General features: G+C 36.7%; 1 protein-coding gene and 1 non-coding gene across 12 annotated transcripts; both read left to right on the plus strand.

The window, feature by feature from the left end:
• Window positions 1-3,432: 3,432 nt before the first annotated feature.
• LOC131166443 (cyclic pyranopterin monophosphate synthase, mitochondrial) lies at window positions 3,433-55,102 on the plus strand. Of its 11 annotated transcripts, none has more exons than XM_058125013.1 (4): window positions 3,433-3,776; window positions 19,467-19,638; window positions 25,850-26,487; window positions 41,588-41,966. In XM_058125013.1, the coding sequence occupies exons 2-3, from the start codon at window positions 19,537-19,539 to the stop codon at window positions 26,438-26,440; spliced, it is 693 nt and encodes a 230-aa protein (XP_057980996.1). In that variant the 5' UTR covers window positions 3,433-3,776; window positions 19,467-19,536; the 3' UTR covers window positions 26,441-26,487; window positions 41,588-41,966. The 11 variants fall into 11 exon arrangements, with proteins under 11 accessions (XP_057980996.1, XP_057980995.1, XP_057980997.1 ...); XM_058125012.1 differs by lacking the exon at window positions 41,588-41,966 and adding an exon at window positions 40,833-41,165 and having other exon boundaries at window positions 3,466-3,776; XM_058125014.1 differs by lacking the exon at window positions 41,588-41,966 and adding an exon at window positions 54,847-55,102 and having other exon boundaries at window positions 3,564-3,776.
• Window positions 55,103-70,220: 15,118 nt separating this feature from the next.
• LOC131167200 (small nucleolar RNA R71) lies at window positions 70,221-70,327 on the plus strand. The gene has a single exon (XR_009140055.1). It is a non-coding gene; the product is annotated as a small nucleolar RNA R71 (small nucleolar RNA).
• The last annotated feature ends 73,852 nt before the right edge of the window (window positions 70,328-144,179 follow it).

The following is a 144,179-nucleotide window of genomic DNA, read 5'->3' on the forward strand; positions in this document are numbered from 1 at the left end:
AAATTTTTGCACAATAAAAATCAAGCTATTGGACACTTGCAATAAAGATGCAAATATCCTTAGCTTACTTGGTTTATCCCCACACAAGATTTATAATATGCAAATCTGTGAGAAACCTAAGCTAAAACTCCCCAAAAGAAATATAACAATCAATCACTCAAATGGGATTTTCTAGCAAACTATAACAATTTTAAGCACTCTAGAAATGTTCACACAATCCCAGAAGATATCAAATGAACGGAGATTTGAGAGTATTTGGCCAAAAGATGTATTTTCAAGAGAAATAATTTTTTGGCTAATCTATTTGCTAATGTTATACTAGTCTTGTAAATGAACTCATATTTATAGTCAGAGGTAAAAATATAACCGGTTGGAACATGTTGGGAATAATTAAAAAAGTCCCAAATGGTTAAAATACAATCAACCCAAATTAACCCTGTTTTACCGTGGTTAAATTAATTTCAACTGGCTGGAGTTCGGGTGGCTGAACCAAGGTTCGGTCGCCCGACGAGACTTAGTAATAAATTTTATTTAACTTAGTTCGGTCACCCGGTTTCATGTTCGGAGACCTGAATTAAAGTCAGTAGCATTGCTTTGTGACTTTAGGTGCTCGGTCCTATATTTGGTGGCCTGAACTCTTGTGTTCAGTCGCCCGGGGTCCTTTTTGAACTAAATCAGTCGGTCACCCGAGTTGGTGGACTGTCCCTTTCAAAGAGTTCGGGCGCTTGTAGACAATTAGCACATAATTGGTCGGTCGTCCGAGAGCCCTGATCCATTGTTGACTCAACAACATTTCGGGTGCCCGAGGAGTTTTGAACTCCAAGAGTTCGGTCGCCCGAGCTCTCTCAAAATCCTGATATTTGTTCAAATTTAAGGCACAAAATTCAACACTCCTATATGTTATATGATATGTGTAAGTGTTGGTACCTAGAGTCGTGGTAAGGTCTTATTGAGCTTACCATATATCCTATATGCATGATGTGCAGATAAGGTAAATACAAATCACATCCTAAGTTACTATTATAGACCTATATTACACATATTTAATTTACAATTATAAATTTAAAAGGCCTTCATGGTCTTCTAGCTGCTTCAAGTGTCATTCTTTGGGATATTTATTTAAACATGCACAAACACTTAACAATCATCAAATACCCGAGTATTTGTCATTATCAAAACCAGGTGCGACCTATAAGGTCAACATTAAGTAAATAAATAAAATTTTAATTTTACATATCCTTAATATTTGATTTTTGTAAATTTTTAATCATATTAGAATAATTTTTATTTTAAATAATATTTGATATAAAAAAATAGTAAAAAATAAATTTATTTTTTCAAAAAATTGTGAATGAGGGAGAATTATTATTTTAAATAATTTTTTCCATTTTATTATTATTGAATTTGATTATGGGATGAAAATATTATTTTATCAACTTATAATTTTTTGTTATAATATTTGAAAATACAATATTAAATAACCCCCTCTTTTTTGTTACATTAAACGAATACCCCCCCGCCCCTTTTAATTCCCCCTACCCTCCCCCCTCTCTCTCCTCTCTCCCCGTTTCCCGAGTAGCGCCAGTGCTACTTGACAACCCCCTCCTTTTTTTTTTTTTTTCTTTTAAATGCTGCTGGCTGATGCCGACATTTTTCATTTTTTTTTTTAAAAACCTGACACTCCAAATTTTTGCCACGTGTCCAATGCTAGATCAGTTTCCCAAGCAAATCTCACTACTTGGTCCAGCGAGATTTGCTTAAACCTTGCTGGATCAAGTAGCGAGATTACGTTAGCGTCATTTTGGAAATAATTTTTCTGAACAGGATATTATTTAATATATTATTTTAAAATAATAATAAAATGAGAAAAAAAATCCTAAATGAATATATACAAATCTTACCAATACTCTCATACGATTACAAATGCCTATACTCATTATATATGTTTGAGTACGTCCATTTTTCATACATATACCTAAGGAATATTCAAACCCATTTTCTTAATCACACACTTATATATTCACCTGTAATTTAAAAGTATATACAAATATGTATTTTTACTTCCTCCTACCAAGGCACACATATGCATAAACATCATATTGAAACACACTCCTATTTCACAAAGTATGTAAATGGAAGTTAGGGGACCAATGACACCCTAATGGTTGGATTTGCCTCGAACCGACCATTCATGTGATTTGTGTAAATATGAGTTAACAATGTTATAACTTATCATTATTTTAAAAATCACATACGAGAGTTAATGATTATAATAAATTTTGTAAGGCAATTTATTGATTTTGAATTAAATTATAAGAGTTTTTTTTGACAAAACATAATAATTGGAGGACTTGGATTCATGCAAATATTTTCTTTTTTTACCCTAATTATCCAAATATCTCTTTTATTATGTTTGAAAAGGTCTGAAATTTAGATTTGTATTGAATTTAGTTGAAATGTAAAATAAAATTACATTGAAAATTATCTAAATTTACTCAAATTCAAATTCAAATTCTTGCTCCCAACCTAAACGCAACGTTTTGGTTAAACTAACCTACTATGTTAGATTTCCCTCTCCTCTTCTTGCATTCGTCTTTGTTAAGTGTAAGTCGACCCCATTTGTGTGCACATAGCCAAAACCCTTGAACCCCTCGTGCCTAAGGTATTTGTGTCGATGTGTATCGCCATTAATCTTTGGTCTCACCGTTCTTCGATTGCAAGGACTTGCTTTGTGTTCAAAGCATGGTCTTAAGTTTCCATGAAATTGTCGAAATTTCCGTCAAAATTTCTAATTTCCATCACCCTCGAAATTGAAATGACAGTCATTTTTTGTATTGCATAATTTTCATCAAAATCTCAAAGAATCATCCGAAATTTATTGAAATCTCGAAATGTTAGCTAAACTTGTCAAAATTTTAACTATAATGAAATTTCGTCATAATTTATTTTATTTATGTTAAAGTTTGATATACATTGTTGGCCTACAACCTAACAATTTAAACTTTTAGATAAAGTGGTAATCTAACAAGATATTAGAGTTGGTTACCAGGGTTTTAGTCTTGTTGTCCGCAATTTAAAAAAAAAAAATATTACATTTCTTATTATGGGTGCTATTTATCATGTGTTTATAGTGTTAAAGATTGATATACATCGTTGGTCCACAATAATCTAACAATTTATTTTATTACAAGTGTTTTTAAAATTATATGAAAAAATAAAGTTACATTAACATTTTATTTAACCATCCATGTCTAAGTTATCATTATTTATATAATAAATAATATTTAAATAGTTAATGAATTTCATTTGTATTAAATGAATTTATTTAATGTACATTATCTTATAAATATGTTTAATACACATACTATTTTACAAATTTTCCACCATATACAAAATATAGATATATTTAATTTGTAATATATTATTATGTTTGTTAACTATTTTTAAAGTTTTACAAAGAATTTCATATTTATTAATAATTTTTGTTATTTTTTCAAATCGAATCAGAATTAACATCGAAATCTAAATTTTCGTTTTAAAGTTTTGCAAAGAATTTCATATTCATTAATAATTTTTGTTATTTTTTCAAATCGAATCAGAATTAACAACGAAATCTAAATTTTCGTCGAAATTTCATTCTTTTGGAGCTTCCAAATTTGAGTAGAAATCGAAATTTAAGACCTTGGCTCTTGGAGAATCTCCCATTTGCTTGCCACGCTCTCTCGCTATCTCAACTGTACTACAGCCACTAACGCAATCGTCACTGTTTGCCAGAGGTACGTTTACTCTCTCAATATAGTTCATAGACAGGTGGGTAGGGCTTGTTGCCCCTCCTCCATCGGCTTTGGTTATTTATGGTTTTTTTTTTATAAAAATTTCTATTGAATTTTAATTTTGAATTACATGTTGTTGATATCATTTATACTTTAACTGAGATTTAATGGATTGTTTTTTGTTCACTTGAATTTCTGTTTAATTTAATTTGAATTATAGGCTACCCACATCGATTTGTTTGATATCTAAGAAACTTTCTTGAGGAAAAGTTGCAATGCACAATTGATAGGAATATTCGTATTGATTGAGATACAGCATATTTCTATGTTGTTAATTATCTTTATAATACCAGAGTTACGTTAGTGGATTGTTTTTTCCTCCCGCCATAAATCAATCTGTTTATTCCCTTTTTTTAAAAAAATTGATACGTTTTTCTTATATGATTTTTGATCGAGATTTACTATTTCTCCAAGACCAATTCTAATACAGATTAGTTAGAACCAATGAGAGGGGGTGTGCACACATGTGGGGTGTTTGTGAAAATGTATGAGTGAATTCTAGGGAGTTCCACATGTGGGATCATTTGAAATACAGAATTATCTACCATATCTGTTAACCATTTAGGACTATTTGATATGTTTGCAAAAGTTTTACCACATCCTCTGATTGGACTATTTGATGGTAGAGTGTTTAATTAGTAATATGCTAAATTCGTATACAACATTATAAGTTGTTTGCTTGCTGGCCGAGGCAGTATTTTTTTCGCCTTAATTTTAGTTTAAAAAATTGTTGTCATATGAGATGTTTTGCTCTATTTTCGACTTGTTTGATATTTTTGGTGAGGTGGACACTCTTTTAGGGCTGTTGGTGGTAATTCTCTCGACTCTCACGTTAATTTCGCGTAAAGCTCTATTTATTTTGATTTGGATTTAAATATTTTAGCCTCATTAACAGATGGTCGAATCTTTATTTGATTTTTGTTCTTAATAATTGAGTCTGCTCATTTAATTAGTTTTACAATCTATTTATACATGCCTGGAGGACTGATGGTATGCTGATGATGGTAATAATTTTTTATCTGCATTTTAGATTGATGAGGTGTTCAAATAGGTTATAATTGGTGATGATTTTGAGAAGTAGCTATGAATGATGTTGTAAAGCATTTGTGATATATTGTACTATTTTTAATTCAAACCATTTAAAGAATGATTTTCTCGTTTCCTCGCTTTTGCAATACTATGAAATTGATTTTTATTAAGTTTATAAGTTATATTTGTTTTGAGCTTTGTGAAGAAAATATCATGTTTATTGTGTTAGCTTTTCATTAACTTTCCAAAACTTTGATCAAGGGCTCACCCTATCAGTATAATGGCAATTGCCTGCACTCCAATCCATCCTACACACAGATCCTCTCAAGGCACTTGGGCCTTCTGGTTTTTCTTTTGTTTTACCAACAAAATGTAGACAAAACCAACATAGTTTATTGAAGTATTTTGAGTTTTTAATACTAGTAAGAAATTGTGGAAAAAAGTTTTTTTAAATAAAACATTCCAGTGTTTCAAAGAAGTATTGAAGTGCAAACACTATTACTAGAGTATTGTAGGTTTGTTTTGGGTAAATTTAGTCTGCTATAGATTTAGTAGGCTTTGTAGATTTATTTATTTATTTTTTTTGCATTTAAGGCTGCGTACTATAGACCCATTGTGGTCTGCCCCTTCCTTGGACCCGCATACGCAGGAGCTTTGTGCACCGGGCTGCCCTTTTTTTTATTATTATTTTTATTTTACTGTTATTATTATACTTTATTTTATTGCACAATCTGTTCCAAATAAGAAATCCAGACATCAAAACAAATTGAGTAAATTCAACATCAGTAAACTAAAAGAAGTGGCATCAACCATTTACAAGCAACGTAATGACATTCTTATAACTTTTTAGAGTTGTATACATTCACAAAACCATGAGAAAAAGGGAAAATGCAAAAAAAAATGAACCCAATTACTCTCTCAACAATGCTGTTGGCCTCCTTAAATACAGTGATAAAACTATGATTTGAAATCCTCTTACTTAAATATCCCATTTTGCATTGCAGTTACAAATTCATTGTAGTCTATGTGGCCATCCATAACAAACATAAAACAAAACTAAGTATTGGCGATAAGTAGAACCCATTTACATTATTAAAGTTGCAATGTTTTTTATTGTAACTGCGTGATGACCACCAGAGTGTCTTAAGATGTATTACAGTAGGTAAATTGGCCAAATTATTCCTTCACTTGATTAAATTCTCTCTAATGCTTCTCTTGCCAAATGAATTCACTTTCTTGCTTCAACTTCAATAGTGGGTGAATTTCCTTGTTTGCTTGGCCACATTAGAGATGATTGCCTTAGGAAATTAACCTGGATGTTGGACAAAGAACAATTTTTTTTTTTTTTTTTGTTTGGTGGTTTGATTTTGCCTTGGCCATACCACTATTGATGTTAATCCCTTGATTACAAACAAGGATCGATCTTTAAGCAAAAACCATTAGATCTACATCAGGAGTTCAAAAATTATTTTGCTTTGGATTTACAATAAGATGCCAGGGTAAGATTAAGCCTTGGTTGAGCACAAGCTCTTGATAAAAGGAAGTGGTTTTCAAAAGTACGTATAAAAATAAGTACTTATTATATTGTTTGCCAAACACCACTTATTGACGTATTTATGAAAAATATTTTTCTAAAGAAGTACTTAATTTTGAAGATGTTCCAAACAGTGGCTTAGTCAATCTGATCTAGTTGAGCTCTATAGAAAAAGTTATGGAACTGTTTTTTAGCTATTTCCGGCTCCTAGTACACGTTAGAAAGAGGTTCATATACCATGTGAAGGCCGACTTGGTGCACAAGTTGGTGAAGAGCTGAAATTGCAGGAAATTGTTCACTACTGCTTCATTGCATTAGAGTTGGGTGATGCGTTTAACTGTGTCCTCCCCGGAGAATAGCTCAAATTCAGGGACTTTGTACCATTAGCGAAAATGAGCTAGGTTGACATTCTTTGAGTATGATGGGTGTCCAAGCCTATTTGCTACAAGGCCTCGACTAGGTGTTGCCGTTTCAAAGGTGTCGGGAGATGTAAATGATGTCCTCCCTGGGGAATAGGGTTGCAATCATGCCAAGCAGAGCTGAGCCAAGCAGAGCCAAGCTGAGTTTTAGCATGTTTAGGCTTGGCTTGTTTAATAAATGAGCTTGTAAAACTGAGCTCAAGCTGGGCTTGTTAATCAAACAAGTCGAGCTCGGCCTTGTTCATATTCGGCTCATTTATTAATTGAGCTTCAAATGAGCCAAGACTAATCTTGTTAAAATTTTGATTATATATTAGCGAACTTTAAAATTATATCTAAAATTTCTCGTTTATACAACAGACAAAGGATTCAATTTATTTAAAACATAAGTAATTAGGCATGCAAGATTTCAAGCTTCAAATTTGAAATGAAATAAAATTGCCAGGCTGAAGGCCCAAAAGCATCTTCAATATCAAAAGAAAAGAGTACAATAAAACAATAGCTAAATTCAGTAAAAAATGTTATATATTAATATTTTTAAGAAAAATGTATAATTACTACATTTCCAAACAAATTACAAAACAACAGCAAAATTCAGTAAAAAAATGTTATGTATTAATTAGAAAGTATAAACTTGCATTAAGCTACATAATTAATTACACATTATATAATATTGACTTAGAGGCTTAATGCAAATTAATATTATGAGAAGAAGCAGTCGACAAGAAGAAGTGAAGAAGAACTGAAGAAGAAGCAGAAGAAGAACTGAAGAAGAAGAACTAAAGAAGAAGCAAAAGAAGAACTGAAGAAGAAGAATTGAAGAAGAAGAAATAGAAGAACTGAAGAAGAAGAAGACGAAGACGAACAAGAAGAAGATGACGACTTTCTAGTTTGAAAATCGAAGCAGCCTGAAGAAGAACTGAAGAAGAAGCATAAGAAGAACTGAAGAAGAAGAACTAAAGAAGAAGAATAAGAAGAAAACGAAGAAGAAGAAGTAGAAGAAGAACTGAAGAAGAAGAAGAAGACGACGACGACAACTTACTAGTTTGAAAATCGAAGCAGCCTAACGACTCACGAAGGCTCGAACCTCGAAGACGAAGGGCTCCTGCTGGTTCGAAGGCTTGAAGACGGACTGACAAAGGGCTCTTGCTAGTTCGAAGGCTTGAAGACGAAGAGCTCCTGTTGGTTCAAAGGGTCGAAGATGAAAGCCTCGTGTTGGTTTGAACTTCGAAAGGTTGAAGATGAAGGGTTCCTGCTGGTTTCGTACTGCTTCGAAGGATCGATTGGTCGAAGAAGAACTTCTCCTACTGGTTTTGTGCTGCTTCGAAGCAGGTGAACTGACGACTCTTGAAGGCTCGAAGGTGAACTCACAAAACTCCTACTGGTTCGAAGGCTTGAAGACGAGGTCACGAAGGGCTTCTGTTGGTTCGAAAGCTCGAAGACGAACTCATAAAGCTTCTGTTGGTTTGAAGGCTCGATGACAAACTCGCGAAGGGCTCCTGTTGGTGTCGTGCTACTTTGAAGGGTCGAAGAAGAAGGGTTCCGGCTGGTTTCATGTTGGCTTGAAGAGTTGCAGATGAATCCTATTGGTTCAAGTTGAACGAGGGCTAGGGCTCGTTTTGGCTATTTCTTTATCAATAGGCTAATAGCTTCAAAAATTTTAAGGTGCGACTCACGGTGCCTGGCGCATTAGTGTGCCCTCCTACGCCTCTTAAAGGTCACTTCGCCTCACCAGTGATGAGGCGTTGGCCTCGTCGCCCCTCTATGCCTCACGCCTAGGCGCACCTCAAGCACGTTTTTGACTACTATGCTAAAAATTTTATAAACTTACTCCATTAGTTAACTCCTAAGCTATTAAACAAGCCTTTTATTTGAGTTTTTAAATAATTCATGTTGCGAGCTAGTTAAACGAGCTAGCTCGCAACTTTAACAAGCTGAGTAAAGCTGCTCAAGCTTGGCTCATTTAGTTTTTGAGCTTAAAATCTAAACTCGAGCTTGATTAGTTTGTCTCAAAAAACAAGTTCGAACGAGTTATTATCTAGTTAAGTTCTGAATAGCTTGTGAACATCTTGGGTCATTTGCAACCCTACTAGGGAGCTAGGTAGGTTCTATTCTCCCATGCGCTGTGGTTCCTCACGCACTGGGTTGTCCAAGTGTTGACCTAGTATTGCCATGTGGCTGACGCCATGGCTAGGTGTACCTCTGGTTTCTAGTTTTTGTGGGAGTGTCTAGGTAGGAGTTGGTGTCAAATAGGCAAGTACAACCAAGGATGTTTTTAGCCAATATTAGGTATGATGTTCTCTTTGGGCTATAAGGATGTGCCTAATGTTGTAACTTCTGTCGATATATTGTGCTTGGTCGTGTTGGTGCTCGTGAATAGTGAGTTTGGATAGATGGGTTAGGCTATCCATGTAGGTGATCTGCACTCTGTGCAGTTTAGACGAGTACATACTATGTTTCAGCATAATTCTGTATTCTAGGAGCTTTGGATTCATAATGTTTTTTGTTGTTAATTTAAAAAAAAAAAAAATCCTTGCAACTAGGTTGTAAAACAATGATATCATCATGATTGTCATTTCTTGAGTAATCCGTGGGAAAACATACTAATTTTCCTAAGCTATTTGTTGTCGCATGACTGTGATATCAACACTCATCAAGTCAATGTGCACCACTGGCTGCACCACCAATTTTTGCACTTGTTCCGTTGACCAATTGTCTAGTTTGTGGCATGATAGTCTTTGTAGGGGTGCCAAGTACTGAGCTAACCAACCGAGTCGCCAGGTTGAGCTCCCTTTGGCACACGTAAAAAGCATGTGCATGGTTGACATCAAAGGCCGACTTGCTTAGCCGACCTCACTTTTGCACACGTGAAAAGCACGTGCATGGCCAGCCTCAAAGGTCGATTTGCTCAGCCAAGCTCACTTTGGTGCATGTGAAAAGAACGTGCATGGCCGACCTACTTAGCTAAGCTTACCTTGGTGTACAGGAAAGCACGTGCATGGCCAACCTAAGACTGACCTACCTAGCTGACCTCACCTTGGCGCATGTGAAAAGCATGTGCATGGCCGACCACAAAGGCCAACTTGCTCAGCTGACCTCACTTTGGTGCATGTGAAAAGCATGTGCAGGGCTGACCTCAAAGGTTGACCTACTTAGCCAAACTCATTTAGGTACACATGTGTGGCATGCACATTGTTGACGTGATAGATTCATAAGGAGAATGAAATAAATGGGGACCGCCCACAAAAAACCACTAAGGGCAGTTGAACACACGCACCCACAATTGTAACTCTTCCACTCCCTGATGAGGAGATCCACGTCCCAAAGATTGTTCTTGCTTGAGGAACCAAGAAACAAAACGAGGAGGAGGGAACAAAAGAGGTAAGTTCTCTTAACCACATCGAGAACTTTGGCTCTAAGAAAATTATCTATTTCCCTCTCTTTCACTTTGATCCCAGACCTATTTACTAACTCAGGCATTGGAGAGATCCCCCCGGAGGTCATCGGGATCCCCTTAGAGCCTATTCTTATCCTTGTAGATAAGATGTGGCAACGGTTCTTCATCAATTCAACCTTTGAAGCAGCGATTGGTTTTCAATCATCAATGGTCTCAAAGTCTCATTTTTTGCTTTTCCGCCAACATCAATGTTCTTATTGGCATTCCTAGTAATTGGCGACCTACTCGGTCCTACCATGCCAAATTACTATTTCAGTCAATTAGTTCCCAAAGTGGGATTACAGGATTTTTTTGGTATGAGAGATGGATTAATGGACTTTGAATAAGCCTCCTTTGTAAAAAATTCGTACTATAACGGTAAAGAGAGAGATTTTGTTGTTGAAGCCTTTGGAGAAATTGTTACTACGACAACAATGGAAATCTAAATTAACACAGCCAAAGTGTAACATTGGAAATTTAAAGAATGATTGAGGAAAAAGGTAAATGTTTGCAGAAAATTAAGGATATTGGAAATTAAATGACTGAAAATAAAGATAACTATAAAAATAAATTTATCTTCTTGGATGTTGGTGAAGGACTTTTTTTTTTTTCATAATGTAATCATCCTCTTGAGATCATGGGATATTGAATTCGCACTTTACTTCTCGGATAGTTCGTCTAAAATTTGAGGGAACTTCCTTTTTTGTGGCCGAAGTTTAGTCCCCTCCATGTGCTCTTTTCTTCTTGACACTTGTTAGGCTTCATCAAGCCTAAATGTCACGATCCAAGCTTGTTTAGGCTGCGTATGCTTGCCTGTGATTGTATGTCTTGTGTACATGGGATGGGTAGCCATCATGTAAATAGTAGTACAGGTTTTATTCTTTGAGTGGGATAATGCCTTAGTCAAAAATGGGAGTATGACACCTTGGTCAGTTTAATATTTCCTAACGGGAGGGTGAGTGTTCATCAATCATTGCAAAATTCACTAGCTATTGTAAACCTGTTTAGCCTACTTGTGTCCATTGCTAAACATACGTTCCCTACATAGGTGTGAATAATGAATTACGCTGCTTTTACAGTTTATCGTGTGATTTGTGTTTACGTACATGCTAGTTTACTGCCTCTGCTTACCTTTGTATTCGATGGCTGTGAATTTATTCATGTGGTGAGACCATGATATACTTTTGGTTGATTACTTAAGCAAGAGTATAACTAGTGCCGCATGGCCCTTTACAAGGAGTGAAGTGTTCAGCCTGTGACATTGAACAATACCCAGTGGCCCTAAGGAATTGAGTAGTAGGAATCTGCAGGATAACAAATAAGCTATGAGAATACAGTAGGCATATTTAGAAAGTCAATCCACTACCACAATTTTAATTTTCTTTCCATGAGAAGGTCTCAAGCTTTCAATATAAGACATAGATACATTAGTTTAAATTCCTCTTGGAACTGGTAAAGGATGTAGCAAACCAGGAACAGTCACATTTTCATTTTTTGGAAAACATTGCAGGGAGCTGTGTATTGTTTGACTTCTTTTTCAGCCCCCCTCCCCCCCAATAGAAATTTATCAAGATGCTTTTATTAGTTTTGTGGAATCTTGAAGGACCATCCGTAGGGTTAGGTAGCAATTTAAGGTTGTGTTATTGCCACATGAGAATTTTTTCTCGTACCACCCAACTTTTATGCTGCATCAACCTATATGCATAACAATGTTGGGAATATGCATCTATTGCTACTGGATGACATGAATAATTTCTTACAATGCTTCATCGATTTTTGTCTATTGCTTTGCATGGTCTACCTAACATGGCACAAGAAAATAGATAGCAAGCAATTATGCCTCCATCTGTTAAGATAATGCATCAACTGCTATGTTATATCATATTTCATAGCCATACCTCATGAGCTTGGCCATTCTTTTTGTTGAACTTCAATTAATAGATGTTGTTCCTTTAAATACCTCAACAACAACAACAACAGAAGCAGCAACAATAACAGGCCTTAAGTCCCCCTAAGTGGGGTCTGCTATGTGAATCCTTTTCTGTCAATTCACTCGATCAAGGGCATTTTCTTCAGCTTCCCTTTAAATCCTTAACAACAATTAATATGGATTACAGAAGGACAACCCATTAAATAATGCTACCATTTGTTGATTACATGAAGAACTACAATAAATAATTTCTTAAAACCAAAAGAAGCTAGGTTTTTTAGACAAGGCTTTGCCAGTACAGGCCAATGGTTGACCTTACACTAACACTCTGCTAATGCTAATGCTAATGCTAATGCTAATGCTTATGCTAATGCATGACACATCAAACTCTAATCCAAATAGTCTAGAAAAATTTAGAAAGGGCAGAACATGTTGTTGTCAGGACATTTTTGAGCAAGTTGAAAGCAATCTTGCTTTGTCACTTTACTAGAAAGTGTCTTTTTAGCGAAGAAGTGGCACCACAGTCATCCTATAACCCTTGACACCACAATCTTCCTATAGCCGTTGACACCATGATCTTCCTATAATCCTTCACTAATTTCTTGTAATATTTGGTCAATCTTAAAAATCCTTTCCTTATCTGCAAATTTTAGGATCTTCCCATTCAAGTATACTGGAAACTTTTGTGTGGATCTGCATCCACATCATCTTGAGATATTATGTGCTCCAAATATTCCATGGTAGTTATGAGAAAACACTAATACCCTAGCGAACCACATATTGGTACGAAAGTTCCAAAATGTGGTACATTTTCATTTTGGAACACTAATTCTAATGATCCAAAGTTTTAGTTAAATATTTTTCTCACAGCGTAACTTTTTATAAGGTAACAGTGGGGAATCATCACATTTTAATTCTACTTCTGTCATTACTAATCTATTCCACAACAGAAACTCTCTTCTAGATTTAGAAACAGCTCAACATCCTCTCTAAAATATACAAGTGCTACTGCACTTTTTTCATGATTGTGTCTAATTAAGTGTACCCCTAACGTTCCACATTTTAGAGCATGCGCTGTGCTGCGATACCTTTCCCATCCATGAACCAGAATGTTCTGCAATTTAGGTAACATTAATTTCCGCCTACATTTGCTCAAAGGAACTTGTTAACAATTTAATTAACAAGTCATGCCCCCTTAGAAATTTTAAAAATAACTCCAAAAAAGATAAATAGTCTTCGCACAAACCACCATAAATTAGAATGTCAGAAAAATAAGAATGGGTTGAATAGTGTTCATGAGACTCTGAAAGGTTGAAGGAGCATTTGTCAAACCCAAGAGCATGACAAAGAACTCACAATGCCCTTCATGTTTGCAAAAAAGCAGTGTTTGGAATATCATCCTCATGGAATCAAGTCTCTTCAGAGACATCCCATAAAATTGGAACGATACTAAGTTAATAGCATGGCCCCTGCACACATCCTCATGGACTCAAACTTGGTGGTAACTTAACTAGAGATACAATTGCGATAAAATTGGAACGAAACTAAGTAAATTAGCATGGCCCCTGCACACATCCTCATGGACTCAAACTTGGTGGTAACTTAACTATAGATACAATTGTTAGAAAAATAAGCAACACCAAATAATTAATCTAGTGACTCATTAATAGTGGGAATTAGAAATTATTGTGAGATTGACATTTAATATCTGACTTTTGAAAATAGGGGATAGGTAAGGATAATTATTTGTGGCTCGCTATTTAGTAGTAAGGGAATGTCGTGGTCATGTGAATGTGCTTAGGAGAAAGATCAATAGGAATATAAAAAGAAATCCATATAAGAAGTTATTAATTAATTCAATTTTTCTAGAACATCCTCGCTTCATTCCACTCCTACCACTGAGTATAAACAATTAAGTCATTAGTATTGCTGCATTTCTCTTGGACATTATTTTTCTATGACATGGTTGCCTGCCATTTTAGTTGGAGTATCTCTATTACCCTGCAAAGGGTGTTTATTTCTTTTGACTTTAAATTGCACAAAATTTTTAGAAAAATCCCACATAATAGGACCATATGTATGCTGCTAAGAAACCTACATCACATTGCAACCCACTGAAGGAAAAAATGTTAAAATCAATTTGAAAAGAATACCCTTGCACAATTACATGTAAATTGTTTACACATGCATTATGGATTGGTTACTTTAACTTTTAAGAATTGCCTTTAGCCCACCGACGTTTTTGTTTTAGCTAAAGAAGGATGAATAAAATCATGCATACGTCTGGAATCAATAAGAATAGCCACCACTTATTTCTAAACTTGAAGCACACATAATCTGGGGGTTATCAAGTGCATATAAATCTCAAGTGTCACATAATTTAACACTTTGCAGCATCTTCAATCCCATTAGTTTCCTTTTCTTGCTCATAATTTAGTCATTCATCATCAAACAAGAATAACTATTGTGTCTTGCAATGATGCCCCTAGACCAAATATCTTGTCACAATTACAGTACAACTCTTCATGCTGGCGTAGTGCTTGAGAGAATAAAAGGAGAAATTGAGGTACTAACCTTACTTTAGCATAAGGCTAGCACCTGATTTAATTTTTACTAGTAGTAGTACAGGCTTAATTGCAGATTTTAACAAGGTTATGATTAATCATTTAAGATGATAGAAATGGGCATGGTGTCTTATTTTCTTTGCATTGAAGTTGTTTAGACAGATGATGACATACTTATTTCCCCAGAAAATATGTGCAAGATATTTTGAAAAGATCTCATATTGAATCTAGTGCACCAATTCTGACTTCAGCTGAAAACAGCTTAAAGCTTGTGAAGGATGGCCCAATAATTTAGTTGATTCTATTGACTTTAAAAATTCAGTTGGTGTTTTATATTTAACTTCCACTAGACTTGATATTATATATGGATTATGGAGCTAGCTGATTAGCAGATTTATAGTCTCAATTTCAGTCACGTAAGAAGTGAGCTAAGCAAATCTTGTGATATATTAGGTATGCAACTTGATGGTATTTTTTTATTCTTGTGCTAATAAAGTGGAGCTTGTTACTTGCACATATATTGATTAGGCTGGTGATACTGAGATGCATAATAGTACTTTGAGTTATATTTTTCTTGTTGGTTCTGAAATTTTCTCTTAGGTTGTGTTCAGGAATAGATCTAGATTTGTATCAATTTAGGTGTAACTCAAATACATTTTTATACTGCATTGTGTCCAAATCCACACAGCCAAATCTAAGGTCCAAAGTTTGGGCTCCCAAACACAAGATTAATCTTCTAAAGAAGAACATGTGTTTCTACGACCAAAGTGGAGTATTACCACTACTAATAGTGCTACTAAAGAAGTATGGTTATGTGGGGTGCTTAGTGTAATGCAATATCAGCAACATAATCCCATGGTTTGTTATTGGGCGATAGCAGGTTTGCTTTTGTTTTGACCAATAATCTAATCAAGTATTATCATATTTGGGATTTGTCTTGACAAAGAAATTGCAATTAGTTTTGTTCATCTAAAAATCAAGTTATCAACAAATTTACAAAGCAAAGCAATACTTTCCCTAAGCTCAAAGAGTAAATGGATATTATCCAAATCGAAAAACATAGTTTAAAGGTCACTGTGTAGGTGTTTGGGCTGAATAGGCATGTGCAACGTGTCAAGCTAGGAGGGGGACCATGGCCAAAGGAAGCAAGGGGTTGGTCTTCATTAGATTTGACCTTGTGTAGTAAGGACAAGGCATTTTTTCTATAAATTGTTCCGATCAATTTACAAGGAGGTAGTGTCTTGCAAATGGATATGGCTTGTTCCATTTAATTTTGGCTGAACAATGATGAACTTGGAAGGAAATTTGAGTTTGAACAAGATAGAAGCAACCGCCTGCAAGCATTTGAATAGGGAAAGAATCATGGAATTCAGAGATATCTACAAGGTGGTATTAGAATATAACTAGAAGCAGAAATACTGTGTGGGAGGTCTTTTCACCAAATTTCCATAAGAGACCATTTAGCTGCCCTTTTAGTGTTTTTTTGCATTTTCAACACTTCATTTTCCCTTAGAATTATTTAAGATTTTGGATTTGAGCACTATTATTTATTTAGCATTTGTACTTTACCTCTCGAAATTATAATAAAATCAGTTTCTAGCCTAATCGTGTGTTTTTTTATGGTAGTGGCGTTACTTGGAGTCCTTGTATTTTATGGTCATGCTTTGTTTATTTAAAATAACTTTGCCTTTTTTTTTTTACGTAAACATCCTTGTTAGGATGGCCAATGGGACCAGTATAGCTCCAGTTACCAGAAATGCAGGTAGGGTTATGGATATTGGCTGGCAAGGCTTTGTTGTTGGAGCACTCATAATCCCCTCCTAGCATCCATTTAGGTGTTTTTGTGAAGAATGGTCAGGCATATGAGATTAAAATGGCTGTGCATATGATTCAATTACATGCAAACCTCATCTTCTAATTCATTGTTCCTTACTGAATCTTTATGTTTGAAACTTTTGAAATGTCATCTTAGTAGGCTCTTTTAGACACCAATTTTTTTTTTTGGGCCAACTTTGTCAAAGAATCCCTGATAACTTGCTACTTGAGATATAAGATGGTGCAAATCGGTGGATTCACTCACTTTGGAATTCATGTATATCTTGAAAGTTAAGCCATTCAAAAGCTTACTCTCTCCTTTTCTAATATAGATGCCTAGCACTCGCTTCTTGTCTATCAAACTCTTTCCATGAGCTTTTCAATCAATTTCCTAGGTATTTGGGTCTCTCGAGTCATGTCTTGTACTCTCATATTTTGTCATGTCCCAATTGACCAAAGGAGAAAATTCTTGTACTTAAGTGAAGGCTGATTTGGTGAGGGAATTTGCAAATAGTTTTAGCATTAGGAAATCATTAGCGCCTGTTTCACTGAATTGCATTGGGAACCAGATGATGAGCTTAACTTTAGACTTGTTGTCATCACTTGAGAACAAGGATTTGGATGGTTGAGCCTAGACGAATTTATGTGATAGCTTGGTTTGGTCCCAGTCTTTGAAAGGTTATGGAGTGAATGAAATTTATTTGCCCCTCAGTGTCTTCTCGGCAAGAAATTGGATGGCAAAACCTAGACAAATTATGTGATCATGAGTGACAGATCAACTAAATTCTTGGGGAGATCATTAAGTGAATGACATTTGTTCCTTAGTTTCTGCCTTATAAGGGATTTGAGGGTGACTGCGCTTATATGTATAAGGCAACGTCTAGAAAAATTAAATTTCGAAATTGGAAGTATTAAATTCTGAATTAATGAAACCAATTCAGACCCAATTTGAATCATTGAAAGCTGAATGTTAATGTTGTTTGGTGAGAGAGGGAGAACATTGTTTTAGTTGAGAAAAGGGGTGCTTGTGGCACATGTTACTGACGTAGGACAAGTAGCAAGACCTTGGAAAGATCCTTGTTGGAGAATAATTAAGAAGACTTGGGCTAACAGATTGTTGGGCTTAGTTATGGTATTGTGTGTTTAGTCTAGGATTATGTGCATCTGGGGACTTGTTTTTAGTATTTGTGTATTCTAGGGGCATGTTTGTAATGTAATGTAGTGCTTGTAGTATTTCATGTGAAGAGGCTTTTTTATAAATAGTGTGTGAAATCCATGTTGTAGGCAGTTGTTGTTGAATTTGAGTTGAAGTGAATGTGAGTTTCCCCCTTGTAACTCCTCGCTTCTCTCTTCCCCTTCCTTCCTCTCTTCAATTTCTTCTCTCTCTCCCCATGGATGCAGATCCTTTATGTTGCCCCAGCATCAAGTACGCTAGCAAGGGAAGAGAGAGATATATGATTTTGTCATATAATGTATTTAAAAGTCTAGCTGAGCAAGAGGGTTTCAGGACCACTTAAGATTTTTCTCTAAAAACTCTGAAGTATAATTTGTACTCATAGTGGGTTTGAAATCAAGTGCCAGTCTCTCTAGAGCCTATTTAGATTAAAAAAAAAAAAAAATCCCCCATAAGCTCAGTTGAAAGATGAGGATTAGCAGTCAAGCTCAAGAATGAGGCTACAAGTGTCTTGGAAAATTTTCTATAACTCCTTTTTGCATAGATCCTATTGCAATCAAACATGTTCTCTTACAGTTGCTCTGGACTTATCCCAATTTCTAATAATTTGTGCCATGCTAGTCCCTTTGGGCATGCGAATTTATTGATTCTGGTAAATATTTCCCAAAGTGGGCATTGGAAAATTGCTGTGAAAAAGTGTTTAGGGACTAGGGTCTAGGTTTCACCCTTAGCAAATGGGACAAGGATATTAGAAAATGGGGATGCTGAACATGAGAGAGAAGAAATAGAAAAAGAAATGATGATTGTTGGAACTACATTTAATCTAACTGATTCCATGAAATGATAAATTGAAATAACATTGTAAAAAAAATCATAAATTGAAATGGCATGTGTTTGATCTTGAGGAAGATGCCTTGCACTGAGAACCACATCCCTTATTCATATTAATTCTCTAAGACCTAACACAGTAGGAACTTTGCAAAGATAAGAATAAAATCAAAGATAAAATTGAACTCCACATATATTAGGATAACAAATAGATAATCGGAAATTTAGGCAAATAGAAACTCCTTCATTCAACTCGGCCATAAAATATATTTACTTGAATTGTTTTATAGGTCCAATGCTCCGTTGATTGGTCAAATTATGGCACCAACTGTATGCAGTGTTGGATATAGTGGAATGGAATTGTAACGGGTTGGGACTGGAATTAAATAAAAAATTATTGATGAACATGTAAAATTAGAAAGACCAATTTCATTCCATTGCATTCTTGGAGGACCAAAAAAAAGAAAAAAAATAATTTAACTCTAATTTTGTGTCAGTCAATTAGTTTATTATGCTTAGTGGTGTGCTTGTGCTCCATGAGCTAAGATCCCATATAAACCTACCTCAACATTCAAAAAGCGTGCTTTAGCTTGAGGTGCGAGTGCCGTGTATTTTTTTTGTTGTAGCTGTCCTTGTTTTGTGTTGTTGAAAATAACAATTATTCTTTCACTCTGGTTTTGTATTTATTCTATATTTGTTGAATTAATTGTTCAACCCCACATCTCATTGCCGCAACATCGTACACTCATTACTCAGGGATGCGACTAGACCCCATTGTATAATCTTATTTGCAGTCATTTTTCTATGCGTGTGCTATTTTGTACTCTCTCCTGACTTTAGAGTTTGTAAAATTTCGTGAATTTGCTTTGTGTGACTGACTCCATATGTGCATCTTCTCTTCCAGTTGGTTTCATATGATTGAGATTCTACGAAGGCCTACAGGTTTTCGCAACACTATCTGAATTACGCCTGTCATGCTCCTTAGAGGAGTTGCTGTGACTTTTCTTTCCTCAAGAAGGTTCTTCTGTAGTAACAGTGGCTATGATCTTGCAAGTGCTGTCACAGAAGCCAACAGGGTAAGATGATATTTTATTTATTGTTCTATATGATGCTACGTAATAGCATGGTGATGGGGCTTTGCATATGATTTTGAAACCATTTTCCACAGCATCAGAATGAAAGTAGATTTGGAAATGAGTTTTGTTCCGCTCTGTTGCATTATAACTAGTTGTCCCACGCCATGCTGTGAAGCATGGATTGATTGCTGCCACTTTATGGTTGGTTGATGAATTTATCCCCATATGTGAAATCACACTAGTCTTTGCTATGAGTAGTTTGGAGAATCAGTGACATCATAAATGGAGAGGCTAGTGCTGGAACGGTCTAATTGAATACCAACGAAAATTACTATCACAATTGAACAAGATGGAAAAAGAAAGTGTATGTTTCAAGCTAGCTAATATTTTTTCCACTAAAAGCTTAAGTTTTTAATTGGAATATCACAAATACAAAATCAGGAGTTTGTGGAGATGATGCTTATACATGAACAAAAGCAATCTTGTCGCATCAAAGAATACAGAGTATGCTAAAATAAGTTGTTTTCTGGTATTTGAGTTTGAAAGTTTTTGAAAATGGTACGAGGCAGGTTTGTTTGGTTGGAGAAGGACAGTAGCAAGTGCCTCCTTAATGTTCGAGGGTGGGTGATAAAAAAAAATGGGAGGCGGGCCTTATTTACTGCAATGTTGGGTTTCTTGTCACCCACGGACAAGGCCTCCAAAGCCTAGAAGGGCAACTGGAGATGCTTAGACTGTGGCTCTTCGAATGTCAGGCCGGAGGAGAAGAGTAAATGTGTGTTCCAGGGACTTTTCTTCACTGATGTTACCAGAGGCGTTTCAGAGACTAGGTGTGATCCAGAAATGGCTTTCATTTGTAACCAAAGGGTGGGGGTGGGGGTCCTGTCCTAAAAGGTATCCCAGCACCATAAGAGAAACCAGTCAGCTCATAGGGGAAGCCTCTAAATTTATTGGGAGGCCCTTTGGGGGAAGAAAGGATGTGATAAGGTTGGGCCAGACGCTATAAGGCCCAAAACGTGTGGGAATAAGACATCAAAGTCAGTGTGGGTCATCATTGACAAAACTATTGATCTAACAGGGTATGGCGAGAAGAGTTTAGTCCAAGAGATGCAGCAACCTAGAGTAGATTGTGCAGGTCTGTTGGTTCTGCAGAGGGCAGCAATTTCTAGGGAAGGCGAAGATCCAGTGACTATTTGCAAGGAAGCAGTGACCCCCATGATGGGAGCAAGCGGAAACTAGCAATCAGTTTTCTCTTTGTTATCTGATACAAGATAGGGTAATGAAGAAGAAGAGCTGTACTGTGACTCGAAAGAAGACATGGGCTGCATAGCTGAGTCTGAAAAGTAACTATTGGTCGATCAGATGAGAGCAGATCTTGAAGCTGCAGAAGAGGAGGGGTTAAACCAGCTTTTTGCTGAAAACAACGGAGTTTTTGAGTAGGAGATCCTTAACAGCAAAAGTATAGTTAAGACCTCACAGAAGTTGGAGAGATATTGTCTTCAGCTGGATCCTATGAATGCAGAAGCAGGTGCAAATTTTAATAATCATTATTCTGATCATTTGTTGCTTTAATTAGTGAGGGGCCTTTGTCTTCCAATCCCAGCCTTGGGCCCAATATTTCTCATGTGGTTAAGTTGGTTATTCTGTCTAATGGTGGTTGGGGGGATGAGTCTGGGAGGGTTGATCTTTTCATGGAGGATCTTGGTCCATCTAGAACTAGTAAAGGCATCCTCCATCTTCCTTGTCAACTCTCTATTTCTTTAAATACTTCATGCCAAATGGAGGTTTCTAATAGAAGGGAGGGCTGTGGGGTTTGCTTTGAGAGCGGTGAAAGGGACAACCTAGATCCACAAAAACTCCTCAGGGACATAGGTTTGGAACTTTTAGGCCATGCTGGAAATCTGGTGAGGGTGGGTTTAGGCCCTAAGACTTACGATAGGAGGAAAAAGAAAGTCCATAAAGAGCTAAAATACCTTGTTTCTTTGATTAACTCTAAGGGAGGTAAAGGGTTGGGGAAAAGGGGGGGGGGGGGGGTAAGCGTGTTAAGTTATGAAGATTGTTAGTTGGAATGTTAGAGGGTTGGGGGGACTAGAAAAAAGATTTTGATTACGGAAGTGTTGGTCAAGTACTCCCAGGACATTGTGTTCCTTAAGGGGACTGGGGGAGGGCGGGGGTAATTGGGAGTATCTAGGGGGTTCATTGTAGGGATTGGGAATATCTACCCTTGTGTGGTGCCTCTGGTGGTATACTTTTCATGTGGTATTCTCAGAATGTATTAAAAATGGACAAATTAGAGGGCTTTCTTTTCCCCCTCTTTCAATGTTGTTTGAGTAAGAGGGAGGGGTCAGTGGTGGGTTTTATCAGTGTATGGGCCTTCTAGACCAACCCTTAGGAGTGTTCTTTGGGATGAAACTTATTCTATTTTTGGATTCTGCGCTCCTACGTGGATAGTGTTGGGGGGGGGGGGGGACTTTAATGTGGTAAGATTTCTCATAGAGAAGAAATGAGGGGGATAGGGTTTTTTGCAAGTATGTAGAACTTTGACTCATTAATTAGGGACTGTGGTTTAAGAGGCCTTGCCTTAGGTAATGCTTCTTTTACTTGGTCTGTAAGGGGGGCTAGAGCAGTTGCTCAATAGATTGGATAGATTCCTACTTTGCAGGGAATGGGAGGACCAGTTTTAGAATCTCTCATCATACTCTCCTTAGGTTCACATTTGATCATTTTCCTATCTTTTAGAAATCCAGTAGAGTAGTGTGGGGCTCAACCTTCCTTTAGGTTTGAGAACATGTTGCTAGACCACTCGACTTTCATGACTTTGGTTAGGGAGTCTTGGGGGGAGGATATGGAAAGGGGTTGGGAAGGTTTTATATTCATGAAAAAATTGAAACATTTGAAGAAGAAGCTAAGAGTTTGGAATAAGGAGGTCTTTGGCGATGTTAGAATTAGAAAATCTAGACTTTTAGGAGAGTGGGTTTTCTAGATAGGAAGGAGGAGGGGTCTATTCTCTCGAATGGTGAGGAGACTAGAAGAGTTGCTTTGAATAATGAATTGGAAGAGGTGATTTTTCTGGAATTGAGGTGTTGAAGGTAGAAGACTACATTCAAGTGGGTTAAAGAAGGTGTTTGTAATTTGTCTTTGCTTAATAGGTTAGCTAATGGAAAGAGGAGAAAAAAATTTGATTAGAGAATTAGATGTGGGGGAGGGATAGTCACTAGTGATCAAGGTTAGATTGTCCCCGCTATTACCAACTTCTTTTAGAACTTGTATTTGGAGGAGGAATATTGTAGGTCGATGTTAGAGGGGTTGGATTGGAATCTTATTTTTATTGATCAGAAGAGTTGGTTAGAGAGACCCTTTGAAGAGGAGGAAGTGAAGGGGGTGGTTTTTGGTATGATAAGGATAAGGGACTAGGCTTGGAGATGTTTAACATAGTTTTTTCTAAGATTGTTGGGATGTTGTTAGGGGCAATTTGCTGAAAGTTTTTACTGAATTTTTTGGGAATGGGATTTTGAGCAAAAGCATCACTCCTCTTTTACTGCCCTAGTGCCTAAAAAGTCTAGATCTGTTAAGGTTGAGGATTTTTGAACTATTAGCCTTGTTTCTAGTGTCTATAAAATTATCACAAGTCTTAGCTAATAGGATGACTGAGGTGCTTGTTGATACCATTTCTACTGCGTTCGTGTTGGGGGGGGGAGCCAAATAGTCCCTGTACTTGTGGTTGATGAAGTGGTGGAGGATGTTCATAGGAATAAGAAGAGGGGTGTCTTTAAATTAGATTTCGAGAAAGCCTATGATAGAGTAAGTTGGAGTTTCTAGGATAAAGTCCTTGAGGAAGGGTTTTGGCAAGCGTTGGCGTTGGTGGATTAGGGGCTGCTTATCTAATGTGTGGTTCTCAGTGATTATTAATGGCGAGCTGAAATTTTGGTTTAAAGATTCTGTGGGCATTAGGCAAGGTGACCCTTCTATTGTCCTTGCAGCTGATGTGTTAAGCAGGATGGTGGATAGGGCCATGGAGAGAGGGGGTTGGTTAAAGGTCTAAAAGTAGGGAGAGAGGGAGCAGTGGCTGCTCATCTTCAGTTTGTGGACGACACCATTTTCTTCCTTGACAATCATAGCCTTCCTTTAGGAGAATTTTGGGTATTCTTAAAATTTTGAAAGGGTGCCGGGCCTTAAAATTAATATGAGGAAGAGTGGATTAGTAGCTTTGAATGTGCCCATGGAGCAAGGGGAAGGCACATTGAAGTGGGTGGCATTTTGGATTGTCCTATGTCATAGTTAGGGTTCCCTTTGGTGGGGTAATCCTAGAGCAGCAGATTTTTGGAACCCGGTAGTAGAAAGGTTGACTAAGAGGTTAGATGGCTTGAAGAGGGTTCTTTTCTCTTTAAGGGATAGAATAACCTTGATCTAGGCTTGTTTTCTAACATTTTGTTATATTTTCTGTTTGTCTTTGGGATTTCGATGGGGACTGCTAGCAAACTTGAGAGAATCATGAGAGACTTTTTTGTGGTCTGGTAGGAGGGATCACAAGGACGGCATGGTTAGCTGGGATGTGGTTTGTTGTTCAAAAAACGAGGGAGAGTTGGGTCTAGGGATGTTGGTGTCTAAAAACACAGCTCTTTTAACTACGTGGCTATGACATTTCCCTCTAGAAGAATTGTCCCTTTGGCATAGAGTAATAAGAAGTAAGTTCTAGTTGGATGAGAATGGGTGGGACACCAATGTTAGTTTAAGGTGTTCTTTGGGTAGTCCATGGAGGTCCACTTCTCATATTTATCCTTCTTTCATCCCTCACACTAAATTTGAGGCTGGGAGGGGCTCTCAGATCCGTTTTAGAAAGACCTTTGGCTGGGTAATGCATCCTCCACTTCATTCCCTCGTCTTTTCAACTAAGCTTTGAGCGAAATAGAGCTCCATCTTTCTTCCTTGGGGATTTGAGTAGCCCATTGATTTCCTGGAATCTCCATTTTAGGAGACCTATTAATGTTGGGGAGTTGGTGGAGCTGTCTTCTTTGGTATCTCTATTGAATGGGAGTAGTCTTTCTTCGGGGAGGATGTTCGGTCTTGGTCTTTAGTGCTCTGTTACAAAAATTCTAAGACTGCTTCTCATCTTCTTTTGCACTGTGAGTTTTCTTGGAGGATTTGGATTATAGTTTTTGATATTTCTGGGGAGAGGTGAGTTTGCCCTTCTTCAGTTGGTGAATTGTTAGCTATTTCTTTCACAGGGTTTGGTAGGAGAAAGGATAAGGCAGTAATATGGAAGTGTGGAATACTTGCAGCTTTATGGGGTTATGGTTGGAGCGTAATGCAAGGATATTCAATGGGAAGAAATTAAATTGGGTGCTGGTTTAGGATAAAATTCAGTATGTGGTCTCACTGCGGTGCAATGGTTTGGGTTTTTTCGGAGGAATTACTTTCCACAAGTCACATAGAGATTGGAGGAACATTTTGGCATGTTGGTCTTTTATATTTTGGTATTCTTTGGTTGTTTTTTTTTTTCATGGACTGTTCCAGGCCTTTTTTGGGAGATGCCTCATTCTCCCTCTTGTAAATTCTCTTCCTATTAATGAAATATTATTTTGCCATAAAAAAAAAAAAATTATCACATAACACTTTTAGTGGTGGGTTTTGTTCCTCTTGCATTGTCACCAATTGTGCCATGCCAAGCTATTGAATGGAGTGATTGCTGCCTTTTTATGGTGGGTTATTGAATCTGTCCCCATAGGTGGAAGTACACTAGCCTTCTTTGCTTTAAGTCATTGGTGAATCAGTGACATTATTAATGGAGATGGTAGTGCTGGAAAGAACCAAACTGAGTATTGAGTAAAATGGTGAATCTAATTGATCAAAAGATGGAAAAAGAATGTTTATGTGTTTCAAGCTAGCTAATAATTTTGACTTCAAGAGGTTCAATTTTTAATTGGAATCTCACAAGTAAAGAATCAGGAGCTTATGGGTGTGACCCTAATGCATGAACAAAAGGAATCTCATCTCATCAATGAACACGGAATATGCTAAAATACATTCCTTTTCATGTCATGAAAAATAAAATAATGGTTGCATTTGTTTCCTGAGGTGAATAACTGATGCCTATTGTAAGATACTCTCCTGATATTTATAATTTCTCACATAACAATTACATTGCCCTCCCCTCCCCAAAAAAAAAAAAAACTGCCATAACATACTGTAATAGAATTTCTCATCCTGGTTTCAGGAAATGGAATCACTCTTTGGCGAATTTCCTTCAACTGGTCATGCTGGTTCTGTCAGTAGCAACTTTATGGATCAAGGACCCCAGCTTATATCTGAAAAATTAGGAAAAAATGAAGTTGGGCTAACCCACATTGGCAATAAAGGTGAAGCCCAAATGGTTGATGTCTCTTCCAAAAAGATCAGCAAGAGAACTGCCATTGCTAGTTGCAAAGTGATTCTCGGCAAGAAGGCATTTGACCTGGTCTCAGCCAACCAGATGGCCAAGGGAGATGTCCTCACAGTGGCAAAAATTGCTGGAATAAATGGAGCAAAGCAAACAAGCAGCCTTATCCCACTATGCCACAACATCGGGCTGAGTCATGTTTGTGTCAATTTAACGCCAAATCCTAATGACTCTAGTATTAAAATAGAAGGGGAAGCTGCTTCCATGGGAAAAACTGGGGTTGAGATGGAAGCAATGACAGCTGTGACTGTTGCTGGCCTGGCAGTTTATGATATGTGTAAGGCTATTTCCAAGGACATTGAGATTACAGATGTGCGGCTTGAGCGCAAGACTGGTGGGAAGAGTGGAGATTGGTTCAGGAAGGAGTGATTGTCTTTCGAAAAGAAAGTGTAAAGCCTTGCTGGATTAGCATGAAGGTCAGTTCTTTAGCGAACATATGCAAGTTGTGTTAAAATTTAGGCAATCCTTTTTTTTTTTTTCATATAATATGAAAGCATAATTAGTGGTTGGAATTGATTTGTTATAATAGAGCATCTCTTGTCATCAACAAAAATGAATTAGAAAACTACAACTCTTGAAATCCAAGGCCGTTGCTAGCAGATTTATCCAAATTCTCTAACCATTCAGTGTTTGGTTTTGTGTTCCATACTTCCTTGACTAACTTGGTGATACCTTGTACTCATCACCACATTCATTTTAATAGTAAATGAAAGTTTTCTTTTCCTAGAAGCTCAAGAAACTACTTTTTTTTTTTTCTTTATTTATTTTTTAATAAAATAATGTGGGGTAAACATAATTACAAAGGTGAAAAAGATGAGGTTGTGGGCCCATTTGGAAAAGAGATTTTCAAAGATAGGATTTCATTATAACTCATATTGTCTTTTGGAGCATGGATTTCATGTCTTGAATTTGAATGGAACATACCTTATGTTTGGAAAGGTCTTAGATTTGAATTTGTATTGGATTTTGAATAAGATGTATGTGAATTACGGTGTTATCCCAAAAAGGGGTGGGGGGGGGGGGGTTGAATTGGGTATTTCAAAATTATTTAAGTTTATTTTACCACTTAATCTCTATTTCAATATTTAACAAAATAATTGTAAGGGCTTGAAATTAATTCTAATTATTATCTCAATAAATTCAATGATACCCAATTAATTATCAAGTGCATGTAATATTAATGAACATACAAATGTGCAAAAACTGATAATGAAATGGCGGAAATTAAAAAGTTAAGGAAAGAGAGAAGGCAAACACGATTGTACGAGGTTCAGCTAACCCGGCCTACGTCCTCGTCTTGAGCAACCCATTCAAGGATTCCACTAAATCCCTACTCTTTTAATAGGGATGGAGCTTCCCTTACAATACGTTGCTTACAAAAGGCACAACTTTCTCCTACTCCGTTGCTTACAAGAGGCACAACTTCCTCCTCCCTGATTTACAACCCGAACCGTGATTACAATATAGAATTACAATTCTGCAGAACTCAATATTGCTTCTAACCAAGCTAGTGAGTACAATAGAAATCCTAACACATATTCATATGATAAAACTTGAAGCTTAGTATGTATGTAACGATGAGATCGTTATATGAATTATATGCTTCACAAATCTACCCTTTAAATCAATATCTCCCAAAAATGATTTTATAAATAAATGCTTTGGAGAAACGTATGGTTCGATTTTAGAATACTTTATGCAAGATTAGAAAATAAGATCTTTTAAAAAATAATCTTGAATAATGCGCAGATCTATGTTCTCGCTATCAATAATTTGTAAAGTTGAATCTTTGAATACATATACGAATTTGAATATTACAAAGATTTAAACACTATCTTTCAAAAAAAATAATCCTCAAGAATATGTATTGAAAAGCTCTTAGTATTTGCAATCAAATAATTCTTACACTAATCAAATAGCAAATCTTTGAATGAAGATATGTTTAAACCTTTCTTCAAGATTTTAGTTTTAAACAAGAACTTTTCTCAAGTAGTGATCTTTCACAAAAGTATATATAATTAATAATTCAAGATCAATCTCTCAAAATGAATATTCAAGAATAAGTTCGTGAGATGAAAAAGTCTTTGAGAATAACCAAACAGTTAGTTTGATCGCCAAACCTCAATACCCAAGTTGTTTGCACAATATTCGCTGGAACTCCTTTTGAAAATCAACGTAGCCCAAGCTTAGATATGATGTAAATACTTTGAAATCGTAGGCAAGAGCTTAGAAATGTGTTCAATGCTTTCCAGAGTTGTGTATACGTTCAAGACTCCCAATCATATGCCAAAAGTGAGGCACTAGGGTTTAGAGGTTGTTTTTATAAGTAATCTCAGCCTTAGGTTAAGTCTTGACCGTTGGATCAATTTGATTAAGTGAATAACCCGCGTGTTTTCTCGCTAAAGTTCAAATTTTTAAAGTTTTTGCAGGTTCAGATGATTGAGCGTTCGGGTTCAGACGTCTGATGTTCCTTGAAGCACTGAAAATTATAGTCTGGACAAAGGGTTAGACGACTGAACTGTGGGTTCAGTCTTCTGAAGTCCTAGCTCAGACGACTGAACTGAGGGTTTAGATGTCTAAAGGTGTTTTGCCTGTTCTGTGTTTCAATAATTAAATTTTCAGATGACTGAACTAATTCTTAAGTCTTCTGAGAAAATTTTTCAGACATCTGAAGTAAACTTCCGTCGTCTGAGGTTGCATCTTCAGACTTCTGAGGGTACACCTCAGTCGTCTGGGCAAATCAACTTTAGAATTTTTATTTTCAGTTTCAAAATCAATTTTGCTCTCTTGCTTTGATCCCTTATAAAACATTTTCCGGATTTCAAAATAAGGTCTCTAAGTCCATGTTTAACTCGAGAAGATTTTCATGAGATGCATGTGTAGGGCTTATTTTGAGCTTCTAGCTATATCATATAAAATATGCAAATACAATCAATTCTAAATACCCATTCCCATGACGATCTTGAGCTTGACGCTTGCATCTTCATTCTTCTACTCTTTTAGTTCCATGGATTGTGCCAGGTTATATATGCTTTAATCCTCGTGGCTTCCATGATTTCATCATCTTCCGTGCATGCGAAGTAATGTTCTTGTTCACAATTTCAATGCACAGATCAAATACCAAATGATTTGTCATTATCAAAACAGGATTAGACTCATAGAGTTAATAATCTTCTCCTTTTTGATGATGACAAATACACGAGCAATAGAAAATGGGGTACGCCTAACAAGGCTCCCCCTCAAAGAATGCACAATCAAAAATTCAGTAATATGAAATATGCTCATACACAATGTAAAATAGACAATAGTTTTGCCCGTATAACTCATGTACATATGTACTTTTCTCCCTTGCATTAAAAAAAAAAAAGCTTTTGCAAACTATTTTTGCTATAACCTTATATTCTTCTCCCCCTTTTGACATTAACAAAAGGTTTATAACAAAAATGTTCTGACAGAATTATATCTCATCTTTAAAAAATATGCAACCTTTATATTTCAAATTTGTACTGTGAAATATGTCCCCCCTGTGTTATTCAATTTACTTCTCCCCCTTGCTAATGCAAAACAGTGTTGTTGAATTAAATTTCAATGTGAACATACACAGTGTGTCAATTTACATAGACATGGATAAGCAAAGCAGTCATTAAAGTTCAAGGATTTATGTGAGGATCAACAGGTGTCATTTAACATGCAATCATCATGCTATGAGTTTAATACCAAATGTGAACAAATGAGCCAAATTTGAAAATTCTAACCAATTGTGAATATTAATTGATGTTGCTCCCCCTGAATTATGTAATCTGATATAATTCTAGGCAACTTCTCGACTATGCATCAGGCCTAATTCACGTCTAATTTGGATAAACCTATCCTCCGCAAGTGGTTTCGTGAATATGTTTGCCCATTGTTCATCTGTGCATACAAACTCAAGTGTCACATCTCCTTTTTACACATGGTTACGAAGAAAATGATGTCTAATTTCTATGTGTTTAGTTCGTGAATGTGATATAGGGTTCTTTGAGATGTTTATTGCACTAGTACTGTCGCACCTTATAGGAACTGTATAATAGCTTAATCCAAAATCCATAAGTTGTTGCTTCATGTATAGTGTTTGAGCACAACAACTTCCAGCCGCTACATATTCAGCCTCGGCTGTGGACAGAGCAACTGAATTTTGCTTCTTTGACAACCAAGATACTAACGAATGTCCTAGGAAATGACATGTGCTGCTAGTACTTTTTCTATCTACTTTACTTCCGGCAAAATCAACATCTGAATAACTAATAATCTCAAAGAATGTATACTTAGGATACCATAAACCAAGTTCCACGGTTCCTATCAGGTATCCAAGTATTCGTTTGACAGCTAATAAATGTGACTCTTTAGGTGCAGCATGAAATCTTGCGCACAAACATACACTAAACCTTATATCAAGCCTGCTGGCAGTCAGATATAGTAAGCTACCAATCATCCCATGATAGAGCTTAACATCTACTGGTATACCTTGTTTGTCTTTGTCTAATTTCAAAGAACAGCTCATAGGTGTCCCTAGTATTCTTCCATCTTCCATATTAAACCTTTTGAGTAAATCTCTAATGTACTTCGATTGATTTGTAAAAATTCCATGTTTTGCTTGTTTGATTTTGAAGTCCTAGGAAGAAATTTTGTTCACTCAACATGCTCATCTCAAATTCATTTTGCATAGTACTTGCAAACTCATTGCACAATTCTTCATTTGTTGCTCCAAAAATGATATCATCTACGTATACTTGAACTAGGAGCATGTTATCATTCTTAGATTTTATGAATAGTGTTGTGTCTATCTTTGCTATGATAAATCCATTTTCTAGTAGAAAATCGCTTAGCCTTTCATACCAAGCTCTAGGAGCTTGCTTTAAACCGTACAAGACTTTAGTTAGTCTATAAACATGTTTTGGATACTTATGGTTTTCAAAACCTGGGGGTTGTTTTACCTATACCTCTTCACTTATGTAGCCATTTAAAAATGCGCTTTTGACATCCATTTGATATAGTTTGAAATCCTTAAAAGCAGCATAAGCTAACAACATACGAATGACTTCCATTCTAGCTACAGGTGCAAAGGTTCCCTCAAAGTCTATTCTTTCTTCTTGGTTATATCCCTGAGGTACTAGTCTTACCTTATTTCTCATAAGTATCCCATGTTCATCTTTCTTGTTCTTATATATCCATTTTATTCTAATAACTGTTTTATCCTCAGGTTTAGGAACTAATGTCCATACTTTATTTCTCTCAAACTGGTTTAACTCTTCTTGCATGGACATCACCCATGATTCATCCTCAATTGTTTCACTCATATTCTTAGGTTCTTCTTGAGATAGAAATGTGCAATGACTAATCATATTTCTAAATGAGGATCGTGTGGCCATTCTACGGGATGGTTCACCTATTATTTGATCAATGGGGTGATTCTTTATGTACTTCCATTCTTTAGGTAGTTTTATTAACTTCATTTTCAAATTGATTGTTTTCAGCAGATGGTCCTTAATTTCATTTCTCTTATCTGAATCATTTTCAGTAGACAATTTTTCAAAATCTTTATTTATCTCAATTTCATCTTCATCTGTCTTTTGAGCAAATGGATTGGATTCATCGAATACAACATAAATGGATTCTACAACTATTAATGTTCGTTTATTATATACCTTGTAGGCTTTACTATCTAAGGCATATCCTAGAAAAATATCTTCATTTGATTTCACATCAAACTTTCCTAAGTGTTCATTGTCTTTAAGCACAAAGCATTTACAGCAAAAAATATGAAAATATGAGATGTTTGGTCTATGGCCATTCCACAATTCGTAAGGAGTCTTATTTAGAGATGGTTTAATGACTCTAATCAAACTCTATTTAGAACATAGCAGGTAGTATTCACTGCCTCATCCCAGAAGTACTTAGGTAACTTATGTTCATTAAGCATAGTTCTGGCCATTTCTTGTATAAACCTATTCTTTTTTTCAACTACACCGTTCTATTGAGGTGTTCTAGGAGCTGAAAAGTTATGAGATATTCCTAATGAATCACAATATTCTTCCATATCTTGATTTTTAAATTCTCTACCCCTATCACTCCAGATATTTTTGATTGTATATCCTTTTGCATTTTGAATTTTCTTGCACAGTTTAATGAATTGTTCACACGCTTCATCTTTGTGACCTAAAAATAGCACCCATGTATATCTAGAATAATCATCAACTATAACGAATGCGTATGATTTTCCTCCTAAACTCTGAATTGGGTTTGGACCAAATAAATCTAAATGTAACATTTGAAGTGGCCTAGTAGTAGAGATGACTTTCTTCTTCTTAAAACTAGATCTTGCTTGTTTTCCTAGTTGACATGCATTACAGATTTTATCTTTCACGAATTTTGCCTTAGGCAGTCCCCTAACTAAGTCTCCTTTAACTAATTTAGATATTAAGTCAATGTTTGCATGTCTTAGTCTCCTATGCCAAATCCAACTAATCTCATTCTTAGCAAAAAAACAAGTTACGTGTTGAGAGTTAAGTTATCAAAGCTGGTGGTATATATATTTTCACGACGCTTAGCAGTGAATAAAATTTTGTTATTAGTTTTATGTTCAACAATGCACTTGTCATGTTCAAAAGATACTTTATAACCTTTATTGCATAGTTGACTTATACTTAATAAGTTATGTTTTAAACCATCAACTAGTAAAACATCATCTATAATAAGTGATGAATTGTTACCAACTTTACCTACACCTGTGATCCTTCCTTTTGCATTGCCCCCAAAAGTGACAAATCCTCCATCCTTTGGTGTGATGGATGCGAATTTAGCTTTATCCCCAGTCATATGACGTGAACATCCGCTGTTCATATACCATCTATCTTTCGAAGTGGACAATTTCAAGCACATCTGCAAGACATAATCTAATAACTATTTTTGGTACCTGGAGTTTCTTGGGTCCACGGGGGTTAGTGCTTGACTCTCCTTTAACTCTCCATACCTTTTTCATCTTAACATCTCTGTTCTTAAAAGGACAATCAAATTTTATATGACCCATCCTTTTACATTTAAAGCATGTGGTATATTTATAAGAATCTTTTGATGGAACATAAGTCTTTGATTCTTTTACAAAATAACCCATGTAAAGATGTTTTTGTTTCAAATTTTCTTTTCCATTAAAACCAATTTCTTCTTTATCTAGGGAATTTCTTTGAGCTCCAAGGAGTTTTTCAAAATTAGTTTGACTTTCTGTAAATTTACAAATAATCTTAGATTTATCTTTCAAATTCTTTTCTAACTCCTCAATTTTCAAATCCTTGTCTTTCATTAAGGATGCATGAGATTCATTTTGACTTTCTACTGACTTTGAAAGTTCCTTCAATTTTAACTTCAAAACAGAATTTTTCTTATTCATTTTCTTAAGCAATTTAAGCATATACAAATATTTCTGTTGCAGTTCATCATAAGAGAGCATGCTATTTTCATTTTCTGAATCACTAGAATAATAAGATGAAGCAAAACAAAAAGATTGTACCTCATGGTCTTCGTGAGCCATCAGACACAAATTTGCAATTTCGTCATCACTGGATTCAGATTCTGAACTACTGGTACTGTGAGTATCCCTACCAACCTTTAGTGCCTTCTTCTTCTTCTTAGACGTTTTCTTCAGCTGGGGGCAGTCTGGCTTGATATGCCCAACTTCTTTACAGTTATAGTACATAGGAAGATCCTCCTTTTGCTTCTTTCTGCTTGCCTCTCCCTTTTCTGTTTTTGAGCCCTTGAGTTTTCTGGTGTATTTTTTTTTTTCTTATGAACTTTCCAAATTTTTTAGTGAGAAGAACCATGTTATCATCCGATTTTGAATCACTTCCTTCACTGGAGCTATTAGATGATGCCTTAAGTGCTGTAGCTTTCTTTGGTTTATTTTGCTCATTCTTCCTCTCAATTGTCGCTAGCTCATAAATGATGAGCGATCCGATCAGTTCATCAACTGACATCTCCTTCAGATTCCTTCCTTCAACTATTGCAATAGCCTTAGCTTCCCAAACTGGCAGTAGTCCCCTAAGTATTTTCCTAATCAACTCATAAGTAGGGTAAGATTTACCAAGAGCATTTAAAGAATTCGTGATGTGTGTGAATCTAGTGTACATGGATTGAATAGATTCATCAGCAGTCATTTTAAATGCCTCATATTCACTAGTAAACATGTCTATCCTACTATCTTTTACTTCCTTAGTACCTTCATATATAACTTCTAATTTTTTCCAAATCTATTTAGTAATGTTAACAGGATATCACCCTATTAAACTTATTTACATCTAGTGCAGAGAATAGCAAGTTCATTGCAGTAGCATTTATTTGCACTGATTTCCAATCTTCTTCAGTATACTCATCTTCAGTCTTGGATATATTAACTTTATCAACTACTTTCATAGGGACATGGTTTCCCTTGGAAACTATTTTCCACACTTTCCAATTCACATTTAAAAAATATATACTCATTCTTCTTTTCCAGTAGGTGTAATTTACACCGTAGAAAATAGGTGGTCTAGTGGACGAGTGTCCCTCACCGAATGGGGTTACACCGATGCGTGCCATGTGATCTTTTTACAAAAATAACGGTTAAGTCTATGTAACCTCGCTCTGACACCAAATGTTAATTACGCTGTTATCCCAAGAGAGGGTGAATTGGGTATTTCAAAATAATTTAAGTTTATTTTACCACTTAATCCCTATTTCAATATTTAACAAAATAATCGCAGGGGCTTGAAATTAATTCTAATTGTTATCTCAATAAATTCAATTATACTCAATTAATTATCAAGTGCATGTAATATTAATCAACATACAAACATGCAAAAACTGATAATGAAATGCAAGCGGAAATTAAAAAGTTAAGGGAAGAGAGAAGGCAAATACGATTTTACGAGATTCAGCCAACCCGGTCTACATCCTTGCCTTGAGCAACTCACTCAAGGATTCCACTAAATCCTTACTCCTTTAAACCGAGACGGAGCTTCCCTTACAATCCGCTTCTTACAAGAGGCACAACTTCCTCCTCCTCAGTTCACAACTCGAACCGTGATTACAATATAGAATTACAATTTTGCAAAACTCAATATTGTTTCTAACCAAGTTAGTGATTACAATAGAAATCCTAACACATATTCATATGATAAAACTTGAAACTCAGTATGTATGTAATGATGAGATCGTTATATGAATGATATGCTTCACAAATCTACCCTTTAAATCAATACTCCCAAAAATGATTTTATAAATAAATGCTTTGGAGAAACGTATGGTTCGATTTCAGAATACTTTATACAAGACTAGAAAATAAGATCCTTTAAAAAATAATCTTGAATAATGTGCAGATCTATGTTCTTGCTATCAATAATTTGTAAAGTTGAATCTTTGAATAAATATACGACTTTGATTATTGTAAATATTTAAACACTATGTTTCAAAAATAATAATCCTCAAGAATATGTATTGAGAAGCTCTTAGTATTTGCAATCAAATAATTCTTACACTAATCAAATAGCAAATCTTTGAATGAAGATATGTTTAAACCTTTCTTCAAGATTTTAGTTTTAAACAAAAACTTTTCTCAAGTAGTGATCTTTTATAAAAGTATATATAATTAATAACTCAAAATCAATCTCTCAAAATGAATATTCAAGAATAAGTTTGTGAGATGAAAAGTCTTTGAGAATAAGCAAACAATTAGTTTGATTGCCAAACCTCAATACCCAAGTTGTTTGCACAATATTCGCTGGAACTCCTTTTGAAAATCTATGTAGCCCAAACTTAGAAATGATGTAAATACTTTGAAATCGCAGGCAAGAGCTTAGCAATGTGTTCAATGCTTTCCAGAGTTGTGTATACGTTCAAGACTCCCAATCATATGTCAAAAGTGAGGCACTAGGGTTTAGAGGTTGTTTTCATAAGTAATCTCGGCCTTAGGTTAAGTCTTGACTGTTGGATCAATTTGATTAAGTGAATAACCTGCGTGTTTTCTTGCTAAAGTTCAGATTTTTAAAGTTTTTGCAGGTTCAGACGATTGAGCGTTCGGGTTCAGACATTTGATGTTCCTTAAAGCACTGAAAATTATAGTCTGGACATAGGGTCAGACGACTGAACTGTGGGTTTAGTCTTCTGAAGTCCCAACTCAAATGACTGAACTGAGGGTTTAGATGTCTGAAGGTGTTTTGCCTATTCTGTGTTTCAATAATTAAATCTTTAGATGACTGAACTAATTCTTAAGTCTTTTGAGGAAATTCTTCAGATGTCTGAAGTAAACTTCAGTCGTCTGAGGTTGCATCTTCAGACTTCTGAGGGTACAACTTAGTCGTCTGGGCAGATCCACTTCAGAATTTTTATTTTCAGTTTCAAAATCAGTTTTGCTCTCTTGCTTTGATCCCTAATAAAACATTTTCTGGGGTTCAAAATAAGCTCTCTAAGTCCATGTTTAATCCTAGAAGATTTTCATGAGATGCATGTGTAGGGCATATTTTGAGCTTCTAGCTATATCATATAAAATATGCAAATACAATCAATTCTAAACACCCATTCCCATGACGATCTTGAACTTGATGCTTGCATCTTTGTTCTTCTACCCTTTTAGTTCCATGGATTGTGCCAAGTTATATATGCTTTAATCCTCGTGGCTTCCATGACTTCATCACCTTTCGTGCATGCTAAGTAATGTTCTTGTTCACAATCTCAATGCACAGATCAAATACCAAGTGATTTGTCATTATCAAAACAGGATTGGACTCATAGAGTCAACAATGTACCATCCAATTTTAAATCTAAGGTCCGAAATTCATGCTCCCAAATGCAACGTTAATGTATTTTGTATTGCATTTCATTCAAATACAAATATCCAAGTTGAAGGCCCAAACCTCAAGTTTCTAAAACATAGGGTTAGGATTCTTAAACTCCCTTCTATCAAATGCTTGTGTTTGGACTTTGGTTAACATCCCATCTAAAATTTGGGAAATCCTCATATTAGTTAAACATTAACATTTAACTGCTAAAATGCTTTCTTTTTTTATTTCCATCCTAGTGCTGACATGAGACTGTTTATTGTTCTATGCGAAGGAAGCTATATGGCTTGATGTGTGTTTGCATTCTGATGGACAATTAAAAAGGAATATATAGATTAAAAATCACGGCCTAATATTGAAATAGCTATTCAACACATGGACTAATTTATGTGTATACAATATTGTGCATTTGGATTGAAATTAGGAATAGCTTCCCAAGAGGGGGGGTGAATTGGATTCTAAAAATTTCTTTTGATTCCTTTTAAAATACCTTAAACTTCTTTTATTTATTTTAACCAATTCTTGACTTGTTTTTTAATTCCTTAATCAATCAAGAACTTAGTTCTTTTATCCAATCAATTAAACACAATCTTCAAACCAAACAATCAATTTATTTGCCAAGTACAAGTTAAACAACAAACAACCAAACCAAGATATAAAGTATTCAGTAATTTGATAATGTAAGATCTTGAGATAGTTTGTTTGTTTATATAAGCCCTGTGATTATGAATTATAATTTATGCTTACTGAAGTAAAGCCCTGTATAAATAAATCCAATCACTCTTTCCAAATATTTAGAATTCAAATAAACTCTTGGTAAATTTATCTTTGGGGTGTTAACCAAGTAACATACTCCCGTATAGTTTCTGCAAGATATGGTGTAACCAACGTACTCCCTTTCGGTTTCCGCAACCCAAATCAAAATTGGATTTTAAGTTTACTTGATTTCCAAAATGCGTAGTATGTATAAGTTAGATATTTAAATCATCCACGCAGTTGTATATGAACTGAAAATAAAGAATAGGGAAAGAGAGAGTGAGACAGAGATTTTTACGAGGTTCGGCTTATACCTGGCCTACGTCCTCGCCTTTGGCAAACCACCAAAGGATTCACTAAACCTGTCCCGTTGACGGGTGGAACAAAACCGATTACAACATTCCTTGGTTAAGGCTAGAGCCTGCCTTCTCCAAACGATATTCCCTCGTTCGGTCACTCCTTACATAGGCTAGAGTTTGCCTCTCTAAGCAATATCCTTTTGCTTAGCCAACGATCCAAACACCTTGGAACGTCAATGAACTACAAGAAACACAAGATAAAATCTGCGTACAAGTATACTCTCTCAAAGAGAAAGTTAGTACAATTTCAGCACTATATACTTCAATGTAAAATATCAATAGGAAATAGAATGAAGCTCAAGTGTAGAATTCACCAATATCCTTCTTAGAAGAGGATTAGTAGTAGGAATTCAAAGGAAGAAGGATCAGCACTTCAGAGTTCTTAGCAAAAGAATTTTTCAACGAGTGAGCAAGAGAACTTAGGAAGAACAAGAGTACTTTCTGCTTCTCAAAACAGATTTTTCAATTCTTGCGTTTATTTTGTTTTGCAAAACCATGTATTTATAGGCTTTCAAACTTGCAAAAGTTTCCTTAAAGAATTTCCTTATTTATTAGAATATGTAAGGTTCAAACGGTTATAATTTAAAATATTAGAATTTTAAAAATTTGCCCGTTGAACAGTGTTTAAATGTCTGACAGCAGTGACCCCATTTCAGTGTTTTGGCCATAACTTTTTCTGTATAACTCCAAATTAGGTGTTTTTGGTGTCAAAAGAAAGCTAAGAGAAAATCCTACAACTTTCATGTTTACCACTCTTTAAAATAATGAGTGTTTGATAGAGAAAAATTCACCTCAATGCGGCTGTATAAAAACTGACAGCATTTGGGAAAAACTCTTTTTGGTGCTCTTTATTCCAAAAATGATTCTAACCTTTTTAAAATAATTTTTTACCTTATAAAAATATTATTCAGGTATTTTAAAAAGTATCTAGGTCTAAGAAGTTAACCTAAGAGCTTCAAAATATTTCAAACGATATTTTAAACATTAAAGCACTTACATGAGACTTCTAAAATATTAACATTATAAGTTCTTGAGTTTTCATGCTTTGTCCTTGGATTGAATCCATCTTTTCTTCAAGCTTCCATATTCTTTAAGTTTTCTTACTTTGCCTTTCTTTGGATCTTTTGACTTTAATATGCCTTGGCTTTCAACAACTTATTCATGTCCTCATGTTCTTCAACAAGTAATTCATGTCTTGGCTCATTTAAGTTTCATTTGATCCTTGTGAGCACTTTGACCTTGCTTCCATCATATTTGATCCTTGTGGGCACTTTGACCTTACTTTCACATATATGAACCCTGAAATATCATTACTCACACAAATACATTAAATTTCACTTGTTTATTAGCATCAAAATAAGATAACAAGATTTTAAGCCTTGTAAGGCCAACATGAATCATGCAAAAAGTGCAAGAAAACCAGGTCAACCAAGAGTATGGTTATATTTGAAAAGTACAACGTGGATGCATTAAAATTTGAATCTTTTCTTGAGTATTTTCAACCTTAGGCAATGAAAATTTATTAAATCTGAGCACCAAAGCATGTTTTGTGAAAATATCTAGATTTATCTGTGGTTGCCACTTAAATGAAATGTCAATCTGTACTAGCTTATCAAAAGTAAATAAATTAAAAATGGAAAAGGGCCTCTTTATGCCTTTGTTTTCTATGCTATGTCTTGATTTACCATGACTTCTAGCTAAAAGAAGTAAATTCAACATGGTTTTTAAAAGCTAAAATAAATAATAATGGCAAGAGCTTTGGCATTGGCTTCACAGTAACTCTTGCTTCAAAATTAATTCTTGGCATACATGGCCAAACAAATCCAGTTCATCACCAAAGCTATAGCATTCAGAAAATTTTCCATTGTGTAGCTTGTCAACTCCAAACACAAATTGTATATTCCATATTTCAAGTTAGATAAATATAAAATTATAATACTCCTAAAAGGTGAAACTTTATTTTATTAGTCCTTTTATAACAAATTTATAATGATGATTATATCCTTACATCCACATAAAATTTTATTCCAATGATGTACCAATGATATTGAAGCATTCAGTTTTTTTTGCCTATGCTCTTCATGGTGTTTTTGGATTTCAACCATCATGTACCCTTTCGCTTTCGCAATGGCTTCTTATATCTCTCCCGGGTTGCCAAGGCCTTAAGCCCCCTTATTCTTGAAATGACTGCCTTCATTCTCGCTCTCTCCCCGTTTAATATTTCAGATAAAACTTAACCCAATTCCTGCTGTCCTGCACAGCCATGTGCTGTTTCTCTCCCCCCTGCCCCCCCCTCAGTTCTACATTGCTCTGCACCTCGTGCTCGCGTGAAACCGAGTGGCATGCCATCGGCCCCTTTCTGTCTCAGAGCCAGTGGCTGACCTACCCTGCTGTGGCAGAGCATTTCCCCTCCTTGGCAGAGTGTCTTCTTAGTGTGTCCACATCCCCTCCTTCCTCTATCCTTCTCTTTATATTGCTGCCTCCATCACTCTCACTGCTTTTATCTGTCTTTTTGTCTCACTGCCACCATCCCCTTATAACCTTTGCTGGATCAGCTCCAAAGAAGATGAGGACAAAAATATGATTTCACCTCAGCCATTCCTCTAAGCCAGAACGCTGGTACCACCAGGGTTTGAGGCAATCTAGCACAAGAGCTTGTTCAGTGGTCAGGAATCTGTCTTTTAAATGTTTTCTTGGCGATTTTTAATTTTGTTAATGTTGGTTTTTTTGAAAGAGAGCAGATTTGTGATGCATTTTATTTGTGTTTGCCAAAATTAAATGCATATTTTATCCCCAATGCAGCAAATTGAGCACCAAGTGTTTCAGAAAACACCAAGGCAAGGTTTAACAGTTAGCCAAGACCCTACAACAACAACAGCAACAATAACAGTAACAAGCTTTAAGTCCCGCTAAGTGGGATCAACTATATGAATCCTTTTCCACCAATTTTTCACTCGGTCAAGGGAATTTTTCTTCGACTAACTTAAGAGCTGTTAAATCCTTTCTCACTACCTGTTTAAATTTTGCATTAGATGTTGCATTTTGCTTCCTGCAAGGTAATTCTTTGTTTTTGTAAATTTAAGACTTCTTTTGCTGAAGTCTTTTACAATTTGAAATAAAATGACATTTCAGGAAGAATAAGTTGGCCAATCTCTTAAAGCTTAATGTTTGTCAATCACTTTATTAATTGTGTGAATTAGCTAAAGGTTTTTCTTTTCTTTCATTGCTTGCTTTATGTTCAACTTATTTAAAGTTGAATTGATGAACTGTTTTTTTTTTTTCCTTTTGTTTTATGTTGCAAAGAATACATTAAACTAAATATAGAAAGATGAGATTAACATCTGGCTAGTTGGTTGTTATGTAGTTTATATATTATTTTTACTAAATGTTTATTTTTTGTTGTCAGTTATATTACATTTCCAAGTTGAACAATTACTTTTATATAACATTGACCCCCCCCCCCCCCCCTTTTTTTTATTGCTACTTAGAATCTGTTTACAACCTTTGCATTGGGTTTGTTCTTTTTCTTGAGAGGGTGTCTGCCTCTGTTATTTTAGGGGGATTTGGTAAAGTGGAGGAGGGAAGGCTATGTGGAGAGGTGCTTTGTTTGTGGTGATTTGGTGCATTTGATTGACGTTCTGCTACTCTTGTTAAATTGGTATGATGGAGGGCGGTGCTTTTGGTATGGGTTTGGTGTTCTGAGAATGGCCTTTTTAAAGGAGTTTCTTTGGCTAATCTGCACATTGATTATACAAGATATGGTTTCTTCTTTTGTCTTTCTTTTGTTTTGGTTCCATTGTTTTTTTTTTTAATAAATGGAGGTTGCTTTATATTATTTTTTGTATCTATATATTTTCTCTTCTTTCCTAATATACTTCTTTGGTTTTTTGAAAAAAAGAATAGTAAAGTCCTTATCCGCCTTTTCTTGGTTTATAATGCTTATATTGTTTGCTTTAAATTTTAATTTATGGATAGTTAAATTGTCCTTTTTTTACAACCTTGTGCAGTATGTTAGATGGGTAAAAATGTTAACAAACCAATTTTTGATAGAAAATTTAAGCCAGCAGGTTAACTAATTATAATTTCTATATGGGATGTTAACCATTTTTGCTGAACCTCCCGTGTGCAGCTTTTCCCCCCTCTTTTTCCTTTTGTTTGGCTCCAGAGTACTTTGACAGTCCTCCCCTTTCTCTCTTGTGTGCCCAAAGTCCTTGATTCCATGTGCATTGCTTCTGTTAATGGTTATTCTAATCCTTTAGTATTATTATTAAGTGTGTTAGTATGTTAATTAGTGAGAGTTAGTAAGGATATTATGGTCATTAGAATGTATTCGATTTGTATTATAAATAGAAGGGGAGGCCTAACATTGAGTTAGGTCATTCATTTAATTAAAATGTCAACATGGTATCAGAGCGTGATCCAACCTAAACCCTATCACACTCTGCCGTCGCTGGAAAACACCCTCCCATCGCTGCCCTTCACAGAACCACCACAACCTGTCATTATTTCACAAAATCAACCGTATAGACGAAAATAAAACCCTCTGAACATAACCCTACAAAATTCCATTGCCAAAAACCTTCCCACATGCTGGCTGACTGCCAGCAGTCCCAACCCCATGCACTGGCATGTGAGGGTGATTCCAGCCACCTTTTCCCGGTTTCTTCCACCAGCGTGTTCTGATTCTTTCCCTAGACCATATTATCAAGCTGTTGGACAGGTTTTTGGCTCAAAGATCCAACCTTTTTTGGCCATTCACTTGTGGTAATCCGTTAGTTGTTGTTTGGTGTTTGTAAAGGCTATTTGTGAGTTTTTTAGAGCAGTGGCAATGTTCATAAATTGATTTGTGAGGCTGTTGCATTGTTATATCAATTTGTAGGTGGTTTACCTCATCCATGGTTGTTTAGGTGGTTCACCTTGTTTGTGGTTGTCTCGATTAGCTTTGATTGTTCTTCTTGTTTGATAGTGATGTGGCTGCTGGTTTGTGAGCTTTGGTATGGAGTCTATGAATCCCAAAAACATGTTTCCTTTATCACTGCCCCAGATAACAACTGAAAAGTTGGATGGAGAGAATTATGTTAAGTGATCTAAGGCTATTCGAGTTTATTTAGCACGATAAGGAAAATCTTATCACTTGCTCCAATCTAGTACTCTTGATGAAAAGAGAAAAGAAGTGTGGATTCAAGAAGATGCCTTGATTGTTTCCCTTTCGTAGAATTCGATGGAGCCCTAGATTGAACGGATGTGCATGCATCTAGATACATGCAAGGAGATTTGGGATTATGTTGAGCTTTTGTACTCTAGTAACATTAGACGTATGCATGATTTATCCCTCGAGTACTTCTAGTTAGAATAGGTAGATAGGAGCATCAAAAATTATTTTGGAGAGATGAAACATATTCATGAGAAGCTTAACATCGTGCAATCTCTAACCACCGATGTTCGTGAGATGCAGAAGCAGAGGGAGCAGATGAAAGTTCTTTGGATTCTAGTTGGTTTGAAACCCGAGTTTGAGGCAATCTGGTCTCCAAATACTTAGTAGTGCAGAGTTGTCATCATTTGTTGATGTTTATTCTTGTATCCTTTGTGCTTCCTTTAGCACATATTCTCTTGCTATTGCATCTGGCTTTGAGAGGACAGCCTTTGCCATATTTTTTTGATTCTAGTTCTCTACCAAACACTCGCAGAAGTTATTGAGGTAGTTCGAGTGGGCGTGGTGGTAGAGATGGACAAGGTAGTGGCACTTCTCGCGAGTGCGCTCATTGTGGATGAGGTAATCATACTATTGGGCAGTGTTGGGATCTCCATGGTAAACCTTCACATGCTACCAATGCAGCCACCATCCACTCCATACATTTGGGGGCAGCCAATGCAGCGATCATTGACTTCACAACTTTGGGGCCTAGTGGGAGATAACGTACTATATCTATGTTAGAGGAAGAGGATTCAAAGTTCTAGCAGTATCAAGCATCACAACAAGCTTTTCTTCCCATTGCATCTTTTGCCAAACAGGTAATCCCACAGCATGCCTGCCATCTAGTACTTCTTGTCCTAGTCCTCGGGTTATAGACTTTGTTGGCACTAATCATATCATAGGTATACCTAATTTCTTCTTTACTCTTCATTATCTTGAAAACTTATCTTGTGTTACTCTTGCTAATAGATCCACCATTGCCGTTAAGGGAATTGGGACTGTAAATCTCACTTCTTCTATTTCTCTTCCTTCGGTTTTGTATGTTCCCAAGTTTCCTTTCAATCTTATTCCCGTTAGCAAGATTACCAAATCCATGAGTTGTTTAGTAACATTCTTCCCTGTTCTATGGTTATTCATGATTTGAAGACGAGAAAGATGATTGATGGAGGGCATGGTGGACTTTATCACTTTGAGCTGCTATCTCCTTTTATCGTTTGCAATGCTACTGCTACACCTCTCCAAATTTATTGTCGCTTTGGTCATCCTATGTTGAAAAAGTTGAAATGTGTAGTTCTTGTTTTGTATCTTGTTTTGATTGTGAGTTGTGTTAGTTGCGAAAGCATCATTGTGTCCCTTTTTTCTTCCTGAGTCAGTAAATGGGCTGCAAACCCTTTCATGTTAGTCTATTATGATGTTTGGGGTCCTAGTGGAGTTGTGTCCAAGTTGGGTTTTCGATACTTTGCATCCCTTTTGGATGATTATTCAAGCATGCTTGCCTAAATTTAATAATAGATTGTTTTGAGTTATTTCATACATTTTGTGCCTTATGTTATGACATAAAGACTTATTTTGGTTTGTCAGTTTGAATACTTCAGAGTGATAATGCTCAAGAATATTTCAATACTCAATTCACTACTTATATGGCTCAGTTTGGTATTGTTCATTGATCATCCCATGGCCACATGCCTCAACAAAATGGGTTTACAAAGAGGAAGAAAATGGCATATCCTTGAAATCATTCGCACATTAATTTATCAAATGCATGTACCCGAAGTGTTTTGGAGTGATGCTATACTTACTACTTGCCATCTTATCAATAGGATGACATCCTCTCATCTTAGTCGTAAAATTCCCTACTCCATTCTCTTTCCTAATTCACCTCTACTCTCTTTACCTCCTGTATGTTCGGCTGTGTGTCCTTTGTCCATCAAATAACTCCTATCTTGGATAAGTTGGATCCTTGTGCCATAAAATGTGTCTTTCTGGGCAATTCATATGCTCAAAAGGGATATTGTTTTTATAGTCCTATGTTGCATCACTTCTTTGTTTTTGCAGATGTTACCTTCTTTCAGTCTACACCTTACTACACTTAGTCCCTAAGTGCTGCTGATCTCAATGAGTTTCTTCCTTTATCTAATCTTCCATATTCTAGTTTGTTGTCCTTACCCAATTAACAACTTGTGTCTCCATGTAGTTTGAGTCCTCATCATCTTGATTGTCCTAATTTGTAGGCATATTCATGACAACGGCTCCAAGGAAAAGAGTCCCATCCAGCTTTTACTAATATGCCTTTGGTTTCCTCCTTTGATGATCATATTTTCCACGATGTTGAGTTTCCCATTACTGTCCGAAAAGGTAAATGCACATGTACACAACATCCCATCTCCAACTATGTTTGCTATGACTTCTTACCACCCTCCTATTATTATTATTTTGTTACTACTCTATCATTTGCTAGCCTTTCTAAATCTATTTTGTTAGCCTTAGCCCATTTTGGGTAGAGTAATGCCATGATTGAAGAGATGAATGCTTTACAGGACAATGATACTTAGGGCATGGTATCTTTTCCGCTAGACAAGTTTGTGATTGGTTATCGCTAGGTATACATTGTGAAAGTCAACCTCAAGGGTCTGTAGCTCATCTGAAGGCATGCCTTGCTGCTAAGGGGTATACTCAGGTGTTCGGTTTGGATTATTTTGACAATTTTTCCCTTGGTTGCCAAACTTACATCAATTTGTTTGTTCATTTCCTTGGCTACCACTTGCCGTTGGCCTCTGTATTAGTTAGATGTAAAAAATGCCTTTTTAGATGATCTTGAGGAGGAGGTTTATATGGAGCAAGCACCTAGGTTTGTTGCTCAGGGAGAGTGAGGCTTAGTGTGTTGGCTCAAGAAGGCACTATATGGTTTAAAACAGTTTCCATGAGCATGATTTGGTCAATTCAGTACTTTAGTACTTGAGTTTGGCCTTTAGCGATGTTTAGTGGATCACTCCATGTTTTATCATCATACTTCATTAGGTAGGATCCTTCTTATTGTGTATGTGGATGATATTGTAATTACAGGTGATGATGATCAAGGTATTCAGAGCCTTAACATTTTCTACAAACCAATTTTCAAACCAAAGATTTGGGACCTTTGAAATACTTGGGTATAGAAGTATCTAGATGTCATATGGGAACTGTTTTTTCATAGAGGAAGTATGTTCTTGATTTGTTGGATGAGATTGGCCTATTAGGATCCAAACCGGTTGATACACCCATCGATCCTGACAAGTAGTGTTGGATATGGGTGATTTGTTGTCTAATCCTAGATGATACCGAGGATTTGTTGAAAGTTGAATTATCTCACAGTCACTTGGCTAGATGAATCTTTTTAAACAAACATTTTCAGTCAATTTCTGAATTCTCTGAGGACAAGTCATTGAGATGCAATAATTCACATCTTGAGATATCTCAAAAGTGCACCTGGGAGAGGTCTTTTATATCAAGATCAGGGTCACACTTATATTCAGGGATGTACAAATTTAGATTTGACTATGTTGCCTTCCAACCGAAGATCTACAATCGGGTACTATATCTTAGTTGGTGGTAATTTGGTTTCTTGGAAGAGTAAGAAACAAACTGTGGTAGTCAGGCCAAGTGCTGAATCAAAATGTCAAAGTGTACAGCTATTACTCAAACTACTTGTGAACTTGTTTGGTTGAAGGACATGTTAGAGGAATTGGGCTTCCCACATTCTCAGTCTATGGAGTTGATGTGTGATAATCAAGATGCTCTTCATATTGCCTCCAACTTGATCTTTCATGAGCAAACGAAACTCATTGAAATTCATTCCCATTTTGTTCAAGAGAAAACTGTGCAAAAGCTCATTACTACAACTTATGTGAAGTTTGATATGAAGCTTGCTGATTTGTTTACCAAAGCTTTGAGGGGTGCTCGTGTTAAATTTATTTGTAACAAGTTAGGAGCATATGATATCTACGCTCCAACTTGAGGGGGAGTGTTAATGGTTATGTTAGTCCTTTAGTGTGTTAGTATGTTAATTAATGAGAGTTAGTAAGGGTATTATGGTCCTTAGAATGTATTTGATTTGTATTATAAATAGGGAGAGACCTATCTTTGAGTTAGGTCATTCATTTAATCAAAATCTCAACAGCTTGTCTCACTCTCTCCACTTTATGCTTTGCTACTCTCTCTCTCTCTCTCTCTAAGGTCTCTCTTTCACACACCCAACCAAGCTCGATCTCTCTCTCTCTCTCCCTCTCTCTCTCTCTCTCTCTGAGGTCTCTCTTTCACACACCCAACCAAACTCGATCTCCTAACGCAAACATCTTTTTCCCTTGCCTAGTTGAGCATATACCAATGCAGTGGTGAATGGAAAAGGTTTCTTGTTTCTTTACCCCACAACTAGGCAAAGGGGCTGAGTGATAGAAGCAGTGACGTATGCCAAGGTTGGAGGCAACAGATGTACAATGATTCTTTATAGAGGAACTTGATGGCTTTTTGATTGGTTGGAAACTGATCCTTAGCAACGCCCTGCAACTAACTTGTTCCAACTAGTCAGATTCACTAATGAGATGGATTTTTGGGTTTGAGGTCATGGGTTCAGATTGATGGATCAATACCCCGCCAAGAGCAACCGGCTGCTGCTCCTTCAACATTTTCGGCACCGGCTGCTCCTCCGTCAATCTTTGCTGCACCGGTGGCTGCTTCGTTTCAACATTGTCGGCACCGGCTGTCCAGATTGTCAAAATTAGGCAGCCTACCAACTTTGATTTTTGATCCTCCCCTTCCCTATATATATGTGTGTGTGTGAGATGAAAAAAAACAAGAGAGAAGACCACAACACAAGGCAAGGCAGAGGGAACACCGGAAATTCTTTTGTAAATTAGTGTGTGTTCTGAGTCGGCAGAGAGAGCTGTAAGAGTTGAGTGAGAGTTGAGTGATTATTGTATCCTCCTCCTCCTCTGTATTTTTCCCAGTACATATGGTAATTTCTCTCTCCTGTGGATGTAGGCTGGAATTTGACCAAACCACGTAACTCCGGTGTCAATATTTTTCTGTTTGTGCTTGTTTATTTCATTAATTAGTCGACCGGTAAACCCAACAAAGTGGTATCAGAGCATTGTTAAGCGTTTCCAGCAAATTTTCCCGACAAAAGAAGGCATCTGTGGCTCTCGGACAGATTTTTTGAGTAGCTTGAAACTTCAAATTGATCAGATTATCGCGTAGCTCTTTTGGATACGATTGTAGTAGTGAAAACGGTGTCAAAAATCGACTCCGAACGAAGTCACACAGGCCACCGTAATATTGCAAATTATACTCTATTTCTTAAAAATTTGCAGAACCTGCAAATATGATTTGTAGTGAAGAAGAAGGAGAGCGCCACATCAGTGTGGCCCCCCGACACGTCATCAAAGCAGGTCCCACTTTCCACGTCATTAGTAGACCCTACGTGCATGGCATTGCGGGCCCCACTCTGCCACCTCAACTACGGGTCCCACTCTGCCACGTCATCGCGGGCCCCACTCGCCAAGCTAGCAAATGGCGTTAGAATATTTCGTCAGCTAGGGGAATATTCTGTTAAGTTGAACCTGACTAGTCTAGATCTATTTTTGGGTTGAACCAAGTCAATTTTGAGCCCATTTTTGCAAGGTTGGATTGGTTTCCAACAAAATCGACAGTTCCAGATGCAACCGTGCATTCGGTTCTCGAGATTCTACCCCGATTTTTCTGTACAAGTAGGTTAGTGCTTAATAATTACTTAAAATCAATGGAGAGTCAGACTTGACTATTATGATCAAGCTCGCGGCCTCTAATTATACTCTTTGGAGGTCTTGGATGGAGGATCTCCTCAATTGTAAGGATCTGGCAGATCCTTTGGATTATAAAGGTGTGAAACCAGATTTCGTCAAAGACGATGATTGGAGAAAAATGAATAAGAAGATCATGTTGCATAGGAGATTGATGTTTATAAACTTTGAGAGAAGTTGGAAAACATGTATCAGGCCAAGACCACTCGCAACAAATCTATGTTAATGAGACGGCTTGTTAATATGAAGTTAAAGAGCGGGACCTCTATAGCTGAACACACTAGTGATTTCCAAAACCTAGTGAATCAGCTTTCATCTGTGAAGATGGATCGTGGCGATGAAGCAGAAGCATTATTGCTCCTTAGCTCCTTACCAGATAGCTGGGAGACATTGGTTATCACTCTCAGCAATTCAGCTTATGATGACAAACTTACCATGGCGATGGTAAAAGATGCCTTATTCAACGAGGAGGCCAGGAGAAAAGATATGGGTGTAGATCAGTTATAAGCTTTTGTTGCTGAAACTGGAGGCCGACCTCAAGGAGGTATCAGTACCAGAGGCAGAGGCAAAGGTAGAAGCAGATCTAGAGGAAGGTCCTAGGATCATGGTAGATCTAGTGATGGTAGAAATTGGCAGAGAGGAAACAATCTCTTGTTACTATTGTGGCATTGAAGGCCACATGAAGAAAGATTGTCGAAAATTTCAACGGGATCATGGTCAAAGTAGCCAGCAACAAAAGAAGGACGAAGGTGAAAGCTCGGTCACCTTAACCCAAGATATATCGGTATTTTCGATTGATAAAGATACATGTTGTCATATTAGGAACCATGACACTGAATGGGTGGTTGACATAGCAGCCTCCTACCACGCCACTCCCCACAAAGAATTCTTCACGGTGTATAAATCTGGAGACTTTGGTACAGTAAAGATGGGTAACACCAGTTTTTCTCAGATCGTGGGAATTGGAGACGTGCAGATTGTGACCAATATTGGTTGCACCATAACATTGAAGGATGTTCGACATGTCCCTGACCTTCGGCTTAATCTTATTTCTAGGGCAGCCCTTGATAAACAGGGTTATGAAAGCTACTTTGGGAAAGGCGCTTGGAAATTGTTGAAAGGTGCCTTGACAATAGTACGATGACATATTTGCTGCACACTGTACAAGACGTAAGTGAAGATTTGTATTGATGCTATCAATGCAGTGGAAGATGAAGCATCACCAAACTTATGGCACAAGAGACTCGGACACATGAGTGAGAAAAGACTCTTTACACTGGTGAAGAAGGCATTTATCCAAATTACAAAAGGTATTGCCTTGAACCCATGTGATCATTGCTTATTTGGGAAGTAACACAAAGTTTCATTTAGTTCCTCTATGAAGAGAAGGTCAAAACCATTGAGTTTGGTACACTCTGACGTATGCGGACCCATAGAAGTGGAATCAATTGGCGGAAACAAGTATTTTGTTACCTTTATTGACGGCGCTTCAAGGAAGGTGTGGGTATATTTTCTAAAAACAAAGGACCAGGTATTTAAATATTTCAAGGAATTTCATGCTATGGTGGAGAGGCAAACAGGGAAGAAATTGAAGTGCCTATGGGCAGACAATGGAGGCAAGTATACTTTCAACGAGTTCAGAGCATACTGTGCTGAACGCAGTATCAGGCATGAAAGGATGGTCCCATGTACCCCACAACCTAATGGTGTAGCTGAAAGGATGAATCGGACCATTATAGAGAAAATTAGAAGTATGCTCAGTATGACTAAATTACTTAAGCCATTCTGGGGGAAAGCTGTTTGTGTCGTATGTTACCTTATCAATAGATCACTGTCAGCGCCACTTAATTTTGGAATTCCAAAGAAAGTATGGACTAGAAGAAAAGTTTCTTACACTCATCTAAGAATGTTTGGGTGCAAAACTTTTGCATATATATACGTGAAGTCCATTCCATGCATCTTCATTAGCTATGGAGATGATGAATTTGACTACAGATTATGGGATCCGGAGAGGAAGCAGGTTATCAGATCGAGAGATGTGGTTTTCCATGAAAACCATGTGTTTGAGGACTTTGAACCACAAACAAAGTCTAAGCAGCCTAGTTCTAGTGCTCTATACATTGTATCGGATCCTGCACCATCATATTTTCCCACAAACTATGGAGAGCTGCACGATGATCCTTTGGAAACAGATGTAGACAGTGTTGAGCAGGGAGAGCAACAACCCCCTTCACCAGAAATTACAGAATCATCACATTAGTTAGATGATGAAGCGTCTCCTCCTTCAGAAGATGTTGAGCCCAGAAGATCTGGAAGAGGTCGTGTTCTAATTCTGTCAAGAAGATATCCAGAATCAGAATATCTTTTACTCACTGATGAGGGGGAGCCAGAAAGTTTCCAAGAGGTCTAATCTCATACTGACAAAACCAAATGGGTGGAAGTTATGAAAGCAGAGATGAATTCTTTACATAAGAATCAAACGTATGAGCTGGTAATACTTCCCAAAGGGAAGAGAGCACTGAGGAACAAATGAGTGTTCAAGCTAAAGAAAGATGGTAGTGGACAGATAGTGACGCATAAAGCTAGATTGGTCGTCAAAGGTTTCGAACAGAAGAAAGGCATTGACTTTGACGAGATATTTTCGCCAGTAGTTAAAATGACAACAATTCGAGTGAAGACTTGGAAGAAGACATCTACATGGAGCAACCAGAAGGGTTTGAAGTTTCAAGGAAAGAACACCTAGTCTGCAGGTTGAAGAAAAGTCTCTACGACCTTAAGCAAGCACCGAGACAATGGTATAGAAAATTTGACTATTTTATTGTGAGTCATGGATACAAGAGGACTGCAGCAGATTAGTGTCCATATGTTCAGATATTCTCTGATGGTAGTCTTGTCATACTACTGCTCTATATTGATGACATGTTGATCATTGGTCAAGATGCAAGCAAGATCAACAAGTTAAAGATGGAGCTGTCTAAGTCTTTTGAAATGAAGGACTTAGGCCCAGCTCAGCAGATCCTAGGCATGAGGATTAGTCGTGATAGGAAAGCCAGAAAATTATGGTTATCACAAAAGAAGTATGTTGAACGGGTGATCAAAAAGTTCAACATGGAAAGTGCTAAGCCAGTTAGTACTCCACTGGCTAATCATTTCAAGTTAAGCAAGAAGTTGTCTCACTCATCAAGGTAAGAAATGTCAATAGTCCCATACTCGCCAGCAATTGGAAGCTTGATGTACGCAATGGTGTGTACGAGACCAGACATTGCCCACGTTGTAGGTGTTGTGAGCAGGTTTCTTTCCAATCCAGGGAAAGACTATTGGGAAGCTATGAAATGGATTCTCAGGTACTTGAAAGGTACATCGGGACTAGCTTATGTTTTGAGGAAGCTGAACCAACCTTGGAGGGTTACACTGATGCAGACATGGCTGGTGATCTTGATGGGAGAAAGTCCACATCAGGTTTTTTGTTCACCTTTACAAGGGGAGCTGTATCATGGCAGTCAAAATTGCAGAAGTGTGTTGCACTATCCATAATAGAAGCAGAGTATATTGCCGCAGCGGAAGCTGGGAAGGAGATGTTGTGGTTAAAGCAGTTTCTTCAAGAGTTAGGGGTCAAAGAAGAAGAATACAAAGTACATTGTGATAGTCAGAGTGCTCTGGACTTGAGCAAGAATTCAATGTACCATTCCCGAACAAAACATATTGACATTCGCTATCATTGGATATGCGAAGTGATGGAACAACAACTGTCGAAGCTAGTCAAGATTAATATTAAAGAGAATCCAGCAGACATGTTAACAAAGATGGTGACTTATGAGAAGCTCCGGCTATGTAGAGATATAGCTGGGATGGAGGTCAACTAATGATTGACATATTATTCTCCTTGTATGGGTATGGAGGGGGAGAATTGATGGATCCATACCCAGTCAAGAGCAGCCGGCTGCTGCTCCTTCAACATTTTCAGTGCTGGCTGCTCCTTTGTCAATCTTTGCTGCACCGGTGGTTGCTCCGTTTCAACCTTATTGGCACCGGCTGTCCACAATGTCAAATTAGGCAGCCTACCAACTTTGATTTTTGATCCTCCCCTTCCCTATATATATGTGTGAGTGTGTGAGATGAAAAAAACAAGAGAGAAGACAACACAACACAAGGCAAGGCAGAGGGAACACCTGAAATTCTTTTGTAAATTAGTGTGTGTTATGAGTCGGCAGAGAGAGCTGTAAGAGTTGAGTGAGAGTTGAGTGATTATTGTATCCTCCTCCTCCTCTGTATTTTTCCCAGAACATATGGTAATTTCTCTCTCCCGTGGACTTAGGCTGGAATTTGGCTGAACCACGTAACTCCGGTGTCAATATTTTTCTGTGTGCACTTGTTTATTTCATTAATTAGTCAATTGGTAAACCCAACACAGATTATGGCTGCTCATGGAGAGTTTTCGAGGGAACATGAAAATTATTTTATGTCATTTTGCACGAGGGATTAAAGTTGGAGTTCCTAAACATAAGTCTGATGCTTTGCAATCTCTAATGCTGCTATTGGTGATATGATTTTTTAGTAGAGGTCTAAAGGAGACATTTGGTAGGCTTTAAGAAGCATTACTACATTTTTTTCAGTGATTTGGATAAAAAAAATTTATTAAAAAAAAAGAAGAAGAAAAAAGTAGGGAAGAAGTCCTCTTATGTGCAAAGAGCTCTGTCAAAAAGCTGGTTATTCCGTCAGTTACCTTTTCTCGTACTGGCTTTGTTTTTTATTTTTTTATTTTGGCTTTTCTTTTTTTCTCTATGTTTGTTTAGTCCTATCAAAGTTTGAAATTTGAATGTCTGCAATGTGATAACTGACTACTTTTTTCTTTCCTTTCTTTTTGTATTTGTTGCTTTATTTTTATTTTTTTTCCCGTTTGCTTTATGTGGTTGAAGACAATCTCAAGAAGATGATAATAATATTTAAAAATATGATATTACTTGTTTTATTTCTGACTTGAGCTTATAGAGAGAAGAAAAATATGGATCGATAACAATGATGTGTACCCCAAGGTATTGAGAATGCTGACTACATTATTTCATGTGATATTTTCTCTTTGAAATATAAAAAATTATATCGTTTTTTGTCCATATTTCTAAATTCTCAAAGTTAGGGTGCCTATTAAATTTCCTTTGTTGCTTAGTCATGGAACAATCTTGTCGTTCTGGTTTGTGTTAGGGGAGATGTTAATCATGTTAATTGTTTGTCTCACAGTGGTCCATCATTCGATAATTGGGTCTGAAATTTATTGGCAATTTGGCAGGAGTAGTTGATTTTTTGGATAGAAGATTGTTTTTCCTTTTCATTTTTTGTTCCAAATATTGTTTGAATTTGAGTATGTTAAGGTTCCCTTTGTGTAGGGATCTAGAAGAGAGAGATTCTGGTATGAATGTTAAGATAAGCTTGATGTTATGGCTTCTCTGTTCAATAACTATATTTATCCTCATTTTATGGAATTTATAATATTGAGAATATGGGCCTAAAATAGGGATTAATAGTTTTTTTATTAGTCTGTATGTATGCGTGAATAAAATTTCATGTAATTTAGTATGCGTGCGTGCGTAGGTGTGATGCTTGAAGTTGGAGATTTGGAAAATGTATTAATTATTGCTAAATCTGGTTCTTTTTCTGCAAGAGAAGTTGTCTTCATCTATAACTCAGAGCTAGCCTGAACATTGCACAATTATTGGTAACATTCTTTGGAGGATAATAATTTTGGGTTTGTTTAATTTTTACATATATGGAAGACAAAAATTAAAGAGATATTCTTATACAATGTTTCTAACAGCGGTGCTTTCAGTGTTTGTGCACTATTTAACACCTTTGCTGAGAGAGACGCTGTTGATACCCGCAAGAAATGATGTTGGGGATTCCATCATTCTTTACTTTTTTATTAATTTGGCTTTTAGCCCCTTGGGTAGAATAAGCAAGATAAGTTATATTTGAATTTGGGGTCCTTAATAAGTTTAGTCTTTTGTTTGATGTTGATACTTGGATTTATGGATATACTTGGAGAGGATATATAATGTTTTGATTTCAGTGTCTTTTATTCTTTGTGGATGCCAGTCTTGGAATATTATGCTTATTCAATACTTTTCTTGCCAATAGAAAAGGTTTTATTTTATTACGGGTAGGTATTAGAGGGTGTTGGGATGTGCTTTGTGTTCCTTTCCTCTCTTCCAATACTCATCTTTATTAAACTTTATATGTCACTTTCTTCTCAACATACTTGTTAGTTATATTGAGTATCTCTTCAAAAGCTTGGGGAATAATGAGTTGACTTGGATGGTACGAGTGTTCTGATTTGTTCACTATCTATTAAAATGACAGTTTTTTTTCTTCTTACGGATTATTCCAGAGAAGATCAGCAGATAGATCTGCAAATGCCTTTTCTAAGGTCTATTTCTCTCTCTCCCTTGTTCATTTTTATTTATCTTGTTTTGATTTCTCACTTACCATACACCATATGCCTCCTTTTGGTTGCTGAGAAAGTTCCGTAGGTATGAATTAAGGGGATCAATGTAGAACACTTTAAATAGTTGAGAGATCAATAGTGCATTTAACTCTTAAGCAAAGTAAACTTCTCAGTCATTGGTTCTTACTTTGGCCCTAAATATGAAGAGCATAAATTCAAAATTTGATACTATGTTTGGGCGTATGAATTTCAAGTTTTGGATTTGAATTCTCCTCTCTCTCTCTCTCTCTCTCTCACACACACACACACATACAAAAATACATTCTGTTTTTTTTCCTATCCAAAAGAGAAAGGAAGTTACAAATCATATTATGGGTATATTTAATTTTATAGTCATTGTATAGCCATTTTTACTTTTTAACCGTATTATAGTTCAGTTGACTTTTATTACAAAAGGTCCTTTAGGAATTGTTTGGCATCGCTGTCAAAAATTAGAGAAACGAAAATAAAAAATCAGAAAAAAGAAATTAACAACTAGAACTAGCAACCTATTTGTTAACATTTATAAAGTTAAAATAAATAAAAAATTTAATTAAAAAAATACTCATTTTCATCTTTATATTAAATAATATCATAAAAATATAATTAAAAAATGAAATTACAAATAATACACATTAAAAAATTACTATAATAAAAATAAAATTTATTATAATTATTTTACTTAATTGTTCTGCATTCAAAATTTACTTTATAATAAAAAAATTTTGCACATGACAATTGAAAAATAGTAAAAGTATTTTCTAATTGGTTTTATTATTATTTTTTAAAATTTATCTATATTTTTCTTTTAATTATATTTAAATCCTATGATTATTTAATTTTGATTTTAATTTAAAAGTGTATAAAATAAATAATTTCATCTGGAAAAAAATTTTTTAGATATTAAAATTTTAATAGTTAAAAAATCATAAAATTTGGTTTTTTAGTTTTTGGCGATAGAAACAAAAAACTGACAATATTAACAAAAGTGTATTTTCTTTTTTTCATTTATCGGCGAGTTAGGGAAAAATTAAATTCAAGGCCTTGGGAGAGAGACCGGACCCCAAGTGCACAGAGGCTTATCAAAATAATTTATTTCAAAAGCTTTCCACTTTGCATTTATTTTTTTTCTTGGGGTTAATTTTAAAGAATATGGCACAAGATAAGAAATCAATAATAGAAGCACTTTGCAAGGCAAAAGCAGCCCTATAGAGCTTATTTGGTTAAAAAAATGACTTAGAAAATTCCATTTGGAGAAACTTTTGGACCTTACCTGAAAATTATTTTCAAAGACAGCTCTAAAACCAATCAAATAAACAAAAATCTCAATCAAATGTATTGATATTTTTGACCGACCTTGATTAGCCCACAAGTTAATAAATTTATTATTTGATTGGTTGTTTGATATCGGTGTCAAAAATTTTAAAAATTTAAACTTAAAATTAGAAGTAGATATTAAAAAGTAGGATTAGTAAGCAGTTTGGTTAATATTTCTAAATTTAAAATAAATTTAAAATTTCATTAAACAAATGTTTATTTTATTTAATAAATTTTGTAATATAATAATTTGATTTAATTATTATATATCAAGATTCATTTAATAAGAATAATCTTATGGTATATGAAAATTGAAAAATAATAAAAATATTTTGTAAATAGCTTTTATTATTCATTGTTAATTTTTAATAATTGTATGAACTTTTTTTTATTTTAATTATATTTTATACTTATACAATCATTTTATTTTAAATTTAATTAAAAATATGTATAAAATAAATGATTTTATTTTTAAAAAGTTAATTCAGGATATTGAATTATTTTAGCAACAAGTTGTTAAAACAAATGAAAATCATGAATTTCAGTTTTTAGTTTTCTTACAAGAAATTAAAAATCAACAATAGAAACAGAAAACTAACAATTTTAACAAATGTGCTTATGTAATATTTTTTAACTTTACAGAAACAAAAATAAAAAACATAAAATAGAAAATGATACTAATTAAACCCGTATGAGTTTTAAAACAAATCAACTCATTAGTTGATTAAACAATTTGCAAGAAGTTGAGTATTATCTAACTCAAGTTTTAGTCATTTAATTTTCAAACTTCAAAAGTGAAGGAGAGCTTAGGCGCGACGGTAAGGTTATTATCGTGTGACCTGGAAGTCATGGATTTGAGACGAGGAACCCATTGTGTAGCGGGATGTGAATTTTTTTTTTCTTCTCTGCAAACTTCAAATCTAGACTTGAGCTTGACTCATTTGTCTTATTGAATGAGTTTAAACAAACAACTATCAAGTAGCTTGTGACGGCTTGACTCATTTGTGACACTAATTTGTTTTGATATAAATATTATATATATTACATTCAATTCACGTGGTGCATTGAGCCAACAAATAACCTTTTTACTAAATTACAAGAAACATGGCTCAAAATATTTTCTTTCTTTGAATCAGAATTCTTCACCCAAGTCACTTAAATAATCGTCCGAAACACATATATAGTTTGACTTCATAGTAGTAAATTACTATTTATTTATTTATTTAGTTAATTAGAATTCTATACTAAATATTACATATATGTGTGTCATTTTATGAAATCTCGAGAGAAATGCATTACTTTTGAAAATTTAATTATTTTAATGAAATTCCAAACGTGTGTTCTTCCCTCAATTTGTGGAGACAAAGACGCCATAATAAAGTTGGGAGCCAAGGTGATTTCTTTTGCTTTCAGGGAAAAGATAGCAAAACGCGGAGGTCTTTGCAAGCCTTTAAATCATTTGGGCCCAATTGGTAATTACTACTACTACTACTACTATATATAGATAAGCCTTTATTTTGGCATTGATTAGACAAAGGAGTCGCTTTCCCACAAATCAATGGTTTCTGGTTTCCTTTGCCTTTCTTTTGCTTTTGCTTTTGCTTTTGAGAATTGAGAAAGAAAAGAGAAGCCTCTTGTATACCCCACACGGTTTTGAAAACAGCGTTCAATTCAAATAAGAGTGATAATAGCAATTCTGGGGATGGAGAAAGTGGCACTGTCCCTCCCACTCAGGACTCAGCTCCAACTGCCCTTTATGCTTGCTTAGTGCTTACCCCCGCCCCAGGCCAGCCACTGTGCCTCTTTGCTTCTTGCCCGCCTTCACTAAAGGCACGTGGGCACATTTAATTGGACACGCCTGTTCAAGCCGAGATGTGTAATGGAGATATGTCTCAGGCGTTAGGTTGGCCGAACGTCCAACTGATACACAGAAGTCGTGTCCGCATTCGGTGAGACCTGGGAGTGGAGGACGTTGATTCGTAAGGTTGGTACTGCACTAGGGGGTCCGAAAGGCTCGTTGGTGGCCGGAGTTCTTATGTAATAAAAAAAAAATCATCAACAGAGGCATCTCTGAAGGAATACCTCCTAGAGGAATAAAATTCATTCCATCTTCTATATAACCTAAACTTTAATCATGTTTGAGGACATGAAATTTAGATTTTAAATTTGTAGGGGCTAGAATGAAGTTTATTATAATTTTATATTTCATTTTATCTAAATTCACATGACTTCGATTCTAAAGTTTGAATTTCAAGCTTTTTAACATAAGGTAATTGATAGAATAATGCTTTAAAAGACTTTAAAATCTTGTGTTTTTAGTGCATTGTGTACATGAAAAATGGACCGATTGTAACAAAAGATATCTTATTTTGTATTTCTAGTAGAAAAGGGTTTCGCATTCCATAGTTAAGTTAAAATTTATTCTCCTTTTTTTTTTTTGACTCTTATAATAATTTAACTATGTATCTTCTCAATTAAATAAAAGGCATAATAACAAGAAAATAAAACAATTATTTTAGAAATTAATAGATACAATTATGTACATTACTTGCAATTAGTCTTTATTTATTGTAATTGTACAAAATGTTGACATTTATAACTGGAGTTTGAGAGTTTTCTCTCTTAGAAGACATCTTACTAATTAAAATTTTAAATTTATATGGTGAAGTATTCAGGTTTAAATTTTGAGGAGGATGGAAAAGAATATTAAATGACAAATGACAAAAAAAATTTGGCTAGTCTTAGGATACCAACTTAGTATAGTGCTCTTGCCTCAATCACACGCTGACGTGTGGACTTTAGGCCCTAGATCGTTGACCTTGGGCTCTACTTTTTCTCCATTAGACTTTCAAAGTCCATGTGTCAGCACGTGAGTTGAGTAAGACCATCACTAGGCATGCTAAGTTAGTACTCCCAAAACTCTCTCACTTAGTCGGGTGTTGTGTAAGCAAATATGGACCTCCAATGGATAAAAAAAAAAAACTCGAATCTCAACTGGGTTTTTAGTTTTAAATTTGAATTTGCATAAATTTAAATATAGAATATAAAATTAAAATTTTTTTTTTTCTAGATAGGTGTACTAAGTTTGTATATAAAAGGCACTGAGAGCAATGTAGGGATTGTGGATAATTGTAAACATCGTCATTAGTGCTGTCAAAGTTGGTCGCCCCTTCCATGCATTGATTGCGTGGCAATTCTTATCATCCTCGTATTAATGTGCCACCCAAGTTGGTCTTGCCCAAATGCTATCAAATTTGGAGTCCTTTGACAAGATTGATGTACGCCTATACAGGCAAATGGGCAGTGAAATAATCCTTACTTCAATTTCACCGTAATGTTTAAAATTTATTAATAATAAATTTTATATAATTATTTATATTCACAACATATGTATAACATATATAATAAATTATGTCATTTATTTATATGAATTCAATTACTAAACTTAATATATTGTTATCAAATCCTAGTTAAGAAATCATTCCTTCTAAATTTTTCTGTCATAGATTTTCTTCGGCCAAGGTCTAGCGAAACCCGCCCAATGCGCCAAGACATTATTGGATGAGACTTTTGAAAAGTGGAAGAAGACGGAAAGGGATGATGTCAGAGGTGTAGTAATTAGATAGGAACAACCTCGCTTTCGCCGTCAGAGATGCAAAAAACGTCTCATGCAAAACTCGTTGGATGGTCCAACGAGATTTGGCCGTCACGTGTCAATCAGCGGCATCCCTCGTCATTTAAAACCCGCTGGATGGTCCAGCGAGTTTTTCTTAAAAACTTGCTAGACCATCCAATGAGTTTTGGAACGCAACAAAGTGGGAAAAAAGTTCCTAACAAACCGTTATTTAAAATTTTATTATAAAAAAATTAAAAAGGAAAAAAATCAAGAAACTTGTCCATTATTTTTACAATCAGCTAACCTTACTTTTTTTAATATATATATATATATATTTATTTATTTTATCTTAGGTATTCATAATGAAATGTGTATAAATAGAACGTAAGAGCTAGAGAAAAAAATTAAGTGATAAATTCGATTTCATTCAACATGATTCTATTTTGTTTCTATATATTAAATAAATAAATAAATAAATAAATAAAAAGAATGTGTTGTGAAATTGATCGTATAATGAAGATGCACAGCGGAATAAACAATAAGAAATAAATAACACAACCAATAAGAACAACAACGCAAAAATTTACGTGGTTCGACAAAGCCTACATCCATGGAAGTAATGACACACACATTTCACTAAGGAAATCGAAATGTATACAATACACTTCTCTAATGTTCACTCTCACTCTCAAAATATGTCCATATGACATATATAAACGTTCCTCGGAGGTTTCCCCCTTGTTTTCCCAACCACCCAATGTTCAAAAATTCAAAATTCAGAAAAACTACTGCAGCCCAGGTGCCTCTTGTAACGACATGCTTAATTTACCACATGTCAACCATATTAATTATCATTAATTTAGAACATAATAAAGTCTACCCGAACTCGTGGGTAAGGGGGACACACCTGTCGTACACAGCGAAAACCTAAACAGCAGTAAATATAAATTTTATTCACCAAACCATAAGATACATTATACCAGAGTTACCTACATTCCACCATAATACTGTATATGTACAATTCTCAAAACATCAAGAGATAAAACTAGGATCTTACATCAAAAATCTACTAACCCTAGTTCAAAAACTCACCCTCCTAGCGAGGTAGTAATATTGCCTCAACGGTGGGCTCGGTCCGCCTGTCTTTCTGAGTTCCCTGAAATGGTTTAAGTTGGGGTGAGACACTTTTAAGTAAGGGAAATAAACTAAATACAGTTGTGTGACAACATGAATATCTACGTGCTATAATAAATATATAGTACATGTCCCGTGATTGAAAACACTGATAATATCATAACTAAGTAAGCATATAATTTCATAATTCTACTAGATCATACTGCATCTAACTGTTCATAAAATCATTTGATATAATTAATAATTCTGAAATTTACCTAGGATGTATAGCTAGTTGATGTCGTGTATTACCCCCTATGACGAGTTGTAGGGGGGACCCGATAATGGCTGGCCAACCACTGCTGAGTCAAAAATGTCTGTAAGTACGATGGGCCCGCCACACCCTAGTTCGGACTGTCAGGTGGACGTCTACAACTCTACACTGACAGCCACATCGACTATCCATCTCTCACCCTCTCTACTAGCAGGGGTAGTTAGCACAAGTCTGAACTGAACTGAACTTTATAGCTATGGTACCGTGCTCCTGATAACTGATCTGAACTATCATCTAAGTTCTGATAACATATAATATATGATAATATACTATTTAAATATAAATAGATTGATAGCATTTTCTGATTTTTGTAATAACATAAATAACTACGGCCTTGCGCCGATTACATTCATAACTGCGGCTTTGTGCCGAAAACATGCATAATCCACGACCTTGCGCTGGCTATCAATCACGGCCTTATGCCGAACATAACATACATACTGATATGAATAAATGTACTGTTTATCATGTATTATGAAATCATGGTTTACTATATTATTATGCTATTCCACGACCTTGCGCTGGCTATCAATCACGGCCTTGTGCCGAACATAACATACATATTGATATGAATAAATGTACTATTTATCATGTATTATGAAATCATGGTTTTGCTATATTATTATGCTATTCCTAGAATAACTGCAAATATGCTTTTCCTGTAAAATTGACATAACATAATACAATTTGCGTAAAATAATATTCATGCCATACAAACTGAATAAAATCATGAATTTTGTTCTAAAATCACATTTCCTGACATTTTATACTAAAAACACATATTCTTGTGTAACAGTAGTATTTTCCCAAATATATATTTTCACAAATGTGCTTATATATAATACATGCTTTTTGAACATAAACCTGCTATTAAATAATAATAATTTTCATGAAAAATTACTGCTTTAGTTTACTCCCTTACCTGACTACTGAGAAGCTCCCTACAGTGTTTAGTCCTGCACCCGCAGGGTTCCCCGTTCAACACCCTGAAAACAACATCTCCCTAAACAAAAGTTCAGTATTTCTTCGAGTACTACATTTTCTACAACTATAAGAAAGTCAAATACTAAATAAAAAGCCTTACCTTGAATTTGGGATGAAGTTCAAGTTAGCCCCACCAACGATCAACTCTAGCATACTTGAAGAGAACTTTTCCAAGAGTGTCGTGGTGGCCTCGGATCATCGAATCAGCAAGAATTTGGCCCAGAATCTTAGAGAGAAGGGGGAAAGGACAAACAAGATAGATAGAGAGAGAGAGAGAGAGAGAGAGAGAGAGAGAGAGAGAAAGAGAGAGATGAGAGAGAGAGAGAGAGAGAGAGAGAGAGAGAGAGAGAGTTTCTTAACTTAATTTCTGTAGAAAAATCGAGTTTATGCTATTTATACACCTGCACTTGTCGACGAGCCACATCACTTCGTTGATGAGGCCACAAAGGGAGTTCGTCGACGAACGCTTATTTCTCGTCGAAGAAATTCAGAGCTGAAAATAGCCTCTCAGTATCTTCTCGTCGACAAGACACGTGTCCCCATCGACGATCCCAATAAGCCACTTCGAATCCCCTTTACAATTTCCTTTTTCTCCCTCTTTATTATTAAATCATTATAATTTCTTCGGGTCTCTACACCTCTCGTCGACGAACACAGGTCTTCATTGACGAGACCAAGAAGAACCTTCATCAATGAATACAGGGCTCTCGTCGATGATGCCAGAAGTCTAAAATTTCCTGCTCTCATTAATTATTCGTCGATGAGCTTCAGAGCCTTCATCGACAAACCTCTATTGTTCCTTCATTGACAAATACAAGGCTCTCGTCGACGAGTCCTGCTGTGCTGCTTCTTCATGTTTTTCCTCCTTCCTTCTTTGCTTATCAAAATATAAGTATAAGAGCCACAAGTAACAATCTCCACCTTGGTGATTATACACCCTTTAGGAGAATCTCCAAAACATGAACTGCTTTACATTGAACTTGAAAACGCTTGGTTGGGTATGTCTCCCTTCTAACACTTGAAGACATGGAGTACGTCCAAGAAATGCTTGAACTTCTCTGAAATAACTGATTTGGTCAAAATATCTGCTACATTATTAGATGTGTGAACTTTCTCCAACATAAGTTCACTTAAAGCAATCAATTCCCGAATCTTGTGGAACCTCACATCAATGTGCTTGGTCCTAGTATGGTATATCTAATTTTTTGCCAAGTAAATGACACTCTGACTATCACAATGTAGCACTACACCATCTTACTGTAACCCCAACTCTCTGACTAAACCAATAAGCCATAATGCTTCCTTTGCAGTTTCGGCAACTGCCATATATTTTTGCCTCAGTCATGGACAATGCAACTAGAGACTGTACCATGGATCTCCAACATACCAGTCCTTCTACAAGGGTAAACACATATCTTGTTGTAGACCTTCTGTCATCCATATCTCCAGCATAATCTACATCAACAAACCCCATAATTGAAGGACAACTCTGTTGCTTGCCGAACATGATGCCATATCTCGATGTACCCCGCAAGTATCTAAGTATCCATTTGATGGCTTCCCAATGTTGCCTTCCTAGATTAGAAAGGAACTTGCTTACCACGCTTACCGCATGCGCCAAATCTGGCCTCATAGACAATGACATACATTAAACTCCCCACAACACTAGCATAGGGGACCTTTGACATGTCCTTGATTTTCTCATCCGAACTTGGACAATCTGCAGTAGACAATTTCAAATGATTCACTAGAGGTGTACACACCGGTCTTGCATCAACCATGCTAAACCTCTCCAACACCTTCTGAACATAACCATCTTGAGATAACCATAATCTCCCTGTAGTCCTGTCACAGTGAATCTCCATCCCAAGCATTTTCTTGGCCGAACCAAGATCTTTCATGTCCTTTAATTGATTCACCTTAGTTAAATCCTTTGCAGCTATCAACATGTCATCGATGTACAATAACAAGAAGATAAGAGAACCATCCTCAAGTTTATTCACATAAACGTAACAATCATACTCACATCGTTTGTAGCCAATATTCATCATGTACAAATCAAACTGTTTATACCATTGTCTTGGAGATTGTTTCAGCCCATAAAGAGATTTCTTCAACTTACAAACAAAATTTTCTTTTCCTGGTTCAATGAATCCCTCCAGATGTACCATGTAGATTTGTTCCTCCAAGTCACTGTGAAGAAACGCCGTATTTACATCCATTTGTTCCAAATGAAGATCGTAATAAGCTACCAACCCCAACACAATTATGATAGAAGTATGTTGGACCACTGGAGAAAAGATCTCATCATAATCTATCCCCCTCTTCTGTGAGTGTCCTTTTGCCACCAATCGTGCCTTGAATTTCTCTCCTTCCTTTTCTGATATTGCCTCCTTCTTCCTGTACACCCATTTGCACCCAATCGGTCTCTTCCCATCTGAAAGCTCCACCAACTCCCAAGTTTTGTTCTTATGTAGTGATTCCATTTCCTTAATCATTGTTCTCATCCACCTACTTTCTCCTGGCCGTGCATAGCCTCTTGAAAAGAAGTTGGATTGTTGCAACAAGTAAGGAAAGCATAATTACTAACTCATCAAAACCATACCTTAATGGAGGCCTAATAGTGCGTCTGGATCTCCATATAGGAATATCATCGACTTGCTGGTTTCCCGAGCTAGAGCTCCCTTCAACCACGGGACCATGATCATTTTCATTGCCCTGAGCTTCCAACTCCACTTGCACAACATGTTCATCACTGCCCTAACTTTCTAGCTCCTGTTTCTATTCATCAAACTCTTGAGTATGCTTCACCATAACATTCTTATCAAAGACTGCATCTCTAATGATCACCACCTTATTTGCCACTGGGTCCCACAACTTATACCCCTTCACACCCTCTGGATATCCCAAGAAGATGCAACGACGAGACTTCGGGTCAAGCTTAGACCTCTCCTCACTAGACATGTGGACATAGGCTGAACACTCGAATACCTTCAATTTGGAGTAGTCTACTGCATTTCCCTTCCAAACCTCTTTTGCCACTTTACCCGCTACTGATGCCTTTGGTGATCGATTAACTAGAAAACAAGTCATACTAACTGCCTCGGCCCAGAAGTTCTTTGGTAGCCATCAATTTGAGACACTGAGCCCTAACAGTAAGAGTCCGGTTCATCCGTTCTGCCACACCATTTTGTTGAGGTGTCTGGTGAACTACAAAATGTCTCTTGATGCCCTACTCCGCACAAAACTCCATAAACCAAGAATCAGCGTACTCGGTCCCATTATTCGACCTTAAGTATTTGATTCTCCTCCCTATCAGGTTTTCCACTTCAGCCTTCCAAATCTTAAATTTGTCAAACGTACTAGATTTGTGATGCATGAATTAAACTCAAACCTTCCGTGAGTAATCATCAATGAAACTCACATAGTACACATATCCACCCTTTGATGCAACTTTTATTGGGCCCCAAACATCTAAATGTATATAGTCAAGTATTCCTTTCATCTTGTGAGTAGCTGATTTGAATTTTGCCCTGTTATATTTTCCAAAAACACAAAACCTACAAAATTCCAACTAACACATTTTCAAACCTTTCAAAAATTTTCTCTTGTCTAGTTCTTTCATGCCATGTTCGCCCAAGATGGTCTCATCTAATTCAACATCGACGGTTGCAACTCCACCTACAACGGTAGGTGAACCAATCACATACGAACGGAATTTTTCTAAAGCAAAAACAACTGCTAGTAGTTCCTTTTCAGTAGTAGAATAATTTATTTGAGCACTATTTAAGGTTCAACTAGCGTAATAAACAAAAAAAGGCTTCCCCTCCCTTTGTTGCCCTAGGACAGCTCCAATAGCATAATTGCTAGCGTCACACATTATTTCAAATGGCAAGGTCCAATCTGGTGACTGTATGATAGGAGCAGTGGTGAGTTTGCCAACGAGCATTCGAAATGCTTCTTCGCACTCTGAAGTCCAGTTGAACTCCACAACTTTCAACAAGAGGTTACACAATGGTCGTGAAATAGTGGAGAAATTTTGTATAAACCTCCTGTAGAAGCCAGCATGTCCCAAAAATGATCGGACATCTCTTACCGTCTTAGGAGAAGGTAGTTGAGAGATTAATTCGATTTTGGCCTTGTCAACCTCTATACCTTTTTTAGACACAATGTGCCCTAAGACGATCCCTGAAGGCACCATGAAATGACATTTTTCCCAATTCAACACAAGTCCTTTTTCTTCACACCTACTCAAAACAGCTTTTAAGTTAAGCAGACATGAGTCAAAGGAATTACCAAAAATAGTCAAGTCATCCATAAAAATTTCCATGCATTTTTCAACCATATCAGAAAATATGCTCATCATACAACGCTGAAAAGTAGCAGGCGCATTACATAAACCAAATGGCATCCTACGAAAAGCAAAAGTACCAAAAGGACATGTAAAAGTGTTCATATCCTGATCTTCTATAGCTATCTCTATTTGATAATATCCTGAATATCCATCAAGAAAGCAATAGAAGGGATGACCAGCTACTCGCTCTAAGATTTGGTCAATAAAAGGCAATGGAAAGTGGTCCTTTCGGGTGGCAGAATTTAATTTTCTATAGTCGATGCACATTCGCCACCCAGTCACTACCCTAGTTGGAATAGATACTCCATCCTCATTTTCCACCACAGCCACCCCTGATTTCTTAGGAACTACCTATGTTGGACTCACCCATTGACTATCAAATATTGGATAGATTATACCAGCATCTAATAATTTTAAGACTTCTTTCTTAACAACTTCTTTCATTGTAGGATTAAGTCTTCTTTGGGGGTCTCAACGGGGTTGAGCTCCTTCCTCTAAATGGATCTTATGGGAACATATCAGTGGGGAAATACCTTTAATGTCAGTTATGACCCAACCTAGTGCAGATTTATGTTCTTTTAACAAATTTATCAATTTTTCATCCTGTTCAGCACTAAGTTCAGAAGAAATAATGACAGGAAAAGTATCACCTGCTCCTAAGAATGCATGCTTCAAAGCTTTGGGTAGTGAGAAAGTTCAAATTTTGGTGCTTCCAAGGTCAAGGGTTTCAGCTTTTCTCTATCACTTGGCAACTCTTCAAAGCGTGGTTGCCAATATTTCAATTGCTTATCCTGTTTTTCATCAAAATCAGCAAAAATATTAATAGTATTTACAGGAAATAGCAATGGATCAAAGTTGGAGTTATGGAGGAGGTAATCTAAGGATTCAAAATCTTTATGCAAGTGTACTTCCTCCTGAACAAGTGTGTCTATCAGGTAGGTTTGATAGCACTCATCCTCGTCTCATGGTTGCTTTCCAACATTGAAAACATTAACTTCAAGAGTCATGTTCCCAAATGACAGCTTCATGAGGCCATTCCTACAATTGATCAAAGCATTTGCAGTTGCCAAGAATGGTCTTCCTAAGATCAACGGGATTTTTGACTCCATGTCAACCCCTGATTAGGTATCCAGGACCAAAAAGTCAACGGGATAGTAGAATTTATCAACTTGGAGCAAAACATCTTCCACTATCCCCCTTGGTTGTCGCACAGAACGATCTGCCAGTTGCAATACCACAGAAGTGGGCTTAATCTCTCCAAGTCCCAGGTGCAGGTACACTGAGTAAGGCATTAAATTGACGCTTGCACCTAGATCTAGTAGAGCTTGGCTAAACTCGTTTGTCCCTATGTAGCAGGTGATTGTGGGACATCCTAGATCTTTGTATTTTGGTGGAGTTTTTTGCTCAATCACCGCGCTTACCTGCTCGGTCAAGAATGCCGTCTTCTTGACATTGTGCTTTTTCTTCATGGTGCACAAATCCTTGATTACCTTTGCATAAGTTGGTACCTGTTTGATCACATGTAACAAAGGCAGGACCAAAAAGTCAACGGGATAGTAGAATTTATCAACTTGGAGCAAAACATCTTCCACTATCCCCCTTGGTCGTCGCACAGAACGATCTGCCAGTTGCAATACCACAGAAGTGGGCTTAATCTCTCCAAGTCCCAGGTGCAGGTACACTGAGTAAGGCATTAAATTGACGCTTGCACCTAGATCTAGTAGAGCTTGGCTAAACTCGTTTGTCCCTATGTGGCAGGTGATTGTGGGACATCCTAGATCTTTGTATTTTGGTGGAGTTTTCTGCTCAATCACCGCGCTTACCTGCTCGGTCAAGAATGCCGTCTTCTTGACATTGTGCTTTTTCTTAATGGTGCACAAATCCTTGATTACCTTTGCATAAGTTGGTACCTGTTTGATCACATGTAACAAAGGCAGGTTTACTTTAACTTGTGTGAGGTGTTCAAGAATCTCACCTTGATTTTCCGGTAATTTTCCCATTCGAAGAGCTTGGGGAAATGGAACCAGTACTTGAGACTTCTTCTCAGGCTCGAGTGGAGAGGCATCTCCAAGAGTAGTGCTTTTGTTGTTTGGTAGAGTTGATCTGTCTAAAGTTTTACCACTTCGAGTAATGGCATTGACCCCTTTAATATTCTGCTCCTCTTTGATTGAAGTTTCAGCCATATGTTGCCCTTTTGGATTTGACTGAGGTTGTGAAGGAAATTTACCTCGCTCTTGGATTGTCAGATAACTAGTTAATCTAGTGATTTGACTTTTTATCTCCTTATTTTCTTCCACCACCTGTGTCAAGACAGATTCAAATTTTTTGTTCATCTTATTCTGCGCCTCCATAAATGCATGTAAAGTGTCTTCCAAAGAAGATCGTGTAGGTGGAGCATTATATTGAGGTGGAGGATAAGATCGTTGTGATGGTGCCTCAGGTTTCCAATTGTTGTGGTTGGATGGTACAGACTAATTGGATTCAGACTTCCAACTAAAATTGGGATGGTTTCTCCAGCCAGGGTTGTAAGTGTTGGAATATGGAGAGTATGACTTTTGAAACATTCCAAGTGCATTACATTGTTCTTCATACATACCTCGCATCTCTCCATAGGTGGGACATTCCTGAGCTGATGGTCCACTTCTCCACAGCCAAAGCAAGTGACTTGAGATTCCACTCTAGCGACTGTTTGGATGGGCCGACTATCTCTACTTTCTCAGGCTTCAAGTTTCTTTGTGACAAGATTCAATTGGGCCTTGAGGTGATCTTCTTCTCGTAGATGGTAGAAACCACTAGGTTTTGACCTATTGGTGTTATCAATAGCACTGGGTCCAGTCCAGGTGTGAGCTTTCTCGGCTAGGTCATTCAAGAATTCAATTGCTTCATCAGGATCTTTTTGGAGAAACTCTCCATTGCACATCATCTCCACGAATTAGCGCTCCCTAATTGTGAGTCCTTCATAAAAACAGCTAACTAGGCGCCAATTCTCATACCCATGGTGTGGGCACAAATTTAACAATTCTTTAAACCTTTCCCATGCTTGGTATATGGTTTCACTATCTTTTTGGGCAAAGATTGAGATCTATCTTTTCAAATTATTGGTCTTATGGTGCGGGAAATATTTATTAAAGAAAGCTTCAGTCATTTCTGCCCATGTACCTATGGATCTCGGTCTCAGAGAGTATAACCAACTCTTTGCTCTATCTTTTAGAGAGAATGGGAAAAATTTTAGTCTAATAAAATCTATGGCATTGGGTTGACTATAAAAAGTGGCCACTACCTCCTCAAATTTCCTAACATGTACATATGGATTTTCACTTTCTAATCCATGAAAGGTGGGTAGGAGTTGGATCATGCCCGGTTTGAAATCTAGTTGTGGAGTGTTTGCGGGAAACATAATACATGATGGAGTGGCTGTGCGGGTTGGATGCAAGTAGTCCTTCAAGGACCGTGCAGGATTAGGCTCAAGTCGATTCATGGTAGCGGGTGTGTCAGACAATGTTATGCTTGACCAAGAATCAGATGAGGTCTCACTAGCAATGGGGCTTGGTCGCTGCTCAATTTCAACTCTTTTCGCAAGTCTTCCACGCTCGGTTCTTTGCCAAAACATACATCCAAAACAAAGGGAAATTCCTTCTTCTCTTTTTTCCTTTTTTTTTTCTTTTTTTTTTTTTAGAACATAAACTATAAAAAAAATAAAAATAAAAATCTATTAGAAAGAACTTTAACAAGAGATTAAAATGAAACTAGGAGGCATAGCCATCCATAAAAGAGAAAAGAAAAATAATAAAAGGCGGCTCAACCGACCACACAATAATAATAACAATACTAAGAAATAGGTGGCTTAGCCGTCCATAAGATTAATATTAACAATGGAAAAATAAGAGACGTGATAACTTACAAGTAAAATTAGGAGGCTCAGCCTTCCATTAAAAGAAAATAAAAAAAATAACTTTACCTTTGAAGTACAAACCTTTCTTGTTGATATGGCTTCCCCGGCAACGACGCCAAATTTTGATTACGCTCAAAATATAGTAGCGGTTATTGAAGTATAGATTGAGGTGTCGATCCCACGAGGAAGCATTTACAACAAAATAAGTTGAAGAGAATCAAGTATTAAGGATAACAAGGCATTGAGAATCCCTTCTATGCTTCGTAAATCTACTTCCTATTTTGATTCAATTTTATAACTCAAATGAAAGTTTCACGTCCCAAACCTTCAATCGGAAAGTATTTCTTTGAAGAACAAATGATCAGAAAATGTATTTAATATGCATAAAACTCTTTTTTTTCCTTGAGAACAAGAAGATGTTATCTTAGAGGTTATCCAAAATCGACAATATATCTACTGACAATATTGCAGTAAAAGATCAACCCATAAAATAAAACTATGATTAAAAAGAAATCGCATAAAGAAAGCATGACTAAATTTATACGAACTTGAAAACCATAATATTTGGTTTAATTGAAACTAAAAATGATAAAGAGCTTCATGCATAAAAAAAAGATTACATTTATTAAACTTCAATTTGAATCAAAACAGAAAAGTAGAAATACTACACATAGAAGTTCATCTCTAGCCTTGTTAAGAACTCTAGCTTAACTTACAATTCATCTCACAAACTTGAGAGAGAAGTTTTTCAACAATTTTTGGGAGAATAATGGTCAGAATTTCATGTCCCTAGAGCTCTCTCAAGGTTTCCTTTTATAGGCATCACAAGCACCTTATGCAAGTGTGAACACAAGTTTGAACACAAGCTGAAATTTTATTAACTTTCACGAGATTGCTCCATTTGTACCCATTTACACGTGGAATTGGGAGCTAGTCAAAACATGAAAGTTGTAACCCAATGTCTTGGGCATTCAGATATCAAATTTCATCTTCATTCAAGGTTTGCAGCTCCAGCTATGTCCAAAATGGCAATCTGTACGCAGCCAGCATTGTTGACTTGTCTTCACCCAGATTGATTGCTTTATTTCACCTACATGCACACCGAATTTGAATTTATTATAAAGATAAAAGTTGTAGATATATGTCTTGTCTTTCTATATATAAAATATCAGCTCATTTGGATATCTACAATTTCATATATGTTCAAACTATTGACTGCTGTGCAGTAGGTAAGCAAGCTGAAATTGTTGGCTTTTCATTCACACATTTTTTTCCATTTGCACACAACAAATACACTACATAAATACTATACTTTATGAATAATACTCAAGACAACCTAAACATGTATGCATAGTCTTATTTTTACAATTAAAGTCAATACAAATCAAAGTTGTGACATGAGTTTCTACTTTGACCAAAAGTATGAGTATTAATATAATGGAAGTGTAATAAAGTCTTATGAAGTGTATAAAAATACTGAATTTTTAGACTATTATTAGTCACACTAGCCCTGTTGAATAGTCCCAAATTGGTTTAGACCTGATTAGGAAAGTTAGGTGCGTCATCATGTTAAGGCGTGTCGGTTGAGGTCAGCCTCTTAAATTGACCTGGTTGTAATCAGTGTCGCGCAACTCTTTAAGTGAGCCTTTAGTGGAATCCTCGGGCTTGCGAGTTAGAGGCAAGGACATAGGCACAGTTGGTCGAACCCCGATAACATATCGTGCGTGTACTTTATACTTTCCGTACTTTACATTTCAGCACGTGTATGTTATAGCGAATGATTTAATTTTCGCGTATTATTTGCGCATTTGGGTGTGTGTATATAGGAAGACCCCAGGTTGTGAAATACTACTAGATTAGCTAAATCTAGGGGATTAATTTTTAAATACCCAATTCACCCCCCGTTGGGAATACACCAAAACTAATAACAAATGTTTTTCTCAAAATAAACCACAAGAGATATTCAAAAATGATTTGTAAAACTTTATTTGATCTTCGTATTAAAATGATAATGTCAATCAAAAGGTACAACAACAAAGATCACAATCACTCAAGCAAATATCTCAAAATATTTATTTATCAAAGATAAGCACAAGAGATATTTTGAATGATTTGTAAAATATTTTTAGCAATCAAAATCCAATGTGAACTCCTTGAGTATTGCAATGACAATGCAAAACCCAAAAACTCAATGAAAATTCCTAAGGAAGACTTATTAACAAAGTCTCCTAAGGAAACTTGAAACTTTGCTCTCTAATAAAATAATCTCAATCAATTAAGAACAAGTGAGAGCTTAAGCATATGAGAAGAATACTCAATCACATTTAAAAAGAGATTTAAGCAATAAAAGTGAGTAAAAATGACTATAGGAGGCTTAAAAATGGAAGTAGGATTTTTTGAATTTGAGAGGATTTTTGCTAATTAAGATTGCTAATCATTGACTAATTTTTACAATTGAGGGGGTATATACAAAATTCCCCAAAATTATAACCATTTAGGATATATTAGTCATTTTTGAAAAAGTTTTAACTGAAGTTAATAAATTTTAACTGTGTTTTAACCTCGGTAATTCTTGCCAACCTGAGAGCACCAGTCGACTGAACTTAAGGTTCGGTTGACCAAGTGGCTAGGTTTGGTCGATCAGGAGAAATTTGAACTAGAAGGAAGGTCGACCAGACTTGTAGGGTTCAAGGGGGATTTTCCAAATTTGCGCGGTTTAGTCAACTGCGTCAATTTGAACTACGCGGTTTGGTCGACCGGGCGGTTGGCATTTTCCATGTGGAGGTTCGGTTGACCAGGGCATTGCCAATATAATTCGGGTCGGCCGACCAAGCGGTCAACTTGTTGACCCAGGGAGGTTCGGTCGACCAGGGTTTGCCTGTATATATCTAGTCGGTCGACCGAGCGGTCAATTTATTGATCCGGTGGGGGTTCGATTGACCAAAGATCTTAGTATAACTGAGTTCGGTCGACCGAACATGCCAATTTGGGCATTTTCGGTCCTTTTCTCTTTATAATGCTATCCCTATTCATATGATGATTAACTTAATTTTAATAGGACACATTTTAATGAAGAATAAGGAGTCCAAAGGACAGTTTAGGGCTTTTAAGCATATACCCTAAAAAATTCGGCATATCCCTAAGGTTTTGTGGCTCCCTATGGTCAGTCTATGGTCATCACTGAACTTTTATCCATATCATGCATGCAATGCATTAATTATTGCAGACTATTTTTCCTAATTACTATTATAGATCCAAAATGATAAATATAAATTATAATAAACAAATATGTATATATGTCGGGTCTTCATAATTCTTCAAGTTGCTGCATTCCTTCAATGTGATCCAGTTAGTATGATCATACACACAAACTTGAAAGTCACCAAATACAAATAGTATTTGTCATTATCAAAACCGGGTATAACCCATAGGGTCAACATGTTTGATTAATATTTATAAAACCAATACAAATTTAAAAATTAAGTAAAAATTCTCATTTTCTTCTTTAAATCAAATAATGCTATAAAAATATGATTCAATAATAAAATCACAAATAATACACATTAAAAAAAATACTACACGAAAAATAAAAACTATTGTAATTATTTTACTTAATTATTATACTTTCAAAATTTGCTTCACATTAAAAATTTTAATGGACATGACAATTAAAAAATAGTAAAAATATTTTGTTATTGGCTTTATTATTAATTTTTTTTTTAAAAATATATGTCTATTTTCATTTTAATTATATTAAAATTTAGATGATCATTTTATTTTTAATTTAATATAAAAGTGTATAAAATGAATGATTTAATAAAAAAAAAATTTAGATATTAAAATTTTTGGCAACAAATTGCAAAAACAACTGAAAATCATAAAATATGATTTTCAATTTTTTTTTATGAATAGCTTAAAATCGAAAATAGAAATAAAAAATTAACAACATAAACAAACATGTTTTTGTAATCTATTACTTCCCTGTGCAAAAATAGAAACAAAAAAAATAAAAAATAGCAACAATATCAAATAGATCATAATCTTTTCATTTTTAAAAGCTAAAATCTCAAAAAATGAAATTTGATAAAAATTTTATTAACGCAGCAAATAATTCTCCAAATACAAACCTCTCATTCCACAAAAATATCATTTGACAAAGATAATTTTAATTCTTGAAGTCAAATGCCACCATAAATTTTAGGTGACTTGCCTATGTAATACTTGTGTCTTTCTACCTTAATTTTATATTTTATTTTATTTTATTTTTTATTTTTTATTTTCTTTATTTTTGTGAGAACTCTTGCCACCTGACAAGCCCTTTAAACCTTTCGGTGTAGCATCAAACCTACGGGGTAGCGACATTTCCCCTTATGCATCTTTCATGTTAATTCAGATACGGTCATGATTCCCGAGCGCTCATTGGACGTTCGTAAAATCTAAGCCTAAGACCCATGTCCTGTTACAGATTACAGGACCTAAGTTTGTTGAACACACGATGCTACGTTCATACATGCCAACCCCTTTTCACCGTGTGTAGCATAGTTGTTCCTTTCCACCGGAAAGGCCTCAGATTAAATGAAGAGCTGCACACCAACGGCCGAACCGCCGGCACACCGACGAAGCTCTCCGATCACAACGGCGGCGACTTGCTCGGTCTTCGGCCATAAGTGCGAGAGCATGTCATTTGTTGAGCAGCATTAATGAACAAAATTATTACAGTTCCAACCGCCCAACTCCTACCCGTATATCCTTCCAAAAAGTTAAATGTAAAAGTTTTTAAAAGTGAACATGCTGCATGTTTGTCCTTCTCTTCCATCTACCAAGGGCATTCTTGTCATTCTGCACCCCAACTGTCTTCACTTTTCCCCATAAAATTATGGCAAATGCTTAATTCCTCTAAAATGTCAAATTTACCCTCTTATTATTGTGTTATATTTATCTCAATACTTTTTGCATTGCTCTCTTTCCCCTTCTAGTATAGATGAACCTTCACTGCAAGTGCAGTGCCTCGCGTTGCTGACAATGACCTCATCTCGAAAGTAGGAATGGCTACTGAACCCTAGGTCATGGCAATTGGCAAAGGAGGGTGGCGGGTCGGTGAAATTTGATTTAGCACGGGGATGGCCTTCCATATTTGTTTTATAGATGGCCAAATTTCAATTTGAGGGACAAATAGGGTTTGGTTCCCATGGGAGTTGAAATCCGAAATGCAGTGAGTCGCATGGGTTGTAGCAAGGCCTTGGGGAGGTGTGTTTGCTCATTATTGTGTCTGAAATTACTTTTCATACTTTTAACATGGTTACAAGTAATTAAGAATTGAATGATCTTTCTTTTTCCCATGTCTCAAGCCATTGATCCTTTTAAAAATTATATCTAGCAGAAAGGGGTGGTAAGACGAGTTAATGGGCCGGATTCGAGCAGATTATAAATGGGTAAGAATTAAATGGATTCGAATTGATCCGTTTATTAATGGAAGACTAGTATATAAATTCAAACTCGTCCATTTAATAACTGAGTAACTTATTTAAAAAATATAATTTATTTATTTAAAATTTTTTTAAACATTTATTTAATAAAAAAAACCTTGAGAGTCAACGCTGGGGGAGGAGCTTGGGATGAGGGTGTCGAAGGCCTTGAAGATTTTGGCCATTCTATGTGTTTTTCAATAAACTACTAAAGATGATGATGAAGAAGAAGAGGATTGCTCAGTCATGGAGATGAGAAAAACAGCGGAGGGTATTTAAAGTTGAGGGAAAGAGGAGGGATAAGGCAATGTGAACTCTGATAAAAGAGTTTTATTAAAAGTTTCGTAAATTGAATAATTTGAATTGTATTATACAGAAGAGACAGAACACATGTTGCACGCAGCACGCTAGTAGGAAGACTGGAAGTTTGGAATAGCTGCACAGAGACGAGTTTCAGTTAATTGATTATCCCCATCATGTTCTTGTTCTAAGCATAATCTGAGAGACGGGTTTCTGGTTTCTACACACAGCACGGTAGTAGGAACATCCTATTGCGGTACACTGGTCTAGGGTTTTCTGGGTGTCGATCGCCGAACAGGGTTTTGGGAAAATGGAAAATGAGGGTTTCTGCGCTTGCGGGCTGCAGCCATTAATTGGTTTAGGGTTTTTTGGGTGCCGAGTGGGTAATGGTTAATGGGCAGGGTTATATATATATATATATATATATATATATATATATATATATATATATATAAAGATAAATGGGTCATCAAGTGGGTACTCAATCCAAACTTGTCCGACACGGGTCGAATTTGGGTTGACCCATTTATAAACGGGTCACCTTATATTAAACCCAAACTTGATTTAAACGGGTAGGTCACATGTCACCTATCGGGTTCTGACCTATTTTCGTACCCCCACTAACAGAGTTGATTGTGATCTTCTACTACTATTTCTTCATGGTCATTTAATTCAATATAATCTCCCCGACAATGGAAAGATAACCTAGTGCTTGGAGCCTGAAACCTAATAGTAGGTTAATTGTTGTTCTATACTCAATAAGCATATACATGAAGCATTCCCTGTTTGCTTCCAAAACTCAAAAATAGTTAAATTATGCAATGGCCTTGAGTTTGTGACCTATATCTTAATTTTGCCTCCTAAATTATTTCTTTTGTTTTTGTGAGGATTGTAAAACAAATTAGTCATATGAATGGATTAGTTGGGTATGCCAAGTGAATAGGGTTGGATTATGTGTCATAGTATCACCATGATTTCACCCCTAATTTTATTTTTGTTTTGGACTAGGGGTAGGGGGGACCTATTTTCAATATGTGTTGAATTTAGAAAACAAGCATATGGACACATGGAGGGAGAGGTCACTAGTATAATTTCTTATGAATTTCATAGATCTCTACTACTAATGTAAATGTAAAAGTAGAACAAGAGGCTCTCTTTATCCTCCAAAACTCCAATGCCTAATCATCATAATGACCGACAATTTTATTAGTAGTAATATTAAATCATGTCTCAATCTATTACTTGATTTTCTCAAAATCACCACTCGAAAGGAAACTACATATAATAGGTTTATCAAATCCATACTCCAAACATTATTTTATGTTAATTAATAGCTTGCTATATGTTGAAGATATTGAGGATTCTCTGCCTTAATTCTAGGAGGATATTGTGTATATACTTTCCTTTTGTTTATCCTCTAGTTAATAGGGAATTGAAATGTAATTATTCAATGTAATCTTTAACTTAATATAAATACACAACACTAACCACTTTAGAAGTGTGGTGGTTTTCAAACTTTCTCATGGTATCAAAGCCTAAACGATCCAACCTAATTTCTTATTAGGTGCCTCTACCGCAACTCCACCTATCTCCCCCTCCTAGAAACCCTAATCTCTTCTCCTCTAAGCCACCGCTGCTACAGCAATTTCCCAAAGCCGCAACGTTCCCTTTCCTTTTCTCAGAGTTGTCGCAGCGTCACCACCTCCCTACGGCCAGCCACACCCAAAGCTACGGTCATAGTCACAGTCACGATTGTCGCCTTGAGCTATCATGGTCGTCATGCCACACCATTCTCCTCCAGCCAATTGGAGTTGTCACGGTCGTCGCTCCCAACCACAGCCACCCATGCCCACTGTCCTTCGGCCATCACAGATTCTCGGTGGAGGCTACTCTTGAGGCGCAGAGTCACAGCTTACTGCCTGTTCTATCCTCGCCAATCGCCGAAGGCCATCCTGGTTTGCATGCTGCTAACGCACTATGACCCTAGGCCAACTAGCCTCCAGTTGCCCAGCCCAACCCAACCACACTGGTTCTCCTCTCTCTCTTTGTTGTCGTACCAGCTAGTAAGCGGTCGTCGCACCGCACCATTCTCTGTGCCCCCTTGCTGACATCAACTCGCCACCCATGGCTACCAAAACCTCCTCCATTATTCTTCCTTTCAACACCCTCTTCCACATGGTTACAATCAAACTCTCCTCTTCCAACTATCTCCTATGGAAGAGCCAATTGCTTCCTTTCTTAGAGAGCCAAGAACTGATCGACCATTTGAATGGAACACTTGCGCCCCTACCTCGTTTTGATTTTGCGGATTCTCAAACACCAAACATCAAACATGTGGCATGGAAAAATACAAACAAATGTCTCCTTAGCCTTCTCTTGTCCTCCCTCACTGAGGAGGCCATGGCTGAAGTTGTGGGTCTCTCCACTTCACGCAAGGTTTGGGTTACCTTAGAGAACACCTTCAACCATCGCTCCAAGGCCCATAAAATCCATCTCAAAGATGATTTGCAACTGATGAAACGCAGCACTAGGTCTGTTTCAAAGTACGCTTGAGCCTTCAAGGCTCTTTGTGCTTAACTTTATGCAATCAGATGACCTGTTGATGACACAAACAAGGTACACTGGTTCCTCTGAGGTTTCAGCTCGAAATTCTTGAATTTTTCCACGGTACAAATGGCTCTTACTCCGTTACCTTTTTTTTTTTTACTTGTGCCCAAAGTCGAGAGTTTTGAGCTTTTTTAAAAATCAATAGAACCTATTGCCCCACACACTATGGTGTTCACTACTACCCATCACCACCCTGTAAAGCTGAACTCGAGGTCCAATTTCTCCCACACTCAACAAGGCTGAATTGGCAAGTATAGACAAGGACAATGGTGCTTCTCCTTTGGACGACATTCCCGCGTTGCCAAATATGCCACATGGAGGGTCATTATGCAGATCACAGCAAACGATATGATCGCCATTGTCATGCCTCTAAAGCTCAACTTGCCGAAGCCCACATGACTCTGACTCAATCAAACTTGGATCAGTCCACTTCTTATATGGGTAAGGATTGCGTTATTTTCAAGAATGGTGCGTCCCTACCTATCACTCACACCAGTAAAATTTCCCCTTTCCATGATTTTCAACTGTTAGATGTTTTGGTTGTCCCTCACTTACTAAAAATACATTGTCCATTAGTAAATTAAAGTCGGATTTCCCATTATCTCTTACATTTACAAATAATTTTTTTACTGTTCAGAATCACCAAACGAGAAGGGCGGTGTAAGAATCCGATCCGTGAGATCTGGAATAAATAAATAAAGGAAAGGACAAGGCAGTAATTTAAGTAGGCTTCGTCGACGAAGCCAGAGTTTCGTCGACGAAGGCCCTTCTACTGTTCGGCGATGAATTTTAGGTACTCGTCGATGGGGAGAAGCCGAGAGGTTCGAGAAAACCAGAAATCTCAGGCTTGTCGATGAGGCCATCGCTCTTCGACGAACTGTCTACATTGACTTTTCGATGAAGACGCCGCCTCGTCGACAAGTTTGGCTGAGTCAAAGGTGCTATAAATATCTTTTTCCATTACTTCTTAGCTAAGAAATGAAAATCCTCTCTCTCTCTAAGAACTCGAACCTCTCTCTCTCTCTCTAGATTTCTTCATCGTACATTGTTAGAATCGACGATCCGACATTACTATGAGGATCAAGGAAGGATTCACTTCGAGATTTGTGAAACGGGTCTTCTTTTTGAGTGTTTTCGAGTTTTGACTCAAAATCGAGGTAAGGCTTGGTTTTCATTTTTGTTCTGGTAGTTCTGTAGAGAATGGGATTGTGAGTATGTTTTGTACTGTGATTTATAGGTTTTGGGAATTCGGTTTGCTGTTTAGGAGCCGCAGAGTTTGGATTTGGATATTCGGGGAAAGGTGAGGGGATTCTGTTTATATCGGTTATTTTCGAAATCGGACTCGGTAGAATTGTGGTTCACAGTCCTGTGTGTGTTTTGGTTACTCATTTGGAAAAATCTAACGGGTGAAAATTATGGGTTTTTCATGTTACAGTTTTGGGAAAAGGGGACATTAGGTTACATTTCTGGTTTCGTTGGAAAACCGTAGATATATTGTGATATATATTGTGTTATGGAGATGGTCGTGCCTTGACTTGTTTTAAACTGTATTTTGGAAATCATGATTGTTGAGATTACAAAATGAGTGTGAATTGATTTGTTATATGAACATGCACATGTTGTCATTTTTTGAAATGAGATATAGGAACTGGGTTCCGAATTGTTCCAGGTTGTGAAAGAGTGTGTGGATCTGTATCTGAGGGTGTGAAATATTACCTGCCAAGTGATTGGCAAGAGTTTCCAGCTCTATATCCGAGGGTGTGCAATACCGCCTTTTCGGCTGATCACTGAAGGGTATGGATCCACTAGTTGTACCGGTATCATGCCATGGGAGCCTGGGGCTACGCCATGTAATACGGGTTGGCTTTGTGATGACATTAGTTACTTGATCATGTGTGTGTGCATGATGAGCACTATACTGGAACTGTTTTGTGAAAATACTGGGATTGTATTGAATTGTGTATGTTTTATGTTATGATAACACTCATATGCCACACACCGATATAACCTGGATCTTCCTTACTGAGAAGTGTCTCACCCCTATCGTATGTACATGTTTCTTGTGTTGGGAGCATAGTGGTCAGTGTACTACGGATAGTGCTTGTGTAAGTACTAGAACTTTATTGGGTTGTCATTTTGGGGTTTTGGTTGGCACCCGGGTTTATGTTTTGTATTATGGAGCCTAGACTCCTTTTTGTATAGACTCTGGTATGGTACAAGTTATGTATAGAAAGAACATTTTTTGCTGCCTATTTGTCATATATGTGAATGTGTATAGGGTGTACGGGAACCCCACGGGGCTGGACCCTCATTCATTATAGTGTATCAGTGGTGATTTGTATGATACAGGGGCAAGTTAAGTTACTAATTCACCCCTGGATCCCTTTACCAGTTTCGGGTTGTGACAACTTGGTATTAGAGCTAACAAGGTTGTTAGGTCTTGTAGACTTGGTTAGGTGTAGCTATGTGTACATACCAAAGTATAGGATGTAGGAAAATGGTATAGTAGGTCGAGGGTTGTTGTGTTTCTAGAAAGGAACTCATTGGCGGTGTCTTGTATTTTTCCTAGAATGATGATTTCAGTAAAATCACGGTAAACCATTGATAACTTTCGTGTCAGTGTGATAGAACAGACATGGACCCGTGAGATAGTAGTTAACATGATTAGTTGTAAATGATTGTGTTAGCCGTACTTGGTGTAGGAATGTTAATAGATTTCTATCGTATTTTCAGAATGGAGCCCAAGGATAATAACTTGGAAAGTGGCTCCAAGGAGACTGCGAGTGATGATTCTCCTTATGTGCCTTGTGGGTTGACGAGGCAGGTTATGTGGGAAATCGGACGGAGTGTAAGGATACATGAACGTTCTCCTATTGTTGCGGGGTGTACCATTGAGAGGTTCACACGTATGCACCCTCTGACGTTCTCAGGAGGACCTGATCCGATGATAGTGGAGGACTTGGTCGAGAAGGCTGAAAGGATTCTGGAGGTCCTACACTACACAGATAAGAAGAGAGTCCTCTACGCTACCTTCCAGTTGTCTGGGGAGGTGGGACAATTGTGGACTGCGGTGAGTCTACTGGAGAAGCAGAGAGTCGGTCCTATAGAGATGACATGGAGCCGTTTCAAGGAAGTGTTCTTTGAGAGGTACTCCCCGGCTTCTATATGTGATGCTAAGGCAGATGAGTTTTTTGCTCTGTCACAGGGAGATATGACAGTGTAGGGGTATGCTTCTTGGTATATAGAGCTATCACGTTTTGCGCCATGTTTGATCTCGAGCGAGTATGAGAAGACTTGAAGGTTTGAGAAGGGCATGAGGAAGGACATCCGCAGACTAGTGGGTATGCTTCAAATCCGTGAGTTCTTAGTTTTGGTGGATGAGGCCACGGTGATCGAGACTGGCATCCGAGAGGATGAGGTGGATCAGGAGCTGAAGAAGAGGCCAATACCTTCTCGTTCTTAGTCTGGGTCTCTCCAGGGATCATGGAAGAAGAATAACAAGGGCTCGGCTTACCGTCAGAATACCGAGCATCAGAGTTCTCAGGCGAGCCAGTCGGGTCATTGTATCAGGTGCCACAGATGGCAGAGCGGTGAATGCTAGCCGTTTAGGGGTAACTGCTACAACTGTGGCCAATCAGGTCACATGGCTCAGGATTGTCACGCACCAAAGAGGGGTACGCCCGCTTCCAGTCAGAATTGGGGAAGTAATTAGGTATCTAGGGAAACTTATCAGGCCAACACAACTCCGGCTAGGGTATACTCGCTTACTCTGGCGGATGCAGAGCATGCGGGGAATGTGGTGACGGGTACTATGATGTTGCTTTTTAATAGAGCCGTGGTTTTATTTGATTTGGGTGTGACTCATTCCTTTATATCTGCTAACTTTGTAAAACCATGTGGGGTTGAGACCTGAGTCATGAATAAAGAATTGTTGGTAACTACACCTTTGAGGAGTGTATCGCTCTGTAGGAGGATATTAGAAAACTGCCTAGTGGTAATTCAGGGAAGATTGCTACTGGTGAATCTTGTGGTGTACGATATGTCAGGGTTCGATGTCATACTAGGGATGGATTGGTTATTCTTCAGTTATGCTGTGATCGACTGTCGTGGAAAAGTTGTAGTATTTAGACCTCTTGGTAGCAGGAGTACAAGTTTGTGGGATCGTGTGTGCGTTCGACGCCACATGTTCTATCAGTATTACATGCAAGGAGGCTACTTTTGGATGGATGTTAGGGGTACCTAGTTTGTGTGAAGGAACCACCGCGGGATGAGTTGAAGCTTGAGGATATTCGAGTGGTTAGCGAGTTCCCAGATGTGTTTCCAAAAGACTTACCTCAGGATCGTGAGGTGGAGTTTGCGATAGAGTTACTGCTTGGAAAGACACCGATCTCTAAATCTCCTAACAGATGGCTCCAATAGAACTTCAAGAGTTGAAGGAGCAGTTGCAGGAATTACTGGACAAGGGCTTTATCTGACCGAGTGTCCCGCCCTGGGGAGCTCTAGTCTTGTTTGTGAAGAAGAAGGACGGGTCGATGCGTATGTGTATTGATTACCGTGAGATCAACAAGGTGACTGTGAAGAATCATTATCCTTTGCCTCATATTGATGATCTCTTTGACCAGCTGTAGGGGATGTAGGTCTTTTCAAAGATTGACCTACGGTCAGGGTATCATCAGGTGAGAGTTCGATCTGAAAATGTTGCGAAGACTTCTTTCCGAAGCAAATATGGCCACTATGAGTTCTTAGTCATGCCTTTTGGATTGACGAATGCTCTGACAGTGTTCATGAATCTGATGAATAGGGTCATGAGTACCTGGACTAGTTCGTAGTGGTGTCTAAGGGTAGTATCTACAGTTGTGGCTCAGTATCATATCAGATGGGGTCTGGAAAGCCTTGGTATAGAGTTGGTGTCCGGTGATCATCAGACTTTCATTGCTAGTTTGGTGATCCAGCTGACTTTGTTTGAGCGTATTAAAGCCGCGTAGACTAGTGATGTGGAGTTGAAGGAGATTATGAAGAAAGTACAGTAGAGGTTGGTTGTGGAATTTAACATCTCTGAGGGAGGTGTGTTGAGGTTTGGGACCAGGTTGTGTGTTCCAAAGGACGAAGAGATCAGAAGGACGATTCTGGAGGAAGCACATTGTTCTTTGTGTATGGTACATTCGGGTAGTACGAAGATGTATCGGGACTTGCGCGAGACCTTCTGGTGGAGTGGTATGAAAAGGCAGATTGCTCAGTTCATGGAGTAGTGTTTTATGTGTCAGTAGTTGAAAGCTGAACATCAAAGGCCAGCAAGACCGTTACAGCCCTTAGCTATTCTGGAATGGAAATGGGAGCAGATTTTGTGACCGAATTGCTGCCAACACTTCACGGACAGAATGTCATTTGGGTGATCGTGGACAGGTTGACAAAATCTGCTCACTTTTTACCGATGAAGGTTAGCTACCCTTTGAGTAGGCTAGCGGAATTGCACGTGCATGAGATAGTGAGAATGCATGGGGTACCATTGTCCATTGTGTCAGATCAAGACCTGAGGTTTACCTCTCGTTTCTGGAAGAGCTTGCAGGAAGCGCTGGGGATGAAGCTTACTTTCAGTACAGCATTCCACCCCTAGACTGATGGACTGTTGAAGAGAACAATACAGATCTTGGAGGATATGTTACGGGCTTGTGTGTTAGACTTCAGTGGTGGTTGGATGCAGTTTCTGCCACTAGTAGGGTTTGCCTATAACAATAGCTTCCAGGCTACTATCGGGATGGCACCATTCGAGGCTTTGTATGGTCAGAGGTTTTGTTCTCCTCTGTATTGGGATGAGGTTGGTGAACGTCAGGTGTTAGGACCTAAACTTGTACAATAGACGTCTAAGAAAGTGGGTTTGATCCGGGATAGGATTAAATCGGCTTAGAGTCAGCAGAAGAGTTACGCGGATGTTCGCCACCAGGAGTTAGAATTCGAGGTGGGGGGTAAGATATTCCTGAGAATCGCTCCGATGAAATAGGTGATGAGATTTGGAAAGAAGGGCAAGCTGAGCCTGAGGTATATCGGATCATTCGAGGTTCTTGAACGAGTGGGAACCTTGAATGGTCCGGTAGCCTACAAGATTGCACTACCCCCAGCACTCTTGAAGATCCATGATGTGTTTCATGTATCCATGTTGAAGAGGTACGTGTTGGATCCATCTCATGTTATTAGTTACGAGAATTTGAAAATTGGGGATACTTTAGCATATGAGGAGGTGCCCGTTCGGATTCTGGACTGTAAATTTAGAAGCTATGTACCAAAGATATACCGCTAATGAAGGTATTGTGACATAATCACAAGTTTGAGGAAGCTTCTTGGGAATTGGAAGTAGAGATACGACGGAAGTATCCAAAGTTGTTCTGAGTATGTGTATCTTACCCCACTTTGTATTGGAATAGGTGGTTAGTTTTAGGAGTGTGTGTTATTGTGAATTCCTGAGACGATTTATGTATGTAACCACGATATTCCTCCTCTATAAGTAAGGGTATGTATGTATTATGACGGGGCTATGTTGTAAGTGGCCGCCGGTTCTTTTAGAGTCGATTGTGTTTTGGTTGTGTGAATGAGTTCGTAAATGAGAGATTACAAATTTCGAGGATGAAATTTTTGTAAGGAGGGGAGGCTGTAAGAACCCACTCCGTGAGATCTAGAATAAATAAATAAGGGAAAGGACAAGGCAGTAATTTAAGCAGGCTTCGTCGACGAAGCCAGAGTTCATCGAAGAAGGCCCTTCTGCTGTTCGGCGATGAATTTTAGGTACTCGTCGACGGGGAGAAGCCGAGAGGTTCGAGAAAACTGAAAATCTTAGGCTTGTTGACGAGGCCACCACTTCGTTGACAAACTATCTACATTGACTCGTCGATGAAGACACCGCCTCATCGACGAAATTGGCCGAGATAAAGGTGCTATAAATATCTTTTTCCATTGCTTCTTAGCTAAGAAATGAAAATCCTCTCTCTTTTTCTCTCTCTAAGAACTCGAACCTCACTCTCTCTCTAGATTTCTTCGCCGTTCATTGTTAGAATTGACGATCCGGAGTTACTATGAGGATCAGGGAATGTTTCTCTTCGAGATTTGTGGAACGGATCTTCGTTTCGAGTGTTTTTGAGTTTTGACTCAAAATCGAGGTAAGGCTCGATTTTCATTTTCGTTTTGGTAGTTCTATAGGGAATGTGATTGTGAGTATGTTTTGTACTATGATTTATAGGATTTGGGAACTTGGTTCGCTGTTAGGAGCCATAGAGTTCGGGTTTGGATATTCGGGGAAAGGTAGGGGGATTCTATTTATATCAATTATTTTCGAAATCGGACTCGGTAGAACTTTCGTTCACGGTCGTGTGTGTGTTTTGGTTACTCATTTGGGGAAATCTAATGGGTGAAAATTATGGGTTTTTCATGTTACAGTTTTAGGAAAAGGGGGCACTGGGTTGCATCTCTGGTTTCGTTGGAAAACCGTGGATATATTATGATATATATTGTGTTGTGGAGATGGTCATGCCTTGATTTGTTTTAAACTGTATTTTGAAAATCATGATTGTTGAGATTACCAAATGAGTGTGGATTGATTTGTTATATGAACATGAATATGTTGTGATTTTCTGAAATGAGATATAGGAATTGGGTTTCGAATTGTTCCCGGTTGTGAAAGAGTGTCCAGCTTTATATTCGAGGGTGTGAAATATCACCTGCCAAGTGATTGGCAAGAGTGTCCAGCTCTATATCAGAGGGCGTGCAATATCGCCTTTCCGGTTGATCACTGAAGGGTGTGGATCCATTAGTTGTACCGGTATGATGCCATGGGAATCTAGGGCTACGCCATGTGTCGGGGACGTCATTTAATGCGGGCCTGGCTTCGGGCCGAAGGGTGTGACGACATCAGTTACTTAATTTTGTGTGTGTGCATGATGAACACTATACTATAATTGTTTTGTGAAAATACTGGGATTGTATTGAACTGTGTATGTTTTATGTCATGATAACACTCGTATGCCACACGCCAATATAACTTGGATCTGCCTTACTGAGAAGTGTCTCACCTCTATCGTACGTACATGTTTTTCAGTTCTTTTGAGTAACCGGAACTAGCGTTCTTGTGTTGGAAGCGTAGTGGTTGGTGTACCGCGGATAGTGCTTGTGTAAGTACTAGGGCTCTATCGGGTTGTCATTTTGGGGTTTTGGTTCGCACCCGGGTTTATGTTTTGTATTATAGAGCCTAGACTCCTTTTTGTATAGACTCTGGTATGGTACAAGTTATGTATAGAAAGAACATTTTTCGTTGCCTATTTGTCATATATGTGAATGTGTATAGGGTGTACGGGAACCCCACGGGGTCGGGACCCTCAGTCATTATGGTGTATCATTGGTGATTTGTATGATACAGGGATAGGTTATGTTACTAATTCACCCCTGGGTCCCTTTATCGGATTCAAGGCGTGACGGGTGGTGGCAACCGGTAAACGAGATGGCAGCTTATATGTGCTAGAACGCGAAAATTCCAGTTTTGTTTATGTCCTTCAGAATAAATCTCTTCATGCTTCGTATGATTTATGGCTTGCTTGCCTTGGCCATGTGAATCATTATGTTATCTCTCTTTTGAATAAAAAGGGACAACTTTATCTTACCTCTTTATTGTCATCTCCATTATTATGTAGTACATGTCAAATTACGAAGAATCACCATTTGCCTTATACTCGTAATGAACATCGATCATCCAAAATGTTAGATCTTATTCATTGTGATATATGGGGCCCTTCTCCTATAAAGTCAAATTTTGGTTTTGCATACTATGCTTTATTTGTTGATGATTTTTCTTTTTTTTTTACTTATCTTTACTCATTGAAATTAAAATCTTACTTTTATAATACTTTTCTTCAGTTTTAAAAATTTTTTGGAAAAACAACATTCTGCCCGTATAAAAATATTTCAAAGTGATGGTGGTGCAGAATTCACTAGCAACCGCTTTAAAGGACACCTTCGTACCTCTAGCATTCATCATCAACTCTCTTGACCATATACATTTGCCCAAAACAGTCACACTAAAAGGAAACACCATCATGTGACTGAGACATGCTTAGCCCTCCTTTTCCATTCTCAAACTCCTACTCACTTCTAGGTTGACACTTTTAGTACTGCTACTTACATCATCAACCGTTTGCCGACACCGCTTCTCTAAGGTAAGTCCCCTTTTGAGCTTCTGTATGGTTCCTCTCCTAATTGTGAAAACTTTCATCCCTTTGGTTGTCATGTTTATCTTTGCTTACATGATTACATGACTAATAGATTTTCCCCTCGTAGCATTCCTTGTATTTTTATGGGTTATAGTTCATCTTACAAAGGGTTTCCTTGTCTTGCCCCCACCACCTCTAGAATTTATATCACCTGATGTTCCCAATTTGATGAGAGCCACTTTCCCTTCCAACATACTTCCCAGGCTCAACCCATATTCTCCCTCACTATCTCCAAATTTTTGGAACCCAATCTTTCCTATACAGGCATGCCCCTACCTTCTCCTACACCACCTTCTCGATATATTCCTCAATCCGAATCCACCTCATGTATTATTTGTTAGGATTCAATGGATGATTCTTTGCAGGTAGCTAATTCTCATGCAAGTCCATCACTAGAGCACTCGGACCTCCAACCGACTCCTGTTGAGCCCAACACTGAGTTGCCTATCATTGCCCACACTCCTATTGCAGCTGCCTCATTGGGCTTGCATCCTATATTCATGCAAGCCAAAATCGGCATTTTTAAGACCCATCACCTGGCACATCTTGGCCTTGTGAAATCCTTTGAACTTATTTTTGCTCTTGCCATCTACTGAGTCAAAATGCTTCAAATCTTCTATTAAGAATCCTATTTGGCTTGCCTCTATGGACGAAGTAGTTCAAGCCCTACAAAATAATCATACTTGGATTTGGTTTCTCGACCCACCAACACTAACATTGTGGGTTCCAAATGGGTATTGAGGGGAACAGTGTGATCCCAAGAAGGGAGGGAGGGGGGGATGAATTGGGTTTTAAAAACTTTTGCGTATAAATTAAACTGATTCACCAAATCATATCCCTGGGATCTGTATGTCATGATATATCCCCTCATGATAGGGTTGTGTGGCCCATAGGCTGGACATACTCTGGTTAGCCAACCAAGTAAGTCGATTTGTATCTCTAACATCCACCAATCTGTATCAATCTAGCCCACTGCAATCTCTTCAGGTAATTTCCAACTCTATCTTGTCTAACCGGCTACCTCAACCCATCATGTTGGGGATACTGCAATCTCTCCTCGCACGGTTAGATGGAACCCACATACTATCTAAGTTATGTGGTTGCACATGTCTGTAATAGCAATGGTACCGTGCTCTGCTATCTGTAATATCCACAGGGATCTGCTACTATGTAATACTATATAAATAAATATACTTATCTTGCTGTTTTTATATGATTTCAAAGCTACCATAAAGCTAGAAATTTAAGTTGTAATGTCTAAAATTTCTATCTGGAATATTTGTAATATCTACCTGTAATATCTATAATGTCTGTCTGTAATATCTGTAATATTTGTCCATAATTTTTGTAATATCTATCTGTAATATTTTTCTGAGTATTATGGTTTAGAAATCATGTTATTCTGAGCAATACTATAAGTCTCATTTTATGTTAATAATCTTTATAACTGAGTATTTGTAAAGTTGCATAATCAATCATGCTAAAATATAATAAACCTAAGCCACACAATTATGTTATTAAAATCTCATGCTCAATTTCTGTAATTCTGTTGTAATTCTAATAATAATAATATTCTGGGAAAAACTGATCAATAGATTGATAGATACATACATAAACACAATCTTCTGACATGCATTCTAAAACCTCTAGCATAACACATTTCCCTTATCTAATTTCTGAAAAGTCCCTACTGTACTCTGGTCCTATACCCGCAAGGTTCCCCACTCAACACCCTGAAAACAACATCCCCCATAATAGAATATCACTATTTTTCTATGTAAAACATTATATATAACTATGGTAAAGGAAAATATTGAATAAAATGTCTTACCCTGGGATTGGGATGAAATTTAAGCCAGCCCCACCAACCATCTGCTCTGGCAGACTTGCAGAAAACTTTCCCAGGAGCATCGTGGTGGCCTCAAATCGTTGATCCGGAGAGAAACGGAGCCGGGATCGAAGAGAGAAGGGAAGAGGGATGTTTAGAGAGAGAAAGAGAGATTTCCTACTCCAACATTCTGCCAAAAATCCGGGTTTCAACTATTTATAGATCCGAATTTGTCGACGAGACACATTATCTCGTCGACGAGTCCCTAAAGAATTTCGTTGATGAACTAGAACCCTCATCTACGAATTTCAGACAGCCAAAAACCCCCGTCGACGAGACCTTTATGTATTCTTGTCGATGAATTCCCTGTGTTCGTCAACGAGACCCTGACTGATTTCTTGGGTTATTACAGGTGCTATCTCTATGAGAGAGGGGGAAGAAAAAAAATAAATAGGAGCCCCCCAAAAGACCTACCCAAAGCACAAGGTGGAGAGGACCCGGCTGCATGGCCGGGTAAAATCAAGGTAGTTGTATATATATATATATATATTGAATCGTCTCGATCGGAGCTCGAATGAGAAAATTACGCACACACTATGAAGTGGTGCCGATTTTAGCTTCCTATAATTGCCATGCGATAAAAAAATACCAAAAATTCATAAATTACTCAACGAAACTCAAATATTATAAATAGAACACAATATTAAATTATTGAGATTAATTAGGTATTTAATTAAAAATATACGCCTCAATGTATGAATTAAAACACCTAATTACGCAATTTAAATACGTAACCACACCCCCCCAATTAACATTTTGCTAGTCTCTAGCAAATAAAGTGAATGAATTATAGGGCGGCACCCAAAAATACTAACTCCAACAAACATGAACGACTGCACATGCGACACAACCATACCATTTCACATACATGAATATAACCAAATTTCACACAAGCTGATCATATAGAATGTACACAACTCCGAAGTAAGTCATTCATGCAAGTTTCATCGTTATATAGCCATTAAGAACAGTATACTCACATGAAGTTAACTAGTAGTGCAATTCAGAGTTATTGTAGTTATATAAATTCAAGTATAGATAGGCGAAGTCTCGAAGTATGTGTAATGTGTATGTATCGTTACACCCAAGATACCAATGGACACCTATAGAACGGTCGTTTTGACTCGGCCTAACTGGTATACCCTTAAAAACACTAAAAAAGAATGGGTCCACTCGTCATATGTAAGGAGGAGTGTTGCGATCAAACATCCCACATATTGTAAGGAACAAAGGCTAAATGTATGGAGTGGACTAGTCTGAGAATGATCCAACCTATTTGTGAGGTGTTGCGTCCTTCACCCTAGCATCTTCTCACCTACTTGCCATATCCAACCAAGGCCACCCTAGATCAACTTATTCACAAACTAATCATGAATATATCTGAAGCATTAAGTGGTTGAAGAGTCTTTATATGTGGAGAACACGTGTCGTGTCCCTGACTTTTTTTGTGGCATTATGTGGAGCAGGTATTAACCTTTCATTTCATGTGCATTTCTATTTTTCTTTTTTTCTTTTTTCTGCTCATTCTTCAATTTCTGTCTTTTCATTGTCAATTAGGACAATCATTACACCTTTTTTATTGTCTTCATACCACCAATGGGAATCAAGCTCGAACAGTAGTCCATGAACTAAGTCTTATCTCTAGAGGTGGCTCATCCTTCACATCTTGAGTAGGTTACAAGACCTAGGTTTCAATCTCCCCACTAGATGTCACCTCTAGGCTAGCAAGTAAAAAACAGAGACTAGTGTACAAAGAATCGTCCAGAAGACAAAAGGGAACTGAGTTAATGAACTCAGATTTGATGTTAACACTCAAAAGGACAATAAATAGCTCAAAGATACTTCACAAGGTGTCATATTCGCCACAGGTGTTCTCTCAATGCTCACAAGGAATCCTAAGTGCAATGAATCATGTGGATGTGTCTATTCAGCCTTATGAGATACCATGTAAATACTAGAGTTTATATAGCCAAATTAACACGAGTATACTACCAATCAATTCTTCATGGAGTTACAAAGTCATATAAAGAGAAACTACACATGAATGACTCGAGTGTGTAATTCTTAGGTTATATACAAGTATGTGAAGGGTATAAGTCAGTATTAATCATGGCATAATCATCTATCCTTAATACTCTTTCTTTCTTTCTTTCTTTCTTTTTTTTATTAAGAAGAAAACTCAGCAAGTGGACATGCACGGTGTCACATGCAAATTTTCACCCTCCCCAACTAAAGTGGAACATTGTCCTCAATGTGAAAGCATAAGGAAAATAAAAAAATTGTGCACGGGTGAACAAACTAATAGAAAATCACTACCAAATAATGCAACTAAAAAAGAAAATAGAAATGCAAATAAATAAAACAAATAAAATAAAAATATAAATAAAAGTAATGAGAGAGAGGTTAGAAAACTCCCCTAAGGTTTTTCAGAAGCAATACCTTTTTATTTGGATCAAAGGGAGTCATGAAAGGCTTGACCTACTGTTCATTGACCATGAAGTTGTTATTATTCATTGGATCCACAAGTTATACTATGCCGTGGGAATGAGCGTGTTCAACTATGTACGAGCCACCCCAATGGGATCTCAGTTTCCTGGGAAACAGATGGTATCTAGAGTTGCAGAGAAGATTTTGTTGATTTGGGAAAAGTTGTTTATCCTTGATTTTATGCAGTAGCTTCATCTACTTCTTTGCTAAGAGATGCTTGTCATAAACTTTCCTCTTGGATTCTTGAAATTAACACACCTGCAACTTTCTCAAACCTATGACATTATCAAGTGAAAAGTTAATTTGTTTTACAACCCATAATGCATAATGCTGAATCTTAATAGGTACATAACATGTCTCACTAGAAATCAACCTATAGGGAGACGTCCCCAAATTCTTCTTGAATGCAGTTTGGTAGGCCCAGAGTGCATCAACCAGTTTATCAAACCAAGCGTTTTGATTAGGACAACCCATCTTCTCAAGTATGATCTTGATCTCTGCAGAGAACTGACGCTTGTCCCGTGTTACCCCATGTTTTGGCATTCAATCAGTGGTAAGGTAGTTCACAATATCATCAAACCAAGGGCCGCATGACATGTCGGTAGTAGGATAGATGATGTCTAACATCTTCAACACTTATTTCTTTATCACCTTCATCATGGTTGGGTTCAATCTCCATTGCGCATCCCGGACTAGTATTGCATCTATCTTTGTGGACTGCCCCTTTGATTCTAGTAACTCTTTAATTAAGGAAACTTTTTCATCAGATACCTCTGGCTTCTTAGAAGCTTCATTCTCAAATGCACCATCAGAACCAAATACCGACAACATTTCTAACATATCCAAGTCATCTACCACATCTATTGCGTGTACCTCTGAATCATCACACCCAGTCAACGTCTTATTAAACACGTTCATCTTCAATGTCATATTTCTGAACGTGAGCTTAAGTACTGCGCTTCGACAATTAATCAAGGCATTAAAAGTAGCAAGGAATGGTCGTCCAATAATAATGGGTGCCTGGTAGATGTTGGAGACAGACTGCTGCATATCCAAAACCACTAAGTCTCCTGGGTAATAAAATTTGTCAACTTGTACTAACACATCTTCAATAACACCTCGTGGAGATTTTAGTGATCTATATGCCAATTGTAGCATCATGGGTGTTTTCTTCAGCTCACCTAAACCCAACTACTCGTATATTGAAAATGGGAGCAAGTTCACATTACTCCCTAAATCAAGTAAGATTCTCCCAATACGAGATTTACCAATCATAATAGAAATAGTGGGAGAACTAGGATCTCTAAGCTTCTAAGGAGTCTGACTCAAAATCAACACGCTAACTTGCTCGGTCAAGAAAGCTTTCTTCTTCACGTTCAATTTCCTTTTCATTGTACATAGATCCTTCAAAAATTTTGCATATGCAGGAACTTGTTGTATGGCATCTAGAAGTGGAATGTTGATTTTCACCTATTTGAATATTTCTTGAATCTCAGTGTGATACTTATTCTTCTGACTAGATTTCAATCTTCAAGGATAGGGTACCACAGGTTGATACTCCTTAATAGTCTCATCCTCCTTATTATCCGACTTCTTTGAGTTTGAGCCCGTTTCATCTGATTTTTCTTTTCCCTCATCTGTCTCAGTTGCCACTTCAGGTGTTGGAGCAACTGTTTGTTGATCAACGGGCACTTCAAGTCAAAAAACTTCTTTTCCGCTCCTTAACGTAATGATGGCCTTAGGTGACTCAAAAGCATCCCCTGAAACATTATGCATCGGTTGTTATTGTTGTCAATATACCTGAGGATTAGGCTGAGGCTGTGCTACAAAAATTTCCCTTTTCTAAGGTATTCAGTTGTGTACTTACCTTATTCATGGTGTCTCTCAATTCACTGATGGCTTGAGTATTCTGACTATTGGTCGTGATGTGAAGCTGCATGAATTGCTGAAACATATTTGCCATCTGCATCATTCTATCATCAAAAGATTTCTTTGATGGAATAGGAGCTAAATTTGGTTGGAATCCTGGAGGTGCATAGCTCTGAGAGACCTGTTGCGGCTGATACTGCAACTGCTATGGAGGAGCTGCAGCTAGATGATATAGAGGTTGCGGAGGTGGTGCATAATGTAACGACCCAAAAAATTTGAACTATTTAAAATAATAATAAGAAAGAGGTTCTCATATATCTATATTTCATTAACGAGCTCTCGCTTTCGTTCACGAGCAGTGTTCTTGGGCTCGTCAATGAATCCTGATGTCTCATTGATGAGGCCACATAGCAAGTTGCCTATAAATAGGCAAAAATTAGAATTTTAATGGAGGATTTTAATTTTCTTCAGTTTCTCTCTCTAAGAACGCCCCTCTGCCTTCTCTCTTTGAATTCGGCCCAAATTTAGCCCGATTCAATGATCGAAAGCTACCACAAGACTCTTGGGAAGATTCCCTGCAACATAGGTGGAACAGAATTTTGATTTGAGAAGTTTGGGAAACATCCTAAAATCAGGGTAAGTGAATTATTTTAGAATTTTCTTAACGAATATTGTTATTTGGAGCCTAATAAGTATTACATGGGTATTTTTCTAAGATTTGAGTAAGTTGAAATTTTTTGGAATACAGGGTCTCGTTTTGTTGATTTTAGGCTAAATCCCGAGGAGTAGATAAGGGAAAATACTTTATAACATATTTTTACTAATTTTTAACTAGACAATTTTTAGGTATAAATTTTATATATTTAGGTAAATTATACTGAATGGTGCAGGAAATGAAAATATGGTTTTGATTATATATTATATTGGGAAAAACCGTGTGGCATGAAACCAACTTTGCTAATTAAATGGTTGTGAGTATTGTGGAATGATGAATCATTGTGATTGCGAATATTGTTGAGTTGCAAATTCTGGTTGGTTGAAAATACTCTTTGATTGTGTATATGGTGGTAATTGTGTGGATGTGTTTGAATGGTCAGATTTGTTATTGATCTGTGTTTTAGTTCATGTAAATTGCGATATAACGTTGGCAGTGGTATGAGGAGGTTGTTATATCGTACCCGGTATAATCATCATATAACATTGGTAGTGGTATGAGGAGGTCGTTATATGGGCGTTTATATTAGGGGTAAACATTGGCAGTGGTATGAGGAGTTTGTTTACCTATTTACCATGAACAAGGTGGTTTGTGTTGTAATTTGTGTGTTGGTTTGTCCTATGTGGACCGTGAAACTTGTGTGGTTGTATGTATGATAGTCTTGTGTGGACCAGTCGTGTATGGATATGTATTTTCTAAATGGATGAGAGTCCTGTTTGGACGTTGTATTTTGCATGGTTATGGACCCTATGTGGGTATGATTGAAGACTGTGTGGATTATCCTGTGTGGATTTTTTGTGGTATGCATATATGTGTGGAGCTCTGCGAAATGATTATTATTGGTTGCGCGTGACTTTAATTAATTAAGTATTTATGGTAAAGTGGATTACTCCACCTGAGGGCTTACTGAGGAAGGTGAGTACTCTGGTAATTATTTTTGGATACTAGGGTACAAGGAAGCCACTTGTATGGGCAGGTGATGATTACGCGCCGAAACTGCGTAATTGGACGTTTAACTCGAACTTTACGGTTTATATTTTTAATTAAATATCTAAAATTGTCTAATATTTTAATAAAATGCCAAAATCATCATTCTTGAACTTTATTGCACTATTTATGAAGTTTTGGTAATTTTTTGTCGCAGGAAAATTCCCGGGAATCAAAACTGACACCTGTTCGTATTTTGTACATAACTTTTCCATCTGATCTCCGATTGAGACAATTCAAATTTCTGGAGAAAGAGAAAAGGATTATCTACAACTTTTGTGTTTTGCATTTTGTGAGATACGGGCTCCAGAAGAGCAGAATTTGTAATGAATGGAGAATGAAAAAAATGAAAAAATATAGCAATTCGGGTTTCCTATTCGGGTCTAGGGCTTTCCCCCCTATCCTATTTAACCCTTCTCTTTCTCTTCCTGCAGAGGCAGCCCCCATGGCTCCCCATTCGCCTCTTCTCCTTCTTCTTCTTCTTCTTCTTCTTCTTCTTCTTCTTCTTTAGTTTGTTTTTTTTGTTCTTTTCAATTCTGCTTCTCTCCCCTTGTCTCTCTTCCTTCCCTTTGTCTTTCCTCCCTCACTCTCCCCCTTTCCTCTATTTCTCTTGGCCTCCTCTGCCCTCTTGCAGTACGGCCAGCCTCCTCCACCATCTTCAGCAGTCCCCAAGCACAGCAGAACACTAGCCGACTCCATAGCAGGACCACCAAAGCGCAGCAGCAACTTCTCTAGCACAGCAGCAACTTCACGGCTCCATGGATTTGTTTCTCTCTCTCCCTTTTCCTTTCTTTCTTTCTTTTATTTACTTTTCTTTGAATCTTGGAATATTGAAGAAGTTTTAGTTGTTTTTAATGTTATTAGAGTTTTCTTTTTTTTTTTGTTTAAGTTGAGTAATGTTGAGTATTTCATTATTGTTAAATTAATCTCTTTGTTTATCTAATTGATAGTTATTTTAATTTAGCATTCTTAATTAAATTCAGATATTTTTTTTGTCGAAATTCGATTTAGTTAGGGTCTATGATTAGTAAAGGTTGTGTTTTTATTGTGTTCCGTTATTGTTTATGTCTTTTAAATTTCCGTTGAGTTCATGTTTACATTTAAATTGTGAGTCTTGATTTGATCTCTTAATTGTGCTAAAGGTTCGATTTTTAGTAGGTTTGTTTTTTTTTTAGTGTGTGTCTAATTTATTTTCCATTGTGTGTTTTTAATTCCATGTTCTAGGTTACCATCATTAATTAGTGTGTGTGTCGATGTTTCCTTAGGTAGATTAGAGTTTCTATTCTAGCGTGTTTTAATTCCTTATTTGTAGTTTCCATTTTTAATTCGTGCGTGTCCCAATGTTTCTTTAAGTAAACTAGGATTTCTATTCTTGTTTCTTTTATTTAGTACATGTTAGTTTTAGGGTTTTTAAATTACGTGTCATCTAATTCGGCAAAAGTAAAATTGAACAACTCTTGAAAAACCCGAATCTGAACTAAGTTCAGTCACTTTTTAATTTCGATTGGAAGAACGTAAAATCTGAGATTAAACGCATTCCCTGAGGAGACGATCTAGCCCTTGGGCTTAATATTACACGACGTAACTCCTATACTTGGGATGGCTTTTGAGCTGCTCATTTTTCGAGTGAGTCAGGTGACCTTCTTTATTCTCGGAGACTTTACCTGGATACATAACCCGAGGGCTTACTGAGAAAGGTGAGTGCCCTGGTGTTAGAATTAGAGCAGAGGGAATATACTTGTATGGGCAGGTAGACTTCCTTATTCTCGAGAATTACCAGTAAAAAAATAATTATATGTGTGGGCATGTGATTGGGGGACAGAGAAGTTGATCATGACGTGATATGAATACGTTATCTTGGCTGCTATTGGTGGTGAAATGCGATTGTATGGGTATTTTAATTATATATTAAACACTTCAGTCACACACTGTTGTAAATTATTTCTTCCTTACTGAGAGGTGTCTCACCTCGATGATGATTTAATCTTTTCAGGTCTTCCAAGTGATCGAGCTTAGATAGCTCTAGGGCGAGGTTAGTTTTTTGAGTTGTATATCAGAACGAATATGTATTTAGATTTATGTTTAATGTATTTTATTCTGGTTTTGTAATATGAAGGATGAAATTGTATTTTATGGGTTTGCATATGTAAATATAGAACTCTAGCATTATGTTTGAGGTTGTTTAAATTATTTCTGCTGCATGAATGGTATCAGAGACACGAGTTGGTTGCATAACACTCTAGGCTCCACATGGTGGGTCCGGGGTGTTACACATAAGATTGAGGAACTTGCTGATACCATGAGGAAGTTGGACCAGACTGATCATTCCTCCATGAGAGGTTCGAATGATTCCTCCATCCCAGATTATAAGTGTTCGAGAACAGCCGATTTTGGGATTTTTTGACCTAGTTTGCTAATTGTACCCGATCAGATCTACTCTCTAGCCATACTGGTAGTAATGGACAATCCTGAATTTTATGGTCTGAGGTCTCAAAAATAGAGCACTCCTCCACTGATTTCACAGCTTTCACTTTTTCTGATTCCATAACTTCTAGTTTCTTAGACAACGCAGTAATAAGAGCCTGTAGACTAGTTCCTTTTTGACCTCATATCTAACGCCACCACTGATCGCTCTAAGAGGTTGTGCTGCCATTTGTGCCCGCTCATGTCATGTGTTCCATTGTTGGGCACTCCTAGCTAAATAATCAAAGAATGATAGAGCCTCATTCGGTTGTCTACTGAAGAACTCCCCGTTTCACATAGTCTGGAAAAACTTTTTACATTCAGGGGTTAAAGCAGTATAAAAATAATTCACTAACCTCCAAAATTCGAATCTGTGATGTGGACATATATTCATTAGGTCCTTGAATCTCTCCCAGCAAGCTTGGAACATCTCGTCACCTTTCTGCATAAACTAACTGATCTGCTCCTGCAGGTACTGAGTTCTCTAAAAAGGAAAGAACTTATGTAAGAACTCACGCTACATTTCAGCCCAGCTAGTAATAGAGTTAGGTCATAGAGAATTAAACCAGATTTTTGCCTTATCTTTCAAAGAAAATGGAAACAAGCAAAGTTTGATATACTCATTAGTTCTAGCGCTATTAATGAAAGTGGTGCAGACCAACTCAAAATATGTCAAATGTTGGTACAGACTTTTAGAATCCATCCCGTGAAATTGGGGTATCATAGATAACATGCAATGCTTGACTGTGAAGTTTGGTACATCTTGTTGTAACACAATGCAGGATGGTGTAGAAGTTCGTGTAGGCTGTAGAAAATCCTGAAGTGTACGTGGTGCAGGTGCAGCCATAACTTCCTTAAAGAATTGTTCAAACAGATTGCTTAAATCAATTTCAAAATCACTCAAAAAAGTAACAGGGAAACAATCAGATTCTATGCTCTGTGTGTCACTACTGGTGCTAAGTGAAATTTTAGACAATCTACTCGAAAGATCTCGAACCCAAGGCATCAAATATCAACGCAAACAGTAGAAATTCACCAACACAGCAGCAGACAAGCATGATCAAAATTTTTTTTTTAATTTTTTCAAATTTTACCTTTTTTGTTGTTATTATTATTATTATTATTATTATTATTTATTTTTTTATTTTTTTAATTAAAAATCAAAAATAATTGGAAAAACACAAATTTTGAAATTAAAGCTGGCACTCCCCTGCAACGGCGCCAAAAACTTAACTCACTCAAAAAATGAGCAGCTCGGAAGCTATCCCAAGTATAAGATTTCTGTCGTGTAATATTTAGCCCAAAGGTCAGATCGTCTCCTCAGAGTTTAACTCTAAAGTTTTATGTAGTTCCAATCGAATTTAAGAAACAAAAGTCACTGAACACAGTTCAAATTCGGGTTTTCTAGTGGTTTGAGATTCTTTTTGACGAATTAAAAGAGCATGTAATTTAAATTCTAAATCCTAACATGCACTAAATTAAATTATAATGAGAAATGAAGATCCTATGTTAATAACCAGACAAGAATTTGAAACATGCATTTAAACTTCGGAATAAAAACTAAAGACAATAACTTTCCTATTTAATTTAAGCACACAATTAAAATAAACTCATTCAAACATAAATTCAAAAAATACCAAAATTCTAACGCATTTAAGCACTCAAACAAAAATTAGAACTTTAACCACTAAACAACAATTAAGCACGAAAAAAAATTGGACTTTAATAAAACTAAACTTAAATTAAATCGAACTCAACAAAAATTCAAATTTTAAGACGGCAACTAATCTAAATCCTAACAAAGATATATATATTTTTTATTTTTATATTTAGGAGATCAAACTGAACTTAAAACTAATACTGAACCACACACTAACTAAATACGAATAAAAGGAAATAAAATTGACTTTATTAAAAAAAAAAAAAAACCCAAATGAGATTAAAAAGTTGAAACTTTAACTAAAATTCTACTAACAAAAATATGACAAGTATTCAATTGTTAAAAGTAAGAACAAAAAAAAGAACTACAAGAAAAAAAAAAAAAGAGAAAGAAAAAGAGAGAGAGATATGGAGCTAGCTGTGTGGGTCTTCTACACACAGCAGCAAGCACTTAGGTTGCTTGAGATGGTCTCGAGTTGGTCAGAATTGAGGCAGCACCCAGGGGCACAGAGAGAAGGAGATAGCAAGGACTTTGGCTTAAGGGAGATCGTAGGCAGCCACAACGCAGCAGGGAAGAGCAGCAGCAGCTCTCGGCAAGCTGGGGGCTGTAGCAGCAGCTATGGAGGACATGGCAGCAGCAACAGCTATGGAGGAAAAGGAGAGTAAGGAGAAAGGGAAGAGAAGAGGGAAGAGAAGAGAAGGCCAAGGAAAGGGGAGAGAAGAGAAAGCGAGAGTGGGAAAGAAAAGAGGAGAGTGAGAGAGGAGCTAGAGAGGAAGGAGAGTTGGAGAGGGGTGGCAGAGAAGGAGAAGGGGTGCAGGTGCTGTCTCTGTGAGGGAGGGGGAAGAAAAAAAATAAATAGGAGCCCCCCAAAAGACCTACCTTGCGCACAAGGTGGAGAAGACCTGGTTGCATGGCCATGTCAAATCAAGGTAGGTTGTGTGTATACATATATATATTCTTTTTCTTTTTTTTGTTTCTTCATTTCTTCTTTTTCTGTTTCCCAGCGAATGAGACCAATTTCGTTCATCTTAGAGCTTGTATCTCTTAAATCTCAAAACACAAAAGTTGTGGATAATTTCCTTAACTTTCGACATCATTTTGAATAGTCTCAATTGGAGTTTGAATGAGAAAGTTACACACATATTACAAAGTGGTGCCTATTTTAGCTTCCTATAATTGCCTTGCGATAAAAAAAAATACCAAAAAATTCATAAATTACTCAATGAAACCCAAATATTAAAATAGGACACAATGCTAAATTATTGAGAGTAATTAGGTATTTAATTAAAAATATATGCCTCAATGCATGAATTAAAACACCAAATTACGCAATTTAAGAGCGTAATCACATGCTGTCTAAATTCAATATGAAAGTAAGACAACTCAAAAGACAATGAGTGCGTGATAGGTAAAAGCATCCCTAATGTCATGCATTTTCTCACAGTTACATGGACTTTAATCATTGCATGGGATATAGAATTTGAAAGGCATGATTAACCATTTGGGTCCTACATGAAGTTCATAACCCAAAGATTTGGACCAAACGGTGTCCATGAACTTAGACTTTCATAGGAACATGGAATGTGCATAACTTTAGAACATCCTAGGAAGAACCATAGAATTATTGAAAGTTATGCATGTTTTTCAAATTAGCACATATCATTGCGGATTCAACATGCATCAACTTATTCAAATATTTTGCATATATTTTAAAAATATTTATAAAGTTCAGCTAGCATGCAACAGACTAAGCGATTGCTTAAGATTAAAACACTAAGATGAGTATGGTCACTACTTTAATACAACATAAGACTTGTAAAAATATTTAGAATTTAAAATAAGTCTTATGAAGTGATGACTTCAGTCAACAAACTAGCATGTTATGTGTGTATATGATTATTCAATTCCACATGCAAGACCCTAGTTAACTACTAGCATGCATTTCACAAGATTTGCATGCAGATGACATTCAATTAAAGCATGCAATTCAGTATGGCCAATTAATATAAAAACAAAATATTTGTCCATCAAATGAATTTAACCTTTAAGCAAAGAATGAACAGTAAGTGTTCAGTATTAGCATGCAATATATTTTAACTGAATATAAACTATCCATCAGATAAATTTAAACATTCAACAATTAATGGATTGTAGCATTCAACTCACACAAAGCATTCAATATAAACAAAGCAATAAAATATTTCTAAAATAAGCACAATATAATTAATTGTTTATTAGATGAATTTTTGAATTTACTCCTCACCCTCAGTTATGTAGCCAACTCATTAAAGGCGTGGAAGCTAGAGGGGAGAACGAGATGGGGGCTTCCAGTAGAGATGAGATTGAAACCTCCCGACTGCTGTGAGGTATAATCCAACAGGTAAGGGAAGAGATGAGGCAGGACCCTGAGGGATCGAGCTACCCACCAGTGAACTAGGGCTGTTCGATTGATCAATTCGCCCACCTGAAACCCTCTTCTTTCACCAGTATTTGGACTAGTTTGTAGTGGTATTCATTAGTGACATAATGGTGTATTCAAAGAGCCCAGATGAGCATAAGGAACATCTGTGGATAGTGCTTCAGGTGCTGAGAAAAAAAAAGTTGTATGCAAAGTTCAAGAAGTGCAAGTTTTGGTTGAGGCAAGTTACCTTCCTTGGACATGTGGTATCTAAGGGTGGTATCTAGGGGTGGTATTTCGGTGGATCTGAGCAAGATCAAGGCGGTGGTGGACTGGGTACGATCGAAGAATGTACAGGAAATCAAAAGTTTCTTGGTTTTGGTTGGATATTACCGTATATTTGTTGAGGGCTTCTCTAAATTCGAGTGGACCAGTGAATGTGAATGAAGCTTTTAGGAGTTAAAGCAGCGGCTCATCATTGCCCCGGCGTTGACAATTCCTTCAGAAAAAGAGGGTTTCGTAATTTACAGTGATGCATCACATTAAGGGCTCAGATGTGTGCTAATGCAGTAGGGGAGAGTGGTAGCATATGCCTCTCGATAGTTAAAATAATATGAGAAGAATTACCCTACTGGGGGTAGGTGTGAGATTTTCACTGATGGTTTATGCACTAAAAATTTGGAGACATTATCTCTATAGGGGTAGGTGTGAGATTTTCACTGATCATAAGAGTTTAAAATACTTCTTCACACATAAATAATTAAACATGAGGCAGAGGAAATAGTTGGAGCTGATAAAATATTACGACTGCACCATTAGTTATCTCCCGGAAAAGGCTAATGTGGTAGCTAATGCTCTGAGCTAGAAATCAGTGGGAGTAGTAGTGTCAGCAAGGATGATTCAGCATCCAATTCAGATGGATTTGGAAAGACTTGGGGTGGAACTTGTAGAGGGCGATCATTGAGCATTTATTTACAATTTAGTACTGCAGCCAACCCTACAGGAAAGAATTAAAATTGATCAGCTAAAAAATGCAAAATTAATGAAAATTATGGATAAAGTACAAGATGGTCAAGAGGAAAATTTCAGTATCTCAGATGATGGAGCCTTGAGGTTCCATACCAAGCTTTGTGTACCTGGCAAACCTGAGATTAAGAAAGTTATTCTGAAGGAAGTGCACTGATCCCTGTATACTGTACACCCCGGTAGCAATAAAATGTATAGAGATCTTCAGGAGTATTTTTGGTGGAGCAATGTGAAAAGAGAGATCACAGAATTTAAAGCGCAATGTTTGACATGCCAGCAGGTGAAAGTTGAGTATCAGAGACTAGTGGGATCATTGCAACCACTTCACATTCCTGAGTGGAAGTGGGAACATATAGCGATGGATTTTGTCACAGGATTACCTCCAGTGCTACATGGATAGGACACCATCTGGGTAGTCATAGATCGACCGATGAAGACTACCCATTTCCTGCCTATTAGAATTAACTACTCCTTGAGCAGACTGGCAAAGTTGTACATTCAAGATATAGTTAGACTACATGACGTACCAATGTCTATAGTATTGGGCCAAGACCCACGGTTTACATCTCAGTTTTGGAGGAGTTTGCAGAAGGCCTTGGGTTCTCAATTGATGTTCAGCACAACATTTCATCCTCAAACAGATGGGCAGATAGAGAGGACGATATAGATACTGGAATATATGCTATAAGCTTGTGTGCTGGATTTCGGGGGCAGTTGCATACAGTTCATGCCACTGGTCGAGTTTTCTTATAATAACAACTATTAGGCCAATAGTAGGATGACACCATATAAGGCGTTATATGGCAGGAGGTGCCAGTATCCGTTGTATTGGGATGAGATTGGAGAAAAACATATTTCGGGGACAGAGCTGATACAACAGACTCATGATAAAGTTAGACTCATCAGAGATAGGATCAGAATAACATAGAGTCAGCATAAGAGATATGTAGATACTCGCTAGCGAGAATTGGAGTTTGACGCAGGAGATTATTTATTTCTAAAAGTGGCACCAATGAAAGGATTTATGAAATTTGGGAGGAAGGGTAAACTGAGCCCTAGGTATATTGGACCATTCGAAATTCTTGAAAGAGTGGGTCCAATTGCCTACAAGTTGGCGTTACCATCTATTTTGTCTAAAATCCACGACGTATTTCACGTCTCCATGTTAAGGAAATACGTCTCAGATCCCTCCCATGTGATCAGTTATGAGGCACTAAAGCTTGATGATGCCTTATCTTATGAAGAGATGCCAATACAAATTTTAGACTAGAAGGAACACGAGTTGCGTACAAAGAGGATTCCACTGGTAAAAGTGTTATGGCACAATCATGAAGTAGAGGAAGTTTCTTGAGAACTAGAGGAATGGATGCGCCAGAGATACCCACACCTGTTCAGTAGACCCAGGGTTAAACTAGGAAAAAAAGTGAATAACAAGGTATGCATTTTGATTTGTATAGTATAGGATAGGTAGTGTTTTGGCTTTGATTATGAATGGTTTTAGGGGAGTTTTATTTTAGTGTACATAATTATAATCTCCCAGAATCCTTTTTCTGTAATCACGATATTCCTTCGCCATAAGTGAGGAGAATTAAAAAAATTGAGATGTTTTCTTTAAGGGTGAAAAAGTGATGAATAGCAATTTCGAGGACGAAATTTTATAAAGAGGGGAGAATGTAGAGACCTAAAAAATTTGATTAATGAAAGTAATAAAAGAAATGAAATCAAAGGGAAGGAAAAAGGAAAAGGGGGGATCAGCAGGGGTTCATCGACGAATGTCCCTCTAGGTCTCGTTGACGAAGTACACGAGTCTCGTCGATGTGAAGATACTGAGAGGCAAGGAATTTTATAAAATTTAAGGTTTGTCGACGAACCAGCCTCCTCGTCAACGAAGTGTGTTCGTTGGCTCGTTGACGAATCAATTTAACTTGTCGACGAAGCCTGGCCTATACATAGGAAATTCGTCATTTTTAGCGTGATTTCTCTGTCTCTCTCTCTTCAATTTTTGCTTCGTCTAAACCCATTTTGAGGATCAGAAGCTACCATGAGGTTTGTGGAGAGATTCTCAATAACATAGCTGGAGCGAATTGTTGATTTGGAGTCCTTGGGCACCACTCCAAAATCAGGGTAAGGTATTTTAGGGTTTAAGTGTTTATTTGGAGTATATAGGGCTTAGGAAGTACTAAATGATAATATTCTAATGGAGTTGAGTTGATTAATTTGGGGAAAAATGTGAATTTTAGGGTTTTGAGTTTCGGACGACGCGAGTGTAGGATTTGGGTTTTTAATGGGCATTTCAGTAAGTCAGGTAAGGGGAATAAATTATAATAGTTATTTTGAAACTATTGGTTGAATTAATACGTGAAAATGAGAATATGATATTTTTCTAGAAATTATTACGATACGAATATTAGGTAAAATTGTGTGGCATATGAGGCATACTAAATTGTGATGTTTTGAGATTTCAAATATATGAAATGATGAATGATGTTATACCAACGTGTATTTTACTGGGAAGTGATGGAATATGAAATATGAATATAGAAATATTTTCTATGATAAATGGGAAAATATGAAATGATGATATTTTCTATGGATATGAGAATGGAATGTGTATTGAAAAATGAGAAAGAAACAAAAAATGATGAGAATACTGAAATGTGAATATGAAAATGTGAATATTGTAATGTGAATATGTGACGCCCCAATTTTCGTACCAATTTTTTTTTTAAAACAATATTAAACAATCATACATCAGCCACGTCAACAACTCTGATACCATACACATAACCCAGCCCGCATTGGGTACCAGGTAAACATGCATTTCACTTACACAACCTAACAGTGGAAGATATAATGTGCATACCATCCAGAATACAATATCTAGAGTATCCATATACATATACACCCATTCTATCATACCCAAAACAACACAACCCTAGGGGAATTACACCTCCCTAGTCCAAAAACTCATCTTGTATATCAGGATCTCAGCTCCCTACTGTCTTGGGAGATTTATCACCTGACCTATCTCTATTCCTTGAAAAGTTTAGATGATTTGGGTGACACACATCTCAGTAAGATGAAATAAATTATTTACAGTGTGTGGTAGTATGAGTTTCATTATATCATAATGTATAAATATATCAGTGATTGTATCTTCTGAGAAAATATACCATTCCATATATACAGTCATACAGATATACAACACAAGCTTTCAAAAGCTTTTAATTTCGTTTCCAAAATCATTCGTACAAAACTCATGTTTACCAGCGAAGTTCCTGATAATAAGAAAGTTTACCCGCTCATACAAGCAGCTTCCCTCTGCCCTGATATCGTTTGTATTCTTACCCGAATAACTCAAGTTCGGCCACAACTAATACTTATCAAGCCACTCACTTTACTCAGTAAGCCCTCAAACGGTGAGTTTTACTTCACTTTAATTATTTTTAATGTTAACTCACACAATTTCATTTCACATTTTTTTTCTCATTCCCATTGTCATTTCATTTCCTTTCCACTTTCATCTAGCTCATGAGTGTTCTTAGTAACCAATATACCCATGTCTGTAACTCATGGCTACCCTGAGGATATTTGCTATGTCATGCTTCACCCTATGGTCGAGGTCTCACTTCATATTCCATGTCATGCTTCCCTCTATGGTCAAGGTTATGCAGTCCGAAGGCTGGATCTAACCGCGGTTGGCCGACCTGGTTAGATCAAAATATCATATCATATATCCGGTATCTATAGTACGACTGGCCGACCTATAGCTCTGATCCGAACCTAGAGGGGGGGGGTACAACAACTCTACTAAACAACTCAGTCGACTATCATACCACACGCTTCACGAGTCCGTGTGGTTGCACTAACACCACTAGCAACGTACCATGCTTAATATCACAACCCTTCATTAGGGTTTCCATATCCATCCCTCAGGATTATCATTAACACATACCCACCCCCAATCATTATGCGGTATTAGCATTTTAACAATCATATTTCAATGATCCCATTGTAACTTTCGTACTTTGCCATGTTCACATTTCAATTTTCACATTTCAATATTTATATTGCAGAATTTACATTACAATATTCCCATTTTTAATATTCACACTTCAAAATTCATTTCATAATAATACGTATATATCTCATTTCACATTATTCAACATTTCCCAGTGAAACGTTTCTATACTGCATATTTCATCATTTTTTGGAAAATACTCTTCAATATATTTATATATTCTCGTTTCAACATTTTTCAATAAAACAATTCTCATATCAGTATAATTTAATTCATTTCAATAAAAATATTCTCATCATTTTCTGTACACATTCCATCATCTCATAATAGTATATACCATGTTTCACGTATTTCAACATTTCTCAGAAAATACTTATTAGTATTTATTACTTTTCATCACCTTTTATATTTCAAATACCAAAACGTCACAATTCAATATAAGTCATATGCCACACAATTTTTCTGATATTCATATCATAATAATTTCAGACAAAATAACATATTCTCATTTTCACGTATTAACTAAATCCGTAATTCTAAAAAATAACTGTAATAATTTATTCCCCTTACTTGGATTACTGAGATCTTACTTAAAATACTCAATTCCTACGCCCCTCGATGTTCGCAACCCAAAAACCTGAAATTCACATTTATCCCAAATTATTCAAATCAACTCCTAGAATAACTTGCGTTTATCACTTCCTAAATTTCGTATACTCCAAATTAACATTAAAATTCTAAAATACTTACCCTAGTTTTCCTAAACTACGCCTGCAGGGATCCTGAAATTATACCCGTGGCGCTCACCTGAATCCTGAATTCAATAACCCAAGTTCAACCTTAGAATGTCTAATATTCTAACATTCCAAATCTACATTAATTAAATAATATCTAATTTTGAGGTTATGCCTACGACGACCCCACGAGGTATCCGCTCCACTAGACTTGTAGAAAATCATCCATAGATTCTCATGGTGGTGTCTGATTGTCAATTCGGCTTAAGATTTAAGAAAAATTAAGATAAGAGTGAAAATTTACCTTATTCCAGGGGATATGCCTATGCTGCTCCTACGACAAATCCGCTCCAGTAGAAATGTCAGTGGCGGAGAATGGAGTCTAGCGGTATTTTCTAATTTTCGATCGAGTAAATATCAATCAAAAAATTGAAGAGAGTGGGAGAGAGAGACGGAGGGATGAGACGAAGCTAAAGTGGGGACGTCTGCGTGATTTGAAATCCCCGTGAAGCTTCGAGGTGATATAATAATAATAATAATAATAATAATAATAATAATAATAATAATAATAATAATAATAATAATAATAATATATTTAGTTAATAAAAATAAAAATAAATTTTGAATTTAATTATTTTTTCTTTCTTTTTTTTTAAAAAAATTAAATTAAATTAAATATAATTAATTAATTAATTAAAAATTTTTTAAATCACCTAACTAATCTTGTATAACTATTTTTGGGGTTATTACATTCTCCTCTACGTATAAAAATTTCGTCCTCGAAATTGCTATTCATCTGCTTCTCATCCTTAGAAAAAACACTTTCAATTTTATTAATTACCTTCACTTATGGCGGAGGGATACCGTGGTTACAAAAAGGGTTCGGGGAGATTACAACTATTTAAAATTTTCCCAAAGCCATTTATATCCAAAAACTAAAAAATCTATCTATCCTACGTTACAAATCTAAATACAACATTATTATTCACTCTTATTTTGACTGACTCAACTCTAGGCTCCACTGAATAGATGTGGGTACCTCTAGCACATATGTTCTTCTAATTCCCATGAAACTTTTTCTACTTCATGATTGCGCCATAGTACTTTACCAGTGGAATCTTCATCGTGTGTAACTTCAGTTCCTTCTAGTCTAAAATCAGCACTGGCACCTCTTCATAAGCTAAGGTATCACCCAACTTCAGTGCTTCATAGCTGATCACATGTGAGGGGTTTGAGACGTATTTCCTCATCATAGAAATGTGGAATACGTCATGGATCCTAGATAGGACCAGTGGAAATGCCAACCTATAGGCAACTGGACCCACCAGTTCAAAAATCTCGAATGGTCCAATATACCTAAAGCTCAGCTTACCCTTCCTCCCGAGCCTCATAACCCCCTTCAATGGTGCCACTTTCTGGAAATATGTGATCTCCTACATCAAACTCCAACTCCCGACAGTAAGTATCTGCATAACTCTTCTACCAGCTCTATGCTGTTCTGATCCTGCCTCTAATGAGTCTGACTTTATCTTGAGTCTGCTGTATCAATTCTAGCCCCAAAATCTGTCTTTCCCCAGTCTCCTCCCAATATAACGGGGATCGACACCTCCTACCATATAAGGCCTCATATGGTGCCATCCTAATGCTGGCCTAGTAGCTGTTGTTATATGTAAACTTGACCAGTGGAAAATACTGCATCCAACGACTTTCAAAGTCCAGCACACATGCTCGCAGCATATCCTCCAGAATCTGTATCATCCACTCTGTTTGCCCATCTATCTGAGAATGAAAAGTTGTGCTGAATAACAACTGAGAACCTATGGCCCCTTGTAAACTCCTCCAAAAATGAGATGTGAACCGTGTGTCTCTATATGAAACTATGGACACTGGGACGCCATTGAGTCTAACTATCTCCTGGATATATAACTCAGCTAATTTGTCCATGGAGTAGTTAATTCTGATCGGCAAAAAATGGACAGTCTTCATCAATCGATCCACAACTACCCAAATAGTCTTCTTTCCATGCAACGTCGGTAGTAATTCTATGACGAAATTCATTGCTATATTCTCTCACTTCCACTAAGGAATGTGGAGTGGCTGTAATCATCCCGCCAGTCTTTGATGCTTAGCTTTCACCTTTTGGCATGTCAAACACTGATCCACATACTGGGTTATCTCCTTCTTCATGTTACTCCACCAGAAAGATTCTTGAAGATCCCTATACATTTTAGTGCTACCCAGATACAGGGACCAATGTGCTTCCTCCAAAATAACCCTTTTGATCTCAAGGTCGGCAGGAACGCACACTCTGGTACGGAACCTCAAGGCTCTATCATCTGAGATGCTGAACTCTGTCTCCCGACCATCTTGTACCTTCTCCATAACTCTACTAGTTCTGCATCATTCCTCGGAACTAATTTAATTCTTTCCTGTAGAGTTGGCTGGAAAACCAGATTAGCAATAAATGTCTAGTGATCGCCCTTTACCAGCTCCACACCGAGCCTCTCTAGATCCATCTAGATCGAATGTTAAATTTTCACTACGAATATAGATGAATCCACTGATTTTCGGCTTAAAGCATCAGCAACCACATTAGCCTTTCCTAAGTGGTAGCTAATAGTGCAGTCATAATCCTTTATTAGCTCCAGCCATCTCCTATGCCTCTTATTTAACTCATTCTGCGTGAAAAAGTATTTTAAACTCTTATGGTCAGTGAAAATCTCACATCTACCCCCATAAAGATAGTGTCTCCAAATCTTCAACGCATAGACCATTGCCGCTAACTCCAAATCATGGGTAGGATAGTTCTTCTCATATTCTTTCAGTTGTCGTGAGGCATAGGCTATCACTCTTCTCCACTGCATCAACACGCATCCGAGCCCTTTATGGGATGCATCACTGTAAATTACGAATCCCTCTTCTCCTGAAGGAATCGTCAACACAGGCACAGTGACGAGTCCCTACTTCAACTTTTGGAAGCTCTGTTCACATTTGTCAGACCACTCAAACTTCACTCCCTTCCTGGTCAATGGGCCTGACAATTTAGAGAAGCCCTCAACAAACCTATAGTAGTACCTAGTCAATCCAAGGAAACTCTTAATCTTATGCACATTATTTGGTTGTACCTAGTCTACTACCACCTCAATCTTAATCAGATCAATAGAAATACCACCCCTAGATATAATGTGTCCAAGGAAGGTACCTATTCCAGCCAGAACTCGCACTTCTTGAGCTTCACATACAACTTCTTTTCTCTCATCACCTGAAGCACTATCCTCATATATTCCTCTTGCTCCACTGGGCTCTTTGAATACACCGGTATATCATTAAAAAATACTACCACAAACTGATCTAAATACTGGTGAAAGACCATGTTCATCAAATCCATAAAAACATTGCAAGAGCATTTTTCAAACCAAACGTCATAACTAGAAATTCATAGTGGCCATACCGTGTTCTAAATGCCATCTTCGGAACATCTTTCACCATGACTTTCACCTGATGGTACCCGAAGCGTAAGTCTATTTTTGAAAAGATCTGTGTCCCCTGTAGCTAATCAAACAAATCATCGATACGAGGGAGCGGATATTTATTCTTGATAGTTACTTTATTTATTTCCTTGAAGTCAATGCACAACCTCATCGACCCATCCTTATTCCTCACAAATAAAATCGGCACTCCCTAAGGCGATACACTGGGCCAAATAAACCCCTTATCTAATAGTTCCTGCAAATGTTCTTTCAATTCTTTTAGCTCTTCCACTGCTATTATGTACGACACCTTCAAAATTGGCGCTGTCCCTGGAACCAGATCAATAACAAACTTTACCTCATGATCAAGAGGTAGTACCGGTAAATCCTCGGGAAACATATCAGGAAAATCCCTCACTATCGGGATATCATCTATCCTCAACTCTCCTTCTGATACAGCCTTTAAATAGGCTAAATATCCCCGAAAACCTTCTAATAGCAATCTACGCGCTTGAATAGCGAATAGTAATTGAGGTGGGGTGCGCACACATGATCCCATGAATCTGTACTCTTGTCCCTTTGGAGGTCTGAACACTACCTCCTTTTGATGGTAGTCAATGCTAGTATAGTGGACAGCTAGCCAATCCATCCCCTAGATTACCTCAAATCCATGCATATCTAAAACCACCATATTAGCTGACAAAGACCTCCCCTGAATACCCATTGGACAGTCCCTGAGTACCTTTATCCCTACAGCCCTAGTCGACGTAGCAATAGAAAGACTAATATCTAACTGATGAGGTTTAAACCCACACAACTTAACATATTCCCGGGCGATAAAAGAATGAGTCACCCGACTCACCCTGAATCAAACAAGGAAGTAGCTTTAAATGATAGTATTAAAATAGTACCTGTCACCACATCTCCTGCCGCCTCAGCATTTCCTGACGTCAGTGCATAAACTTGTGCTGGAGCAGTATTCCTCTGCTGTTTGCCTCGAGGTGCCTGATAGCCTCCTATATATGGTCGAGGAGCAACCGCTATCGGTGGTGGTGCCTAACAATTTCTCACGATATGTCCACGCTGATAGCACCAATAACAGACCACCTCCCTCACTTGGCACTCTCCAGGGTGTCTCATGTAGCATCTAGGACAATGAGGGGGCATCTGTCTAATCTATACTACTCATTCTCTTCCTCCTTGTCGTTGTCCCCCTCTGCCATCGTATCTCTTCCAAAGCCCTCGACTGGACCCCGCCTGAATATCAGGAGGCACGGGCCCCTTTCCTTGGCTCTGTGCTACTGCGCCTCTTTATAGGCCACTCTTAATTACTGTAACTCTATCTACTATCTCTGAGAAGGTCTGAGCTTGGAAGCTTACTACCTGCTCATACATGTTTTTCCTTAGGCACTTCTCAAACTTCCTCACCTTCCTCTCCTCATCTAGCACCAGATATAGGACGAATCACGATAGCTCAATGAATTTAGGTGCATACTGCTGCACTGTCATAGGCACCTGTGTCAGATGCAGAAACTATAATGCCTTCGCACTCCTGACCATATCAGGAAAGTACCACTTGAAGAAAATCTCCCTAAAGCGACTCCACGTCATCGCTACAAGGTCAGGTCTCTGCTCCTCCCATAGTCTCACCGACCTCCACCAGCGCTTTGCTTCCCCAATCAATTTAAATATAGCAAATAACACCCTTTGCTCATCTATACACGAGAGGATTGCCAGAATGTCCTCTATGTCCTATACCCAATTCTCTACTACTAGTGGGTCCGCTCCTCCAACAAAAGATGGGGGTTGCATACGCATGAACTGCTCAATCGTGCAGCCCCGCTCCCCCGAGCTCCCAGCCATCTCAGTCATCACCTGTTGGGTGATGCTACGCAATACTGCGTCAGGGTCTCCACCACCCATACTAGAAGGTCCTGCTCCATCACCTCCCATACTCGTGTTACTGTTCCCCAGATCCATCCTACAAAGGGAACAACTAGTCTCAGCATACAATCACTATCATACAACCAATACACTACTATAACTCATAAATTACTCTCATACAACCATTTATCTCCACATCCTTAATCCCCATTTAAGATTCAGTCCTACCACTCAGAAACAAGACCCAACGATAGTATCCATGGTTTTCCTGAAATCGTTATCCCAGGAAAAACACAGAAACAACCCCGGTACTCTTGTTTCTAGGCTGCAAGATAGAACCATAAATTCTCACCTCATTCTTCACAATAACAGACTCACATTTCAACCTACCCATCTCCTATTTTTCTCAAAATCCATTCCTATACTATGGTATTGTATTTCGCTATTTACTAAAGTTTGCAAAACCTTGCAACCTAGGCTATGATACCAAACTATGACGCCCCAATTTTTGTACCAATTTTTTTTTAAAACAATATTAAACAATCATATATCGGCCACATCGACAACTCTGATACCATACACATAACCCGGCCCGCATTGGGTACAAGGTAAACTGACATTTCATATGCACAACCTAACAGTGGAAGACATAATGTACATACCATCTAGAATACAATATCTAGAGTATAATTATACATATACACCCATTCTGTCATACCCCAAAAAAAACTACAACCCTAGGGGAATTACACCTCCCTAGTCCAAAAACTCACCCTGTATATCAGGATCTCAGCTCCCTACTGTCTTGAAGCTCTATCACCTAGTCTATCTCTGTTCCCTAAAAAGTTTAGATAATTTAGGTGAGACACATCTCAGTAAGATGGAATAAATTATTTATAATGTGTGGCAGTATGAGTTTCATTATATCGTAATGTATAAACATATCAGTGATTGTATCTTCTGAGAAAATATACCATTCCATATATACAATCATATAAATAAACAACACAAGCTTTCAAAAGCTTTTAATTTCGTTTCCAAAAGCACATTCCATCATCTCATAATAGTATGTACCATGTTTCACATATTTCAACATTTCTCAAAAAATACTCATTAGTATTTATCACTTTTCATTACCTCTTATATTTCAAATATCAAAACACCACAATTCAATATAAGTCATATGCCACACAATTTTTCTGATATTCATATCATAATAATTTCAGGCAAAATAACATATTCTCATTTTCACGTATTAACTAAATCCATAATTCTAAAAAATAATTGTAATAATTTATTCCCCTTACTTGGCTTACTAAGATCTTGCTAAAAATACCCAATTCCTACGCCCCTCAACGTTTGCAACCTAAAAACCTGAAATTCACATTTATCCCAAATTATTAAACTCAACTCCCAGAATAACTTCCATTTATCACTTCCTAGATTTCTTATACTCCAAATTAACATTAAAACTCTAAAATACTTCACTTACCCTAGTTTTCTTGAACTACGCCTACAGGGATCCCGAAATTATACCCGCGACGCTCACACGAATCCTGAATTTAATAAACTAAGTTCAACCTTAGAATGCCCAATATTCTAACATTCCAAATATACATTAATTAAATAATATTTAATCCCTTAATAACCCCTTTATCTTAATTTTGGGGTTATGCCTACGACGACCCCATGAGAAATCCGCTTTGCAAGACTTATAAAGAATCATCCCTAGATTCTCGTGGTGGTGACCGACCGTAAATTCGGCTTAAGATTTAAGAAAAATTGAAGTAAGAATGAGAATTTACCTTACCCCAGGGGATATGCCTACGCCGTTCCTACGACAAATCTACTTCGATAGAAATATCAGTGGCGGAGAATGGAGTCCAACAGTATTTTCTTATTTTCGATTAGGCCAATATCAGCCAAGAAATTGAAGAGAGTGGAGAGAGATAGAGGGGTGAGACGACACTAAAGGGGGGGCCTCTGTCTGTGTGATTTGAAATCCTGCTAAAGCAGAAGCTTTAGGAGGTGATATATACATATATATAGTATAAAATAATAATAATAATAATAATAATAATAATAACAACAACAACAACATTATTATAATATTTAATTAATAATAGTAATAATTTAATTAATTAATAAAATTAAAATTAAAATTAAAATGTAATCATTTTTTTTCTTTCTTTTTTTTAAAAAAAATTTAATTTAATTAATTAATTAACTTTTTTTTTTTAAATCACCCCACTGATCTTGTATAACCATTTTTGGGGTTATTACAGAATACTACAATGTGAATACTGAAATGGGAATATGAAAATGTGAATATTGCAATGTGAATACTGCAATATGAATGTTGAAATGTGAATACTGAAATGGGAATATGAAAATGTGAATATTACAATGTGAATACTGCAATATGAATGTTGAAATGTGAATACTGGAATGTGAATATGGAAATGTGAATATTTCAATGTAAATACTACAATGTGAATACTAAAATGTGAATACGAAATGTGAATAATGAAAAGTGGAAATGTGAACCTTGATAGACGGTTGTTGATAAAGAGCGCAGTACCATTGCTAGCGAGGTGTTAGTGCAATCACACGGTCTCATGGAGAGCGTGGCGTGACAATTGATTAAGCTAGTGAGAAGGGTAGTTTTGCCCCCTGGAGTCCGGACCAGGGTAGGGAGGCCAATCGTACTACAGACGGACAAGTAGAGTTCTTATTTTGATCTAACTGGGTAGGCCAACCGCGGTTTAGATCCAGCCTTTGCCCCGCATAACCTTGACCATAGGGGGAAGCATGGCGTTAAGAATATCCTCAAGGTAGCCATGAGTTACAGACGGCACATGGATTGGTTATTGAGGACACTTATGAGTTATAGGTGAAATGGAAATGAAAAATGAAAGAGCGTGAGTTTAATAACATAAATAATTAAGGCGAAGTAAAACTTTCCGCTTAAGGGCTTTCTGAGTAAGGCGAGTGCCCTGATAAGTATCAATTGCAGCCTCACCCGAGTTAATCAGGCAAGGTTACAAAAGATATCAGAGCAGAGGGGAGCTACATGTATGGGCATGTAATCTCCCCTATCCTCAGGAAATTTCGCTGATAAATATGGGTTGCATATGAATGAGTTTGAAAAATGGAATTGAAGCTTGTAAAAGCTTATGTTTTATATCTGTATGATTATGAGTATAGTTGGTGTATTTTTCTCAAATGGTATTATTACTGAAATGAGTATATTATGATATAACGAAACTCATACTGGCACACACTGTAAATAATTTATTCCGTCTTACTGAGATGTATCTCACCCAAATATCTAAATTTTTTAGGGAACTGTGACAGACTAGGAGATAGAACTCTGAGATAGAGGGGAGCTGGCACACTGATAAAAAGGGTGAGTGTTTTGAGCTAGGGATGTATGATTCCTCATCGATGAATGTCCTTCTTCTGTTCATCGACAAACCTTTTAAATTCATCGACGAAGGCCAAATTATAAATAGGCCCTAGATCAGTTCTTTAGCTAATTCTCTCTCTCTTCTCTCTCTCTCTCTCTCTCTCTCTCTCTCTCTCTCTCTCTAGGGTTCGGCCCTGCCACCTTCTTTCTTTGATTCTGATCTGGATTTAGCCTGATTCGATGATCGGAAACTACCATGAGGTTCCTGGGGTGTTTCTCTTTAAGTCAGCCGGAGCAAAAACTTGATTTGGAGTTCTTGGGCACCACTCCAAAATTAGGGTAAGTATGATATTTTTAATATTAAATTAATTATTGGGAGTGTGTGAGCCTAAAAGATGTTAAATGATAAATATTCTGGAGTTGAACTGATTAAATAAGGATTTTAGGAATGTAGGGTTCCGTTTTTATTCAATTTAGGCAGAATTTCAAGGAATAGGTAAGGGGAATAAAATTATACTAGGATTTTATTAAATTGAATTGGTTATTTTTTTAGTAAAGGAACCGTATAATTATAGTATGATTTTCTGAATAGTTTAGGAAAATGGAAATAATGATTTTGATTATAAATCATAATTAGGAAAAACTGTCTGGCATGAAAATATTCTTTCTTAATTACCTGGTTGTAAATATTGTATGGTTGTGAATACCGTCTGCTTACTAGTGCTGTTTGAAGGTGAGTATTGCCTGGTTGTGAATACTGATTGGTTATGGATGCTATCTAATTGTGAATACTGCTTGGCTGTGAACATCTTTGATGGTGATTATAGGTTGATTGTGAACACTATCTGTTGTGAACATAAATGTGCGGTGAAATACATAGCTGCCCTACGTGGGCCACATATGATGTAGTACGTAATAGTCCTACATGGGCCACGTATTATGAGATACGTAGCTACCCTACATGGGCCACATACTGTGAAATACGTAGTTGTAATACATGGGCCACGTATGGTGTAGTACACAGTAGTCTTACATGGGCCACGCACTATGAGATACGTTGCTGTCCTACGTGGGCCATGTACTGTGAGATACGTAGCTGCCCTACATGGGCCACGTACTGTAAGATACGTAGCTACCCTACATGGGCCACATACTATGGGGTATGCAGTTGCCCTAGGTAGGCCACATACTGAGTTCAAATGATTGTGTTCTATCCTGTGTGAATGAAATGTGGTGTATACGGTTGTTGACTTTGTGAGGTAATTGATGTGAATGAGTGTGTATACTAGTATGTGAACCTAATTGCATAAATAATTATGACAAAGTAAATCTCTCCCCCCAAGGGCTTACGGAGAAAGGCGAGTGCCCTGGTAATTATAGTCTGATACTAGAGCAAAGGGAAGTTACATGTATGGGCGTGTAAAATTTCCCTATTCTCAGAGACTTTGCTTATAAACATAACCTCAAGGGCTTACTGAGTAAGGTGAGTACCCTGGTCGTTGCAATGGTATTAGAGCAGAAGGAAGGTACATGTATGAGCGTGTAATCATCCCAATCCTCGGGAACTTTCACTGTAAATATTGGTTTTGTTGTGTGACTATAGTTTGTAAGTGTCTTGCCAATTGTTGTTGATTAATTGATGAGTTTATATTATATATATATATATTAAAACTCTTCTGCCACACACTACTATAGTTTATTTCTTCCTTACTGAGAGGTGTCTCACTCCGAGAAATAATTGACTTTTCAGGTCCTTCAGGTGATCGAGCTTAGAAAGCTCAAGGGCAGGGCTGAGAATTTTGGGTAAATTTGGGCGGTAGTATGAACTAAAATCTGTATAAATATGTTTTAGAATTTCTGGTTATGTAATATAAAGTAAAGGGATACTCCCTTTTTGGGTTGTATATAGTACTCTGATATTTTATTTGAGGTTGTTCTTTATTTTCTGCTACGTGTATGTTAAATATGGTATCAGAGACAGTGATTGGTCTTATTGAAATGAGGAATAGTTCCCAAGAGGGGGTGGGGGTGAATTGGATTCTTTTAAAATTTTAATGATTTTTAAGTTATTGATTTTAATTACCTAGAAAACAAGATATATAAACGATAACTACACTTAAAAATACTGAAATTTAAATTCCCAAGTCAATTAATGAAATCAATGTAATTCAATCACTCAACCAAAAATATTAGAGCTTTAGTTGATTTTTCTGTAAACTCTTAGTATGCACTTTACTTGATCAAGATTTTCGCAGATTAACCAACGTACTCCCTTTTTGGGTTTCCGCAAATGATTAATCAAAACGTACTTTCTAAATATCAAGTACCTTTGTTTCTTTCTCACTTAAGAATCTGCAACCTGCACATTTAAATCTTACCACAATAGCAAGTAAATAATATAAAGTAAAGCAGAGAGAAAAACACAAGATTTTTACGAGGTTCGGCTTCAACACTGCCTACGTCCTCACCTTTGGCAAAACAGCAAAGGATTCCACTATATCAGTTCCGTTACCTGGTGGAACAATACCAATTTACAACCACTCCTTCTGTCAGGCTAGAGCCCGCCTCTCCAAACAATAACCCCTTGTTTGGTCCAATGATTCAACAACTCTGAATCGTTTAAGAATGATGATAAAGAAATTTGTGTACAAAAGAGAACTCTCACAATATGGTAGATTGGTACAATGATCAGCTCACTTATACTCCAAAGTAATTCAAATATAAGAAATTTGAAGCTCAACGCTTAGTATGAATTACCAAATGATTTTTCAAAGAAAATGAAAGATTTTGATTTTTTAAAGCTTTGCTTCAAAATATAAATCAATGTCAGATCAGAAATTTTAAGCACAAGAAAATTTAAGATCCTTTGAGAAATTTGAATACTTGAAAATCACTTGATCTAAAAACCTTTGAAAAGTAGTTTGATCTAAAAACCTTGAAGGTTGCTTGATCTTAAACTTTGAAGATTGCTGGATCTGAAACTTTGAAGATTTCTGGATCTAAAACTTTTGAAAATTGCTTAATTTCAAAAACCTTTCAATATTGCCTCTATGATCATTATTTTAAACCTTTGAAACTTTTGACTATTTATAGATGTTTTTAGAAGCCATCCATTACTCCCAAAGATTCCTAAAATTCATTTCCAAATATTTTGAAATAAATATGTTTAAAAACATGGTTTAAAAAATCTTCCCTTCTTAAGCCCTTTTTATTTATTAAAAAAAAATACTTTTTAGAGTATATATGTTTAAAAAAATATTTTTGATTTTCTATGAGCTTCAAACCACTTTATATTTGAGTTTAACCTTTGAAGTACTTACATTAAGAACATCCTAAAATATAATTCTTTAATCTTCAATCTTGTTCTTCCATCATCTTTGTTGTTTCAATCTTTTATTTGAGCTTTTCACTAGTATAATTTTATTCCTCATGCTCTTTGTAATCCATAAGCTTTTCTTTGTGTTCTTCAAGGATTCTTTGTAATCCATAGACTATGCTTGTGTTCTTCAAGAATTCTTTGTAATCTATAGGCTTCTTTATGCACTTGGGCTCTGTCACTTTCCTAAAAAGAATTTTACTTGAAACATATTAAACATATCATTGATTTGTTATCATCAAAATAAGAATTATAAGCCTTATTAGGCCAACAGGTCTCATCACACCTCGAGCCCCACCTGACAGGTTCGAGCCGTGACACCCTGAGCTTCCAACTCCACCTACACAATATGTTCATCTTTTGCCCAATTTTCTGACTCATATTTCTGTTCATAACAATCTTGAGTATGCTTCACCATATCCTTCTCATCAAAGACTACATCTCTTTTAATGACCATCTTGCTTGCCACTGGGTCCCATAGGTTGTACCCCTTCACACCCTTTTGACATCCGAAAAAAATGCAACGATAAGACTTCGGGTCAAGCTTAGACCTCTCTTCAATAGAAACATGAACATAAGCTGGACACCCGAATACTTTCAATCCAGAGTATTCTACTGCATTTCTTGTTCATACCTCTTCTTCCACTTTACCCTCTAGTGACGCCCTTGGTGATCGATTTATCAGAAAACACGCCATACTAATTACCTTAGCCTAAAAGTTCTTCAGTAGCCCTGCATTAAGCCTGAGACACCATGCTTTTTCAGCGAGATTCTAGTTCATCCTTTCCGCCATACCATTTTGCTGTGGTGTCCAGCGAACGGTAAAGTGTCTCTTGATGCCCTGCTCCTCACAAAACTCCATAAACCAAGAATCGGCGTACTCTGTCCCATTGTCCGACCTCAAGAATTTGATTCTCCTCCCTGTCCGATTTTCCACTTCAGCCTTCCAAATCTTGAATCTGGAAAATGTATTAGACTTGTGCCATATAAAGTATACCTAGATTTTCTGTGAGTAATCATCAACAAAACTCACATAATAAACATGTCCACCCTTTGATGCAACTCTAACCGGTCCCCAAACATTGGAATGAAAAAAATAAAGAATACCTTTCATCTTGTGTATAGCTGATTTAAATTTTACCCTATTTTATTTTCTAAGAACACAAATCCTGCAAAAGTTCAACTGACATGATTTCAAACCCTTCAAGAGTTTCCTCTTGTGTAATTATTTCATACTATGTTCCCCTATATGCCCATGATGCATTCTATACAAGACGGTCTCATCAGATTCAGAATGTACGACTACAGCTCCACCTACAGCAGTTGTTCCATGCAATGTGTAGATATTCCCATCAAACTTTTACCATTTCATCATTGTCAGCTTTCCTTTCCATACTTTCATAACTCTATCTTCAAACTTGTATAATTGAAACCATTACAATCCAATGTGCCAAGTGATGTCAAACTCTTTCTTAACTCCGGTATATGTTTTACATTGCTCAAGGTTCTCATAACACCATCAAACATTTTTATCTTAACACTTCCTATACCAATGATCTTACAAGAAACATCATTACCCATAAGAACCGAACCTGAATTCACTAACCTGTAAGTGTTGAACCACTTCTTGTTTGGAGTCATGTGGTAAGAACATGCCAAGTCAAGTATCCAAGGGTCCGTAAGGTTATCCTACCCCGATGAAACTGAAAAAACATCACCATCACTGCAAAGTGAACCTCCTTCTTAAACCACATTTGCTATTTTCGAAATCCCCTTATGCTTTTTCAGCATTTCCCTTCTTCCAATCCGGACACACCGATTTCACATGCCTCTTTTTACTGCATTTATAACACTGGATTTCCTTTTTCTTCTTGGATTGAGTGTGAGATTTTTTATTTGACCCACTTTTAAACTTTCCTTTGCCACGCTCATTATTACCTTTCACTACAAGTCCTTCTCCTTCATCACATATTTTCAGCCTTTGATGAAAGTTCAGTAAGGCACTTGTTACTTCTTCTAGATCAAAAGTCTATTTTCCCCATGTAAGGGTGGTAACTAGAATTTCATAGGTATGAGTCAACAGTAAGGAATTTAGCAACATCAAAGCATTATCATCTTCATCAAAATTAACATCAACTCTCATCAAATCACTTATGATTTGATTAAAAGAATTAATATGTTGATCTAAGTTTGATCCTTCAACCATCTTAAGCAAATAAAGACGCTGCTTAAGAAAAAGCTTATTATTTAGTGATTTGAACATGTACCAACTTTTAAACTTTTTCCACATAGCCGCTAGAGAATCCTCCTCCATCACACGATAGAGAACTTCATCTGCCAAACATAAGCGTATTGTAAAAGCAGCCTTTGCTTTCAAATCTCCCCATGTTGCCTCATCTATTCCTTCCGCTTGACTGTCAAGTAGAACCTTAGCCATTCCTTGTTGCAAAAGTATATCTTTGACTCTTCTTTGCCACAAACCAAAATTTCCGATTATATCGAATTTGATAATGTCAAATCTTGCAAAAGATGATCCCGATGCCATGACAATAATCGCTCTAATACCGATTTATTGTAAATAATGATCGGATATAGGATGCACAACAGAATAAAAACACAACAAGAAAATCAAACACAACTAGTAAATAAGAAATAACAAGAACAACAATAATTTTTACGTGATTTGGCAAAGCCTACATTCACGGAAGCAATCGGCACAAGAATTTCACTAAGAAATGTCAAAGTACACAATACACTTCACAATGATCTCTCTCTTCTATCAAATAATTCCCATAAATACATAAATAAAACTTCCTCGAAAGTTTCCCTCTGAATTCCCAACCACCCCAACTTTTAAATTTGAAGTTCTAATATTTGCTTGCAGCCCAGGCGCACTCATCAACGAGAACATGACACTCATCAACGATCCAAAGAAGGACGCTCGTCTACTAGTACGGCCACTCATCAACGAGCCAATTTTTCTGCTCTTGGTATCTCAGAGATTTTGAACTTTTGGACCTCTCGGGATCTACTTGTCAACAAGGAAAGGGCACTCACCAACGAGTCTTTGCTGTGTAGTTCCCTTTTGTTTTTCTCCCTTCCTTTGTTTATGAAACTCCAAGTATAAGAGTCACACCTTAAACAACAGTTTTCTTTCTCGAACTTCACATCAACTCACTTTCGATCACTAATGATCTGATTGAATACATTTATGTGATGAGCCAGATCTGAATCCTCTGCCATCTTAAGCCAATATAGTTTTTTCTTAAGATACAACTTGTTTGTCAATGACTTGGACATGTACCGGCTCTCTAGTTTCAATGTTGTCATTGAATCCTCATTCATGATGTGATACATCACGTCATCACCCAGACAATGCTCTGTAGTAGACACTACTTTCGCTTCAAACTCCTTCCAACTTATGTCATCCATGCTTTCCGACTTCTTTTCGTATAGTGCCTTCACCATACCTTACTACACCAACAAGTCCTTAGCCCGCCTCTGCCAAAGTCCAAAATTTCCCATTCCATCGAACTAACCAACATGGAACTTCACCGAAGATATCCTAACCATTGTAACCAATAGCTCAGACACCAATTGTTGAAAATTGGCGCTATGATACCAATTGTTGATGTGAATGCGTATCAGAAAAACTTCAAAAATTTTGAATCAATCCAAAACAAGTAATACAGGCACTCAACGATGAATATACTACACAAGCAATCAATCATAATGAGAATAAGGAAAACAAACAAAATCAAAGACACAAGAATTTACGTGGTTTGACAATTTGCCTATATCCACGGAAGTAAGCGACTGTTTTAATTTTCACTATCACAATGTGAAGCTTAAAAAACTTATCATCAAGGGTTACAAAGTATTGATTAAATACTAACCTTATACATACAGAAGACTTATACTATGACTAAAATACTTTTGTAGCAATCTGCCAGAGGAAAATCCTCCAAAATCTCCCAATATACGGATCTCCGATTCAAATTTTGTGACTTGAGCCGAACAAAACCGTCGACAGTTTGATGTCGAGACTGTTCCTGCTGTAGATTGAAACTGTCGACTATTTCCCTGAAACCGATGACAAATATGAGCCACATCTCCAACATATAAATACATCTTCTCATCAACAATCTTAAGTATAAGTAAACCGCATTCAAACATAATTAGGGAAGAAAAAAAGATTGACCACTAAATTATAACAGTTCAATCTTTGGACTACTTTCATTACAACAACTGTAATCACATCTATTTTGCTTCTGTCAATATAGCTACTATTGCTTTTGCATATGCTTTTGTTTATACAATGGTAATCACATTTGTATATGCAACTATACAGCATATTGATTACATAGTCAGAGCACACTTCCAATTCTAATTTCGTCAAACATCAAAAGTTACACCACATAAATGTTCAAGGAGCTACACTTTTAAATTAAGGAAAAAATTAATTTGTTTCAAACATATCAAAGATTTTACCAATCAATTGTTATAATTGTCTATTATGAGTAGAACAATATGCTCTCTTTAGCCTTCAAAATTGAAATTCTAACTTTGTTAATTGCCCAAAATGTTATTAATATGCCTATTACTTGATTTTTATCAAAGCACGATAAGGAATCTAATGCAATAGATTTTTAAATTAATCTTTCAAATATTTATTAATGTTAAATTAACTTTTTTTTTGAATCACTTAATATATTACTAAAGATTATAACTTTTGAATTGTCATATTACTTTCTAAAATAATTTTTCAAAATTGCCCTCACTTGAATTAAGAAATAAATGATTCATTTTTATTATTTGACTTGAATGACAAAATAGTCGATGAACTATTTATTCTTTCTATATTACTAAATATTATAGCTTATGAATAGAATTATTTCTTTCTCAATTAATTTTCGAAGGAATTATACTTTTAAATCAAAGAACAAATTGAGTTGTTTATATCATGACAAAATAGTCAAAGATTTAATTAAGAAAAGCTTGAATCATATTTATTATTTAACCTAAATTACTGAATATTTAATAGTCAAAGGCATAGTTATTGAACTAATGCAGTTGCCCATTTGTTATACATATGAAGTTGAACAAGAGACTCTCTTTAATCTTCAAAACCCCAGTGTTAATTCCGATAATTTTAGTAAATTCAAAGAACCTTTCATTTATTAAAAGATAAATCAGTTATTAATAAAAAACAAATATTCATAATTTTTAATAAATTTATTTCTATATTAAGAATTAATATTTATACTTCAGATGTTGTATGGGTCTCAACTTGTGCATATGTATAAAAGGAGAACAATAGGTTTTGTTTGGCCTCTAAAACCCCAAATTTTTGAATTAAAATAAAGTAAGTATAATTATTAGAACCAATTAAAAAACTTTTGCCTAGTTTAATAAATGAATAATACATAAGATACATTATTGCATGCATGTTTCATTTAAAATAAGTATTTATGTGAGTTTTTTTAAAAAATAATTGAGTTCATTAATTAAAAGTGTTGGTAGGCACGTAGATTAATTACATAATTATTTTAGAAATAGTCTTAGTTGTTTTAATTTAATTTAATTATTTATTCGCTATCGCATTCACCCAAAGCACACTATTTGTGGACAGTTTGATAAACACATTTTTTTTTTATTAATTTATTCATAGATTGTTTAGTCAAATTGAATTGACAAATTAGTTTTTTGAGATTGAATAGAAAATAAAAAAAAAACAAATTACTTCATTATTTATTTTTGTTATGTTTTCAATTATAATTTTTATAATAATATTTTACTAATAAAGGCATAAATATATAGTGCACAATGTACATATATTTGGTGTATCATGCAAGCCTTTATTAGCTTATACAACATCGATAAGCAAAGGAAAAGATTCGCTTCGCCATTCAAAACCCAAATGCTAATTGATGGTAATTTTGAATTAAAGTAAAAATTCTAACCATTGCTTAAAGATTTTCTATGAATAGAATTAAACAAATAAAAATCATACGTTCATTATTTTTTTAAATCCGACATTAATTTTTAATACATAATATTACTAAATTATAATATTAAATTATGTGTCCATTACTTAATTTTCTTGAAGCTTATCATTGCAAGATAATGACAACTCTCTATAATAGCACAAGATTTATTTATTTATTTTATTACATAGGAACTCCAGTCACCAACAAGCATTTCGAACCCTCAGGTGCAGCACCAAACTAATGGATCAGCGTCCTCCTCCTAAGTCACGCTGATCAGGTAAAATCCGAAATGCAGATACGACTTCCGTGTATCAGTTGGACGTTCGACCAACTCGACCTCCGGGACACTTCTCCATTACCATCCACGGTCACCGCTGGCTCACAGAGCGAACTCTCACAATCCACGGTCCCCGCTGGTTCACAGAGTAAATTCTTACCATCCACAGGTATCGTTGGCTCCGTGAATATATCTACCTGGAATTAAACTCCTGATGCTCCTTCTTACGTGCTAATGCCTTTCCACCGCACCATGCCCGTGGGGGCATAATGGCACAAGATTTAGTCCATGCCATCACTTGCTATAAATGTTAAATTTATGAACTTCTTTTTGAGCTTGCTACATTACTAAAGACCATAAATCATAAAAATCGAACTGATCATATAGCTAGATTAATATATAAAAAAATAAATATAGTAGTCTCAAATCCTCTCTCAATTAATTGTTTAGGAATTAATTATTTGTTACTTAAGTTTGTAAATGATTAAATGGTCAACTATTCAATTGATGCAATTTTCTAAACTTAAAAATTTAACACTGAAAATATCTATTTTCACATTAAAAGCCTAGTTTGGGTACACTAGTTTGTGGACAAACACTGCATATATACCCTACATTTCCAAATTTACTATTGTTTTTTTATAAATATTATAGTTATAAAATAATTTGTAAATTCAAGGAAGAAAATGCAACATCTTTCTTCCATTAATATAGAGAAATACATTTTTAACTTAAAATTAATAGTAATAGTTTTCAAATGGATTTATTTTTATATTGAAAGTTAATGATATATCAGGCATTATACATGTGTTTAAGTCATTAATATTATGTATAAAACAATAAGCCTTGAGTCCCACTAGATTGAGTAGGTTACATAAATTTCTTTATGTCAATTCACTCAATCTCCTTTTTAGATTAAGAGTTGTTAAATTTTTCCCCACTACCTCATTCAATAATCAATATTGTTAATAGAAGCAAAACAAGAAACCTCTCTCGCCTCAAAATCATAGTGCTAATTTATTTTCTTTTCTTTTCTTCTTTTTGAAAGTTTTGAATTTGAAAAATATTAGAACTCTAACAATAAACCAAATGTTTTCTATATAATTAAATTTTAAATTTTAAATTTAACACAATGTTACATTTACGATGTTGTTAATATTAACATTAAGGGGGTGTTTGGTTTTGATATTTTTCAGAATGTGATGTTCATAACATCTGATTCCCACATTTGTCTAGGCATAGAAATCATATGTAGCAGATATCTTCACATTCTTGGAAATAAAAGATTCTCACAAAATATGGGAAGTCAATATTAAGAAAAGATTGAACTACTATTGTTGATTGACCAAAATGATAAAATGGTCGAAATCCCAACTATTCAATTAATAATGAAATTTTAATGAAAAATTGTTAAGATAATGAGGAAGTTATAAAAATATTTAAAAATTTTAAAATTAAAATTTTACTATTATTATTATTATTATTATTATTATTATTATTATAACCATGATTTGTATCTTTTTGTTAGCATAATGAAGGGCAAAAAACAAAAAAAAAAAAAAGATGAAAATTTACAATTAAAAATGATAACTAATGGGATCAAGGATATTTATTCATATAGATCTAGACATTAGACTAAGTCAATATATAAGAGAGAGGGTTAATAAGTTAGTATAAGAAACTAAGATAAGATTAACAGCTTGGAATATAGGGACTCTTATAGAAATAAGTATGAAAATAGTGGAAATAATGTTTAGAAGGAAAATTAATTTAATTTGTCTTCAAGAGATGAAATAGGTAGGAGAGAAAGCCGGGGAAATTGAAAAATTAGGATTTTTTTTTTTTTTTTACTAAAAGAGGGCGGCAACTCCATTTATTTACTAATATACGCTTACTTTTGGTGGAGAAATACCGTGGTTACAAGTTAAAACAAACAAACCAAATTAGGACAAAATAAAATTAAACATAACTAACAAAGGAAATAAAAACAAAAAAACAATCAAAATCAAAACGAAATACACCAAACGAAATTCTAGAGTTGAACTAATGACGAACGGAAACGAGACCCCACATATCCATCCGAAGAATACCTTTCAAATAACGTGTTAGAAGGTGTTATTTTTCGTAGATTACGTTGTTTCCCATTTCTCCTTCTTTAATAAGAAAATCAATGGCATTATTGCATTCCCTATATTGATGCATCATCATGACATTCACTCCTTCTAACTTTGCCACGAGCTTCTCCCAAAATTCCCAAAGATACCACAAAATACATCTACCTTTCCAAAGCCAATCAACTATAATTCGCGAGTCACTTTCAATAATCACATTAACATAATGCAAACATTTGCACAAACGAATTCCTTCCCTGATTGCTTTTAATTCTGAACTATTATTCGTACCATTACCAAAATAACTTGAAAAAGCTGCTTTTACCATGTCATGGCAATCCCGAATAATTCCTCCACCTCCTAAAGTACCCAGATTGCCCCTACAACTCTCATCACAATTAAGTTTTATCCACCCTACTGGATGTTTAACCCATGAAATAATTTTTCTAAGCCTATCGCAAACTCCCTTATGCTTAATTTGAAACTTATTCAAAATTTTAATGTCCAACTTCTTCAATTTTTTTAAAAGAATTAGTGCTCTCAGCAATAAAACTAACCTATAATCGAACACTTCTCCACATCTGATCTGCACTTTGAGAAACTCCTTCCATTCTCGCTTTACATCTTCGATTCCAGAGGCACCACGTAATCAAACATGGAATCAGCACGATTAAAATACCTTTAATAGACGATTTTTGAGCATAGTGGAACCAATTTTCCATTTTGTTTTTTCAGGGAAGAGATCGTTGGAAAGGAATCCCCAATGCCACACTAGCCCGACGCCAAACCTTCGAAGCCACCTCACCTAAAGAAAGAATATGATCAATGTTTTCCTGATTTCTCTGAATGCAGCAATTACAAGCCAAAGCCATCGATATTCCTTTGGTCTGAATTCTATCATCTACAACCAAACATCTAAACTAGGCTCTCCATAAACACATTGAGATTCTTCTGGGTAGTAAAGAAAGCCAAAACCAATCATTCCACAAAAAATTATCACTTCTTCTTCTCACTACCACCCAAGCCATTGTTATAGAAAAATTATCGTCCGGGGCAGGCTTCCAGACAAAAATATCCTGCCCACTTTTACCCGTCGGCACCTAATGCAAAATTTCCCATGTTTTATCAGCACGAACCAACTCCTGTACTAAATCAAAGTTCCAATTATTATTTAGTCAGCAATCCTTAATACACAGTTTCTTGTTCAAAATATCCTCAGTGCTTACATATAACGGGCCTGATGACAGCCACTTGTCGAACCAAAAAGAAGAGTTCCCACCTCTTACCAAAATTTTAAAATTATCCATAACTTCTGGAATGGTGGCCATAATTGATTTCCAAAACCAAGAGTCATTTGTTCTCCCCTTCCTTATTAATAAATGATCATTTCTGCAATATTTAGTTCTGAAAAAACCTGCCCACAAATTGTTAGAAGTGAGCAATCTGAAGGCAAATTTCATGAGAAGAGATTTCTAAACTTCCTTAAGATCTCTTAAGCCCAGACCCCCTTCCGAGGTAGGTTTACAAATTTTTCCCCAAGAGCGCCAATGAATCTTCCTTTTATCTTTCACCTCTCCCCATAAAAAAATTAGAAAGAAGAGAGTTAATGCAAGAATATGTGACCTGCAAAACCTTAATAACATACATCAAATGAATAGGCATGCTAGACAACACATGTCTTAATAAAATCAATCTTCCACCTTGCGAGAGCAACTTAGATTTCCACCCTGCAGTTTTATTTCTAATCTTCTCCACAAGAGGCTCTAATGTCCTGGAAGACAATTTTCCAAACACCAAAGGCGCACCCAAATATGTAACAGGGAATTTACCTTCCATGAAACCTGTGATTCTCAATAAACCACGCTTCCGAGCGGCAGTGATGTATTTTGAAAGGAATACCGTTGACTTTGTCTTACTGATTTTTTGACCCGACCACTTCTCATACCTTTCCAAAGCGTAAACTAAATTTCTAATAGACCTCTTCCCACCATTCGCAAAAGTAAGAGTATCATCTGCATATAAAAAATGCGAAACCAATGGGGTCCCAATCGGATGATTAAATTTACCAATCCGACCAATCCCATAGTTTTTCCTAAGCAACCTTATCAAAACCTCCTCCATTATGATGAATAAATAAGGAGATAGAGGATCCCCTTGCCGCAAGCCTCTCATAGATTAAAAAAACCCTTTAAAGGTTCCGTTCATCAAAACAGAAAACCATGGAGACTCCACACAATTTTTTATGAGTTTGCAAAACCTCACAAAAAAACCAAAAGCCTTAAGAACCTCTATAATAAAATTCCAATTCACTCTGTCATAAGCCTTAGCCATATCGAGTTTTATCATCACATTGCTACTAGCTATTTTTTTGTGCAAAGGCTGAACCATTTCTTGAGCCAATGTAATATTTTCAAAAATACTTCGCCCAGGAATAAAAGTGCCTTGTTCATGCGAGACCAACTTATTAACAACCTCAGTTAGTCGAAAAACAATAATCTTGGAAAAAAATTTATAAGCCACAGAGCAAAAACTAATAGGCCGAAATTTATCAAAGTTAGAAGGATTATCCACCTTCAGAATTAAAACAATAAATGAAGAGGAAAATTACTTGGAAAGAGTAGTGCACTGAAAAAAATCCATTGCCGCATCCAAGAGATCTTTTTTTACAATGTCCCAGTAAGATTTATAAAATTTAGATCCAAATCCATCCGGTCCCGAACTGCTTTTTTTCGGAATAGAGAACACCGCTCTTTTAATTTCTTCTTCTGTCGGTACATTATTATCAACATTTGAAATTTTCCTTTGAATTAACTCGGAGAGATCGCATGGTTCAACCGCTGAAGACTCTAAAAGAAAATTCTAGAAAAAAATAGTTGCCTCATTATGAATTGCTTCCGCACCCTCCAATATCCTCCCATAATTCAGAACCATACGATCTATACGATTCTTATTCCGCTTTTTATTGATAACTAAATGAAAGAATTTAGAGTTTTGATCCCCCTTGGTCAACCATTTTTTTTTTTTCGCAATTTGTCCTAGGCGAGATGCTTCCCTCTTCTCCCACTCCTGAATCTACACCTTAGTAGTCAAGTAATCAGCTTTGACGTCCTCAGAAAAACCTACTTGTAGTTGATTTTCTAGACATTCCATCCCTTCCTCAAGAGCTTTTAAATTTTCTTCCACTCTCCCAAAGACATTTTTATTTCATGCACGTAAGGCAACTTTAGTTCTCTTAAGAAGAATAGCAAGTTTCAGAAGACACGAGGCTGAGTCATTCCTGATCCAGACATCTTTAACGTATGACAAAAACATATTATGCGAGCTCCACATATTCAAGAACCGAAATAGGGTAGGGTCATACCGAGAGAAAGACGTATTTGTATACACCACTATAGGGCTATGATCTGATGATTTTCGACTCAGATATTTGAATTGAGCCGAACCATATAGGTTGGAAAAATCATTATTAATAAGAACACGATCAAGCTTAACCCAACTATAAGCCACCCCTTCATGGTCATTGCACCACGACATTCGTGAGCCTGTGTTTGATAAATCAAAGAGACCACAATGATGTAAGCAGTCATTAAACTCCATTATAGGTAACAGTGGTCTTGGATTTCCACCAATTCTTTCAGTATCCGTTCGAATCACATTAAAATCACCCATTAAAATCACCCATGACCAACCAAGGAAAATCCGATTGACACTCTTCCAATTGCCGCCATAACTCTCTTCTTTCAACATAAGAACATTTGGCATAGACAAAACTCACCAAAATTCTTTGTCCATCCTTAAAACACCACCCAGAAATCTTCTGAGTCGTGATTGAAATCACCTCAAAGGCATTTATATCCTTCCAAAATAGCTACAATTTACTGCCTTGATTTTCATTAGATATAAAATGGCAGTAATTCAAAAAATTACCCAGCATTACCATCCGCTCCTCAGCCATGAATGGTTTTGAAATAGCACAACACCCAATATTAAACTTTTTAATTAGCTTCTTTAATCTGCCTCTAGACCTGCCCAACCCCCTAATATTCCAGAAAAGAATTGTATCCGTCATAAATTTAATTTATGCGATCGGATGAAAACCCTCAGAGATTTGCTCACCGAATTTTTTACGGAAATCCATCCTTGCCTTGTATCAGACTCATACATTTTTTCTTTGCCCTTTAAAACCGATATTTCACCTTCTCCCTCTTAGACGAATAACCCTGATCCAATTCCTCCTGTTGCAAACCTTGGTCCCGACTTTCAGTCAGTTTAGAACTATCCACGTGATCCACTTCCTCTTGAGATAGAGATTCACCATTGGAAACTCGAGGATCATCATCACATCTAACTCAGTTGTTGAAAATGCAACCAGATATTATACCCTAGACTTCCAATAATTAGGCCTTCCTTCAACAGTAGACACATACTTTGTTATAGACCTCTTGTCATTCAAGTCTCCTGCGTAGTTTGCATCCATGAATCTCAAAACTGACGGATCACTTTTGTTGACCTTATAGGTTGTTAGAATTGGTGTATTCCCGAGAGGGGGGTGAATTGGAAATTTAAACTTTTTCTCCTAGGTAAATCTGTCCAATGGCGATATATACAAAACCTAGGGTTTGTTTGTGAAATTTCCAAATGCGTAGATAAAAATGATAAGGAAATTAAATCGAACGCATCATTCACACCATAACATACATGTGCAGGAAATATAAAGTACGGAAATATAAACAAGGAACACGATATGTTATCGGGGTTCGGCCAACTGTGCCTACGTTCCCGCCTCTAGCTCGCAAGCCCAAGGATTTCACTAATAGCTTATTTAAGGGTGGAGCGGCACCGATTACAACCAGGTTAATTAGCACAGGGCTAACCTCAACCTTAACCAGGTCAATTAGCGGGGCTGACCTCAACCTACCCACCTTAACAGGATGGCGCACCTAGCTTTCCTAACCGGGTCTAAGCCAATCCAAGACTATTCTAGGGCTAGTCTCCCTCTTCAGGCCCGTTCCTGGAAATACAACAAATGTGTATTACAATCAAATGTTATAGTGATTATGCTTTCATGTAAAGCAAATGTGTACCCAAATACGAGCAATTACATACACCACAATAAGATTTAATATGTAAGCTCAGTGTGGTCCAATATTTCAACTCTCAGATATAAATATTTACTATCAGTGTAATAAGTGCGTGAAAGTATCAATCAAGCAATCTTTGTATTACAAGATATTCAGGCAAGATGTTCACACAAAGATTCTAGCCAAACAATTTATATGTATATTTCAATGAGTGGATTTTCTCAATCGTATGATGCTCTAGTAATGTATATGTTTGGTTTGCAAAAGATGTGTAATCTTTGTATTCAGTAGATAATATATAAGTGAATGAATATTGCAACAAAGATCACTATCTCATAAACAAATATCTCTTCAAATATATTTTTCAATATAATGCACAATAGATATTTGAAAGTGATTATGAAAAGATTTTGCAATCAAAATACTATACAATCTTCTTAAGATATTGCAATGAATATACAACCTCAGGAGATCAGATAAAAGTCTGCTTAGGAGAGACTTATTAACAAAGTCTCCTAAGAATACTTAGGTTTTGCTCTCAATAAAATCGTATCAACCAAGCAGAACAAGGAGAGCAAACCTTTCCAAACAACACTCAATCAACTTATAGAGAGTTTAGGCAATAGTAGAAGGTAAGTATGAGTGAATGAGGTGTGAAAATGAGTAGTATAGATTTTGGGATTTTCAGAGAATTTTTTTTTTCTTAATCAAATATGCTAATCTCACCCTAATCTTAGCAAGTGAGGGGCTATATATAGACATTGGAAGAATTATAGCCGTTCGGACATGTAGGGTATTATTAATATTGTTTAAAATCATTTTAATCCTAATTAATCTTGTTAAAAATGTTTAACCACGGTAAAAAAATCAGGGTAACTCAAGAGATCCGGTCAACCAAAACAGTTTTGATCGACCAGAGTTCATATGGTTTGGTTGACCAGGACAGAAATGAACTGAATGGTCGGTCGACTGAAAGTGGGCGATTTCCCATTTCTTCGAGGTTCAGTCGACCAGGCCATTTTGAACTGGCTAGTTTGGTCGACTAGACTATTGGGATTTTTCCTGAGGACCCTCAGTCGACCAGGTAGTTGGAGTACAAAAATGGCTCGGTCGACCAGATGGTCAAATTATTGACCTATGAAGGTTTCGGTCAATCGGGGCTTTTTGAACTACCTGGTTGGGTCGACTAGGGCCTTGGTCAACTGTTGACCCAGGCCTGGTTCAGTCGAAAAAGGCCTTGGTCAACTGTTGACTCAGGCCTAGTTCAGTCAACCAGGGCAGAATGAACTGCCTGGGCCGGTCGACCGAAAGTGTACCAAGTGTGCATTTTGGTCCAGTTTCAATACACACAAACCCTAATCAAGTGCCTAACAAACATAGGTGCAAATGTGTGTGTCATAGGGTCATTTATGTCCAAAATAAAGACACCAAAAGTCTGGTGTCGGTCGACTGAAGGGTGTTCCCTAAGCTCTATCTAAGGTCATTTTCATTTTGAGCTTACGTATTAAGTCATGCAGGTGATGCATGCAATTATTACAATCAAAGCCCTATTTACTATTAAAGACCTTTCCTACTTAAATATTATAGACCCGAATATAAATCACAACAAATAAATTATATCTAGGGTCTTTAGGGTCTTCGTTTTCCTCTAGGTCTCCGAGTGCCATCATAGGATACTACCAAGATAAACCTGCACATCAACTTGGCAGTCATTAAATACCTGAGTATTTGTTATAATCAAAATAGGGTATGACCCATAGGGTCAACATAGGTCACACCCGGTTTTGATAATGACAAATACTTGTTGTATTGGATAGCTATCTAAGGATATATACAGGTATATAATTGGTAAATCAAAGTGATGGCACATGAAGGAGAGCGTGAAGACCCTGAAGACCATATTTGTGTTGTATTTTAAATTCATTTTATGTAATATGGGTCTGTAATAGTAATTAGGATATATGGTCTGTAAGAACCCGACCCGTGAGATATGAAATAAATAAATAAGAAAAGGGTAAAATAGTAAGTTGAGTAGGCTTCGTCGACGAAGCCAGAGTCTCATCAACGAAGGCCCTTCTATTATTCGGTGAAGAAATGTAGAGGTTCATTGATGAAGAGAAGTCGAAAGATTTTTGAAAATTCAGAAATATCAGGCTCGTCGACGAGGCCACCGCAACGTCGACGAATTTCCTTCGCTGGCTCGTCGATGAAGTTGGCTGAGTCAAGGGTGCTATAAATATATTTTTCTTTGCTTAGAAGCTAAGATACTCAAATATCTCCTCTCTCTCTCTCTCTCTCTAGAACTCGAAGCTCCACTCTATCTCTCTAGATTTCTTTGTCGATCATCGTTAGAATCGACGATCCAACGTTACTACGACGATTAGGGAAGCAATCTCTATGTGTTATGTGGATCGGATATTCGTTTTGAGGTCTTCAGATTTTGACCCAAAAATCGAGGTAAGGCTCGGTTTTCATTTTCGTTTTGGTAGATCTATAGAGAGTAAGATTGTAAGTAATTATCATACTGTGGTTTGTAGGTTTTGGGAACTCGGTTCACTGTTTAGGAGTCGTAGAGTTCGTGTTGGATTTTTTGTGAAAGGTAAAGGGATTCTGTTTATATCAGTTCTTTTTTAAATCGGATTCGGTAGAACTGTGGTTCATGATCCTGTGTATGTTTTGGCTACTTATTTAGGGAAATCTAATGGGTAAAAATTATGAGGTTTTCATGTTACAGTTTTGGGGAAAAAGGGGCATTGGGTTGCATCTCGAGTTTCGTTGGAAAACTGTGGATATATTGTGTTATATATTGTGTTATGAAGATGGTAGTGTGTTGAATTGTTTAAACTGTATTTTGAAAATCATGATTTGATATTACCAAATGAGTGTGGAATGAACTATTATATGAATATGTATTGAGTAATGATTTGCTGAAATGAGATATAGGAACGTGATTTTCGAATTGTTCCAAGTTGTGAAAGAGTGTCCGGCTCTATATCTGAAGGTGTGAAATACCACCTTCCAGTGGCAAGAGTGTTCAACTCTATATCCAAGGGTATGAAATATCACCTCCGATCGGCTGATAACCGAAGGGTGTAGATCCACCAGATGTAACAGTACGATGCCATGGGAGCTTGGGGCTATGCCATATGCCAGGGACGCCATGTAATATGGGCTGGCTTCATGCCGAAGAGTGTGACGACACTGGGTTGCTTGATCATGTGTGTGTTGAGAACTATACTGGAACTGTTTTGTGAAATATACCGGAACTGTATTGAACTGTGATATGTTTTATGTCATGATAACACTCATATGCCATACATCGATATAACCTGATTCTTACTGAGATGTGTCTCACCCCTATCATACGTACATGTTTTCAGGTCCTTCGAGTAACTAGAACTAGCGTCCTAGTGTTGGGAGCGTGGTGGTCAGTTTACTGCGTAGAGTATTTGTGTAAGTACTAGGACTATAACAGGGTTGTCGTTTTGGGTAATACTGGCACCCTCGGTTATGTTTTGTAATATGGAGCGTAGACTCTATTTGTATAGACTCTGGTATGGTACTATGTACGTTTGGAATGAACTTTTCCGCTACGTATATGTCATGTATGTGAATGTGTATAGGGTGCATGAGAACCCCGCGGGGTCAGACCCTCATTCATTATAATACCATTCGTGCTTTGTATGATACAGGGACAGGTTAGGTTACTACATCACACCCTGGGTCCCAATGTCAGGTTCGGGGCGTGACATGGTCTATAATAATTACCCGCATATTATGCATATAGGATATATTGTAAACTCAGTAAGACCCTAGTATAACTCTAGGTCCCAACACTCATGCACATATATCATACAGAATTCAGGAGTGTTAAATATAAACTAAATTGAACATTATAGGGAAATTTGAGAGACATCGAGCGACCGAACCCCAGGAGTTCAAAACTCCCCGGGCACCCGAACTGTTGAAAAGTCAACAGTTGACCTAGCTCTCGGGCGACCGAACCGTTTTTGAACCTATCTCCCTCGGGCACCCGAACCCTCTAATAGGGTTGCCCCACCAACTCAGGCTATCAAAGAGTTTAGTTCAAAAACAAGTCCGGGTGACCGAATCTCTGTGTTCGGGCTACCGACCCACTGATCGGGCACCCGAACCTACGAACAAATGCTACCAACTTTTGTTCGGGCTACCGTATCAGGAATCGGGTTGCTGAACTATATTAAAGTGTTTTTGAAAATGAGTCTATTCGGGTGACCGAACCTCGGTTTAGCCACCCAAACCTTCTCGGGTTAAATTTATTTTACCTGAGGTTAATATGGGTTAAAATGGATAAATTATTCTCAAATGTTTTCAATCTTTTATAAGAATACCCAATAGGCCCCAAACGATTATATTTTTTACCTTGTCTATAAATATAAGCTCATTTGCGAGGATTAGCAAAAATCATTAGCCAAGAATCCTCTCTACTCTAAAATCCTACATTCCCCAAATACCCTCAAATACTCATTCGTTTGATACATCTTGGTATTGTAAGAGTTTGTGATAACTCGAATAAATATAAAAATTTAAATAATAAAGAGGAAAGGAAATACCTAGAGGACTCCTCGACAAACACAGGGAATTCCTCGACGAGGGTAGAAGAGAATTCGTTGACGAAGACTAAATTTCGTCGACGAAGAAATACCGAGAGAGTTTTGAGCCGACTGAATTTCGTCGATGAGGACTGAATTTCGTCGACAAAATTATTGAAGGATTCGTCAACGAATGACGTGGCTCGTCGACGAATCCAGTTCTATATATATCAAAAATCCGATTTTTAACTTCTTTATTAAGCTAACTCTCTCTCTCCCTTTCGGCCCTCTCTCTCTCTCTCATTGATTTTGGGCCAGATTTATGTCGAATCGATAATCCAAAGTCACCACGATGCTTCTGGGGAAGTTCTCTCCAAATCTAGCGGAGCGAATCATTGGTGAAAACAAGTTGGAAATCATCCTTAAGTTGAGGTAAGGCTTTTTAAGCTAAATTTGGTCTCACGAAAGTTATAGGAAATCATATACACATAGAAATACTGACGTTTAATACTGAGAGTTTTCAGTTTCAGGGTATTGATCAGAAAATCCTACGGGTGTAAGACCAAAGTTTATAGGGGCTTTTCTCAGTAGCCAGGTAAGGGAATAAACTAAAGTAGTTATTTTTCCACACGTATTATTATTATTATCAGTAAAGAAATGTTTAGTAAATATGTATGATCCTTGTATATTACTGAGAAAATGTGTGTTATTGGGAAAATATTGTTGTTGTAGGAGAACTTGAATTTAAAAATGGAAATACATGATTTACCCAACTTGTGTGGCATGAATGTTATTTTTCATGAAAAATATTATGATATGAAAGATTTTACGAGTAGAGCATGTTTTCAGGGATTACATAATAATGCAGTAAATGATAATTTTGAAATACATGATAAATGATTTATTTTTAAAATGATATGTTGATATGTTCAGCACGAGGCCGTAATTATGTTATGTTTGACACGAGACCGTAATTATGTTATGTTCGCCACGAGGCCGTAATTATGACATGTACGGCATGAGGCCATAATGATGTTATATATATAAGCATGTATTATATGTTATCAAAAGCCAGATGTTAGTTTAGTTCAGTTTAGGGGCTCGGTACCGAAGCTTATAGATCAGATGTTTATGATCAGATTAGTGCTAACCACCCCACGAGGGGATAGGAGATGGATAGTCGATGTGGCTTTCAGTAGAGTGTGGACGTCCACCTGGTAGTCTGGATCAGGGTGTGGCGGGCCCATCATACTTACAGACATATTTGACTCGATAGTGGTCGGCCAGCCATTGTCGGGTCTCGCCTTCGGACTGCACAACCCGTCATGGGGGGTAATACATGACATCAGCTAGCTATTCATCTTGGGTATGTTTTCAGTATTATAAGTTATAATAGATGTTTTATGTACGTTATGACTTATTAGAAAATATGAAAGCATGCAATTATTCAAGTATGATATGATGAACATTTACGAAAATATGAAATGTACTGTATATGTATAATTACATTAAATATTCATGTTGCCACACAACTGTATTTAGTTTGTTTTCTTTTACTGAGATGTGTCTCAACCCCAACATTAATTAATTTTTTAGGAGACCCTGAGGGATCGGCGGGTCGTGGCCGCCGTTGTGTTTGTGATATTACCCCGTTAGGAGGGTAAGATTTTTGTACTAGGGTCAGAATTATTTTGTGTTTAATCCTAGAGTTATTTTCATGTTTATGAGGATGTATATAAATATAATTATATGATGTTGTAGTAAACTCTGGTATTATGCCTTATGGATGGATGATTTGGATTTTATGCTTATTGTTGCTTAGGTTTCCGCTGCGATTAACAGGTGTCCCCATTTCCCACGGGTTCGAGTCGACTTTTCCATTTATTATGTTACATTTTATATTATGAATTTGAGGCCATTACAAGCTTTGTGAGTGTGCTTGTAATTGCTAGATAGTGCTAAAACTCCCATTTGCTTGATTTATTATTGATATTATTTTTGGGGAGTTTGGCTAACTTTTATTCCATTGATTTCATATTATAAATCTTTTGTTGGGATAGACTAGTAAGCTTAGGGGTCTTTGCATAGTTGTTGCAAGACTCCCATAACTTTGATTTTTGTTGTGCAAAAATATTTTCAACAAGCCAAAATATTTTTCAAACTAGTAGTATGCTTATCTCATTGAAAAAAAAAAAAAAAATCTCATGAGCTAGTTTAAATATCTGATTGACATCTTTGGAATCTTGATTAGCTATTGAAATTTGCATTACCTAGTTTCAAAGATATAGCTTGTATTGAACACTCTTGAACATTCCATTGATCATACCCTATTGAGTGTTGTTTGTATAACTATTTACATCATTGAGCTTACACTATATCCATATTGTTGATGTGTATGTGACCATCTATATTGGGTACATATCTGCTTTGCATGAAAGCATAATCACTGTACTAGTCTTATTGTGAACATACTGTTGTATTCCAAGCATGGCCTGAGGGGCGCAGTAATCCAGCTCAGTAAGGATTGTCTATAAAGGTTGAGGTTAGCCTTGTGCTAATTGACCTAGTTTTTTAGGTACCGCTCCACCTGCTTAAGTGAGCATTATAATGGTAATCATTGTGCTTGTTAGCCAAGGCGGGGACGTAGGCAGTTTGCCAAACCTCGATAACATTTCTAGGTGTCATCTTTATTTACATCTTTCTCGTGTATGATTGGTTAATTTAGTTGTGCTATTTAAATTCCGCTGTACATTTAAATTGAGTTAATTTATTTGCACTAGATTGACCTTAAGGTTGTGTAATACTGCTATTAGAGGATTGACCTAGTGCATCAATTTTGAAAATACCAATTCACCCCCCTCTTGGGATCACGGTAAAGCTAACAATTGGTATTAGAGCCACGTAGCATAGACTTAATAGTTAATTTTCAAAAGATCTTAGATGGCTCATAGCACCGTGACCCTTTCCCTAAGGGACCATCTTCTACATTACCTCCGATTTTCAGTGGTGTTAATTACACCTTCTAGAAACAGAGGATGCACTTCTACCTTCAAAATATAGATTAGAAGGTGTGGATAAATATCTATAAGAGAAATTATGTTCCCATGAAAACAGAGGGTGAGATCAGAGTTCCAAAAACTGAGGAAGAATATAATGATAATGATATGAAAGTTGTTAGCTTAAATGCAACTGCTATGAATAACTTATATTGTCGTCTTGATGTGAAAGAGTTTAATAGAGTAATGGCATGTTCTACTACAAAATAAATTTAGGATAAGTTAGAAGTCACATATGAAGGTACTAGGGATGTAAAAGATAGTAGGATAGACATGCTGACTAATGAGTATGAGACCTTTAGGATGAATGTAGGTGAGTCCATTCAGAGCATGTACACTAGATTCATGCACATTATAAACTCACTACATGCATTAGGTAAGACCTATCATACATATGAGATGATTAGAAAGATCCTCGGAGGTCTGCCTTCTGTTTGGGAAGCTAAGGTTATGGCCATTTCTAAGGGTAGAGACCTTAAGGTCATGACTCTAGATAAATTGATAAGTTCCCTAATTACCTATGAATTAGCTATAAATGAGAGACTCAATGAACATAATAGGGCAAAAAAGGTGTCTACATTGAAAACCTCTTCTAATTCATCTAATGAATGCAACGAACCTGACTCTGAGGATGATATGGTCATACTAACTAGAAAATTCAGCAGATTCTTCAGGAAGAATAGAAAGTCATACAAAAAACATAGGGAGTCTGCATCTGAGATGGGAGAGTCTAGTAAAAGAAAAGAAAAATCAAATGCTCCCACGTGTTACAATTGCAACAAAGTTGGGCACATTAAGATGGACTGCCCACTACTAAAAAAGGATGCTAGGAAAAAGAAGAAAGCCATGAAAGCAGGTACTTCACGGGATAAATTAAGTAGCGATGACTCAGACTCGGACCGCAGCGACTCAGAGCTTGCTAATATGTGCTTGATGGCACATGATGATGAGGTATCGTCTTCTTGTTCTTTATCTTCATATTACCCTTTTGATGATTGTGAATCAGATAGCATGCCTACTCTTAGAGATTTTCAATTTGAATATATTCGTGTCTCTAAACTGTTGAATAAAATAACCCAAGAAAATGATGATTTGAAAAAGAAATGTGAAAATTGGTCAAAATTGTTTGGAATTGCAAAAACCTCTCATGCTTTGATTTTGAAAGAAAAAGATTTGATTATCGCAAAGCTTGAGAGAAACTCTCTTAGTAAAGAGGGTCTTGGTTTTAATGGTGTTCAAAATATTAGATGACCTAATCTTTACTTGAGACATTTCACTCGTGAATCAAAATCTCAAATCCCATCTAAAGATTCTAAGTGTAGAATGAAATGTTTTAAATGTAAACAAATCGGTCACATTCAATTTTTTGCCCACTTCGAAATGGACATGTAAAAATTAGAAAAGTATGGGTAGTTAAGGGTGATCCAGTCACTAACCCCTGTGGACCCAACAGAATTTGGAGACCAGCGTCAGTTACTTAGTCTATTTTGTAGGTGTGTTTGAGATCATCCTCCTCCAAGGACTGGTGGTGTAATAACCAGAGGAATTTTTCAGCATCTCGTCGACGAACATAGGGGATTTGTCAACGAGGATATAAGAGGAGCTCATCGACGAGGACAGGTTTTATCGATGAGAAAATGCCGAGAAAGGTTTTTGGGGCAGTTTAAAATTCGTCGATGAGAGAGTAAGTTCGTCGACGAAATTCCTTAAGGACTCGTCGATGAGATGACATGTCTCGTCAACGAATCTGGGGCTATAAATAGTGGAAACCCGAATTTTTCAGTAGAAAACTAGCGCAAAAAACTTCCTCTCTCTCTTTAAAACGTCTCCCACTCCTTCTCTCTTCAATTCCGGGCCCATTGCTCGCCAGATTGAAGGTCTGAGGCCACCACGACTCTTCCGACAAAATTCTCTACAAGTCTGCTAGAGTTGATCGTTGGTGGAGTTAGTTTGGAATTCATCCC

Source organism: Malania oleifera, chromosome 10 (genome assembly GCF_029873635.1).
Source record: "Malania oleifera isolate guangnan ecotype guangnan chromosome 10, ASM2987363v1, whole genome shotgun sequence".
Taxonomy (NCBI): domain Eukaryota; kingdom Viridiplantae; phylum Streptophyta; class Magnoliopsida; order Santalales; family Ximeniaceae; genus Malania; species Malania oleifera.

Coding starts and splice junctions, on each gene's coding strand:
- LOC131166443 (XM_058125013.1), top strand. CDS start 19,537: ATGCTCCTTAGAGGAGTTGCTGTGACTTTTCTTTCCTCAAGAAGGTTC. Junction 19,639..25,849: donor CTGTCACAGAAGCCAACAGG/GTAAGATGATAT, acceptor TCCTGGTTTCAG/GAAATGGAATCACTCTTTGG.